General features: G+C 40.9%; 4 protein-coding genes and 8 non-coding genes across 12 annotated transcripts; 5 read left to right on the top strand and 7 right to left on the bottom strand.

Moving 5' to 3' along the window:
• Window positions 1-29,185: 29,185 nt before the first annotated feature.
• LOC140995033 (arf-GAP with dual PH domain-containing protein 1) lies at window positions 29,186-48,056 on the top strand. Its single transcript, XM_073464922.1, has 11 exons — window positions 29,186-29,700; window positions 32,997-33,127; window positions 34,024-34,115; window positions 38,415-38,497; window positions 38,602-38,714; window positions 40,499-40,645; window positions 41,212-41,295; window positions 41,538-41,600; window positions 44,978-45,049; window positions 46,369-46,600; window positions 47,502-48,056. The coding sequence occupies exons 1-11, from the start codon at window positions 29,613-29,615 to the stop codon at window positions 47,528-47,530; spliced, it is 1,134 nt and encodes a 377-aa protein (XP_073321023.1). The 5' UTR covers window positions 29,186-29,612; the 3' UTR covers window positions 47,531-48,056.
• Window positions 48,057-50,142: 2,086 nt separating this feature from the next.
• Window positions 50,143-51,213, top strand: uts2r4 (urotensin-2 receptor 4). Its single transcript, XM_073464935.1, has one exon. The coding sequence runs from the start codon at window positions 50,143-50,145 to the stop codon at window positions 51,211-51,213; it is 1,071 nt and encodes a 356-aa protein (XP_073321036.1).
• Window positions 51,214-52,671: 1,458 nt separating this feature from the next.
• Window positions 52,672-56,365, bottom strand: lgals2b (lectin, galactoside-binding, soluble, 2b). Its single transcript, XM_073467379.1, has 4 exons — window positions 56,345-56,365; window positions 54,745-54,818; window positions 54,375-54,546; window positions 52,672-53,072 (listed from the first exon to the last, which is right to left on the bottom strand). Exons 1-4 carry the CDS (start codon window positions 56,345-56,347, stop codon window positions 52,926-52,928), a joined length of 396 nt encoding a protein of 131 aa, XP_073323480.1. The 5' UTR covers window positions 56,348-56,365; the 3' UTR covers window positions 52,672-52,925.
• Window positions 56,366-58,477: 2,112 nt separating this feature from the next.
• On the top strand, window positions 58,478-72,957 carry gtpbp1l (GTP binding protein 1, like). The gene is made up of 14 exons (XM_073463923.1): window positions 58,478-58,567; window positions 58,889-59,079; window positions 59,515-59,626; window positions 62,975-63,155; window positions 63,494-63,677; window positions 63,829-63,993; window positions 64,108-64,231; window positions 64,857-64,971; window positions 65,842-65,986; window positions 66,739-66,921; window positions 67,460-67,595; window positions 67,746-67,924; window positions 68,057-68,203; window positions 70,987-72,957. The coding sequence occupies exons 2-14, from the start codon at window positions 58,891-58,893 to the stop codon at window positions 71,098-71,100; spliced, it is 1,974 nt and encodes a 657-aa protein (XP_073320024.1). The 5' UTR covers window positions 58,478-58,567; window positions 58,889-58,890; the 3' UTR covers window positions 71,101-72,957.
• Window positions 72,958-77,351: 4,394 nt separating this feature from the next.
• Window positions 77,352-77,424, bottom strand: trnaf-aaa (transfer RNA phenylalanine (anticodon AAA)). The gene has a single exon. It is a non-coding gene; the product is annotated as a tRNA-Phe (tRNA).
• A 913-nt stretch (window positions 77,425-78,337) lies between these two features.
• trnaf-gaa (transfer RNA phenylalanine (anticodon GAA)) lies at window positions 78,338-78,410 on the bottom strand. Its single transcript has one exon. It is a non-coding gene; the product is annotated as a tRNA-Phe (tRNA).
• A 2,219-nt stretch (window positions 78,411-80,629) lies between these two features.
• trnaf-gaa (transfer RNA phenylalanine (anticodon GAA)) lies at window positions 80,630-80,702 on the bottom strand. The gene has a single exon. It is a non-coding gene; the product is annotated as a tRNA-Phe (tRNA).
• A 519-nt stretch (window positions 80,703-81,221) lies between these two features.
• trnaf-gaa (transfer RNA phenylalanine (anticodon GAA)) lies at window positions 81,222-81,294 on the bottom strand. The gene has a single exon. It is a non-coding gene; the product is annotated as a tRNA-Phe (tRNA).
• A 725-nt stretch (window positions 81,295-82,019) lies between these two features.
• Window positions 82,020-82,092, bottom strand: trnaf-gaa (transfer RNA phenylalanine (anticodon GAA)). The gene has a single exon. It is a non-coding gene; the product is annotated as a tRNA-Phe (tRNA).
• A 773-nt stretch (window positions 82,093-82,865) lies between these two features.
• On the bottom strand, window positions 82,866-82,938 carry trnaf-gaa (transfer RNA phenylalanine (anticodon GAA)). The gene has a single exon. It is a non-coding gene; the product is annotated as a tRNA-Phe (tRNA).
• Window positions 82,939-135,967: 53,029 nt separating this feature from the next.
• On the top strand, window positions 135,968-136,039 carry trnap-ugg (transfer RNA proline (anticodon UGG)). The gene has a single exon. It is a non-coding gene; the product is annotated as a tRNA-Pro (tRNA).
• Window positions 136,040-136,612: 573 nt separating this feature from the next.
• trnap-agg (transfer RNA proline (anticodon AGG)) lies at window positions 136,613-136,684 on the top strand. Its single transcript has one exon. It is a non-coding gene; the product is annotated as a tRNA-Pro (tRNA).
• The last annotated feature ends 7,495 nt before the right edge of the window (window positions 136,685-144,179 follow it).

Raw genomic sequence — 144,179 nt, 5'->3', positions numbered from 1 at the left:
ACACTGTGGCACCTGGCTAAATGAGACCGACATCACCGTATTTTTTATCGTCAAGCTTTTCCGACTTAGCAAGAGTAACTAACGAGGACGGGACTTTGGATCGGTCGCTTGAGTAGCAGCTCCCTGTTTCTTATGCACAGAATAACTGACTGCAGGTGAAAGCATCTCCACATTACTGTTTGGCATCTTTTTCCCCATCTTTCCCCAGATAAGTGTCTAATAATAATTTCCACAGAATGTCCCCAGGTGTCCTTAAAAATAGCCAACGATGAGTCTCAAACTGCTGTTGGCCTTGTTGTCCAAACCTTGGACGTATCTGTGGTTCGCAGTACGTTAACTGCCAACATTATATCCTGGCAGCTGGGCTGGTTTGACTGCTTGTCTGTACCTTCCTGTTGTTTTGCCTTTAAATGGGGGCCACACTAAAACACTGTCAACTGTCTACCACAGATTTCCTCTCTGGGCTGGATCAAAGCAGAGAAAGCAGTTCAGTTACTGCGGATTAGAAGTGCGACTTGTAATTTTGGAGACGTTTATTGATCCCAAGCAATTACTGTCTGTAGTAAGTAACACAAACTTCTGATTCTTTGATACAAAACTCCTCTCACTAGATTAAAAATGAAACCACTTTGAAGAAGAGTCTGTTTTTTACCTCCGGCGTTGTTTGGTTTCAGCTCAGCAAACAGATGCCTCAGCTGGCATTGTACTGTCACAGCGGCCACACACAATATGAAATCTCTGCAGTCTTTTTCTGATGTGCTCAGTCTGAGGGAATCCTGGGAAATAATCTCCCTGTCAAATATTTGTACATTGTCAACAATAGATTTTGGGCTCTGCTTCATATTTAATCCTTTTTTTTTCCACCCAGAAAAACTCTGGTTGCTTTGTAGAACTGCTGGGTTTTTTAAAGCCCCTGTGGCTTGTTTTGGCTGTTAGATGAAGGGAAGGAGACTGTTTTCAGGAATGTTTTAAATCATTTTATTTCAGACGCATAAAAGCTTTGACCCAGGCAATATTTATCACAAAGGAGGCTGTGAGAGTGACCCTTTATAATACTACTCATTTGATTAGTCTTTGATCTAGTTGTTACCAGGGAATTTCAAATACCAAAAATTCTCTCTGGCTCTGCACGCATGATGTTAATTCGATTATTCTCTCATATCTTCAAAGCGATATAATTGTTATGTGGAACGAGATTTGACAAGGAAAACTCTTTTTACTTTTTTGTAAGCTGTTTGTGGTCATGCTTGTTTAATGACTCCATGATGAAATGACCATGTCGGGGTTGTCAGGTGGACGATCTGTTTGCGGCCTTTGGTCCAGGCGTTATTATCTGAGCAACCCCTGACACTTGCATCATCTCCAGAGGATGAACCTGACTAACTTTGGAGATCCCCTTACTTGTTCCTTTAAAACCACCATGAGGTTGACAATTGGCATTTAAAATGAAATGTCTCAACTACAGACATTCACGTCCTTCAGAGGATGAATAGTGACAACTTGGTCAATCCAGGTTTTTCATCATCAGTTAATTCCACTACTTCAGTTTATGACTAAATGGCTGCAACACTACTCACACTCCCATCAGCCTCATCTGCACTTTGTTTTTAGTGCTAATTAGACATTGTAAGCATGCTAGCGTCGCTGAGCAAAGGTGAAAATTGCAAAATATTGTGCCCTCGCCAATCGCCAGGTATTTTGTCACAGATATGCTGAAACTTTTCAACTTTACAAGTGTTATCGATAATATTGAGCCACTTCCGATGCATTCACCCCACAACTCCGCTGTTATATGTTCTGGTTAGGTTTAGGCACGTAAAACCACTTGGTTAGGGTTTGAAGAAACGATGAAGTTTTGGCTTACAGTACCTGGTTCCATCACCACAAACACAGCTGGAAAGAGTCCTGATGTCTTGTAAAAAAAAAAAAAGGGTTTTGTTGCCTTTTAATACAGCTGAAAAACCTCTCTGTCAAGGCTGCACATTTAATTTCATTTACAGTATATAAGGAAATCATCTTCGCGCTCTTCCTCCTGTGTTACTTCCATGCATTTATTCTCTTCTCTGTCTTTTTTTTTCCTATTTAACCCTACTTCCATCCTTCCATCCATCGCCCGTTAGACTCAAATCCACATTAAGCGCCTCCACTCTTCCCTCTGATGCCACTCGCTCCCTTTCATCTCTTATTTCCCTCTCTGATCTCACCCAGGCCTGGGCCATTACAGTGAGGAGCTGCCAACTCCGAAAGAAACGTCATTAGCGAAATATATTTGACACAGCTTTCCTATCACATAAACCCCCATAGAAATTAATTCTAACTCTATTTTCTGCTCATTTCCTGGTGCTGGATAACAAAGCAGTAAAACTTTTCTCATAAATCCTCCAGCAGGCATGTGGCACCAACAAGGCACATATATATATATGGAAATTATTATAAATCACATCAGCGAACTAAATGATGTGGTCACACCTATATAGTTTCTGTATTTGGTCCGAACGAGAAGGCATTTACATTTGTAAGCATGGCTGGATTTAAACAGCAGGGACCCCGAGGCAGAAATGAGCTGTGGTTCAATCCCTCTGTGCTCTGTGCATTGTGTATTTTCCATGTCGCCTTCAAGTACCCATCAAGTGCAGTGCACACAGCAGACAACACAATGCAGTTTAATTATGTGTTGAATAAAGCTCCAGAAACCAAACTCTACTCGTATAATACCTGCTTACAGGTCATGTTGCTCAATCCATCCAATAGTTGTTGAGATGTTTCAGTGTCGACCAGTGCACGGACCAACATGGCCACCCACTGTCAAGTACAGATGTTTTGTCCCTTGGCATTTCATACAGGTGCAGAAGGTGCCCTTTACCACGAACGGCACTTCCACCCAAGAGACCAGGGTTTGTGTTCTGTCAACAATCTTTTTTCCTAAACCTAACCAATTAGCTTTTGTGCCTAAACTTAACCAAGCTGTCGTTTCACGTGAACCACATGTTAGGAAGGCTTTATGGCAGGGAGGCTTTGCAAGTCACACACATTCGCTCAAAGGTTTCTTTATGCTCGATGCTATAGACGGAGCCCTCTGTCTGTACTCTGGGTTCATTTCTTCCGTATTTCTGCACATTTTCTGAAAGCTTACGGATACAGACCAACGGAGCAGCACCTGCAGTAGTCGTGGGGGGCCGTTTAGTCGTGTAGCCTATAGTTAAAGCGAGACAAGACCATGGGGCACAGGAGATTGGACGGTGGCAAAGGAAAAGTGGAGGTCCATGCAAGAACATTTTTTACTCTAAGCGATGCCCTCTAGTGGTTGCATTACTAAACATCCATGCCACTGTGAAGGATGCTTTGAAGTACGTGGGCAGTGACGGTTATGTAGTTTCATACATAAGGTCGCATCAACGAGCCTTGAGGGAACCTTATCTGTCTGTATGAGATGACAAACCTTTGGATGACCTTTGGATGAGAAAATGTTGGGGAAAAAAACACCCTCCTCCAGTTTTGTTCTGTAGAGCGGAGGCTAGTTCCAGTGCCACTCTGCTCAGGGACGGGCCTTTTTCTGCTGTTGAGCACTAATTTGTTTTATAAATGTTTTCTTGGGTCAGCCTTGGGTCAAACTTCCATGCTACTATTTTATTAGTATAACTTAGCAGATGTAAGCTGCTGTGATAAGCCGACATGCAGAGGTATCCTCTGCATGAGCTCTATGCACTTTAGGTGCATCCCTCATGACACTGACTTGTTAAGCATGTTTTCTGTTATATTTTTTGTCGAGTTGTGTACTTAAATTATACCAAATGTTTCCAACCATGTTCAAACCCAGAGAAATCTGTTCAAGGTTGATGAAAGGGAGTGAAGATAAATCCAATTGTTTAATCCTAAAAAATAAAAAGGTGATGGAGGTTCACCTACAGCCAGCTGTCCTGCACTGACAGACATATATCTGGTTGTAGGACATGAAAAGACTCAGCACTGGTTGAGTGAAGTTAAAAATTCTGTCAGCAAAGCCAATCCTGTTACGCATGTAGAGCAAGCTTCTGAATGCACACACACACACACACTACTACTACTTGAGTTTGTGCCAAGCCATCCTACAGCTCAGAATTAGCATAAAGCAGCCCTCACACCTGAGACTCACACACCTGAGCATCTCCTGGGACATCTACTGTATCCTCCAATCAAAGGCAACATGGACTCAAACAGCAGGCTCGCAGGTATGGGTGTCCAACTTGATTTAGCAGTCTGTAATGAGAGCCTGATCAACTGGAAAATGACCAGGAATGTGACTAGGAGCCGCTGGCAGAGTGATTCGACATCTGACAGATGTGTAGCAATAAAGCTGGTGAGAATGGATGGTTGATAGATGGAGGCAGGTGGAATGGACCTGTCAATTCTTTGCTTAATGAGGGAAAGAGGGATCAATGGTTTAATTGATAGATGCATGCATAATGGATGGATGTAAAATGGATGGACCAATAGACCAATAATATCAGTGAAAACAAGAAGACAAGTATTTTCTGGTTTGTATTGGAGATATACCTCACTGCAATGGAAGATTTTTTTTGTTTCTTCCTGTATGTTTTCGGAAAACGAAACCTTTAAGGGCTTATGATGGTCAAAATTACTTGGTAATGTGTGTAGTTTTTGTAAGGTGTTGGCTAACACACAGCAAAGATTTTCATTGAATCAAACATTTTTAAAACTGTTTATGGAATAGACCTTTGTTATATAGTATTTTGTTGAAATCACATTTTTAATCTCCAAAGTTGAAAAGCAATCTCTGAGCTCTCCTCCCGTCGGTAAACAGCTCCAGATCAAATAGTGTTTATTCCTCCAGAAGGTCTGGCTCTACAGTACACCTGACTTTCACCAGCTGAGCAACAGCTATACCTGAGCTCCACCCAGCCCTCCTAACAAAACACTGTGCAAATGTGTTTTTGTTTTGTTTGGATAGAGAGCCCCCTAGAGGCAGAGATTATATCTTGTGCATGTAATCTATTATGGAATTAAATTAGCTTATTTTTTTCTTTTTGATTGGTGATTTTGTGATAAGCAGAAGTTGTTCTGCCAATACTGATTACAACTTCAATAAAAAAAAGTGTGCCTCCGGATGTCAACACTAATTTAGGAACAACTGATCCGTGACCTTTACTGCAGTTCTGCCTTGTCTTCCATATCTTTGACAGCGCAGACAAACATTTAAATAAATATGTTGAGTCAGCTCAAGAATAAACAACTGAGATAAAACACGAGTCGTCTCTCCAAAATGTTCAAACAGACACCGCAAACCGTGACACTGACAGAGGGAGATAAAAAGCCAGCCGCCAGCTGCTGCAGGTTGTCAGGTGTTGCCCGGCTGTGATGTCTTCAGGAGCTTCATCTACTCCTTTACTGCCATGTGCGTATGTATGAGTGTGTTTGCAGACTTCACAGCATATATCAAAAGCCTCCATCAGCAGCTTTGTACCTGCCACATCAGGAGAGCCCACCTGTCGTCAGCTTCAGCACCTCCTAATTGGGAACTTCAGCGAGGTTATGTTCATCAGATGTTCACCATTAAATGCCACGCAGCTTCAGCAACAAGCGATCAGACGCAGACTTAAATGTCCCTCTACACTGACTTCACTTCTAATTCATTGACTCAAGTTGGGCTGGTCACTTGAGCAAACAGCTGAACTTCATAATGAGGATGATTTGTCTCGGATGCCTCCTTGAAAATGTTTTTCCTCTGAAGAATAATTTAAAATAAAGAATCCAACACACAAGCTCATTTACAAAAACCAGCTCCGATCCCGACCATCTGTGACTTTGTCGCTCCAACAGTGGATTGGAACATAATGTGATAACCACAAAATTAGCCCCTTTAGAAAAATGTGGCGGTCTTACACATAGATTAGTAATAAGAGTATAATCAGAAATTTAATTTGTTTTTTTTCAAAGGCTTCAGTTTGTGTATAAGAGTGGCAAAATGAGAAGGAGCGACGGGGTTCAGGAGCGACACTCGCTGCTGTAATGTCTTTGGAGAAATATCGTTTTACTCGTGGTGTAATCGGACTGAACACACATCCCTGACAAACCATGTGTGACCACTTGATAGAATTTACAGTGCAGTAACAAGATAAGAGCGCTCTCCATTTAATTCGGATCCCCATTAAAAGAACATAATCAGGCCACAGAGAGTGAACTAGTGGGCTGTAGATAGCCAATTAATCAGAGAAATGGCCATACGTGTGTTTCCTCTCTGTGCCGCACAATAAGAGGCCACCGAGGGCAGGAAAAAAGGTGGAGGCTGCACAGCACGACATGCAATTACCACCCCTTACCTCCCCCCTATCTCGGCTGAGGCTTAACGTAAAGCTCAAACACCGACATCCAGCACAGAGCGGGAGGAAGACAATGGGAGAAAGTGCTTAAGGATGAGCTGTGGTGGAGCATGTGCGCCGTCTGGCACGCCGACGTCTTCCCTCTGCAGCCAATGGGGACTGAGAGACAATAGAAGAGTGATGGCCTCTTTCACATATGGACAGACTTCATCACATACAGGAGCCATTACACAAACCGACATCTTCTGAGTGTTTGTAGAGACATCTGTGAAGGCATCTGTTAGAGGAGTTCAGTACGTGTAGGAAACAATCTCTAACATCTTCACTGACTGAATGGGAATCTCTTGCTTAACTATAAATCTTTGAGCTGAGCTGAATGAAATACAAGTCGGCAGGTAATTCATAATCATCCACCTCGAGCATCTGTTTCTCTGCTTGTCAGCACATCCAGTATATGCCTACAGTATGTGGGCAGATGCATTCAGCTCTGTTAGGATCAGGTCACACCATAAAGTGTGAAAACAGCAAGGATTTCACCAGATGCAGCGTTCGTTAGTGTCTTACAGTAAGTGGATGTGTTTATCATGTTCACCGCAGCGACTCTGGACAAAACCACTGACTCACAACTTTGACAGTGGAAAGTTTATAATGGCTCTGACTTCCTGAGTGGAAAGTAATGCATTGTAGATTTGATTAGAAGTTTCTTACTGTCTATACTTACCATCCCTCAACATTAAAGCATGAACAAACAACTCCCCACAAGCGATCCTCTGTGTTATAAAGACGAAGTAGTAGTACAAGACGGCACGATCTGCGGCTAGCCGGTTAGCATGCTAACTTCATAGACATCTCTGCACAACTGCACCACATAGGCATCTTTGACATAATGCCAACACTGTTTCTTCACTCTCTGTGGATATTTTTTTCCATTTCAAGTGATTGAGGACTAAGGTTAGCCACATTCCTAAAACCAGAACTGAATAAAAAAATGAATTTTAGGAACCTTCTCAGGAGGCTTGAGGGTGTTAGCAGACGTGTATCTGTCTGAAATAGCATTAGCTAAAACAAGCTGTCTCCATTTTGGACTTTTGGGCACACGATCATCTCCCCATTAGAGCTCAACACCACCAACATGTCCTCACAGTGTCTACTGTGCAAATTTGATGTGACAGACTTTCGCTAAAATTACTCAACCCAGTAGTTACCAGAGATCTGCTGTGTCTCCACAAGTGATATTTCTGACTGCGACAGTTCCACTCAATTGAATTAATTTAATTTTGGTGCAAAGGTTTGCTGTCAAATGTTACCATATGCATATGTATTAAGTGCCGGTGTAACCGTATGTTAAAGCACGTATGTAGGTGTAAGCAGGCTGAAGAGAGGTAGAGGCAGATCGAAAATGAAGCATGTTATTACAGCAATGACTCTGCAGGCACTCGAGTGGAACGACCGGAGGTGTGTGTGTGTGTGTGTGTGTGTGTGTGTGTGTGTGTGTGTGTGTGTCTGCTTGTGCATGCCTGCCTGTGCACATCAGTGTGATTGAGCGTTGAGGGAATCGCTGTGTAAATCCGATCACATAATTTGTAATTCCAGCTAAATAGTAATTCCCAGGCTAAATGGCTTGACAGAGGCATAATAAGAGGAGGAGGAGGAGGATGAAGAGGAGAAGAGCGCTGGTTGGTCAGTGTCGCAGTAACCCAGTTGCATTCTAATGTAAAAGACAAAAAAGCATCAACCTGGGGGACTCGAGCCCAGTGCAGCTAAATGAGAAAAGAAGGTCATTAGGTTGGTCTTCTGTCTGGCCTCTCTTCCTATCTACATGATAATGACTCCCACAGAGCAGCGTGATAACATCTCGACATCCCTGTCACTTTTCCTTCCACGGACAAATCGATTATGTTTGTGTGTATGAGTTTGTGCGCATATGGAGGCGGAGGAGGGTCTCTGACGAGCGTTACAGTGCAATCATAATCCCACTGTGTCACATGCAGCCCATATCAGTCTACGTATCTGCTTGTATGGATGTCGCAGCTCACATCTGTACGTATAATCGCATAAATGCTTGTTTACAGAATGTAGATCATTCTCTGCTCTCTGTATTTAGTGTGTGTTGAGGGCTATTAAAAGGCTAAAATGTACCGAGTGCAGACCTGAGCCGTAGTTTTCTTATAAACTTCTTTCTGAAAGATTCCTTAAGGCACATCCATTACTTTCAAGGACTCTTCTGAGGCTGATACTACTGAAGTATTTACCCTGCAAGACTGTGGGTCTGTGTGACCTGAGAACATTTAAGATTTCCCCAAAGCTGTACTTAATGGATTGAAAGTGAATAAAAGGTGATCGAATCCAACACATTGAAAGAATATTTCATAATCTACTCCCTCTACTTACGAGTTAGACAATTAATAGTGTCACCCACAGGTCGAAATATACCTTAGGCGCAAAAACTTTTCAGTATAAAATATAAAATACAATAGGGTTTACCAAGACAGACAGACAATTGCAGCAGCTTTTACTTGACTTGCCTGTAGATACAGTGCACATCAACATCTGCAGGTCCAACGTCCTGCCGGTGTTACGTTTTACACTGAAGCTTTTCAATTAGATCATTTTCCACAAGGACACGCTGTTCTTTTTTTCTTCGCCTGTGGGTGTACCAAAAAGATATGGTTTTGTGAGTGATCATCTTCCTGCAACAGCAGCACCATGAGGGGATAACTCAACGTATTATATTTTTTCCACTAACTTTCTTCAACCCAGTATTTCCCACTTTGTTCCTCCAGGTTAGCAAGCTAATTAGAGCATTGCACAACAACGTGATGCTTGTGTGCTCTCCTCCACTGCAGTGCTGATAGCTGCCCTCTGACTTTCAGCAGGAAGGGGAAAAAGCCTTTTACTGTATCTAATCTCCAAGCTTTACAGATGTGTGAATAGATAAGGAGAAAATGATGGATTCCGGTTTGGATTTCTTGTTATTTACTTTTATCTGCCTCTCTTATCTTCTCCTTCACGAGCTGCTCCATTTTCATTAGCTCTGTAGGAGCACTCCATCAGAAAAATCTTCTGAATGATAAAGACTTTAACCGAGCACGTGTAACAGCGCAACCAAGTTGAAATTAACTGGTGTCTTTGTGTGTAAAAGACGGTTAAAAGGCTGCTTCCTCTCACACTGTTGGGAACTAATTTACTGACGCCTAAATACACAAATATAACTTCTCACCTAAAGCTTGACATGTTGGAATCAGATTCAATACGACGCCCTCACGGCAGTTTACTCATAGGCTGTGTCTCCTTGTGAATTTGAATGTTTTTGGAAGAAGCAGCACTGTGAACTCTTTAACTGTGCTCGGGTTAGTTGGATTCATTGATCAGCAGTGCCAAACTGCCACATTGTCTTTCTTCTGATGACAGCACGTCCGTGAAATTGGAGAGCTTGAGAGCAATGACTGCTTAGATCCAACCAGACACCCCCTTTTAATCTCTTGAAGAAGAGGTTTAGCTCATCAGCCTACAGCACTTGTTTTTCTTCACCTGTTGGCCTCCCTCGCCCACACTCCTTCATGTTGTGTTTTTGGTGCAGATTGAGCGACACGTCACAGGTTGAATTCGGAGAGCCCGGCGAATAGGTTTATCTCTCGTTGAGCCGGCTAATTGGCCACGGTGCTTTCACCCTGACCTCTCTATAGCACGGACAGCGGACCCACAGATGTACTTCCAACGCACCAACCCCCTCGGGGTCCAGCACACAGAGCCCTCTAACTTTTTTTTCATCTGGCACCCAGTGAGATGGCAGCCGCGAACACCATCAAGCTCTCGACCTCTACATCTGCCACATCAGCTTGTTAATTAACAGCAAACATCTGCTGGCCTGGTGGAGAGGAGTGAAGAGTGTGAATCCGTTGAGGAAAGAGGCAAAGAGCGACGGAATTAACCCGGAGCTCTGAACCCCTCGACGGACAGATGGATCGACAGAGAGTCCTTCACTGAACACTGCAGCACCCAAACATTAATGAGTGGAGGGACAGTAGGGAGGGAGCAGTTAATAAAATGTATGTATGTTTTAGACTGGAGTTGGATAAAGTAATCTGTAGAGCACATAACTCAGTGCATGATTATTTTTTACTCACTCTTCCCCATACTCATATGCCAACATTTAAGGTATATCCATTTGAACTGGAGAGTGATAATAGGAATTATGCAATTCTGAGCTTTAAAAATCCTGTAGCATGGTTTTATAAACCACTGTGTAGCGTTTCCGTGTCTGAGAAGCCTTCAGACTCAAGATGTTTTACTAAAATGGGAATTTCTGTATTATATTTCATCTTCTTACCCGTATTTATATTGGTATTATCAGTCTGAACACCTGCTCAAGCTGCTTTTTAGGTTTCTGATTTGATTCCTACAAGTTCCCACACATGCTGATTCTTACATGCAAAATGTAAAGCAAGCTTAAAGAAAGGGGTGATGGCCTGAATGCTAACCCTAACTAAAACTAACCCTAACCATTAAGTAAAACCTAAATGTAGTCATGTCTCCCCTATATATTCTCTTAACACATCCTCACACTGTCTGCACTCCCCTCATCCTCCCTCATGTCGCCTGCGGTTAAAGACAGTAATCATTTTATTACCTCTCCATCTGCATTGTCTCCATCCTAGTTCACTTAGGAACCACCATTTGAATCTATTAACCTAAATATGGTGAAACTGACAGCCTCACTGCGTAAGCATTGATTTTTCTGAGAGCTGGTGAATACGGAGGGACGGCATTAACATGGAAGAAGCACGGAAAAGAGGGAAAACCGAGAGAGGAGTCCATCCTCAATCAGACGTAATTTGTGCTCGGACCAGTGAACATGGTATTGTGGGATGAGAGTGGACAGCTTCTGTCTCTGAACCAATTAAATCAGTGAACCATGAGTTCACCGCATCCCCTCGAACCCCCCTATTCTGTGTGATATCATCTTATTGACTCACAGACTACAGGTCACTTCGGTCCCTCGGTCCGCTCCAAGGTCACATATATGTTATGGTTCGATTGTCCATTGTGGGTTTTTTCAAACAGCGTTTTGTGAGTCCGATGTGTGTGCGTGACCAGCATCAGTAAAAGCAGGTGTATTTTTGTTACTGACAACCGAGCTCGCCCCGGGTTGTTCTTATATTCTTTGATGCGAGGGACATCTTGAGTCTTCTGTTGTTGTGTTTCTGTATCATACGATGTAATATGTCCTTTTTTAATACAATGTGAAAGGGCAGATGGACAGAAGCTGAACTCGGATCATCTCATCCTGCACAGTGTCAGAATAAGAACCCTGTCAGATTGTGGTTCTCATGAGTGTGAATTTCAGATGGTCCTCAGACGGGGAATAAGACTGTCATCTTGCTCAAATTGTTACTGCCATCGACCGCCAGCAGCCAATCAGATTTTGCCAGGTTTGGCTATTTCATAGTCTTGGCTTTGCAACTAGAGATGGATGAAATGGATGGATGAATTACTGCCATTCAAAAAAACTCCATTGCCCTTTTTAACCGGCAGTAGAAGAGAGCAAGTCCTAAAATGATGCCAAGATGTTTTCTTTGTTTGGTCAATTCATGCAACCTGTTGGCTTTTAGCAGCTTACTGTGTATGTGAAGCATTTAAAAATCATGTGACCTGTTAAAACACAAAAAATATGTTGTACAGTAGCTTGTGGCAGACGTTGGTACCTCACACTGATGAGAAACAGTAAGAATCAAAGATACGGACCTTCAGCGGTGATCTTTCAATTCCGTGATATTCACTCATTTCTGGAGGTCAATGTAATAAGCCTATTTGAAACATCAGAAACTTTGGATTGGGATATAAAAGAGCTCTTTCTAAATTGGATTTTTCAGAATTAGCTGTGAAAACTACACACTGATGATTATCAAAATGAAAATGTTACTGGTGCTGCCAGCTTTCTCTGTCGTGACCGAGGAAAAACTTGATTAAACAGGACAAATCTGCTTAAGGAGCCAAAAATATTTGGTGCATTTCTGTCTTTGAGAAACAGAGATATGTAAATAGGCAGAAGAAATGATAACAAATAAAGTATATAAACACCAAAAAGCCATGATTGTTTACTTTGTGGCTTTGTCAGTTGGTGTTTGTGTGGGTGCATTCAGTAGAAAAAGAGCAGTAAAAGAAAAGAAAAGTAAACCGGCCATCTAAGCTACAGGATGCACATTTTGTGGGAATGGATATCCCCTGAACGTGAGTCCATGACATCACATTATTCAGAAGGTATAAGCTGCTAAACACTTCAAGAGCAGTCGGTGGGTGGGTGTGGGTGAAGTTTCACAGCTGGACCTATTGAGAGAGGACTAAGTACCCAACCCTGTGTGCAGATTCACCGCATACGTCCACATTAATTTCACACATGAGAGTGATTTAAGTGAGAGAACCCAGGAAGTGTGATTATCTCAGTCTAACGCCTTGAACCCTACATGTCACGTGACTTACAGTGATGCTTTTAAGGCCGAGGTTTGTGTTCAGTACCAGGCTCCATCTAGTCAGCTGGAGTCCAGAGTTGGTTATAGTCGACGGAGTTGAACTGACTTTTTTTGGCTACTTGAGACTCATCTGACCAATGGGTGAAGTGAATAAATAGTAAGGAAGTAGCTGTGTTGCTGTGTAGGGGAGCCAGACCTTCTGGAGGAATAAACACCTGGTGGTCACATTGGATTCTGCTCTGATACGGAGCCGTTTACCGACGGGAGGAGAGCTCAGAGATTACTTTAAATTTATGGGATTAAAATATGGATTTATCTTCACTCCTGTTTATCAACCCAACTGCAGCAGCGATCTGCAGAAGTGACCTCCATTGTGGGGTGTTTGTGTACTGTAATGTTGACTGTTTGCATGAGCTGAAGGGAAAATATACTTTACTGCATAAACAACATTTAAGAAAGGAAAAGAAGAGAGGGAACCTCTCTCTCTGGTGAGTGCTGAGTTCAGCGAGAGTTGACTTGAATTTAAGAAAACCCGGACGCACACATCCTTCTCTGGATTTGAACATCGTTGGAAACATTTGGGATAATGTAAGTACACAACTCAAAATATATAACAAAAGTATAGCTGATTTTAGACATTTTAATGCATATTACATCTTCAAAACAATAGAAAATAAGCTGATAGAAATTGTTTGAGGCGATATGTGATGATCAATAAAGGGGCGGTAACACAAAATGCTTCTTGAGGGTGAGGGTGGCAAGCCGTCCTCACTTTTTATGTTTCCTCTCTTCCCTGCATCAAACAATAAAACAGTCCCTCATTTGTAATTTAAATGACACACAAACACTCACACATACAGTTTGGCACATACACATGTATAGTACACACCGATCTTCCTCCTCCCTTTTTCGCCATATGTGCAATTTGCCACATATCATGTGGGGTCTAAGCCTCGGCCCACACTCCACATTCAACTCTGCTCTTCATTTCAAAAAACGCACACATTGCCGCAGACCAAAGCCTCTGAGAGCCAACACACACACAGAGGCTCCCACTATCTCTCCCTGTCACGTTGATGGGCAATAATTTTTCCATCCACATTACATAACTCAGATAAACCTCTTAAAAATGCCATGCCTCTCAGTGTGAAAATTGCTAATCCTCGCGGATGCCTCGGTGGCAGGCGTTAGCCAGTTTAATTTTCAATAACAGTTAGCATTTTACCAATGGTGGACACTTTTATCCAAAGTGCCTGAGAGTGCTGTAGGCACAGTTCGTCTGGCTGCCCTCGGCTTTCACAGCTGACATTAACAGCGGTAGCTGCCATATCAACCGACTTCAAACGGAGTTAAGTTGTGTTTTTTTGTGTGTTGGTGACAGTTTATGTAGATGAAAAGAAGAAAAGGTTTTTTTGAATTACAGACTGTCATGTTATCAAGTCAGAGCTAATCATGGTGTTTTGTTCTCTTTTTGTCTTCCTCCCCTCCTCTTCCTCATTTCATAATAAACTCCAGACACAATCCCGGCTGTCCTTTTTTTCTTGGTGCCTTGTTGCTCTCTTCATTCTACAGATTTGATGTGGTTGTCTCTTGACATTAATATCATATTAGAGCAGTGTTGCAGACATGTATAGAGGAGGGGAAGTAGTCACATGCGAGCACCCCCACAGCCATACATGCACAAGAGGGTAAATGGATGAATTTAAATACGATTTTTGATAATTTTGCTCTAAAAGTGGGAGTATGTTGATATGCTGTCTTTCTTTCCTTCACTTCCTTATGCGCACACACACACATTGATCCCACTACAGTAAAAACCTTAACACCCTCCATCCTCTCCCTCCCCGTCTCACTCACACAAGCATGCTTCAGTAAAAATAGACTGAAGCTTGATGAAGCTGCTCGCCGTGGCGCTGAATCCTCTGTCATCCATGATGAAAGCTATTGTTGCAATGAAAACCCTGTCATGGAGGGGGGGAAGGTGGGCTCTCCGCGCTGACAAACGTACCACGCAGGGGCAAAGTAATTATTTAGCTGATGTAAAGTAATGTTAGAGGTGCCTCACACAGCCACACTGTAATCTTGTTATCTGAAGGATGAGGCAGGGAGAGAGAGGAAGAGGAGGAGGGTGGAGCACTCATATTTGTTCACTTTGTCTGCAGAGTCATTAGACAGACTCTTACATCACCCAATTAAACACTTGCATTGTTTTCTGTAAACACACAACAGATATGTACACACACCAATACCTGTAAGAGAGATAAAGCACGTTAATGGAGAGGTGTGAAGTGTCTGAGGTCTCGACAATTAATTACTCCAGTATGCAGAGAAGAAGAGAGTGACTGAGCGTCGGCTGTACGTAGGAACTGCAACTTGAGGCCCGTGATTGGCTGAGAGGAGATCAGGTCAGACCTTTGACACTGTATTGATTCAGTAGTAAAACCTGATAACAAAAGATCTATCTAAATCCCTCATTGTATCTCTTCTTCTAGTAGCTACACTGTCCACCCGCAGGTCTCTAGTACAATGTCTTATTTATTGATATCTCTGTTACTGTAGGCTACATATATTCAAATATGTAGATGAGATATTAATAAATTGACAGGTATTCAACCTGGAAGGCGAAGCTCTCCAGGAGGCAAAGATACTGAGTGAGATGAAAGAGCTCAGGTGCATGCAGGTCTTCAAAAGAAGTAACAGGAAGTTAGTCATTGTAGTTTGGCACATTTTGGGAAATACACTCACTTGCCCATTTGTTAGGGCTAGATGAGAAGACTGAGAACTGCCCTCAAATATTAAGCTGCTGCTATCAGCCAAACTTTTCAACCAAGTCAAAGAGCTTGATTAGCGACCTGCTGGCAACAGTTGTCACTTCAGCTGGCAAAATCAACGTTCATCGGCTAGAAATGACAACCTGCCACCATAATCAACGTGCCGTGTGAAGATTGACATGAGCTTGACGTGTGTAGCGACAGCAAGTGAGGGTTTAGTGAAAAGTCAGTGCTGCAATAGTTTGTTACTGGATGTTTACTGATTTAAATGACTTTGTTCACAGACAGGGAGATGTATTTTCTTTTCTTTTTTTTTTGAAGTAGCAGAATACAGCTCTAAATTGAATATTCTGAATCTCTGTAAACAGACGATAACCTGCAGGAGGAGATTATGTTTCTTCAGTTACTCACAAACTCCAGCACAGGCAGGTAAATAACGAAGGAAAACATCCAAGATGCCTTTGTTGGTCTGTATCTTTACCTCACAGAGAGGGAACGCACACACACACACACACACACACACACACACACACACAACACACACACTCTCACAGACATGCTGCCGGTAGACGGAGGAAACAGATGCTACCCAAGCAGAGCACAGTTTGATCTTCCTTTCCCACGCCCAAATGTCAAATTGTTGCGGGTATCCTGAATACACACTCACACTCACACACCCACACACACACACGCACACACACTGACACCTGCAATAAAACTGAACAGATAAAAGATTTATCACTCATCCAATATAACTGCCAACAACTCAGCCGTCTATATCTTGTGCACACACAAACACACACAGAGTCCCACAGCTGGTGTGTACGTGGATACAGACACACACTCGTACCTCTACATTTCTTTGAGCCTCACCTTAAATCTTAAATACTATCACAAATACACCAACCTCAGCCTAAACCTGATGCTAACCTTAATCCTAAAACCAAGTCTAAACCATCTGACAGCTCTCTGGAAGAAGTGCCGACTGGGCAGACAAACCTCACTTTCCAAAAAAAAGTCAATATAAGGTTTTAATTCGGTCCTTACCAAGGACACACAAACACACATCAGACTAAAAACTGGCTTTTAATCAAGATTCAGCAGATATTTGCTGCACAGCACGATGTCGGCGGGACCACAAAGGAACAAACTGTGAAGGGAAGAGAAAAACGGCGACATTAGCAAAATGAGAAGCAGCGGATCAGAGACGAGACTGTTAAGAGAAGGACAATCGGATGGATGATTATAGCCGAGGATCCTTGATGTAAGAAGGCTAGTTTGTCTTAAAAAAACAGCCTTTAATCCAGAGACGTATTAAGTCGCACAGCTCCAAACAGTAATGACACTGAATTTGAAGCTTTCACCAAGGCCGTAATGACTAAATCACCTGGATCACGACGCTGAAAAGTTTTTTCTTTTCTTTTGACCTGGTGTAACATCCTTATGAAACATGACACGGTGATTTAAAACAGTGTTACTCAACCTTATTTTGGGTCAGTGCCCCCCTCGATGCATTATCCAGGTCCCGTTAAGTAAAATGTAGGGTAATTGTTAGAATATCATTAGCATTACTTTCCAAGGGAGCAAAATGGTGACGTGAACAGAAACTATATTTATGAGTGTTAAACAAAGGCAACGTTCCAGTGAAGTAAAGACTTTCTTCTTTGGAATCGATAAACTGTCTCGTGTAGTCACAGTGCTGTAAACTGTCAGGTTTTAAGCTGTTGCAGACTGCATCCTTTTACAAGTAGTTGCAGGTTTGAACTTGTCATATGTGAATCTTTGATGTAAACTTGCCTTAAGCGTCCCACTTCAACACCCCCGCTATTAAACACATTGTGACAAAGTTCCTTGGAAGCCTCTTGGGGGACGGTACTGACCCTGTTGAGACGGGGAGACAATTATCAGTGATCACTGCAGTGTTAAAAGTATTTGGTTGTGTCTTCTCCAGTAAATCTTTACCAAGAAACAAAGCAGCACTGCTCTGTGCAGGTGAGACAGCAGACTGCAGCTCAGTCAGAAGCCGGCAGATGAAGAGCCGACACGAGGCGTCACTGGAGTCGTGGTTCTGCTCCCGCAGGTGTGAGACTCCAGTTGGATTTTTTAATTGAATGAAACAATGATGAAATCTAATTTGGCAACCTGTGATTTATTTTAATCTAATCCTCTGATATTTATAAACACAATAAAAAATTGGACACTTGCCATCGTCTCTCCCTGCTTGCGCTAAGATCAATAGCACAGCGGTCTCGGATCTCTCAGGCTCCTGATGCAGCATTGAGCAAATGCCATCTGCTTCCTCTGGGTGTTAAATATTTTGTACGTATAAAGGAATGAATTGATCGGAGGAATCAACATCAATAATTTGCTCTTAACGTTACAGTGCCCTGTTAATTAAATAAGAGCGTTTGAGTCACAGAATATTTTAAGCTAGAAAAGAGGGCGAAGTGAGCCAGAACCCCAGAACTCCAGAACTCCCTGAAAGATTTTGTCTTATCGTGTGTCAAGTTTGTTTGTGTGAATTTTACTGATAATCAGTTTGGAATAATTTACCATTTGAAGCACAATATCAGCTGCCATACCATGTTTCATATTTCTAATTTAATGTGTTTAAACCTGTTAAACTTTTTTAATGTTTTAAACTAAAATTCTTACACATTGCACCTTTTAATGCAATGTTTAGCCAATAATCATGACTCAGTGGTTGACTCAGAGGTTAATGAAATTACAGTAAGCTAATCGGGGGCCAGACAATATTTCAGCAACAGAAAATCCCAACACAATTCACAGGAAGTGGGAAGAACAGGGGAATAAATGCAAACCTAACCATTCAGGACCTTTCCTGAGTAACTTGAGTCTTAGATCAAAATGAATAACTTGGTGTGGTGATTATTTATTGATTCACTCTTGACATGTTTACATTTTATGTCTGATGCTTCTATCTTTGATTGGCAGGTATACCTTAGAAGGTTCAACATAACAAAAAAAAGTACTTCTATGACCCTTGACGTGGCCGTAAGGTTGGATTTTTCTTGAAAAGCTTTATATTATTCCCATACAGGGGGCTGAAAGTCAAGATATCTTGGCCTCTGCTGCATTTATTTGACCACTCTTTTTAAAACAGTCTCCAGCGAGTCGCCCAAGTTCATGGAAGTGCAATATTAAGTCGCTGGAGTTCCCCGTTTACAGCTCATTGATTCAGTCTGTTCCAACTCGAACAGTCCTGGGAGTTCAGCTGTCGACCCAGTGGTGGCAAAATAGGATTCTGAAGCTGCAGGTCACTGCATTTATTTCCTCTATTACCTTTAAACCACATAATATACAGTTAACAGTATATAACATGATGGTGTGTGTGTGTGTGTGTGTGTGTAGATAGTTATAAGAATGAGGTCATTGTGAAGGAAAGGTCAGAAAAAAGTGGTCTTAAATGAGATGTCTTGGTCTGTCTCGTAGATAATACGCAGGTATTATGCCATGCACTACAGCACCTACTTTAAGGTTATAGGGTTAGGTTTTTTTTCTTTTCCAGAAAGAAAACACACACACAAGCAACACAAACACACGCAGCTCCTGTTATATCTAACAGCCTGAAAAACACACTGAAGACTTCGCACATCATATTAAATTCCTGCTACTCCTCAGAACTGTTTACTGTGATAGTGTCTATTTTGGGTTATTTATTCAGCAAACACTTCACACAGTGAGGAAAAAATCAAGTTTTAAAAATCCACTACCAAACAGTGTTTAACAATCAATATTCCAAAATGATGTTATGCTTTCTTTGTTCGTGCTGCCAATCAGCTCCAAAAAAGAAAGTGAATATTTCTTATAATTCATTAAATTCGCTTTCACCATATTATCATTGTGAAGGATGACTGTCAACCCAGTCAGGCTTGGCAGCCTGGCATCATTCTTGTCTGCGTTCACATCTCCATTATGGACCAAATGAATGAGAATAGAGGTCGTTGCAACAGGAAATGCAAATATGGGTTGTGATAAGCTGCTTTCATAGTCGACCTTTATGGTCGTTTTCCTGATGAGGACGGGCTGCGATTAAAACAAATCGCACACACAAGGGTACACACAAAGAATATAAGGCATGAGTGTAATCAAGCCTTCCTCTTTTAGTTTATCTCACTGATATCAGACTCGCTGGTTAATGTTTACTCTCCCACAGCCGCATCAGAGCTGTTTTAAGTTGCTGCCGATGCAAACCCATTGCTTCTTGTTGTGGCATGGATGGATGGCTTTCATTGTAAAGCAGCCACAGGAAACGCAAACGTATTTGTCACCATGGTTAGTGCTAGACTCCTTCATCAAAAATCCATCTATAAAACAAGACGAGTCATTTTTTTTTTGTCAGTGGCTTATATAAAATGTTTGCAGGGATTAATGGAACAAGAAGAATGCAGCCTGCGACACTCTCAGGGCGAGAAGCTGCACACCTTCAACTTCTCAGCGAGGTAACTAACACTACTCTGCCCTGCTGCTGCATGGACAACTGCAGCTAAAATCCGATCACAGTTGCAATCATAATTAATTAAAACAACATAAGTTTGTCTGGTTATGTTGTAAACAGACACAGCAGTTGATCTTCTGTTGTTGAGTGTTTTCCAACCCCGGCATTCTGGGAAATGTAGTAATAAACTACACTTGTGGTAACTAACAATCACCACCAAATCAAACAGGACTGAAACTTTATGAATTCAATTTGTATTTCCAAGCCTAGGGCTTCGTTACGTCACTCATTTTTTTGCGTTTGACTTCCAACCTCTCCTCACAGAGCAGATTTGTTAACTTCACATTGTAATTACTGGAGAGCTCATGCCGTCTTGACTCGCTCCCTGCCATGGTTCCTGACACCTCTGCCCTCCCAGGTGCTGACAGAGCCCTCACACTGCGTAGAGCTGACACTGACATATGGTTTCCTGTGACGAAGATTTCTCAGCGGTCTCTACTGCAGGAGGAACAGAGCTCCCGTCCTACAACTTAATCTGTTCATCCTATTCAGCTGCGTAACCTTGACTTTCACGCGTGCTACAGGAGCTTGTAGCATGCATCAAGTATCATACATATATCATTTATTTGGTTCATTAATCATTTCCACGGAGCAACATCATCAGGATATTCCTAGAAAGCTCATCTGCCCTAGATACTCAGGCAAACACGGCTGGATAAATATTCCCCTGTGATTCATCTCCACCATCTCGATCACCACGCAGGTACACAACCGTGAACATGTTTGCCAACGCCTCCACAAATAGAAGCCGTGCATTATTTCCAGCAGGAACACGGCTTAAACATGTAATCCGTGTGTCATGCCCTTCTGCATGTACTCCATCAACACGAGATGATCAGCGTGTTTGCAAAGAGGTGGAGGCGTAAACAAAAGGAGGGAATGCATACAGCAGGAACGCCTGTATAAATGAGGGGTGAAGAGGGTGGGCTGAGCCGCAAAAGGAGATGTCAAATTCTTCCTTTAAGAATGTAAATAATCTCCTAGTGTCCCACAAGGATGCTTCTCTCTTCTCTCTTATCTGCCTCTGCTGTTGCAGATATGAATTGTGCATATTGCACTCACATCGTTTATCAAGTTTGGGATTGTTGCATCTGTCTGAGTTCTCCATCTGACTTCTTCACCTTTAATAAAGACATAGGAAGAAGTGTCCTTAACTTCATGTTAATATAGTGACAAACCTAATTTTGTATTTTGGGCCAAGAACTGAGTAACAGACACAACAACCCAGTCAACAGTATAAAATGATGGCATACCCGTCTGCAAATGACTGTTAAGTTTATATTTGTAAGTGTCCATGTATCATTTCTACAAAACGTGTCATCAAGTATACATTTCATGTTTATTCCCCGACTTTCACAGGAGGTCAAAGGGCTGCCATGCCAGTGAACGCAGTTTGAGAATGTGTTTTAGTATTTGTTAGTGTGAAACCACTGGATATTTTTAAGGAGACCTCAAGAAAATGTCCAGCCGTGATTGTGGCGACAAAACCGGGTGTTCTCCGCAAGACCTCGGGGCATCTCCGGCCATGGTTGTGTTGACCAAAGCCACAGTTAAAGCCAAAAATAGATCTTTTCCTAACCCTAACCAAGTTGTTTTTGTGCCTAAACCTAACCAGACCATAAGAACAGTGTTCCAACATAGAGAAATGCAAAGTTTCAACATTTCTGTGGTTTGAAGAAACATACGTTGACAACTTTTTTTCTGGGTTGGGCACAAATGAGTTGTTAGACATACAAACATACATACATCCATATTGTGATCTGAGTGTTACTGCAGTCAGGTGATAATTCTCTGTTGGTTCTTCACCATTAGCAACCTTTTTCACATTACACAGTAATTTCAGCTATTGTTAATATAGTAAAATACTGATTGGTGCAGCTTTAAAGGATTCAGAGACTAATGCAAGTGACTTGAAAAGAGGGATATTTTGGACACCCATGTTAACAATGTAATTTACAGTTTGTAAAGTACAATGTGAGACAAGAATGTGTAAGTTTGTCTTTATCAGGAAAATCACTGAAGTGTTAAAGTTTCCAAAAGACAGGAAGGCAGCAAAAGGAAGACTTTCTGTCTCGTTTATTTGTTGTGCCTAATTCCCCTCCTGTCAAACTCGAGGCGAGGTGTTTAATTGTGTAAGCAGTTGTCTTTAAATCAATTTCAAGCTTAGATAAGAAGACGGGAGAGTTGTTTTCCCCTTTCTCCTCCCTCAAACTCTGATATATCAGGTGTTCAATTACACACACACACACACACACGCACACATCTTGAATCAACCTGTGTGAGTTGTGTTCAGGCTCAGAGCACCGCCGGATGAAGTGAATCTGCTGAAATGGAGGAGGAGAGGTGAAAGGAGGTGGGATGTATGACAGTGACCTCCCTCTGGCTCTGGCCCTCCTTCTCTGCCTCATTCATCTCTCCACTGCCTGACTGAGGATTTATCCACCTGATTACCCAGTAAGGTATCCTACCTATCTATCCTCCATCCCCGCCCTGCTACACTCAGCATAAACAGCTTGGGGGTGCAGTCTGTGACCCAGAGCTTATTGCAACATTAGCTGCTTATAAAACCAGGCATCCTGAAGTTTTAAATTGGTTAAGACCTTACTTTTTCCCCCTGAGCAAGGCATTAATGTCCTACCCGTTCCAATGAAGATGTCAGGGGGTTGCAGTTACGGTTTATGAATCCATTCAGATGAATGACGTGAGCAAAGGGGGAAGTAAGGTGATGCAGAGGGGTATATTTCACATCAGAGGGGAGCATTCAAACTCATCATAAATAAAATAATTAGACTTAGACTTAGACTTGAATTAAATCGGACTCTCTCCTGTTCTCGCCTGCTGTGCTTTCTTGTCCCAGGAGTCATAGTCCTGGTCAGTGCTGCTGTAAATCACCTCTGTACTGTTTCCCCTGTCTTTAAAGAGACCTCTGTAGGTCTCGGAGGCTGTGTACGGTCCCAGTCTGGTGTGCAAACCGTGATCACAGGGCGGCAGCTGAGCCCAGTTGAGCTGAGTCCCTCTGCCTGTGTTGACTCGGCAACTTAGTTTAATGGCTAACTGAGCTACTTGCTAATGGCAGCTAGAAGCTGTTAGTTACAGCACAGAGTATATTAAGCAGCAGTACGTGGGTATGCTGCCCCCTATAGTTTTTTAAGTAAAATTAACAACACACATAAAGTGTCATTCACTCATTTGTAGTGCAAACTTGACACTGCAGGTGGTGAGTCCACAGGGGGGCAGCTCCATGCTGTTTCTTCTGGCTGAGCACTACAACAGACGCTCACCGGCGGGCTTCCCTCCGAGGTCTGAATCCAGGAGGGTGCTCCGGTGTCCCCATACCAGGCGATGAGGTTTTTTAATCGCTCTTTGTCTGGTCCCTCCCCTGAGACCAATTTGCCTTAGGAGACCCTACCAGGAGCTACTGCTCCTGACAACAAAGCTCCCAGGATCACAGGGACAACACAAACCCCACCACCACGTTAAGGTGACGATTCTTCTTTGTGACGTCAGTGTGATTTTCACCAATACAACATAACTTGGCAGTAGCTTTACTTGTAGCTTCAGTAACGGCTTTCTTCAACGAACTGTAGCTGCTAAAGCTAAATAGTTCCTGTAAGTGTCATAATTACGCCTGCTATGACACGTTTATGATGTTATGTTGTCTTGATTGATGTCAAGTTCTCATAATAAATACATCTCAAACATTGTTAAGTCTGTGTGTCCACCAGTTACCTGTCACTGAGGCAAACAAAGGCAGTAATGAGAACATAGATTTTGTCAAATCGTCTGACTCATCTGTTTGCTTGTTGCATTTTAAAACAAAAGTTTTTTACATCACTTCTCTCCTCTTGCCTCGGGTTGTTTCCCGGGAGCGTGTGAATATCCAAGAGCGAAATTTTAAATGAGAGTGCATCTACAACATCTCAATTAGAGAGAACAGCGCTCTGTTCTGTGTTATGGCCCCAATTTGTGATTTGGGCTGCTAATTCGGGTGTATTGTTACATAAAGTAATGTAGCACATATTTAAATGGAAGCAGGGAGGCTGGCATCAAGCTCTTGCTGACATGTCGTCCTGCCGCCGAAGAGGAGACGAGGCCCCTGGAGGAGGCAGAGCTGAGAGTTAATGATCTTTCTGTATGCAAAGGCCACGGTTCAAAAGGCACTGGGATGATAGGAAGTGGCAAAACCCCATTAACTCCATGACAGAGTCTGCCACGAGTAATATGTTCCCTTCCCCTTTCTTTCTCGCTTCTCACAGTCTCTCTTTTATCCCTGTCTCCTCGTCTGTCTCTCAGTCTTGTCCTCTCCCTCCCTGTCTCTCTCCTCCTTTCTGTCTCCGTTGTTTACTCAGGTTGTCTCTGTGTCTCAGTTTCTCTCTTTATCTCACCCTACCTCTCTTTTTCCCTTCTTTTTCCATTCCCTCTGAGCCTATCTTTGCCTACCCTTTCTTTGTTTACCCGTGTCTTTTTTATCCGTCCATCTCGTCACCTTTGTCTCTCTTCCAGAGATTCTCTGTGTTTGTTGCTCCTCTCTCAAGCTCCAGATGATTGATAAAATCCCATAAAAGAGCCTCGACAGCAGATGCCAAGTTGCCGGCTGCAGGAAGAAAAAGAAGCAGCACCTGTCTTTTGGCCAAGATGCAATGATGATGGAGTAAAACCCAGGGGCAACAAAGGCAGCTTCAAGCTACAATCTTTGGCCACATCTGGTCACACTTTTGGAACAGTTACCCTATGAAGTGCTCTTTCAACCTCTGCAAGCACATCGAAGTTCAACGATCAGCCACAACATTAAAACCACAGACAGGTGAGTAACATTGATCATCATATTTCAATGCAATGTTCTGCTGAGAGTCCTTGGGTCCTGGCATCTATGTGGATGCTTCTTGAAACACACCACCCACCCAAACAACCAAGTACACCCCCTCAGGCAATGGTACTCCCTGATGGAAGTGCCTCCCTCAGCAGGACAGTGTGCCCTGACACTTGAGGGCTCAAATTGTCTATCTGGCCTCCAAATTCACAAGATCCTAATCCAATCGAGCGTCTTTGGGACATGTCGGAACAAGTCCAATCAATGGACGACCCAACCAACAGAACTACAAACTACAAATGTCCCAGTGCCAGACACCACAGGACACCTCCAGAAGTCTACCGACCATGCCTCAACAGGTCAGAACTGTTATGGCTGCACACGGGGAACCTGCACAATACATTAAATATTCTGTTGACAAAGCCATACTCACCCTCACAGACTCAGTCACAACCCACCAACAACCTGTTGCCCACCTCGCTCATTGGCTCACAGACAATCATCTCCTCCTGAGAGTCTTCAAGATGAAAGAGCTAATCTTTGACATCTGCAACAAACTCTCTACAACTCATTGTCCCACTTCCATTAAAAGGCCAGCTAGTGGAGAGCTTTGAGCACCTCGGCATCAGCCTGGACAATAAACTGAGCTTTGATCACCACACCACACGCATCCATAAAAACTACCAGCAATGACTCTCTGCCATCTGCAAAATTTGGGCTCTCAGTCACAATGCCCCTCCTGCTTCTTCTCTACTGAAGTATCATTGAAAACATTCTCCTGTACTGCACCACCTGCTATTTAATGCTAGATAATGCTCAACATCAGCAATAGATCAAACTTCTGAAAAGCACAAGCATATCTTTGACCCCTGCCACCACCTCAAAACGTTGCTTTACCCTACTAGAGCTGTGTTGTTTGTTTGTTTTGTTTCTGTGCGTATTTTTTTTATTACATTTGTGTATATATACATATATTACATATGCTAATTACTTCTTTCATTGTATCTGTTGTGCATATGACAAATAAAGAACCTGAAACTTTCGTCGGATCAAACACCCCAGTACTAAAAGGCCGTATATTTTGCTGTGTGGCAGTGGATTGCACTATAATGTAAAGTGTAATGATCTGCTTGTAAATCCAAACAGCAGAAGAACTGGCATGTGTTTTAATGAAGGCCAGGTCAGTAGCCACAGGTTTTCAAAGCCTGTTTGATGTGTTTCTGTCCTTGCCCTTGATGTCTATTGATGCTGCTGCTTCTGCCTGATGCTGCAAGCTCACAATTACTCAGTTTGTGTTCCAGTTAGTTGTTTTTTTCCGACCGCCATATTTTCAGTTTCGAACCTCCTCTTGAGACTTGACGTCAGAGCTGAAAGAATTCATTCAAATGAAAAGTCTCCTGTCATTTAGCACACAGGTCAGACGATTGATTCAAAACTTTGTTATTTATGGCTATATATCACAGAACAGATCGTGTCCAGACTCAAAGGCAGGGCCACAGACAGGGCATGATATGTCAGAAGCACCCAGCAAGACACATACTAATGGCTTGGACTTGCTGCCATTTAGTCCCTGTCATACACAGCCAGCTTCAAAATGCCACCAACTGCGTGCATATAAATCATCAGAGTGAGATAGACAGAGAGGAGATACAGTGTGCAGGTTTAGCTCCAAATTGTTGGTACAAATAAAGAGGAAATACACAACCACACACTGCACGTCAACAGTGTGTCTTTAAAGAGAAGAAGAAGAATAAAAGCCGCCATTTTTGTCACGTTGCTGCCACTGCAGCAGTGCTTACATAGGCCTACTGCAATATTTCCCCTTGAATAGTATGCTATTTATTTACTATTGGTTTCATACTTGTTTCCAACATGCTAAAAAATCTCATACTGTCTGAGTGTACTGCGCAGCATGTTGGTTAGGAATTTTGGACAAAGCAATTGGCTGAGTTTTGGCTAACGCACGCACAAACGCCAAATGTCACCGAGAGGGTGAAAAAAGCCCATTTATCTCCAACTACAATTACTTCAACTAGCTAATTAATTACACAAACATGCTGACAAAGATTTTGATGCCTTGTCATTCATGCAAGAGGGTTCAACTTTCCAAGAATGAGCGTAGCACTTGCTGCAGGCGTGCTAACATTAGCTGCAGCTGCTGCAGGGGGCCTGGCAGAAGTGATGTTACGTCATGCATTCCTCTTCCTCGTTGGATATTTTATCTCTTTTGGTGAATGTTTAATCCGTCCCCTGTCCTGAAAATGGATTTATATCATCTTGCATTCTCTTGGCGAAGAGTTTGGGTTAAAAACAAACTCTCCTAAGTGGAGAAACGTGTCACTATGCATTTACGTCAAGATGGTGGGCATGCACAGGAAGAACGCAGCCGGAAATGAATCAGGTTTTATCGTTATATATTTTTCTTTTATTTTGATAGGTTTATGAAAAGGTTTAAACTGATTAAGGTGTTTATGTGGATGCATTTGTATTCTGTTTGGGCTTTTAAACTGATTCTGATCAGAATATTAGGCTCCATGTAAACGCAGCTACTGTGACTTGTTGCAGGGGTGACGTCTTATCCTAAAGATGTGCTTTCAGGTACCAAAATTTGGCACCAGTTGATTAAACATGAATCAGTACCCAACTCTAGTAAAAGAAAATTAAGACAAAAAAAAGGGGAAGATAAAAAATGAGTGAGGAAGAGAAGAGACAGGTGATCCACACTACTTTTAATTCATAAATTCACCTTTTCTTCTTTAAAATGTCTGTAAAAATCACCCGACACAACACGTACAGGGTGAGTAGGAGGGATGATGCTATCTCTCATCTCTCAGTAAAACACACACACACTTGAACCTCAATCCAATAGGTGTCACCATCCTGCTGCCTGGCAGTCGTTGGCATCCAGGACTCTGAAATTTGGCAGAGAGACGAGGGAGATTTAGGGACCGGGCTGTGACAGAATAGACAAGCTACTGTCTGCTGGATCGGTGTTGACAAATGAGCTCAGTAACGGGGGCATTAGCCTTTTGCTGTCACAGGGGAAATCCAGTACTGCAAAATGACACCCAACCCCAGTTGTTCTCTGACCGTCAAATCAGCCTCGAACCGCTATCTGTCTCACTTATGCAAACACGGCGAGGTAGTGTGAGGGACTTCACATATCATTTTCTTTCAAATGGGAAGTATATCGAGCTACTGATTATTATTATTAGTATGTGATATCAACCAAATGTTTAACCTGAGTTTGTTCTTCCTGCCTGCCTGCGTATCTGACACTCTCCACGCAGCTGAAAGGAGGAGAGACATTTGGTTAAAGGGCAGAAATATTCAGGCTTCAAAGATACAGCCACACCTGAACCACACACAACTAAACCCCCTAAATTCATTATAGGCAGAAAGGTGGTGAACTGTTGCCACCTACTGACCAAACATGGAGCCACAACATAGCAGCAGACAGTCAGGGATGCAGTGGTAAATCTACCCTGATATGTAAACCCTAAGTTTTATACATTTCAGAGGGGTTTACTGTGCGTTTTGCTTCCCTATATGTAACACTGAAGTTACTTTTAGGTTTATATGTAACAAGAAATCATACACCACATAGCCAAAAGTGTGTGGACATCCACTTAAAGCATGTGAACAACTAAACAGTGTACCCATATGTGTTTTTTAACATGTCAGTGTAACTATGGAAAGGCTTTCCACATGATTGTTTTTAAACCTGGCTGCAGGGATTTGCTTCCATTCATCCATAGGAGCATTAGTAAAGCTTGGTGACTGACGTAAGGCGACAAGGCCCGGCTCCCTGTCTGTGGTTCAGCTCGTCCATAAGGTGTTGGATGGGTATGAGGTCAGGTTTTTCCACATTAAACTGACAAAACCATTTAATTTAAGACCTGGCTTTGTGTATGAAACTGAAAAGGGTTTTCACCAAACTGTTACCACAAAGTTTGAAACACACCATCGTCTGAAATATAACTACAGGCTGCGACATTAAGACTTTGAAGCTAGAAAGGTGGCAGGGTCCGCCTCATATAAAGTATGAAATTGCCCTTTGAGGTCAGTTTGTTTATTCAGTCATGAAAACAAAGAGAGTTTGTTTATTTAGTCTGATTAAAATCTCTCCCCCAAAACTACAGAATGCACCTTTTAATTAAAACACCTTAATTAAAGAAGCCAGATGAGGTGAAGTGATCTGATTGGTCCTCTCTGGGCCCTTCAGACGCTCCGCCAGGTATGTGAGTGTGTTTGCATGCCGCCACCAAACCCAGAACAATGCGGAAAAGCAAGTTGGAACAACCTCCGTGTTTCACTTCACTTCCTCAGTGTCGGGTTTCCTCCCCTTTCACGCACCCTCCTCTCCGCGCACTGCAGTCCGGGACTGTGGCGGTGATTTTTGGGCTCCAGAGTTCGGCAGGACGAGCCTCACCGGGCCCCCCTCTGAAGGCTGTCAGCACCGTGGGCCCGCAGCAGAGGCAGAGGACAGAATGGACCTTTCTGTGAAAACTTTATGATTTGATTCCTCTTCCACGCACCTGAGGGCGCATACCTGTGCGGACTTGCCCGTTAGGTGGGACTCGAGAGGGGCAGTCGAGCCCGAGGAGACACACCTTGCTCGCCTGCTGCGCCCCCTCCACACCAGCACCACCCCACCCTCCACCTCGCCCTCCTCTCTCTCTCTCTCCCAGAAAGCGAAGGGGATAAACCGATCCGAACACTGAAATGTCGGCAAATGAGAGAGCAACCCGGGCACTGAGAGAGATCCTGCAGCACCCTGGAAATGACGCTTGCGCAGACTGTGGCGCACCAGGTGAGATGGAACAAATGTCTTTAAGAGCGGTGAAATGTTTTGTTTTTTTCTTTCTCTTGAGTTGTCGAGAAGTGACGTGAAGGAGGTGCGGAGTCTACCTGTGCCAACATGGTGAGGTTAATCATTAAAACGCACCAATGCTCAGTGCGCTTTTTCTTTTTCCATTCAGCCACTGCAGCCAAAAAATAGGCTTACCTCCTGCTGCCTGATTTTTTTTTTAAACATAAAACTAAATGCTCCAGACAAACTCAGAGAGGACAGCTTTCCTGGAGAGCTTGGAGGAAACAGTGAGCTGGAGCTTTTTGGTATTCAGTGGTGGAGAAGAAAGTTTCAGAGTTCAACAAGTCTTGACAGGAAGGGTGCAGGCACACACCTTCACCTGGTGCTTCCAGCCTCACCGTGGAGGTCTTTAAATGCTCACTTAAAGTGTTTGATTCACTGCAGATACTACAGTATACTGTCCTACAGGCAAGGCAGTAGAAGAAATGGAAGAAATGTTAAATTGGTTTAAAGTTTTCAGGCTACCACACAATGCATAAAACATATTTTTTAATAAACCTTTAAAGGGGCTCTGTAGGACTTTTGTGTTGTGCCGGAGGCCGGTCATCATTTTTCAACTAATGTTAGCTTCTGTTGGCAGAGCGGAGACAAGGCACACGAGTGACATCCTCTGGACTGTCGAAAATCCCACCAGAGTCCTTCGCAAAGACATCCACAGTCCAGCGGCATTAAACAAAGACCCCAAATAAATCATGTCCATAACCTATCATAGGCTACCTGATAAATGCAGATACTGCACTCGCTTTAATATTGATGTGTTATGTTTTTCACATACTGTCCATTACTGCAGCACCTCTATTCACCCTCCGAGTAGAATAGTCTCAGTTTAAGTGCCTGTCAAAAGGCCCAGTCTGCTCTGATTGGTCAGCTCTCACAGTCATGAGCAGGCCCCGCCCACACTTTTTTTCACATTCAGTTCTGCTGGTGTTTATGCGACCACGGCTGTGCTGAAAGGGGGGTGACTGTATAATTGTGACATCACAACCTTACAGAAGTCGTGACGGCTCGTTTTGATTTTTTTACGCACGGTGTCTGAATGTGGGCCTTTCTCCTTGGATTGAGTGTTTTTGATACTGTCACAGTCTTTAAATAGCACCTGGACCCGCTTTATAATCGTCATCTCACTTTCTACAAAGTGGGGCAAAAGGAAAGTGTAGTACTGTATCTGTTTTTTCAGCTTTCTTTGACTTTTTAACTAGTTTAAAAAAGAAATAACTTTGTTTTGATACTGTAATGTTTGATACTTATGTGATTTGAAAGTATCTTAATCAACTAAATCACATGGATATCTGTACATTCAAACACAGCAACTACCGCTACTACGCTAAAAAGTTGCCCTTTAAGTTGAACTTTTTTATGTATCTTGACTGGATTTAGCTGCTGCCTCATAGGTTGTGTGGAATAGGGTAATAAATTGAGTATGCTAGATTATCAAAATCGATATTTTTCAGATTTCAAAGATAAAACACATAACTCAGTTTTTTTTCCAAATACATCTCATGTTCAGTACATACATCACATCATGTCAGTGCGTCGCAATCAAATTGAGAAATCACTGAATCCAGGCCCCGAGGCACCATGTCGCTGTCGCTGAGCAGATCAACAAAGATAATATCACTCTATCATTTCTTAATCGCTTAAATCTTAATTTATCTTAGGAAGGTTGACTAACTGCACTGCACACATACCTTTTTAATACTCTACTGAGGAACTGCACTGGATTAAGTGCCCAGAGACAACTTTTTCTCTGCCACGTTCAAATATTCAGCCCCTCTGGTCACATTCTGGCACAGATTCCTGTCATTTCCTCTTGTTCCCTATGATCAGAGACAAAAGAGAGTCACTTTGGAGAGTTGGCACAGGTATTATTGTGTGGGCTGCCTCATTTTATTCTGAAATCTCATTGGCATTGTGAAACAATGATGTAGCAAAAAAAAAACAAAAAAAAGCGTGCATATTAAACAGCCAGGCACGTCTTATCCGTTGTTTTTGATTTGAAAGTGAAATAAAGGCCCTTCGTGCTCAGGCACCTGAGATCGGTTGAGATAAGAACAAGGAAGCGTCTCACACAAAAGCTCTGCTGTTTACTTGCCAGATCCTGAGTGTACGGCGGGAAGATAAGACAGGTGTGGTCGAAGCAAAGAGAAAAACATTTCTCGTATCGTAGGGCTCAAAGAAGAACATGACAGATGCATTAACCTGGAAGATTTCTGGCCGGGACTGGTTTCCTTCCACCAAAGTAACTACTTTGTGTTGCCCTCAAGCAAAGTAAAGAACCTCAAACTGCTCCTGAAGAGGCAAAAACTCCAGTCCACACACTTCTGATGTGGGTGGTGTAGCTCAAACTCTCCCTGGATAGGAAGGCGTTCAAAATCTTACTTTTAGCTTCCACAGTGTCAAAATAAGTCACTGTGTTGTGATGTCTCATCTCATTTGGTTGTTAATGGTCTGAAAGTTTTGGTCAACTGGCTGTTTTTTTTAAAAAAATATATGAGTTTTGCTGTCATAAGATGGCTCCGAACATGTGTCACCCAACTTTTTAAAAGGTTGTGTGTTGTGAGAGGAATGGTCCATCGTCCTGAGATTGGTTTATCAACAGGACAATTTCCAGAAAATTTAATTAAACTGTTTAACCCATAAGAACCCATTTTAGGACATTGAAAGTGGACATTTAGGACATTTAAAGTGGAAATATAGGACATTTAAAATGGACATTTAGGACATTTAAAGTGGAAATATAGGACATTTAAAATGGACATTTAGGACATTTAAAGTAGGAAATTTAAAGATTTTAGGACATTTAAAGTGGACATTTAGGACATTTAAAGTGGAAATATAGGACATTTAAAATGGACATTTAGGACATTTAAAGTAGGAAATTTAAAGATTTTAGGACACTTAAAGTGGACATTGAGGACATTTAAAGTGTCACCGATAACCTTGACGAGGAAGGTCCACTATGCCTGTCGATGGTACTCTCCAATGGTCATTTTGGGAGTCATTGCACATTGACCTATTTAGTCGTTAAGGTATGAAGATGTGTGACAAAAAAACAGCTGATAGATTAATTGGAAGAATCAGCTACAAGATAATCATGAGTCGCTGCTGTAATTCTTCGCCATACAAAATGCACTCAGCCCCTCGATCTTTCTATCCATTTGTCTCTATCCCTTCATACCCATCACTCCTTTTGTATCCTCATATCCATTTGTTCTCTCCCATCTTCCTCTCTGCAGATCCCAACTGGGGCTCCTGCACTCTGGGGGTGTTCATCTGTCTGGCCTGCTCCGGGATCCACCGCAACATCCCCGACATCAGCAAGGTCAAGTCGTTGAGCCTCTCCCACTGGGAGGACCACGAGGTGCAGGTGAGACCACAGGAGCCGGCAGAAACCTCGACTTATTTTATTTCTAGGAATCGTCTTATCAAACTCTCAGCAAGAAAGGGAAAGAATGTTGAACTTTTCCTTTAAACTAAGAGAAACATATACAATCTTATTTGTTGTGAAATTTCAAATGTTCCCTTATAGTTTCTCCACAGTTTGATGGTCAGTTAAATAGTTTTCAGGTAAATAGTTACTTACTGTAGGCATCACAAGATGTAATGTAATTTCATTGAAATTGAAAAATAAATGTAGAAATATTTTTTCTCTCTAAGTTTTTAAGATACCTTTTCCCCAATCCTCCCTTATGAAAGTGTTTTATTTGCTCTGGTACATGATATTACCAGTCCAAAGATGGATTACTGATCCAACAACACTGGTTATTATGGAAAAGTACACTGTAGACAGAATAATACCAAACCAAACTGTAAACTCCTGTTGAATTAAGAAGCATGACAGAAAAAAGTTTCCCCTCCTTCATTCTGAAACATTTATGTGGAAATAAATTAAAGTACACGTCAATTATTCCAAATGTTAGAACATCACGTTCCTGCCCAGTACATTTCACTGTGTTCCTGTAACTGTGCAGGGGAGTTCACAGAAAACCAAATAATAAATGATGTTGGTCAGTCTTTATCTAAAATATTTGTTGGATTCATAATCTCCGCTCTCTCATTTATTACTTTATTGTAAGACTGATTAGGATTTTTTATTCCTGCTGAGTAATTCTCCTGTTGAGCACATTCAAACTGTAAAACTGTCATCTGATGTGCCAAGACATCATGAATCCTTGAACGGTGTGTGTGTGTGTGTGTGTGTGTGTGTGTGTGTGTGTGTGTGTGTGTGTGTGTGTGTGTGTGTGTGTGTGTGTGTGTGTTTAGTTCATGGCTCAGCATGGTAACGACCTGATGAAGAGCAAATATGAGGCCGCTGTTCCAGTCTACTACTACAAACCAACCCACAAAGACTGCCAGTGAGTAACCGCAGCAACACACATATTTCAATTTTTAACATTGTGCATGTAAAGTTGGGTTTATGTGTATCCATGCATGTGTTTTCCTGTTTTTCTTTGTGCATGTGCGTGTGATTGCCTGCAGAAATGATGAGTTTACGCAAAAAAATACCAAAGAAGTAACCTAACTAAACTAAGAAATGAATTAAATCCAGTGGTTTGTCTTCAAGTGTTATTCCAGTGACGTTATCACCAGAGTTTAGTTTAAAAAAAACCCTTCTGTCTTTTGAATTGTTTAACAGCTCCACTTTCAGGTTAAATAAAGAGTGAAGTAGGTGGATTGGGGAGGACAAGCGCCTTTATATCCTTCTCTGGAGGCAAGAAAGAAAGAACCCTTATGTTGCTCATCGATGCTCACCTCAGTTGATTTTCTTAGTTCTCAAGTTCAAGTGGAACTAAGACTGAAAGCTTTTCCTCCGTAAGTGCATAGTTTCACAGATAAGCAGATTTTCGTAAGTGTCGTGCTCTTCAAAGGTGCTCTTTCGCTTTTTAGATCTGTCTGAAATAATACTTGCAGGGTTGAAAGCTTTGTCCTTCTCACACGCTGAGCAATAGAGATTCATACAGAGCCTTCTGGAGATCATTCAGCTCTCCTTGTATTTCCGTTTTGAAATGCCTCAGTGTGAAATGCAGACATATTCAACCCCTGTGACATCACTCCACAGGAGCACCTCCTGGCAGTGATTCACACGTTCTTGGATAAGTCTCTATTTTGGGAAATTTTTCTTTTCTACCAGGCAGATTCGCTCAAGCTCGGTCAAGTTGTAGAGGAGGGATCGTTGATTCTTGTTGTCGTTCCATAGATTATAAATGGATTCAAGTCTGGGCTGTGAATCTGCCATTTAAAGACTATTTTCACATTCTGGCTTTAGACCCATGATAGATAAACTGATAATCAGGATTATTTGTTGTATGTTGTTATTGTCATCATCCTGTTGTGTGTCTTGTCTTGGTGCAAAGCCCAACGTTCGTGTGTTGGTTGGACTGAACGCTCGGTATTTTTCCCTAATGAGTCCAGACAAGGAAACGACAGCTCCTTGTAGCTGCTTTAACTGTGGCCATTAGCCAAAATGAGTTTTCGTCCTGAATGCTGAAACGAGGGGTGCGGAGAATGTTAACAGCCTTCACCTCATCATCTTTATTAGTGATGATAAGGGAAGGTAGAGTGTGTGATGCCTTTTATTTGCATCAGTGAATTTCCTGCATCAGTTTATTCAGCACAGAGCGTTGATTAATAAAGTGAAAATACAGCGAGACAAGAGAGGAGAGCCGGATGATCTTTATTCACCTGCGGTTTGAGGATTTTAAGTGTTTCAGACTCCGCTATCATCATTCCTGACGTGGAACATTACCTCGTTCTCAGCCTGAACCATTTCTTATTAACTGTTTGCACACCTTAAAAGATTTTTCTTCTGGTCTCTAGCAGCTTTTGTTGCTTCTCTCCATCTATGTTTTCAATATATTTCGCCTAATTCTTCTTCCAATGGAAACATGTTGTGTTATACTTTATACTTTTCCCCATAATACTCAAGGTTTTCTCCTCTGAGTCATTTCAAAAATAATATTACAGAATAACCAGAGTGTCAGCCAATATCAATGCAGCTTGTGTGGACATGATTCTTCATCATCACTACCAGCTGCTCTTAGAGAAGCTGTCAATTAATCCACATACAAAAGATCACATAAAACATTTTATTCCATAAACTCACTCACTACTTGCACAATGTAGTGTGACGTATGTCAGTTTCACGGACCGCGCCTCTTCACTTCCTGTCGACTCCAAACTTAATGATCACAGTGCTTTTTCATCCTCAAGTCAGGTACTTCACTTTTCACAGTTGGCTTTGTGCAAATCATTAACAATATTAACCCTTCGTTTTTGTAAATTGTGTTTTTCATCATTTTTTGAAACACCTGTGTCTTAGAAAACTGTTAGCAACATTAGCTAGTCACCAGTTATCGACCCTGGACGATTGGGGCCGATAGTCAGCATTTTTCCAGTTATCTGTATTGTTGATTTTTCTGTCAGATTGCCAATAAAATAAACTAATGTAAAAATGTGCTTCCTTGGCACTGATGCAGCATCCTCTCATGCAATGTGCCGCTCACAACACTATCTGATTGGTAACACGTCATTGGGAACACTTCTGCAAAGTAACTAGTAACTAAATGTATCACATAAATGGGGTTAGGGTTATAAATGTAGTCGAGAGGAATATAAAGAAGCAGAGAAGTACTCAGGTACAGTACCTGGAAATTGTACTTAAGAACAGAACTTGAGTAAATTGTATTTAGGTTTATTTCATCACTGGTTGTTCGAAATATTGACATAGTTTTCTTTTTATTGCAAATGGATATTGGTCCCAAATATCGGTTTTCAGTCTCCTTGATTTCTAATTATTGGTATCGAGCCAGAGTCATTACGGCCCCATTGTCCTTTCCTGCTTGAAAGAGATGCCAAAAACTAAAGTGACTCGCTAAACCAAGCAGTAACAACCACTTTACTCATAAAGTTGACAGTGCTTTGTTTATGTTAGCAACCGCCTAAGCTAGCGGAATGGCTAACCTCGCTAGAGAGGCGATCAAAACTGCTATGAACACTAAAAACGAATGCTAAATACTGTTAATATGTACAACGCTAATGTGAAAAGTGAAGTAGGCTAACTAAAGGATGAAGGCACTGTGATCGTTAGGTTGGATGCAACGTTACTGTTGAGATTTGACAGGAAGTAAATAACTGTCACCTGATGTACTTTGTTAAAGTAGGTTAACTTAACAGTGCTGAAGTCTTATCAGTATGCTTTTAACAACTAGTTACACGAAAGCAGTGTGCGTTGGCTGCTTCATGCTTTCTCCTGTCAACAAGTAGCTTCCAGATTACCTGTAGATAAAGGCTACTACGACTGTCTCACAGTGTGGATGTTACCCGGGCTTCACCGGGCAGCTCCCAGACAGGAATGTTTGGAATTGTATGAATGTGCAGCGGGGGGGGGGATTTTTGAGAAAAAAGAGAAAACCTTCTCATGTGGCATAAAATGATAAACGCACAGTAAGCTGCCACAGTCACCCGATGTCTAATGATGTCTTAGTAGTGTGTGTTGAATGGAAGGAGCAGCTCACTGTATCTGTAAAAATGTGCCTGAGGACAGCTGAAGTCCCCACGCCCTTCACACTCATACACACGCATACACGTCAATATAGCCAACAGGGCACTAAATGTCTATTACCGGTGCAGAGGAAGGCGGGTGAGCGAGCGATGAATCGCTTTGTCTCTCACTCCTCGTTCCTTCCAGGTTCAGTGGATGAAAAAGTAGCTGAGTCAGCCGGATTTGAACTTGATCCATTAAACTTTCAGCGGTCTTAAGAGTCAAAGAAAGTTAATCTGCTGTAAGACTCAAGTTACAACCTACACATCTGACAGTGTTTTTGATCTTGAGCCAGTTTTGCTGTCAGTTAAAGGTAGGATTTCAAATACATTAGTTTAATATGTTTTCTTTTATAGGAATACTTGTATCAGGCTAACCAGCACATGAAATAAGAGCTGAGAGTTTCTGTAACACAGCCTGTTTTATGGCAGAACTTAAAGTCGCTAACACAATACCAGAACATAAACTTCAGTGGCTTTTGGGTCAGTTTGATGTTGACATTTTGGGTTCTCGATATGGCTGCTTGTTATTTTTTTCCTACCAACTTTCTTTAGCACAACTGTAGGCCCATTTTAAACAGCTGAAAGCAAATATTATCTACCAACTTTCAAATATTATAAAGAAGTATCACTATGAGGCAAATATTTTCAAACATACGTCTCATCTTCTTGTGATGTGAAAGTGTTTCAATTCCACTTATTAGCATTGTTTGCTGTTGGCTTATCAACTGGGGCAGCTGGCAAAGCTCGCTAACTCATCTTCCAACCTACTGAGTGAGGAATAAGGCCGTCACAGAAGCATTATGATGGCCATTCCTCATTTTAATCCCTTGTAGGCTTCTCATTTTATATGCTTGTACACATGTTTTTGCTCTTACTTAGTCAGGCGGTGTATTTCCCTGAGAAAACATGAGCATATTAACTTTAAACTACTTGAACAAAGATACTTGGTGGTCCTTCCAGTCGTATTCTGCTTTGATGTTTCTGCCCTCACTATGCCACCCAGCCTCTTTCTCATCTACCACAAAGTACGCAAGACGTCTGTTAGACTTCTTTTACATGGTGCCTTTTACAAGCTCGCTCTATTGATGTTTCATCGGTTTGTGTGTGCTCAGGGTGCTGAGGGAGCAGTGGATTAGAGCGAAGTACGAGAGGAAGGAGTTCTCTGAACCTGGGAAGAACTTTATATATGAGGAAGGTGAGTGTGTGCGCATAGACACACACACACACACACACACTAACTTGCATGCTGTACGACAACATATTCATGCTAATGAGCGACCTTTGCTGGTTTCCCTGAAGGAACTCGAGATGGCATTCTGATGAAGAGGGGGCGGGACAACGGGCAGTTCCTAAGCAGGCGATTCGTCCTCTCGGAGAGGGAGGGCACTCTGAAGTATTTCACCAAATATGACGTAAGCGGCAGCTTTTAATGAGACTTTTAATGGCCGCAAGCAGCTAAACACACTCCCTGTCTACACACACCCCTACGCAAAACCATGCCTGTGAGATACCAGTACTGTACTGTAATTAGACAGCATTCTAATTAGTTCACTTCCACCACGTGTGCAACACCCACACACACATGCATGAAACCACAACACAAATACCTTAATTAGAGAGCCCTTTAAAGACACAAACTGTTGTGCAGTCAACACCCCCACATTATGTGCTGCACGTACACACAGATAACTTTATAATCATACATATCTACCGAAAAGCCTACAAAATGTATCTGTACCTGCTGTCTCTGCTGCGTCTGAGCGTGCTCAGACAAGCTTAACCAGCAGCCTGTCCTCTCTGTCAGTGCGGCTGATTCACTAAGCTGTACACCACCCAAACCAATTAGAGCTGGAAGCACTGGGAGTACTTTGTTTGTCACAGTTAGCCAGCTGAGGGGAGGTGGGAATAATATTTATAAAGAGTAGAAAAAAGGCCGTCACTCTCATTTTTCGAATACGGATTTCCATTGTGTTTTCAACATGTGTCTCGGTATACAAATGTCTTCTTACTGTGAAGGTTTCGTCCTGTTCTCCTGGACTGCTTATTTCACCGTCGCTTCATATTCTCCTGGTGACTGCTGCAGCAAAGACTAAAACGAAAACGCCCTCATAAGTGTCGCTCACTGTCGCTCAGGTTTAGGCTTTAGGTTCATAAAGCAGACCGGTTGACATGCAGAAGGTGTGTGTGTGTGTGTGTGTGTGTGTGTGTGTGTGAGGTGTGTGAGGTGTGTGATATATTCAGGCTCAAGTTACAGTCTGACTCAAGTCCAACTCAGTGCTTCTTAGCAGAAAGTCAGTACTCGTAATAACTTAATAGTGTAAAATCTAATCAGATGTCATGTGAGCATAGCTGTGTTTGTCATCCGTTAAAGTCAAGGGCAGGAGATACGTACAGGCACATATTCTGTACCCATTGATGCTTATTAAAATTCAAGTCAGGACAGATTAAAGCAGAGCAGGTTTGCTGGGATTAGTGTTGGTCTCAGACACGATGGTTATCAGTGATGCAGGCTGCAGATGTGTAGATAATAGCTTCCTTTTTATGGTTAGAAATACCAGAAAAAACAGCTCCGAGCCTTGATATCATATCCACACTTTGTTTTTTTCTGGCTAAGTTGCAGCCAAAACTTTTTTTAAAAAACAAGGTTTATTATCATGACTGGTCAAAGCCATGCAATCAGGAGGAGGTTTATTAATTGGTCCTGGTTCATTATTTTACTTTGTAAAGGTCCAGTGTGTACTGGAAGAAATGGACTATAGTATTCATAACATCCCGAGGAATAGTGCAGGAGCCAATTTTAAGTTTATACCCAGTAAATCAAACTTTTTTGGGCGTTTGTGTCTTTCACATTTTTTAGCAATTTTAGCAACCACCTTAGGGTAACGGTAAAATGAGGTGTATTCAGTTGGTTGCAGTCTGCAACCTCACCACTGGATGCCACTAAATCCTACACACTGGAGCTTTAAACAGTTAAAAGGTTATCAAGGTAAAACTTCAGCCTGACAAAAACACATACAAAAAATAAACATCAAAAAGAATCAAATAAATGATCACTCTAATACTGAAAACAAAGTGTGGATTTAAACTCATAACTAAAGGTAATCAGACTTGGATTGATGGACAATCTGAAGTTACATTTAACACAATAACAAACACAAACAACCCTCCTGCTCTCTGTTTCCTCCCTCTCGTGCAGGCTAAGGAGCCCAAAGCGGTCATCAAGCTGGACACCATGAACGCAACCTTCCAGCCGGAGAAGATAGGAAACCCCAACGGTCTGCAGATCACCTACCTCAAAGACTACAGCACCCGCAACATGTTTGTCTACCATGACAGCGGCAAGGTCCGTGTGTGTGTGTGTGGTGATCAGTGCATGTAACAGAATTTTTACTGATGTTAACCAACATAAATTGCAGCTCACATGGGAAATGTATCATCCATCGCATTAAGCGCTGAAGCTACCTGTTTGTGTTGCTGTGGGCGAGTCTCCAAACCTTTTCAAAACCATCTGTACCAATTTTCCGCCGGCTGCAGGAATCCAGTAACAGATGACATTCAAGCTGCACATCAATCATTCTGTTTTTTTATTTATGAATATTGAAATATTCGGATCAGTCAGGTGTTATTTTTTTTCAAGCATCTGAGACTTAAGAGTCGGCTGCAGAACAGGATCAAAATCATGTACTAATTTTCTGATTTAAAAGTTTCTTTCAGCTGCACTTTAATGTCCCAATCCGACAGACTTTTAAAAAAAATGCACACTTTAAACTATGTTTCTCTGCAAATATCATTGCTGGCTGTGTCAGAGCGGTTTTATAGAATGATAGAGGGAGGTAAAAATAAAAAAAAAAACAAAGGACTAACTCATTTCCTCACCCTCTTCTCTCTCTCTTCATCTGTGTCCATTAGGAGATCGTAGACTGGCTGAACTCGATTCGTGCGGTTCAGCTTCATTATCTAAAAGTGGCCTTTCCTGGGGCGACCGATACTGAGGTGAGCACACACGACCACACATGTACACACCCATGTTTATATATGCAGTATTTGAAAAAGGACGCCTACTGTTGATGACTGCTGATTTTTATGTGAGATAACTAAGACTGAGGTGGCCAGAACTCCATTTCTGGAAATGTTGGCCACCATTTTTTTCCCAAAAATGGATCTTCAGCCCTTCAGCCCTTCGTATCCTCATGGTGTGAATGTTAATCCCCTGGCTTTACTTGCTTTTTTTCCAGCTGCTACCCAGACTTACCCGGAACTTTCTAAAGGAAGGATACATGGAAAAGACGGGTCCCAGGGCAAGTAACACACACACACACACACACACACACACACACACACACACACACACACACACACAAACAGCTACATAAACACTGTGAACCTTTATTTTGAAAATATGCACACTTTTCTTCTCCATCTTCATTTCCTCATGTGCTTCTCCCAGTGCAGAAGTTGGGAGCTAGTGGAGCTAGCGAAAAAATAAAGTGGACAGCAGTAAATTGAACTTATTTCGTGAGGTCCAGAGATAATAATTAGCTCTACCTCCCCCTGGAAGTACAGAACTAATCACAGCATTAGTCAGTTAAGTCAATTTAAAACTGCTTTCACAGGATAAATACCTGAGGGTGTTGATGATTTGTGGTAATTAGGGAAATCAGCAGTAATAACAGGAAAAGTGTCCTTTTAAGATAAATTTCCTGCTCAAATTACCAACCATAATTTACGAAAGCTGTGATTCTACTCCTGCGTTGAATCAGTACTTATTTCAATAATAACAATATTTTTTTCATAAAATGGTGGAGACAGTTTTAGAAAATAAAACTTTAAACTTTATAATTATAATGTAATATTCAAGTATTTCTTTGTTAGTCTACAATCACCTCTTCCACAGAGTCTGCCGTGTTGCACCACCATATTTCTACAGTCGCCCAGAAGGGACAAACCAAACTCCGGCTCTAGAGAGGGCAGATTCACGTGGGGGTATTCACGTGATCACGATCTGCAACTAAATCTTACACACTGACCCTTAAAGTTTTACTTGATTAGAAAGTGACAAAACTTAATGTTATACGCCTTTATAGGCCAGCAGTGGTTTCATTCTCCGATGCAAATGTGTCACAAAACAGAGATAGGTCACTTGTGAACGAGCTGTATTGATGTTTTTTCTGATGAACAGCATCTTAGTTTGGCAAATCACATGCTGCCCAGTTACTGTTACAATGTGCGTAACTTAAAAACGTAACATAACTTTGAAAAAACAAAAAAACTAAGCAGAAACTAGCCAACAGAATGGAAAGTATGTCCATTCTACACTAAGACATGAACAAGCAAGCAAAAAAGTGGAAACTCCAGTCCAGTTTTCACTTCCCCCATAATCAGATTCTAGTCCCGGTCAGGTGTCAGGGCTTGTTCACAACGGGAATGCCAAGCCTGGTTGAGCTGAGACCTGCCATAGATAACTACAACAGAGACTACAGTGGCGCTAATCTGGTGATCTGCTGCCCCCTATTTGTTTTGAGTGACCCTCGACAGGTGGCCAATCTCTACACACTACAGCTTCAGAGGATTATTATGATCTGAGGATTCTGAAATGAGTTTCAGAAAAAAAATCCATTTAACTAGTTGGACACTAGCTTCCTCCTCAAACCTCCTCCCAGCTCCCCATCTCCTTCCCTTCTTTAATGTAAGAGGAGCTGGGCTACGAGGTCAACGAGCCCACCTGTCAGCGTGGCTGCTTTCCACCGCTGCACGACAGGCTGACTGACAGCTGAGAGGTCCTACCTGCCCGCCACAGCGTCCACCTGTCTGTCACTCCGTCTGAGAGCGGGAATAAAAGGCTTCCTGCCGAGGATCCACTTAATCCTCAGGTGTCAGAAACCTCAAACACATGCAGAAACACAGACGAGTGTCTGGATTAAGCGAACACACAAAGAGGCGTTTGTACATATCCATGCAGTCATGCACTGTTGAACCGACACCTTTGTATTAGCATATTTACACACAATGCGGGTGCTTGAAACACCTACACAGGCAAGAAAACCTGATCCTCGGCGACACAACCGGTTGTGTATTCAGACGCACGCAGACTCTCCGTTTAATCTCCGTCTGTCAGGCTGAGAGATGAAAGGCCTCACTAACCTGCTCTGTTGGGGCTGATTTGCTAAATGAGTGTCGTAATTCATTTCCCTCACATACGTGGGAGACATATTTGTGGAGGGGGAGTCACGAGCGAATTGAGAAGGGAACAGTCTGTTGTTCAGCCTTTACACCACGACGAGAATATCAAACACCTCCGTGAGGACGGTTTGGCAGCAGTCGGGAAACCTGAAAAGAGCCGGAGCTGCTCGCGCCCTTCAGTAAACTCTCCGAAGGTGTTCGTATTCTTCTATCGCTGCTTTCAATGTGATGATTTTTCACTGCGCTCATGAAGACGTTCAACCGTGACTGTATCAAGAGTTTTATGAAAGTGGTGCCGTAAGCACTCAGACGGGGCTGCCGAAGGAAAAAAACTGTTTTAGTATGAGGCACTAACAGAGAACCATGAGACAAATGCCTTTTATAAAGCCTGAGATCAGGGTTGAAGCTCTCACTGTCACGGTCAAACGTCAGTTACAGGAGAACGCATCACGATACTGATTCTTAAACAGGAAAGTATTCTCGACAAAGACCGTCCTGACAAAAAATAGGCTGCGAAGAGATTCAGGGTCAGTTAAGAAAAGATAAATGAAACACCAGCGGCCCACACTCATCCTCTGCTCTCGAAGTTTCCATCTAGTTGCAATATTTTAGTTTGGTTGGGATTAACTTTTCTCAACACCTTTTGTGTCTTTATCCAATCTTTAAGCTCCATGCCCTTCATGTTGCTTTGTGTCCTGTGTTGTTTTATCTTTTTTGCCTTGTTGTTTTTTAAGGAAGCCCCTCGGCCAGAGGACCGCTGAGGAAAAACAGCCTTTTGGCTAATTCTGGCATTTTTACTCAAGTGTTCCCGTATGTTTTATTCATTTGCACTGTCTCCTCTCAAACAAACTAAACTTAACGTTGAGTTTCTCAAGAGGACTTGCTGCTTTTTTAAGAAAAAATATATCACTATAAATGTAATGTTTTTGGGTTTTTGTTTTTTAGCCTCAGAATCGAGTTTTAAATCAATGTTTTTAATCACAGCTGTCTCAGAGACACCGCCGTCCAACCCCCTTGCCAGGTTTACAAGCGTCTTTGTCTTGAGACGGTTGAGAAAACGTGAAAAAAACGTCACGGTTGAAAGAAACACACTAACAGCAGCCGGCAGAAAGAAACACGGCTGCCTCAAATTTAACCGGGTGTCTTAGATTCACCGAACTGCGCTGGTTAAATAAGAAATAACAAACAGAGCTAAGTTTCAGCCGAGGACACGCTCAACCCCAGACCAAACAAGAGATTGAACAAATAATTGCTGATCATTAGTTGCAGCCGGAGCCGCTTTAATAATTTACACTGTTAGATAAAGTGTCAGGAAAATCTGGTGTATGAATATTTAATACAAAAGAGTTAATTTAAGAGCAGAGTGTGAATCACTTGTTCATTAAAAAACCAGACAGACACCGGTACAATGCTGCTTTGTGTCCGTATACAGTTCTGCTCTTCTCTCCCATCACCTGGTGTCTGACTGCTTCTGTCAACCTGTTTGTCTCCGCAGCAAACGGAGGGCTTTAAGAAGCGCTGGTTCACTCTGGACCACAGGCGACTCATGTACTTCAAAGATCCGCTGGTATGGCACCTTTACACACACCTACACACATCAGACCGACTTCAGTACAGGCATCAGTTTATATTTTAAGCCAGTAGTTGATCCCTTGATCGCAGCCTCCCAACAGCGGTGGCTTGATGGGTTTCATGTTTTCTGAAAAGAAATAAATGAGCACCGTGGAGAGTGGGAGCAGGAGGTTCACTTCCATCAAGCAAATTAGTTTAAGTCGACAACGTTGGGGATATGAAGCCATAACTCAGCGGGGGAGAGGTTGATATAAGGTACTTTCATTCGTACGTAATGTTATTATACATATGGCATGCGTTGCCATGACATCATAGTATGGATTGTCTCAAAGAGAAGTGACACGCTGACCTTCTCTCTGTAATCTACACTTGATGCTTCTTCAAACAGCTCTATGTGCAAACCTGCACCTAATTTATCTGAAGTCGGTGTTTGAAAGGTTGCGAAAGTGAGATTCGGAGTCGCTGAGCGATGAGAGAGGAGTTTTTTTCTTCCAGAGGTTATCACAGTGACTCGTGGAGAGAGGGGGCCGATCCAGATTTCCCAAGACTCGGCTAAATACGCATCAGATGGCCAGATTTAGCTCAGCTTTGCCGCTGACGTAAGAGTTCAATGGAGAGGTGCAATAATTATAGGTGCTAAGTGACTGAAATGTCCGACGTCCCCTGAGAGAGCTAGACGAGAAAAAGTGGTAGATGAAAGGAGGAGGAAGTCTAGTGAAGTGGAGTGTGGACTGGGAATATGTGGAGGAAGCTCAAAGCAAGTGTAACGTGATCACTTGGATGATGACTAAATTATGCATGTGTTAGATGTTGTGTAGACAATGGTTCACTTGTTCACACTCTGCTAACAATAGAGTGAGATGTTTTTGAGACGTGTCAGCTTTGGGTTACAGTCGGATCAGTTTGGCAGCTGATAAACGTTCACGTCTGTAGAGCTGCAGATCGAGCAGTCAGTTAGTCACAAAGACGATTATTCTGACAAACTGATCTTTCCAGTTGTTTTCCATGTGGAGGAATGAATATCTGCTGCTCTTCTCTGTCACAGATGTTAGTTAATCCACGAGTTCCCTGGTGAGGTCACTGGGGAAACGATTAAGGGTGATGCCGGCGTTAATAATGTAAAAGTATCATAACGGTAGTTTTTAGACACTGCAGTGCAGAAATGCTACATGATCTGTCTTTAAATGTGAAGAGACATTTCACTGTCTATAAAAAAATGATGCCAATTCCTTTTGCTTAAGATTACAGTGGTAAGAGAGAGTTTCCACAGTAACTCAGTGACCTCCTTGTCTTTCCTCCTCCATCTGTTTGAAGGATGCCTTCGCCAAAGGTGAGGTGTTCCTGGGCAACAAGGACCACGGATACAACGCCTACCCCGGCTTGCCTGCCGGCACCCACTGCAACGGCGCCTGGCAACACGGCATCACCATAGAAACGCCCGACCGCTGCTTCCTGTTTACTTGTGAGACGGAGAGCGACCAGCAGGATTGGCTGAAGCACTTCACTGACGTCATGAGCGCTCCGATGTCCCCTCAGGAGTACACAAGTGAGAACTGGGAACTTTTGATTAGTCATTAAAGATGAGCAACTGTAGTTAAGGGAGGATGGGATTTTTTTTTTTTTTTTTGCAGAAAGCCAACATAGTCAAAATTTACTATTTTAAAAATCAATTCACATCGCTGTGACTCACAGGTAGTTGTAAATGTTTTCTACCAGTTTCTGAAATCGCTCCATGGTGAGCTGTGAATAGAGATTTTGGACGTTCATCGTCGTTTGTGTCATCGCTGACAGATCTGGAGTCGCACAACGTACATTTTTGTATCGGAGGATAAATGCAGTGTGAGCTGGATAGGTCTTTTTCTTTATAAACAGATATCTGCATATGAGCGCAGAATCTGCAGGCAAGAGACTTTGCTATTGGGAAGGATTCTGGTTTCCACTTGCAGTCTTAGTAGTATTGTCCAATCGCATTTGAGCGGACGCAGATTTAGGTTTTTATTTGCTTTCTTTAAAAAGAACCTGCATTCATATGTCAAGTCCAACTCCATTCTTGTGTCTCAAGTTGCCAACTGGACCGGACTGTAGTACAGAATGGGAAGTCTTGGCCCAGATATACGTTGGTTTCACCAGAAGTCTCGAAACACTGGCATTTGCCCTAGAGACAAAATTGTTGTGAGATGATAGAAATGGGCTCCGAGGAGGAGGAAGAAGAAGAAGAAGAAGAAGATAATAATAACAATAATAATAACAAAAAAATAACAATAACTACTGCAATAAAGGAGCACACTTTGTATTTGCATGATAATGTCGATGCGATAACCACAAGACTTGATGTTAAAAGGGCAAATTACTGCAAATGAATGAAACACTTGTATTAGTCACACATAATGATTTGTTTGTGTGGGTGAGAGCTTTATTTCTAACTCTGGGCTTTGATTTGTTTTCAGTGGAGGCCTTGTTCAAGCACAGGCCTTGATGGATGCAGACGCCTGAGGGACCTTCTCCTCCTCTTCTCTCAGCCCGTCACCAACCTGACACAAGACCCACCAGCATCCGTTCTGCCACCGACTCCCTCAGTGATTTTGGGGAAATTGTTGCAAAGTCTTCACCAGTAATGTGGTCAGACTGGTCCCAAAGGTACTTATCGGTGTTAAAAAGGTAAACATGAGGACTAAAGCAATATTAATTGGTAAATTAAAAAACATGGGTAATCAATAATATGTGTAAATTTCTTCCAGTGGATTGATTTTTTTTGTTATCATGATAAAATAATGTGGTTGGAATTTTTTAACTCGATAGATTCAATGTGAGATTCAAGAAAAAGGCATTTTTAAAGGTGAGAGGTGCCTCAGTCCTCTTGTAGTAAGTATTTTATATCCAAGTGTGATGTGATAATTCGGTAATACTAATAATAAGTCAAACCGGTACAATTGACAGAAAATAAAATGTATCTGGATTCAGATTTCTTTCTTTTTTTTAAAAATAAAAGGAACTATTATTCATCAGTTGTTTTATGTAAACTTTGTAACTAGTCCCGTAACTCATTTAAAAGCATTTACTCTAAGCGACAGCAGTGCAGCTTTATGAGCTGCAGCTGCACCACACAGCAATATCTTCAGAAACACTACACGTACAGTTTATATCATTATTTTTCTTTTAAGATTCAGCAAATGACGTACTTTAAAGGACATTTTGCGAATGCATTGGGATAGAAAAGCTGGAAATGCTGCGAGTCATTAGATGGTGTGACAGCACCTCCATGTGGCGCACAGTAAACACACACAAGTCTGTGTGAAAACAAACAATAACTCCAGTAATAAATTATTATTTCCTCTTTTTTATTATGTATAGCCATTTGTTATATTTGACTTTTTTATTGTTGTTTGCCTTTTCTGTGTTTTGGTCAAAGAGGTAATCTAAGTATTGATTTTGTGTCACTTTTTTTTTTTTTTAAGTAAAGGTATTTCTATGCTTGACCATAGCTTACTGCCATAGCATATGCAATTATCAATGATCACTAATAAAAAAATATCTCCTTTGGAAGTTGTCAAGGAATCTCTGTACAGATCTGTGTGTAGAGTCAGCAGTTTATTAAATAATAAAAAAAAAAATAGTCACACTTATTGAATATTATCACTGTCTTCATACCGAGGGCGAGTTATTCCTAAATTGGGCTCCGAACTGAGCTCATCATGTCTCTAAATATTATCTGATTTCCTTCAACGTTATCTTAAAATCCAATGCGCTGCCAACTTGGATTTAATGCAGAGCCAGAAATCATCCAAAAAAATAAAAGTTTAGACTGTTAAAATATTCAAAGCATGAAGTGTAAAGTTTGCCTCAACTCAGCTGCTGAATAATTCAGAGAGAAAACAAGTGTATTCCTGTTTTTTAAGCATAAAAAGCAGCACGTAATTTGCAGGTTAGACCTCTAAAAGGAGCCGAAATTAATAATTATGCTCCTTCTTCTTCATTATATGTTTGGCTGCTGTGCCTCGGCATGTATGTGCGGTTGTGGACGACCACCCCTGCCAGGGGAACCGGTGTCACAACACTACACACCAGCAGGTTGAGGCCAGAGAGGAATACCTCATAAATCTATAGGCCCATGCTAGTTTTTCACCCTAGTGAGAAGGAGCGAGGACAGAGGAGAGAAAGAGGAGGGAGAGGACTGTGACCAGGAGAACACAGACACAACATTGAAAACAGGGAGAGGCTGACGGTTCATCTGCCATGCATCACATCGCTTCAGCCATCAGCATGGATCGTTTGGATAAAGGTCTTAGAAGACTAGATGACGTTTGACTGGATGTAAAGCTGTTGATTGAAACCTACTTCAAAAATCAAATCAAATCTTGACATGGGAGAGTGGATTTTTTTTCGGGACATCATGACTCCCCGTAAGGAGTCTCTCCTTGGAAATGTCACCGACTGAAGTCTTGATCAAGCACTCCTCGGCTCTGTGGGAGTTTCCTATCAGAGATTTTGGAAGTTGAAAGGCAGTGTCCTGACTCACTGTGCCACTCTGCTGCTCCCAAATGACCCTTGACAGATCTACTTCAGCCCGAAGCCCAACAGAGATATCCCTGTACTCTGATACTAAGAGTGTCTCTCACGTCTGAGGCTTCTCGAAAGCTTAAATCTTTCCCGGAGGCTTTTTACGCTGTCAATTTTGGAGAAATATGGGATCACGGCTGTGCGGAGGACCTTTTTTTGGGGGATGAGAGCTGCAAGCCGCAGGCAGCCGCGCAGTAACTGAAGCTGCTGGCCATGTCAGAGGTCTGCTTACATCTTCTCTGTGGATTAATACAGTTGTTCTGGTCATCCCTGTATCTCACTGATGCTATATCTTGGATTTAGCTCCAACAATTTACAGGTTTTAACATGTAACATTTGTTTTCACCTGGACTGTGTTGCATATGTTTCTAAAAATGACTCTCATTACAACTTCAATCTGTGTGTCGCCTCACTACCTGACTTTGAAAGCTTTTTCCAATTAAAACTAAGAGCCGACTGCCATAAATCTCTGTGTAACTCCACTCTTAAGCATTAGAGCCTGACCTCTGACCTTTGCTCTGTAAACCTGCAATGAACTGCACTCCTAATGCCACCATCACTCCACAGCTGGGACTTGTCCTGAGCCCAGGAGCTGAAGATGGAGGATCCCAAGAGAGTGGTGGTGGTGGAGGCGGTGGTGGCCTCTGGGTGACATCCCTGCTCGGCGCCACGCTGATGATCATGTGCGCCATGGGCGTGGCAGGCAACACGTACACGCTCATCGTTACGCGCTCGGCCGCTTTGCGCCGCACAGGTTCCATGTACGTTTACATCATCAATCTGGCGTTTGCTGACCTGCTCTACCTCTCCACCATCCCCTTCGTGGTCTGCACCTACTTCGCCCACGACTGGCTGTTCGGCGAGGCCGGCTGTCGCATCCTCCTGAGTCTCGACCTCCTCACCATGCACGCCAGTGTCTTCATTTTGGTCGCCATGAGCCTTGAACGCTACCGAGCCGTTGCTAGGCCCTTCAGCGCGCACAGGTCGTCGTCCCGCAGACGGCGGTTTGTGGCGGGGACTATCTGGGGGATAGCGTTCGTGCTAACCCTTCCCATGATGGTGATGATCAGACTCAGGGTGGGCAAACCAACCGCAGCTGGTTTGGTTAAGAGGATCTGCTTCCCTACATGGACCCCCGAGGCCTTCAAGGCGTATATCACCGTCCTGTTTCTTACAAGTGTTTTAGTTCCTGGACTGGTGATTGTCGGGCTGTATGTGGGGCTAGCCAGGCGCTACTGGGCAGCGCAGGCCAGCCTAGGAGGAAGCAGCCGCTCTGCCCGGCGGAGAGGACTCAAACAAAAGGTCATATCGATGATCTTTAGCATCGTGGTGGCCTACTGGGCGTGTTTCTTGCCTTTCTGGGGATGGCAGCTCGCCAAACTGTTCTCTCCAGAGTCCCTCAAAGCTTTGTCTCCAGCTGCTCATAATTATGTGAACTTCTTCGTCACGTGTCTCACCTACGGGAACAGCTGCATCAATCCATTTCTTTACACTCTTCTGACCCGGAACTATAAAGACTACTTGGCGCAGAAAGGTCAGTCCGTGGGTTCGAGCAGGGCCGACCCCGGGTCAGTAATGACGACGCCCCTGCAGGAACTTTAGCAGATGAATAAATGATCACTTGAGCACACATTAGTCTGAGGGAGGACATTTTTTGTTTTAGTAATTTTGTGACACTTGTTATTTGAAGTAGCACTTTTCTACAAACTTGCAGTGTGATTCTTCACATTTCCAGCTCATTTATCAGAGCTGCTGAGGATTCAGAGAAATTGAGAACAGCAGGTGGGTGTTTGCGAACATGAAAGTGATTAGCATTTGCAAGTCTTCTGGGAGGAGGACAAACAGCACTTGGATTATTTGATTTGTGTTCTGAATTGTGTTTTCTGACTTTAATCTCCAAATGTTAAAACTGTAAATTCTGCCTGTCTTACAATCTCCAATTCTGATCTCTTGACAAATACACATTTTATAGGCTCTTTTGTTGACATGTGGGCTGTTTTCCAAGTAAAAAATGTTTGAATTTGCACTGGAAAAGCTACAAAATGGGACTTTTGGAAGAAACACTAATCACAAGAACTCATCTTAGCAAACAGTTGCTGTAAAAAGAAATCTAATAGTTGGACAATGGAATCCAATAATAAAAGAAAATCTGTTTATTTTATGTCTTTTACTCTCCTTCCACTGCCATCCACCTTACACACACGCACAAACTCTCACACTTTACCATAAAGGATATTTCATATGCTTCCAGGGAATGTGGTTGCATCGTGCCACATTCCTCAGCCTCGGGCCGCAGCTTCTTTGAGTCCACCTGCAAATTGACTCCATATGAATCTACTTCATCTCACCTCTGTCACATATTATCCCTCCTTATTCCTCCTTCTGCAATATCCTGTTTCCTCCTCTAGTGTCATTTTATCTTTAAAATGACAGAGCAGATACAGAACATTTATCTTTACGCTTAGTTTAAGCTCAATGATCTGTTTTGTAACAGCACATTGAACTTAAAATAAGAAAAATTCCAGGGTATATAACCTTTTCAAGATGACTGCAACATAGTCTAAATCATTAGAAGTGAAATTTCCCTCTTCTGTTGGCAGATTTTGCTTATTTTAAGTAATATTTCCCCCATTTTATTGCTTTTTTTGTGTTTTTTTTGCCACAGTCATCCAGATTAATGTAGAATAACACTATGATCAAGAGGTGACTTTTATTGAGTCATCACCTGGATGGTCATCCTGCAGCGTCAACAGCTCACATCTGGTTTAAACAGTTTTAATTCTCTTAAATGTACGTTGACATCTCTTTTTTAGAGGCTTACAAACATGCACTGGCTCCATTACTTCATGTTTTGGTTGAATTTTACATAACAATGTCACAAATTCCCTGTCCTGTACTTTATATTTGGTTAAGCGTGGGCCCAGAATTCTAATTTTTCAAGTGAAATACAAGTGTTTTATTTAATTAACTGATGTCTAGATAGTTTTTGTTTTAGATTTCTTATATATAATGTCTGTGTTTCATGAACGTTGCATATAAAGTCAGAGAAGACACTTTTTTTCTTCACAGCGTTTATTAACAAACCCAGTGACTGATGAGACATCAAGCAGGCACACTAAGGTGAGATGTTGTGTGGTTCCCTCTTGAGGCAAATTCCTGTTATTACAACATCAGCACTCCATGTCGGTGTACATTTCTAGTGTTATTCTTCTATAAGCCTCAGCGGGAGAAAAGATAAATAAGCAGGGCTTACTGAGCCAAAAAAACAAAGGGTGGTCAGGTCGAGAGTCAAAGGGTTGTGAAGCGTCGGACCTCTACTTGATCTTGATGCCGACGATCCTCGCGTCGCCGCTGACATCGAAGAACTTGTACTTGACGTCTCCCAGCCGGTTGGGGAAGCTAATCATGGAGCCGTCAGGGAGCTTGATGAAGAATTGCTCGTTGTTGAAGTTGATGTAAAACTGAGAAAACACATGATTTATCTTTTAGTGTCAGTCAGAGAACATGTGAAAAGAATGAGAGAGACAGACTCTCCATCTCTCTCATTAAGTTTTATAGTTTTATGTGCCTATAAACCCCGTAATGATCGACGATGATCCAGCAGTGTAACAAACACAGAGACTAAGCCCACCAATAACCTCTTTATGGCAAAAGGCATTATGCAATTTGAACTTGGGTCAAATGACCTCAATAAATACAGTTAAAGTAGTTTGCCAGTGGTCTGCAGAAAATATTCTTCAGGTCTGTGTGTGAACTATAATCACATCTAAAAGCAGCTTTGAGCCTTTATTGTCTAAACAAGGATAAGACCATAAGAACGCAACTCAATTCTTCAGACACCTTTGTACAGAAGAGGAATGAGGCCACTGTAAAAAAAAAATAATTAAAAAAAAAGTCCAAATGGGTTCTTTCACATGTGGCCGAACTCTAATTTTTACATTGTCTCTGGAATAAGATGATATCAGATAATTAAAGTACTATGAATTATTTAAAGCAGTACCAATTCTGTTTCTGTTGGTTATCTTTGTCATCTACCTTTTTAAAGTGAGACTGTATAACTTCGAAGAGAAGAAGTAACTAATACTTCCTCTTACAAATGAAAAGTTGAACTGACAAGCAGTAAAACCAACCCTGCCTCAATTTGAAATATCATCCTTATTCTTGTAGCCTATGAGTTTTAGTGGCGTAGTTTGGCGTAGTTAGCATTTGGGGTTTTTTTGGTTAGGGGCCTGAAATGAGGTCTGGTTTAGACAATTTTAAGAGATTTTCACGTTTTGTTCTACAACATAAAATATGTCAGTAAATACTAATTGTGAAGCTTTTACTTTAAAAAGACGGCTGCTAACAAGTGGCTCAGTGAAACCACAGAGGTTGTCGGGGACATTACACATCCTCAAAACTCATCTACTCACTGGTCTTTACAGGACTTCCTAGACTTTACTTGCAAACTGTTCTAACTTAGAAAAGCTTGTGGTGAGGACATTGAAGTCACGCGGTGTAGTTAGCCGTTAGCTTTCTACTTCTGACATTACATTTACGCTTCAAAACTAATAATAGTGATGAAGATTATCTTACTGACTGAAACGTTTATGCAAGTATCATAAACTTAGAGCTTATTTGCTGCAATAATCCAAAAGCCGGTGGATAAATCCCCACTGGCTTTTGTGGAGGGAACCAGGGTGATGCTAACTTCTGGGTTAGCCTGCAAAAATACATCCCTGTAGCGCTCTATCGTCCTTGTGACAACAGATTGACCAACACACCTTGCACTCCTCCCCACGCTGGAAGGGGAAATTTGATTCACGGAGCTCGTCACCCCAGGAGCCCCCGGACACAGAGTTGTAGACGATGGTGTTCTCGTCACTGCCGCATTCGAAACGGGGGTTGAAGTGCATCGCAATGTTCTCAGCATCGTGACCGATGTTGATGGCAAAGCTGCAACAAGGCAGGAAACACAGAGGTCAAAAGAGCGCAATGAAAAAGGGGAAGAGATGGATGACACATTAACCTTTATCGCAGTACACAACATCAACTTCCTCCAGATCAAATGTAACTGAAACCACATGGAAAGGCTGAGCTGTATGAACCAGAGACGATTGACCTGGAACATTCTCTCGTCTTGGGGGAACTTACCTGTTGGAGTCCTCGTTGGGCTTGACGCGGACCTTGAACTCATGCCCCTCCTTGAATGTCATGTTGCTGACTCTCTACAGAAGGAAATGACACAGAGGAACAGGGAAATGATTTGGACAGATGGATGGATGAGCAACATGAACATACTTCACACAGAATACAAATGGATTCTTCTGAGAAAACAAGTTAACTTGTGAATTGATCATGAATACATCTGCAAAGCTTATTGTCTTTTTTATTTTAGGACAGCTTAAGTTTGGATCAGAACAAACTTGCAAGAAGCAAATGGAAGCTGCTGTCAGCTCCGATCCTTGTTAATGAAAATACTTTGTCTCATAATTTCAGACTATTTGAGAGACAAATAGAAATGATCGTGTTCACAGTTTGCTCTGGTGGGGACATTAATGATCGTAGGTGTGCTTATCTGAGCTGTTGATGATCAACCAGGGCGGAACAATGAACCCTCGGCTGTAAAAGTACCGAAACAGGAAGGCGCCGTATTTGTTTGCTGACGTGTGGTCGTCATATAGAGACAGTAAAACCATAAAAAGATGACCACGCTTCCAACGTGGACCTTACGCCAGGTTAGAGCTGCAGACGTGAGATAGGTAGCATTAACACACCTCTCTAAAAAGGTGTGTGTGCCTATATGTTAAATATACAATGACTGTTAAAGGCAAAAATCTTGTCGTACCAGGAACTTTCTTCAGCTAATCAATAAAGCAATAAATTCCATTCACTGCAGGTCTTTTTATCTACATGCTGAGCGTCACCTGATGGTTACACATTAAGTTCAACATCCTGACCCCTATATACCTGTACCACTCCCATAGGTACCTCAGTCTACCACCCACACTATATTCTTTAAAGTTATTCCCATATCTCAGATCATTTCTGGTTTATCATTGACTGACAGGCGCGATGTTGGAGTATAAATAAGTCACACTTTATTAATCCCTGGGGATGGGAGTCAGCCAACTATTTATAACTATCCAGGTAATATCCCACCTCTTCCCAGGTGATTGTATAGTATCTTACAAAACATGCATGTCTGACAGGAATCAGAGAGGATCAGGACTTTTGACTGTGAGGTGACCGAGTTAACCACTGAGACACTTATTACAGATTTTGAGAAGGTATTCAAAGCGAAGCATCTCCAGTTGACAAAATACTCAGACAAAAACATTACCTAATTAAATTAGAAATGTGTTAATGCTACCAAGCCTTTGAAATGAAGCCATCAGCTCCTTCACAAAACCTGGTGAACCTGGTAAAGGCTGTGCAAAGAATGTTTCCTCTTTCTGTTTTAACACTTCCACCTTGGTAATAAATCCACCCATAAATTTGAAATGTGAAAATGTTTGTTTGATTTAATTGTTGATTAAAGCAAGACATACAGTATCTATTTTATGTGTGTATTTAGAAAATTAAATGAGGCATGTTAAACATAAAATCAGATCATAAAATATGGCTGTAAAAGTTGAAGAAGTTTTGTTTAATGCCACACTGCGTTCATTATCTTATTATTCCTTATTGTAGATATTTGTCCACGAGGAGAATGAAGAGATATCACATGAATGAATCATTTCACACAACTTACCATCTTGGCTGTCTTCAGTGGGCTGTGCCTCGAGTGACAAAGCTCCGCAGGCAGGTGAGTGGTTTATATAAACCTGCTGACGCTGGGGGAAGCAAGCAGCCAATGGGAACAGGGTGTAAGAAAGAAAAAAAAAAGGCATGTCACACAGGACGATTTTTACCCCTGAATGAAAAAACTTCACTGTTCTGACTCTTGGTTTCAGTTTTGGAGGGAAACCACCTGGAAAGAAAAGAGATTTATAAAAGGAGATCTGACTCGGTGTTATATTGTACACATGGCGACACATATCCACACGGTTTGCGTGGCGGGCTGCCTCAAATACATTTCATCTAAAAACTTCCAAAAATCAGCCTTGATAAGGAAAATCAAGCTGTCTTCAGAACGAACTTCAATAACTGGCTACTCATTTACTTATGACACGATTGCCAATGTGCTGCACTTATGGGTTAATGATAATTATTGCGCTGACCTTTTTTTGACATTGTTGCAGTTGACAACGTAGTTTTAAGCAACATTTAGTTAATTTCACAGTCCCTGTTATAATTCTTACACTCATTTATTTATTTAAACCCTCAAAGAACACATTTGGTACGTTCCAAAGTGGGCTTACCCCGACTTTAGCCCAGGGGCTAAAGTCGCCTTGCTCTGGAGCAGAGTTAGCAGAGTTTGTGGGGCTATCCCCAAAAAATCTACTAAACACATGAATGAGGTGAGGTGAGTAGTAACAAAAAATCCTAGATTGTTACCATTAGCTGTGTGTAACAGGCAGTCACCACAGGGCTTGTACGCTGCAGTGTGAATCATATAGCCCTGGGCCAGATAAACAATAAACCAGATACAGCTAAAATCATCAGCAATAAAGGACGAATACATGATTTAAACATGAATAATACTGAACAGTAAATGTGCAGATATTGTCAATGAGATGAATAAATAATTAAAACACTAAAAGAACGATTAATACATTAACCGAGTGAATCCAGCAGGAGCCAATTACTGTACTGTCACACAGCATACAGCAACACTTGAGAAGGAACATCTGAAATAAATACAAATATTTAGAAAAAACTTTATAAATAACATTACTGATACAATATGCTTGTATGAGAAGGAGGTGGAATTATTATGTATACTGATATCAGAATGAGAATCAGAAATACTTTATTGATCCCAGAGGGGAAATTGCTTGCGTTACAGCTGCTCCCATTCAAAGTCCCAGAAATATGCAGAAGAATAAAAACTATATATAAGCAAGAACAACAAAAACAGAACAAAAATACAAGAAATGTACATTCTACTAGAATATATCCATATATACAGTATAATAATAATAATAATAATAATAATAATAATAATAATAATAATAGTATACAGTGTAATAAATAATGCTACAGTTGAAATATGGGTTATTGCACATTGTTTGTCATAATTATTGCACATTAGAGAGACACAAAGCGTCCAGAGTCTTCCTATTGACTCAGAGTGTCTGACACTCAGAGCGAGGAGTTGAACAATTTAAGTATTTAGAAAGCAGATATGGGACATGTGCATATAAGAAGCCTACGATTCATTAAAAGTGTTTTGCACCTGAAACATTTAAAAAAACTTGGTTTAAATATTTTGAGTGTCATATAAGAATACTGATATTAAACATTTACTGTATGTTGCTATGGGTACACATTATTATTATGACATTATTATGAGATCTGTTACCATTCTTAAAATAAATAAATAAATCAACACAGATTAATTGATATTGCTTTTAGTGTGCAATAAAAACATCAAAATTTACCACCTGTTTCATTAAGTTTCCTTGGACTGCAACAAAAAAAGAAAAGGTTTGGGGAAAATAAATAAAGACAAAGAGGAACCCATTAATTGTTTATTCTCATTTTCAATGTATTTATCATTATTATGTCACAGTGTGTGTGTGTGTGTGTGTCTGTGTGTCTGTGTGTGTGTGTCTGTGTGTGTGTGTGTGTGTCTGTGTGTGTGTGTGTGTGTGTGTGTGTGTGTGTGTGCGTGTGTGTGAGGCTGAAACTAGGTCAGGGTCTCAACACGCTGATGTATGTTGCGCTTCAGCACGGTGGGCGTGGCTTCGAGTACTGTAGCCAATCCCCTGTCTCCATTCTGTGGTGGGCGTGTCTTACAGTCGGTGCACAGAAACCGAAGCTAACACGAATAAACAACTAAGTTAGCTTGTCTGCTAGTTAGCAACTTCTGGTAAGCTTTCCTTTGCATTAGAGATGTAATTATGTCGCTAAGTTGTCTGTAATAATCATTAAGGTGACCGAAAAATTAAAAAAAACTGTAGTTGATAGTTTACGGCTATGTAGATGTATTTGTTTTCTTTTTTCTATTTTAAGAGTGTTAGATATTACAACGGCAAGTTCGATGTTTGATTAGCATTAGCTAGCTGGCTGTGATAATCAACCTAACTTTCTGTATTGTGCTAATGGCTAAAGGTTAGCTCCTGTTGCCAAGCAAAGAAGACAAGTAAGTTCATTTATTTTTGCTTGCATTTGCGTTATTTTCTCTTTCTAGAAATGGCGTCGTTAGCGACGGCAGAACCAGCGATATGCCCGGGTGCGCTACCAGCGGCAGAGTCCATAGTGCCCGCTTGTATGTTTGCACCGGACCGGGGATGCGGCGACGATCCATCCGGCGGAGAGGGCTTCGAAGACGGCGAGGGTACTAACGGCGAGTCCGCGGATCATTTAGACTTAAGCAGCAAGGTGGGCCTCACTGTAAATTGCACCCAGAAGCGTTGAATTTTTAAGATGTTTCAGCCGAGCAGCGGCTTGTTTTGACTCAGCAGACGAATGATGTGCAGTGACTTCACACAATTCCTGTTGCATGTGAGCTTGACACAGCGCATTTTGTGCAGACTATACAAAACACCAGAAAGTGACACGTATATTGCTCTGCGTGTGTGAACCGCCAGCTGGCAGGTTACCCAGCTGTACATCTGGAGCACCATAGGTCACTAGATTGTCAGAACATTGTCACAGTTATTGACTGATTTGCAGAGCAGGTAGCCATAAAATGAAAAAAAAAAACACACCATTTGTTAATACTTGTTAATACCTGTTTGACTCTGCTTGCTGTTGTTTGACAAGACATTTACACCTATTTCCCTGTCGTCCCCTTCCCTGTGTGTCACTTCACAGCTGGTCCTTGTGAGTCCAACAGGGGAACAGTACGATTCATTACTACGGCATCTAAGGGAGCGGATAGATGAAGGCTGTGGAGAGACTATCTATGTGGTCGGGATGGGTTCAGGTAAGGGCGACTTATTGTTGTGCACCTTATGGTTAAAGTTCACCCACATATGAAAATTCAGTTATCATCTTCTCACCCCCTAATGGCAGTGGAAAGTCGGGGTAGGTCTCGTAGTAAACGAAACATTTCTGGAGCTTCACAGCAGCTAAGGCATTGCAGTTTTTTGGCTGAACTTATCCTTTAAAGATGAAGCCTTACATTGAGCATATACTTTGTCCACCAAACAGCACACAGTTCAATGAAATGCCAGCTAAAGTGTCGCAACAATCGAATTCAGTCAACAAGTGAAGGATTCAGAAAGTGATAGTCTGGAAGGTATTTGCTGTATGTCCATAGCGATGAACTGACACATTTCCACATGTGGTTGTAGTTATTATTTTCTTCTACACACTGAGAAAGAGGGAAATGCATGTGTGACAAGTAGGTCAAAGATAGTTCTGTTGGTTGTTTCAGAAGTTTAAACAGTAAAGTGTGTGTTGTCCTCAACACCCCGTTCGTTTGCTCTCAGCTCTGATTGGACCATTACTGATAGCCTCCAGGCCTTCCAACGTTTACAGTAGCTGTTTGTGTTTCCACACAACGCCGGTGTTAATGTCACAAATGAAAACAGTGACAAATGTATTCAACAGCTTTTTTTCAAAATGATGACAATGAGCTGTTACGGATCTCTGTATTAGTCACTGTATATAAACTGTAGACTGTGATAAGTTGCTAATCCTTTTTGAGATAAACTCAATTGAAACCTCTACAAAAATCAACTTTACTGGTTCTTGTAAATTCATGCTTATTCTGAATTTAATGGCAGCATCACATTTCAAACAAGTTGGGACAACAGGGGCAATAAAAGACTGGGGAAGTTGTGGAACGTTCCTAAAACACCTGTGTGGAACATTCCACAGGTAAACAGGTTCATTGGTAGCAGGTGATGGTATCATGATTGGGTAGGGCCATCCTCGTTCACAAGCAGGTTTGTTTGTGAAACGCCTGATTGTATAAAGGATATTACTACATCATGAAACCATTGTCGGTAAACACAGTTCACTTGCAGATGAGTGCATTCTGATTTATTTATGTTTAATACAGCGACCTAACTTTTGGGGTTGTGTAATAAAATAAAAATGTCATTAAATCTCATTATATGATCATTGACAAGCAAAACAAAAGTGCACTATAGTTGAAATGATGACGGTTGATTGAATAATAAAATCTGTTTTCTAAAACTTCTTAATAAGATTTTGTCGACTAAACTTTTGAAAATGATTCAATCTGATTTAAACTCGCATGGACCTGTTTTGATATCATCACAAGTTTTGCCAAAGACAGTATCACTGACAAGTCAAGGAATTAAATGATCCGTCAGCATCTGGAGAAAAATGTCTGATTGAATTATGAAGGAGATTGTTTTGTTTTGGGCTTCGTGTTGTCACGTTCGGCTTTGGATATCTCATGTTAAGTGATACCCAGCATCATTGAGAGGACAGTAATTTTTAATTTTTAATCTTTTTTGTCATCTGGTGTCGGTGTGTGTGGTAGACATATCCCATAGATGGCACCAGAGACTTTTAACATTTTACAAGGTAGATTTTTAGAGGAGAACGTCTAAATTTAAAGCAGGGGAAAACCAAGGCAACATTTACCTGGGAGATGAGGATAATGAAGCTTGAATATTGTGTTTACAAACTGATTTAAGGCTATGGAAGATATTGTTTTTCATGTGTGTAAGTAGCTGGGGAAAGTAGTATTTTAGGTGTATATTTAGGGAAAGGCCAAGTCACCAGTGTGTAGTAGCAGAGCCATCACTCATGTCAGCTGTGGCCTGGTGTGTCCTCCCAGCCTGCTAACCCCATTTGTCTTGTTGAGGGCTTTTGTTGGCAACCACAGCTATTTTTGCCTGTTACAGCAACATGTGTGACCCATGTGGCCTATTGAGGGGGGTCAAAGTGCATGTGTGAAAGGGTGTCATTTTTCCCTGCTCAGCACTACGACTGTCAGTAGTTCATCAGTTCATGTCTGTCTGACTGGCTGGAGCAGTTTCCGTTTCTCAGTCTAGTAACCAGACATTTCAGCCAGTGAGTGGCAGCATGTTCGAGGTGTTTTAAACTGAGAGAAGCAGCAGTGAACTACTTCAGCCATGAAGTAACAAGTAGCGATTTCAGGCCTGGTGTAAAAAAAACCCTCACTGAAAATACACCTGTTGTAGTCCTAAATGTACATTTACGCAAGAAAGATATATCTCTGTTTGGTAACCTGTGGCAACATCTGCAAGTCTATTGTTCTGGGATTGTGGCTGAAGCCGTCTGCTTCTGTTTGAAAGGTGTTGTCTTCCTAGTATGTGAGTTTTAATCTCCACACCCATTCCATTCTCTCCTTTAAACCACCTGTTTATTTACTCTTTTCTTCTGCAGAGTCTGCCTCCAGTGTAGTATTTGTCCTCCTGGTCACCACCCTGTCATATACCAATTACTGACATTCCCAGGGCGAGGCCTTTATGATAGGCCTGACATTTGCCAAGTATATGCTCTCTGCTCTGTTCAGACCAAATCAAGCGTTGTGGCAAAAAACGCCAGTCCTCCCATTAATTTTGAGTGTGGGTAGTGCGTTTAGACTGTGGCGCACTGGACCACAGGGGATCCCGGAGGAAAATAAAAGCATTGGTAAATAGTTTGAACAGAATGGACTTTTGGAGGAATGCAACCTGACATCTCACTGCAGTGGCAAATCACATATGCTGGTGTTTTGCTGTTGCTGTTGACACAAAATGTATGTACACACTGTAAATATACCCTCATACTGTAATACTTATGATGGAAGGTCTTCATGTTTTCTTGTAAGTGCTGGTTGACAGGACATGGTCTGTGCCAGGGTGAAATAGAAATGTTCACAAAGGCCAAAAAAAACATGTGCTCGAACATTCAGAGGCCTGCCAAACTGCTCTGAGTTTCTAGTGTGTTGCTTTGTGCCTCAAACAAAACTGTTCTGCCAGAAGACCACACCAGCAATGGATATAGATATGCTCTGCAAACTTGTTGCGGATGGAGAAAGCCTCTCGGGAGGAGTTTTCGCTGCCAGGCTGGAAGCTCTATCCAGCCGGAGTTCACTGACTAAATGATGATACTCCCCCAGTTGTTTTTCCCGCACCATAGCACAACCTTTCACACAACTCCCTGATGTGGTCTGAATCCAACCTAAGGCAGTGGCCCTGCTTATAAAAGCATGCATGAAATAGGAGATGTGTATTATGGCATTACCCATTCTCAAGCCTGCATCAGAGTAAGTCTCTTTTTGTCCACCTTTGGTTTCTCTGTGGCCCTCGTTTTTTACCTCCACCTCTTTCTCCTCTCTGTTTAGATGGAGGTGACTACGGTCTGGATGATAAGGACATGGAGGCGTCGGTAGCCACGGTGAGGTCGCTGTGTGAACAGATCGAGGCTGACCTGATCTGGCTGAGGGAGAGGACAGACACTGGCGGAAAGATTCAGGACTACCTCATCCGCCGGCGTGTGGGCGAGCAGGATTTCTTGGAAGTCAGGTAACGTTTAGAGAAAATGATCAGACATGGGAAAATAGATAAGAGAGATTTTTATTTGCTGCTGCTTTACTGCAACACCCTGTTAAAATAAAATGATAAGAAATACAAGAACAGGAACAGAGAGTTGTTACTAAAACAAAATAACACTGTGGGAAACAGGGCTCAGTTGAATTGATTTACAGGCAGAGAGAGGATGTGTACCTCAGTGTTTCCCACAGGATTTTGTGAGACTATGGGGGGTGGACCTCGCTCTAGGCATGATCCCTCAGAAGAAAATTTTGCAGATTGAAAGTTAAATGTATCGATCTGGCTATTCAAGTTCTTCTTCTTGTCCCCAGAGTGGCGGTGGTCGGGAACGTAGACGCGGGGAAAAGCACTCTGTTGGGGGTTTTAACCCACGGTGAGCTGGACAATGGCAGAGGCTTCGCTCGCCAGAAGCTCTTCAGACACAAACATGAAATGGAGAGCGGCAGAACCAGCAGCGTGGGCAACGACATCCTGGGCTTTGACCAGGAGGGACAGGTGAGCTTCTGCTGATGATCAGGACTCAATGTACGAGCGGTGGATGAGCACGGCAAGAGCAAATTGAAGAAAGTGATGTCGCCCATCCTTTTCAGTTTATTTTAAAGACCTTTGAATACGCATTTCTCTCCTTCTGCTTCATCTCCTTTAGGTGGTGAACAAGCCAGACAGCCACGGCGGCGGCCTAGACTGGACCAAGATCTGTGAAAAATCCTCAAAGGTCATCACCTTCATCGACCTGGCCGGCCACGAGAAGTACCTCAAGACCACCGTCTTCGGCATGACAGGACACCTACCTGACTTCTGCATGCTCATGGTGAGAGAGGGGATAGCTTTTGGTTTGTGCGTGTTTGTGCGCTCGCCTCGTCACTTTTGTCATTTTTAATTTTCAACTCCTTCTGTTTCCCTCGTCCTCCGCTCTCGTCCTCAGGTTGGCAGTAACGCTGGCATCGTTGGCATGACCAAAGAGCATCTGGGGCTGGCCCTGGCCCTCAATGTGCCAGTGTTTGTAGTGGTCACCAAGATAGACATGTGTCCAGCCAACATCCTACAAGGTACAGAGACATTGCACACTAATACATTGAATCATAGACCCCAAAGAAGCTGTTAAAGTGCTGAGCTGTATATTTTTAATTACTAGCACCGCATCGCCACCCAACACCTGATAAAGTAAGATAAGCTGTGGTTGAAGTTCACATTTGTTCACACAGTATAAAAACCTTCTGTTGTTATAAGTTGTATATAGACACTAACTCCTATACACTACTTTAATGTGGTTACTCTAAAGAAATGACTCTAAGGGAATATTAGCAATTGTAAACCCCTAAACTTAAACGTTTGTATAAACAGCAAATTAACAAAGCAGTTGTGAGCAGTTTAGAGTCTTCTTCCTAAAAGCTGATTACATATGCTGAATAATTACCATAGAAATTAGGAAGTTAGAAATGAAGGGCTATCCCTAATACAGAGATCTCTAATAATCTGTTTCCAGTTTCCCTATTGCAAAGTATGTACTCCTTGAATCCAACTGTTTGTGAAGCATAATAATCTTTAATAATTCTTCAGTCTGTTCGTAGTGTGTCCCAGACATTGTGACAGCCGTTTGTTTTTTTTAGAATTACACTCGTGATGTATTTTGTGTGAATTTGTCTTTGTGTGTGTGTGTGTGTGTATCCGCAGAGACGCTAAAATTATTACAGAGGTTATTAAAGTCACCAGGCTGCCGGAAAATCCCTGTGTTGGTCCAGAACAAGGATGATGTCATCGTCACAGCCTCCAACTTCAGCTCTGAGAGGTAACGACAAAGAAGAGGAGGAGGGCTGAGGGATTTGAGTTTCTTTTGCAGCTCATTGCACTTATGAGATAAATAGTAGTTGAAACCAGTTCTCCCGAGCTCAGCCTGAACATGTGGTGCAGCTTAAAATATCCCGTGACGGATAACACCCAGATGTCACATAATGCACAATTTGAAATGAGAAAAGAAAGATACCCTCCAATTTTTACTTCAGTCGTATTTAAAAAACGTCTGAAGCAGGCAGCGTTTCTGAGGATAATGAGTACTGTAACGAGCCATCAGAATCGAAGAGTCCACTCTTAAAGGGACAGTTCACCCCAAAACTAGAACTGCATACTTTTCCTCTTACCTGTAGTGCTATTTATCCATCTAGAATGTTGAAGTGTGGGTGGCCAAGTCATGAAGAAGAGGCTCATGCTTCTGACAGTGTCGGACATTAATAGTGTCCTCCTCGGCTGAGCTGTGACATCACCAAGCTTAGTTGGCTAGCCATGTGTCCATGAGTAGATGCACGCTTCGTTTTACACAGTGATACAGTTGGTGGATGTAGTTTGGTAGAAAGGTCTGTGGATTCTCAGGGGTCATGATTTCTGCAGACGTTGCTGTTGAGTTTTTCAAATGTGTTTTTTTGGCGCTTTGAGCACCACAAGCCAGCTGCTGTCAAGTTCCATTATATTCTGCAGAAGGCAAAAAATCTGTATTTTTATTTTGGGGTGAGCTGCCCCTCTTAAGAGAGGATGCTCGCTGACACTTGGCCTACAGTCACAGCTTGTAATTTCTATATTTGTGCCGTTTTTGTCTTGTAATTACAGTGTTGAGTTGATGAGGATCATAATTAACAGTCATGCTTCCCTCTCCTCCTCTTTGCAGGATGTGTCCCATTTTTCAAATCTCAAATGTGACGGGGGAGAACATGGACCTGCTGAAGATGTTTCTCAACCTCCTCTCTTCGAGGACCAACTTCAACAACGACGAGCCTGCAGAGTTCCAGATAGACGACACATACTCAGTACCGGTACGACATAAACACACACACACACACGCACTCACACACTCAGCTGTGCACTTGTGGATGTTGAATTTTTTTATGTTTTTTGCTCAGTCTCACTTGCCTTTTTTCTGGTTTCCTCGCTTTTTTGTTATTGAAGAACATAAGAGTGGACTAGACCAAACAGAATAGTTGACAGTGGTCTAAATGTTGAAGTCGGGCCCTGAGGGGGAGCAACAGTTAGAGTCTCCGCTGTTGCAGGTTACGACTGATATAAAAGCCAGTTTGTCTCTCAGGTGCAGTGTGTCATGTAAAAGTTTCTTTGAAAAGAGACGCTGAAGAGAATCCGTGCTTTCACTGTCAAAAAGCCTGAATGTAAATGTGAGTACAGATGGTCACTGCTTTTAACAGCAGTGTAGAATATAAACAGCAGCACACTCTCTGCATTTTCACACCTTTCACCGTATTAAAAGATTAAAAATAGTTTTCTTTAAATGAAAGCAGTGGCAGTTGACATCGTTGTGAAAATACTTAATACTACTTTCTGAAAATAAGAAGATTGTGGGTGTGAAAATTCATGCCAAGGTGTGAAGTTTCATAGCTAGAACTGTTTATATTTATTCTTCCAAGTAGGAAATCCTCAATGTACAAACATAATATGTAAAGAACTACACACTTAAGGCTTCAGACTGATAGAGACTGACTGTAGATGACCACAAAGAACAAAGGAAAATGGGAAGTAAACTCTTGTGACTCATTGTTGACCTTCTCTTTGGCAGGGTGTGGGCACAGTAGTTTCAGGGACTACGTTACGTGGAATGATCCGACTCAACGACACACTACTCTTAGGCCCGGACCCGCTGGGCATCTTCATCCCCATCGCTGTTAAATCCATCCACCGCAAGAGGATGCCTGTCAGAGAGGTCCGCGGTGGCCAGACGGCATCCTTCGCCCTGAAAAAGGTTTGCAACAATCAGTCAATTAATCAATTAGGAAAATGAAATGAAACTATTTTGATGATTGATTAATTGTTTCAGTCATTGTCAGCAAAAAATCAGACATTTTCTGGTTCTGACTACAAATGAGGAGTGTTTGGTGTGTTGGTTGGACAAAAGGAGCAATTTGAAGATATCACCTAAGAATTTTTTTTTGACATTTTGTTGACTTAATGAATAATCAATAAAAATCATTAGTTGCAGCCCTCATCAGTGTCAACACAAAACATTATAATGCTTTAATTGTTACAAAAATAGCATATAGACAGCCAGAAGTTTTTAAAATCTTCTGAAAAGGATAATTATTCTGAAACTTTTGGATGTGATGTGCATATGAATTAGTTTCCTAACTTTATAATCGGTTTTATAATGCATGCAAATCCTAGCATGTGGGCGTAGGTAGTGCTCTGTCTCTAATTTGTGTTTGGCTTCATCAACCTCCCAAGCTTCATCTCTCACTTCTGCTCCTGCTGTTTTTATTTGTACGTTCCTCTCCGTGTCTCAGATCAAACGTTCATCTATAAGGAAAGGCATGGTGATGGTGTCCCCGAAGCTGATGCCACAGGCCACCTGGGAGTTTGAGGCTGAGATTTTGGTCCTGCACCACCCCACCACGATATCCCCCAGATACCAGGCCATGGGTGAGTGGCACCGCCGTCAAATTCCTTAAATCTGATTTTGGGTACAGTTGTACTTAGGAGTTTGGATAAAGCAAGACCCCATAAAATCCCTCTTGTCACCCTGAAACTTTCCCACCAAGAGTAACTGGGTCACACTCTCCATCACAACAGTTCACTGTGGCAGCATCAGGCAGACAGCCACCATCCTGACCATGAACAAAGACTGCCTACGGACAGGGGACAAGGCCTCAGTCCACTTCCGCTTCATCAAGACCCCCGAGTACCTGCACTGTGACCAGAAACTGGTGTTCAGGGAGGGACGCACCAAAGCTGTGGGCACCATCACAAAGGTACTGGAGCCTACTATAATGTCTGTATTTCAGTGTAGGAGTGGGATCTCGACCGTATTAATCACTGATATTTAACATCAGCAACACTTATTTATGCAGGTCAACTGACACTGGCTGTGTTTGTGTTTTCAGCTTCTCCAATCAGTGAACACCCAGGCAGCTAAGGCCCAGCAGGCCAAGATGCTGGGCACTAAGAAGACTTCTAAAGAAGGCACAGCAGCCAATGAGGAGGCGGGATCAACAGCACGGCCGCCGAGTCCAAACACAGCACAGCTACCGGTGAGTAAATCCATGCTCAGTGAGCCTGTATGATGTGTGTGAAGTTTCAGGGAAATGAAGTACGACATTTTCTGGTTAGATTTGTTTTATGTATCCTGGAGCCTCGTTACAGAAACAAAGTCTGAAATCCTTTCTTAACTCTGTTTACGATGATGATGATGAGGTTGTGACATAGGATTTTTGGTATCACAGAAACATCTCTCCAGAACTGCATTTAGGAAAAAAATCTTATATTAGGTTAGAAATGAAGCTTTCTACAGAACCGTCAAAGTCAGGAATCCTAAATTAGGACGGCATGGACCCCGTCCTAAATTGAAAAATCGAAAATGGCAGCACCACCAGTGTTCGGTCTGTGTGGCAATGACATGAAGACGGGGAACAACACGAGCACTGAAATATTATGAATGAAAGGCTACTCAAACGCGTAACTGTTGGAGAAGCTAACACTGAAATAAGCCTATTGGAGAAGCTAATGTTGACTTCAGCCTGTTGGAGAAGTTAACATTAATATAAGACTGTTAGAGAAGTTAACATTGATGTTAGCCTGTTTGAAGAGGTAACACTGACGTTGGCCTGCTGGCTTTCATTCCCCGGTCCATGTTTTTACGGGTACCTATCCTTGCCTCCAACAATATTTCACCTATATTTTAAACTTCAAACATTTTTCTGTATTGTGGCCTCAGGATTGTAGTTAAGATATATAATGTATGTTTATATTTGAAGCAGAATGTTCATGCTGCTATTTTGAAATGCTACATTTCCTTTTCTTCCTGCTTTTGACTCTTTACACTTGCCAGTTAATTTCTCTGTCCTCCCTTACCTCCTCTATTATGTTACATTTTTCTTCCTCCTATGGTTTTCCACCAAATCTTCTCTCAACACCCGTCTTACCTTGCTCATAATATCCTGCTTTAACCTTCCTGTAAGGTTACACCTGTATCCCTCATCATTCTTTATTTACTCACCTCATTTCCCCTCCGATCCTCATGCTCAACTTGTTTAACTTTAACTTTTAACACTTTGCTTTTCTGCTTGTCTCTCTTGCTTTCCTCTCCCCCTCTCCCTGTCTTGGCATGCTGCGTCAGACAGTGGCAGAGGAGGAGGCTCTGTGTAAAGATGGCAACAAAGAAAACAAGGTAAAGAAGTTTGTGCAGGCTGTGGGAGTCATGACGAGCTCCTTGTCTTCTTCGTCTTGGATGTTGTTTTTGTTGTTGGTTTCTTCACCCTAAACTTTATGTGCTAATATTTTTTTCTGAGCATGCCAACTCCTTTTCAGTGCGGTCTGATTTGTATGCAGAGTTTTAAAAAGCCTCACCTGGAAGCTACTCCAGTACAACTGCAGTGTTTTACTGCTGGTCACAGAGCAGCACCTGCACTTCTTAGCAATTAAATGCTTAGTTGCTGAAGTTACTGAACTGGGCCCCAGTGGTTTTTTGATGTAGAAACGGATGAAGTGCTTTCCTTTTTAAAAGAGATAAATTTATAGTTCTTGCTGAATAATTTTTCTCCCTTTTTCCCTGACTGTGCATATTACTTACAGTACTTTAATTTGAAGTCTTTTTATTTCTTAATAATTTAGTGGTTATGAAACAGTAGAGGGTCGGCTTTTTCTGTAATATTATAATACTCTTAATGTCTGTCACTGGCTGGGACTAAAACTTATCTTGGTTTGAGTCATAACATTTTTACTATTGAGGATAATTTGAGGAGTCTCCCAGCCTGAGGAAAGAAGCGGCTCTGTAGTGTGGTGGCACAGTACTGCACTAAAGTAAAGTTTACTTTGTGTCACCCTTTCACCATTTGTTGTCTAAAGGGGCTGTCAGTATCAGCAAAAATTATAGTTCCCTGTTGTAGATTTAACATTAAGTGTTTTTGAAAGTGACTTTTTAACAGATTTGAAGTACAACCCCAATTCTCCCAAAACGTGGGACGCTGTGTAAAACTAAAGAGAATTCAATCTTTTGCAGAAACAAACTCACCTTTACCAAGTATTCCCAAGCCCGTGCAGTGATATCCTGTTGGATAGGATTTTGTGTTTTTGGAGCAACGTTCCCAATCTTTTCTTGCCACTGACACAACTAGTCTGAAAAGGTGTTGCTGCATCAAATTCAGAATAAGCATATATTTACAAAAACCTATGAAGGCGTTGAGGTAAAACATGAAATATATTGTCTTTGTACTGTTTTCAATTGAATAAATATCAAAAAGGATTAGCAAAGGATCACATTCTGTTTTGTTTTACATGGCGTCCTTTAGCTAGTTCATTAAGGATTTGGGGATTTTTTTAAAAGTTGCCCTCCGAAAACTAATCGTGCAAATGCTGCATTGTATTATAGTGGAGACCACACCCGCTAAATGTCACATAAAATTCTTACACTTAATCTCAAGTACTATAGCTCTGAAGAAGAAAGAGCACAAATATTCACATGTATACTACATTGTCACATTATAGTGTTATTCCAACACTCAATTGAAGCTAACAAACTTAATACTGACTTAAATGTTAAAAGTTAAGATATGAGTTATAGGCAGCGTTCTACTTCCACTAAACATACCCAGAAGGAAACCCTGAATTTTTGTGACTCACCTTTTTTCATTTCATTCCTTCCTCTAGGAAAAACTTACCCTTTCTCTCTTAACCTTTCTAAGTGTGAAGCACAAGTGAAAAATGCAGCCCTGTTCCTCAGAAGTGCACCTTAACAATCTGAACTGTTGTGGACCAACCAGTTTGATCAGCTGTCTTCAGCTCGCGGCTCACTGTGGTGTTTCCTGTCTGTCCGCAGCTCAAGTCAGGAGGCGGAGGACGCAGGAGAGGCGGTCAAAGACATCGAGGGAAAGGCCTGAACGCTGCACCGATCTCTACAGCTGTGCCCGCAGGAGCAGCGGGCACAGCCTAAAAAACACCTTTAGTTTCTCCTCATCTACTCGACAGGGAGGGAAAGTGACAGCGCCGCCCTCTGGTGGTGGCATACAACGACTGACTTCATGTGGGTGTTTAATATAAAGTGATAATTCAACCATTTTGAATCATAAGAGAGTGAATTATTTTCAGGTCAGTTTAATTTGTATTGGTGTTTACTGGGCTGGTGAAGATGTGATGAGTTTTTATTTAGTTTGTAGATGACATTATATAATTTCTTCTATTTTAATACAAGTTTGGGGGGGCGTCCATCTTGTTTGTAGTTCATCGGAACTTCTTTCATAGCATTAAAGTGTGTTTCCCAGCCAGCAGAGGGCACCTGTCACTTTCCCGGCCCTCCACAGTCTCATGTTTGTTCTGTCGCTCATCTTCTTTTTCCTCATTCTACATCCTCTCTGTTCACATCCAGCTAATAACAGCATCTTTCTCATGATGGCATCAAGGTTGAAGCCTACTTATTACTGTGTTCAGTAGTTGAAAAACAGTATTTTTTTTCTCATTATTGAGAGACTGACAGTTTGAATTCACATTGAGTTGATAGAACTGAAAGGGAATTGATGCCAACCTCATGTGTGTTCATGTTCTGTGACAAGACGAGCAGATGTGATGTCAGTTTCCTCGACCGTTCTGTTGGACGGTAGTTAAAATCACCTTCTGAGGATTTGCTTTACTGACGCAACAGTTGCTTGGGTTTGGAGGATTTTGTTGCCAGTTTCCTCTCCTGAACTCGCGGCCACTTAACTGCTCTGTTCACCTGTCATGTAACATCCCCTCGCAGATGAAGAGCAGCAGCCTCTCATCCGTTTGATCTCCCACGGCTCAAGTTTGATCCTGTTATAGAAAAGGTCATTTTATCATCGTTATCCCGCCTTTTTTTAGCCGATGTTGCAGTTTTACAACATGCTGTTCATGCAGCCAAGAGAGAAGAGATCCGAAATAGCCTCGCTCCCCCCCTCAAAAAGCAATGTCAAGTGTCAAAATGGCTTTGTCATGTGTGAACCTGGCACAAGCTGTTGTGAAGTCACCAGGTTTGTTTCCTAGGAAATCTCTTAAAGCACAACGTTCTTCTGTTTTGATGCAGACTGACCAACAAAAATCCAGAAGATGATACACGTATCCACTATTTTTTACTACTTTAATGCAAAAAAACTCAAACGGTGTTTCACACCTTTAAATGTCGAAAAGCCAAGTAAGAACATATTTAAGTCTGCACATTGTCTTTGTACTCTAAATTAATCTGAGTGTGGCCTCAAAAATTTCTAACCTTCGCAGGTCAACTACTGACGAGTGTCCAGTTTACTTTCATATGATGAGAGAAAACATTTTGGGTTATTCAATTTATAGATATTTGTACCTGATTTGGTTTTGACTTCACTCACCAGATAAACCATGACACACAACCAGTTTAGTGTTTTTGAAGAGTCTACACACACACCAGCCAATAGTGTCAACTAATGCACATCATGTCAGATCGTCTCTAATAAGCTAATCTAAAATAAACCACCGATCAAACATTGAACAAAACTAAAATTGACTCGCCACATTTTGTTACGATTTTATCCCTGGTTTTGGATTTATATTGGAAAGACAACTACATAGTTTTGTTGCTGTTTCTCCTTCTTGCCTCGTCTGACTCACTGAACCGTCAGAATATTTCCCCCCTTTTTGTTTTGTTGACATTTCTTTTACTCACATTGTTCTTCTGAAGGGATGCATTTTTGTCTGTATGTATGCAAAAAAAAAAACTGAGGGTAAAAAAAAAGATGCCATTTAAATTAAGTGCTGCCAGTTTGTGTTGTAAATCCTTTTAAATAAAGATGTTATAGAAAACTGACATTTGGAGAATCATTTTTACATTCAAGGCATTGGAAATGAATTAAAAAGGGGGTGTTAGGGAAAAATGTGCGTTATTTTCCAAATTACATAATTGCTTTGGATGTTTATATGCCGTCATTACCCAACAAGCATTCTGCATCAGCTTGTGGATTACCCTTTCATGATACTGCTGATTGTTTACGAACAAATCGAAAGTCACGTCATCAACAGAGGATATTTCTGGGTCAAGTATTTGTGTAAATTCAAAGGAAATGCTATAAGAAAGTTCTGCTTTTCATAACCATGGAAATGGTTCCACCATCCTCCACCTCGTTTCCAGCCGCAGCAGACAAGTCTTCTACCAAAAAGCCTCGCCGATGTACCTGCCACGTCCTTAAAGGTAAAGGCCGACACATTCACCTCGTCTTATTTTAATAGGGCTTGTTTGATACACCCACTAGACTCAGCCACAGACACTACAATGGGAAAGTCTAAGTAGTTCAGCATTGATCTGAAAAAGTGCATTATTGATTTGAACAAGTCAGGAAAGTCACTTGGAGCCATTTCAAAGCAGTTACAGGTCCCAAGATCAACTGTGCAAACAACTAAGTATAAAGTGCATGGCACAGTTGTTTCACTGTCACATTCAGGAATAAAACAAACTATCGCCTGCTGCTGAGAGAAAACTGGTCAGGATGAGTCAACCAAAAAACGCTAAAAAGGAAGTCATACAGTATGGAGATGCTGTATGGAGGGCTAGCAAACCAGTTAGGCCAGTGCCAAGTCCTACCCACAGTGACAAAACTACTAGTAACTGGTTTGCTGACTGTGCTTGATTGGCCTGCCAACTCGCCTGATCTGAACCCCACAGAGGATCTATGGGGTAATTGTCAAGAGGAAGATGACAGACACCAGACCCAACAATACAGACGAGCTGAAGGCAGCTAACAAAGCAGCCTGGGCTTCCAAAACACCTTAGGACGACTGTACGACTGGCTAAACCACATGCCAATTTGTACTTAATGACTCAGGGAACCAAATCACAGAAATGTGGATTTATTCTTATTCTAAAGTCATCTGTTCTTATTAAACCTTTACACGGCAGCGTATTGATTTACAGTTCGATGCATAATCATTTGAAATGCTTTTACAAAAACACTCGCACAAATAAACGTTTTTATAGCTTTGGGACACTTTGCATGGCCACCTACTATCGATGCAAAGGGCTTTCAATCAAATTTGTTCAATAGTTCAGAAAGAGTCAACCTTCCAGTCATAATTGTTTTCAAACCCCCCCTAGGCCTTAATATGGTAGTGTGTAACAACTGATTGCTTTGGTAGCACTTCAATCAAAGTCTCCCTCTGTGAACCTGTCAGCTCATTTTCAGAGGTGGCGTTCGCCCAGATGGTATAAAAATGGAAATCAGAACGTCTCTTATGCAGAGCCGGGGATCAATGACTGACTCGATGAATGTGGTGGCATTTTAGAGTCGCACTCTAACGGTTTATGGAGGTATTAAAAACAACCCCTCACACCGTGTCTCTGTTTATTCCCTTTTTTCCCTTTATGTATTAATCCTGACTGCTTTCTGAGACTCATTCTCCCTGATAGAATCACACCAACAGCAGTTAATCACCACCCCTCCCTCTGATTTCATTGGCTTACAGACACAGTGCACTGTGAGCGCCTCATCATCAAGTCTGCAGGACTGAATGGGCTCGCTGTCAAAATATGCAAAGTCATTGTCTCATCTCAAGCATGATATTAAATGACTTTGTTATTTCTTTACTGGAGATTCTGAGAAGGCAAGTATTCAGTGTGATGCCAGGCTCAAACTGAGCAGTCAGCAGCTTCAGTGTCCAGATCTAATCTATAGTTCTTCATTTTACATTTAATCTTATAGCCTACGTTTAATGCTCATATTCAGGGTGACAATCAATAAGTGCAATGGAAGAATAACAGTGAAAGGTCTGTAAGAAATGCAGCTGATAGCAAGATGATGCTGTGAGTTAATATGATGTGAAAGGAATTCAAATGAGGAAAACCCTTCACATCTTCAGATCTGAATCATATTTTTTAGCAAATGACTGTACTGTGAAGCACACAAACAAAAACTTTGAACTACTGTTGAAACAATGGTTTGTTACATGTTGCACATAAAATATTTCCCAAGTGGTAAAACAAATGAGTTTTTTTGTCCTGAAAGATTTGTCCTGAGGAACAATTTCCAATGTCTTTTTTTTTTTTTTTTTTTTTACCTATCTGTGAATCCATGTGTAAAAAAAATACAGGAGAAAAAGAAATTTAAAAAATTCCCAGTAGGAAAATTTTCTACCAGTTTTCAAGTCATAAACACAAGAAAGAAAATAATGTAGAAAAAGACAAAAAAACAAAATAAAAACAAATTAAAGATCTTCTTTTGCGAGGATAAAAAAAAAAATTCCTACAAATTCTTTGACTCTGTTTGACTTGTTTTCCCTCCTGACTAAAAAAAGAATACCCAAATTTCACACATGAAAAAAAGAAAATTTTCTCCTGAAATTTTTTGATATTTTCATATTTTCCAGACGGAAAAAGAAAAAAAAAGGAACTTAGAATGACTATGCTGGCAAAACCTTTTTTCCTACCAGTTTTCAACTCATAAACACAGGAAAGAAAACAATTTAGAAAATGGATCACCAGAAATCAAAAAAAATATCTTCACTTGCCCCTCAGGGCTTCTGTTGGACTTCTAGTGGGGGAAAAATAAATTTTGCCAGGATAATCTTCGAAGTTACTTTTTTTCCATATGTGAAAATAAATTGTTTGCCACTTGGTTTCAAGCATAAAAAGCAAATTCTCCTACAAATTCTTTTTATTCTCCGTTTGACTTTTTTTTTCCTGACTAAAAAAAGAATTGCCAAGTTTCACACGTGACAAAAAGATTTTCTCCTGAAATTTTTTATATTTTCATGTTTTCCAGATGGGAAAAAAATAAGGAACTTAGACTATGCTGGCCTCTCTATGGCTCTATTGATAGGACAGCAAACACAAGAGAGGGGAGGGGAGACATGTAGCAAAGGGCCTCAGGTTGGACTCAAGCCCGGGGCTGGCTGCTCTACCAACTGAGCTAATGGGCGCCCAACAAATCCATCCTCTCTGCCGAAACCCGGGATCGAACCAGGGACCTTTAGATCTTCAGTCTAAAAAAGTTTTGCCAGGATATTCTTTTTAAGTTCCTTTTTTTTCCATCTGTGAAAATAAATCGTTTGCCACTTGGTTTCATGCATGAAAAAAGATTTTCCTGCCAATTCTTTTTTCACTTTTTTCCCCTGACTCAAAAAACTGCTCAGTTTTGCATATGAAAAGGAGAAAAAAATCTCCTGAAATTTTTCTGAAAAAATTCTCCTGAAAATTTTCTGAAAAAATTCTCCTGAAATTTTTCTGGATTTTCATGTTTTCTAAATGGAAAAAAAATGAAGGAACTCAGAAACACTATGCTGGCAAAACTATTTTTCCTACCAGTTTTCAAGTCATAAACAGGGAAAAAAATACAATTTAGAAAATGGATCCCTGCCCCTCAGGGTTTCCATAGGACTTCTAGTAGGGGGAAAAAAAGTTTTGCCAGGATAATCTTACTAAGTTACTTTTTATCCATATGTGAAAAGAAATTGTTTGCCACTTGGTTTCATGCATGAAAAAAAGATTCTCCTTCAAATTCTTTATTCACTTCGTTTCACTTTTTTTTTCCTGACTCAAAAAAAAATGCTCAGTTTCGCACATGAAAAGCTGAAAAGATTCTCCTGAAATTTTTTTGGATTTTCATGTTTTCCAAATGGAAAAAAAAATTAAGGAACTCAAAAAGACTATGCTGGCAAAACCTTTTTCCTACCAGTTTTCAACTCATAAACACAGGAAAGAAAACAATTTAGAAAATGGATCACCAGAAATCAAAAAAATATCTTCACTTGCCCCTCAGGGCTTCTGTTGGACTTCTAGTGGGGGAAAAATACATTTTGCCAGGATAATCTTCGAAGTTACTTTTTTTCCATATGTGAAAATAAATTGTTTGCCACTTGGTTTCAAGCATAAAAAAAAAATTCTCCTACAAATTCTTTTTGTTCTCAGTTTGACTTTTTTTTCCTCCCGACTAAAAAAAGAATTGCCAAGTTTCACATGTGAAAAAAAGATTTTCTCCTGAAATTTTTTATATTTTCATGTTTTCCAGATGGGAAAAAAATAAGGAACTTAGAAAGACTATGCTGGCAAAATTTATCTATTTTCATGTTGGCCTCTATGGCTTTTATTGATAGGACAGCAAACATGGGAGAGGGGAGGGGAGACATGTAGCAAAGGGCCTCAGGTTGAACTCAAACACGGGGCTACCTGCTCTACCAACTGAGTTAATGGGCGCCCAACGAATCCATCCTCACTGCTGAAACCCGGGATCGAACCAGGGACCTTTGGATCTTTAGTTTAACGCTCTCCCAACTGAGCTATTTTGGCGCATTTGTTGCCAGTTTCAAGCCATAAACACAGGAAATACAACAATTTAGAAAATTGATCACCATTAAAAGAAAAGAAAATCTTCCCTTACCCCTCAGGGCGTCTGTAGAAATTCTAGTGGGGGAAAAAAAGGTTTGCCAGGATATTCTTGTTAAGTTCCTTTTTTTCCATCTATGAAAATAAATTGTTGGCCACTCTGTTTCATGCATGAAAAAAGATTCTCCTGCCAATTCTTTTTTCACTATGTTTCACTTTTTTTTCCATGACTCAAAAAAACTGCTCAGTTTCGCAAATTTTTCTGTAAAAATTCTGCTGAAATTTTTCCGAAAAAATGGATTTTCATGTTTTCTAAATGGAAAAAAAAATTAAGGAACTCAGAAAGACTATGCTGGCAAAACTGTTTTCCCTACCAGATTTCAAGTCATAAACACAGGAAAGAAAGCAATTTAGTTCAGACTTAGAAAATGGATCACCAGAAAAAACATTTCTTCACTTGTCCCTCTGTAGGACGAGGCAATTCTTTTTAAGTTCCTTTTTTTTCCATCTATGAAAATAAATCGTTTGCCACTCTGTTTCATGCATGAAAAAAGATTCTCCTGCCAATTCTTTTTTCACTCTGTTTCACTTTTTTTTCCCTGACTCAAAAAAATTGCTCAGTTTTGCATATGAAAAGGAGAAAAAAATCTCCTGAAATTTTTCTGCAAAAATTCTCCTGAAATTTTTCTGCAAAAATTCTCCTGAAATTTTTCTAAAAAATTCTCCTGAAATTTTTCTGAAAAAATGTTTTTTATTTTGGCCTTTTCATGACAGCAAACAGGATGAGAGGGGGGGATGTGACATGCAGCAAAGGGCCTCAGGTTGGACTCAAACCAACTGCAGCAAGGATATGGGCGCCCAAAGGATCCATCCCCTCTGCCGAAACCCGGGATCGAACCAGGGACCTTTAGATCTTCAGTCTAACGCTCTCCCAACTGAGCTATTTCGGCACATTTATGACCATTTTTCACGTCATAAACACAGGAAAGAGAACAATTTGGAAAATTGCTCACCAATAAAAGAAAAACAAATCTTCACTTACCCGTCAGGGCATCTGTAGTAATTCTAGTGAGGAAAAAAAAGTTTTGCCAGGATATTCTTTTTAAGTTCCTTTTTTTTCCATCTATGAAAATAAATCGTTTGCCACTTGTTTTCATGCATGAAAAAAGATTCTCCTGCCAATTCTTTTTTCACTCCGTTTCACTTTTTTTCCCTGAGTCAAAAAACTGCTCAGTTTTGCATATGAAAAGGAGAAAAAATTCTCTTGAAATTTTTCTGAAAAAATTCTCCTGAAATTTTTCTGAAAAAAATTCTCCTGAAATTTTTCTGAAAAAAATTCTCCTGAAATTTTTCAGAAAAAAAACTCTCCTGAAATTTTTCTGAAAAAAAGTTCTCCTGAAATTTTTCTGAAAAAATTCTTGTTACCTCCCCTGGGAGGTCTAGGGACTGTGGAGAGTGCTCAGTTTTGCATATGAATAAATTCTGCTGAAATTTTTCAGAAAAAGTTCTCCTGAAATTTTTCAGAAAAAGTTCTCCTGAAATTTTTCAGAAAAAGTTCTCCTGAAATTTTTCAGAAAAAGTTCTCCTGAAATTTTTCAGAAAAAGTTCTCCTGAAATTTTTCAGAAAAAGTTCTCCTGAAATTTTTCAGAAAAAGTTCTCCTGAAATTTTTCAGAAAAAGTTCTCCTGAAATTTTTCAGAAAAAGTTCTCCTGAAATTTTTCAGAAAAAGTTCTCCTGAAATTTTTCAGAAAAAGTTCTCCTGAAATTTGGTTGCCACTTGGTTTCATGCATGAAAAAAGATTCTCCTGCCAATTCTTTTTTCACTCCGTTTCACTTTTTTTCCCTGACTCAAAAAAAATGCTCAGTTTTGCATATGAAAAGGAGAAAAAAATCTCTTGAAAATTTTCAGAAAAAATTCTCCTGAAAATTTTCAGAAAAAATTCTCCTGAAATTTTTCTGGATTTTCATGTTTTCTAAATGGAAAAAAAATGAAGGAACTCAGAAACACTATGCTGGCAAAACTATTTTTCCTACCAGTTTTCAAGTCATAAACACGGAAAAAAATACAATTTAGAAAATGGATCCCTGCCCCTCAGGGTTTCCATAGGACTTCTAGTAGGGGGGAAAAAAGTTTTGCCAGGATAATCTTACTAAGTTACTTTTTATCCATATGTGAAAAGAAATCGTTTGCCACTTGGTTTCATGCATGAAAAAAAGATTCTCCTTCAAACTCTTTATTCACTCCGTTTCACTTTTTTTTTCCTGACTCAAAAAAAATGCTCAGTTTCGCACATGAAAAGCTGAAAAGATTCTCCTGAATTTTTTCTGGATTTTCATGTTTTCCAAATGGAAAAAAAATTAAGGAACTCAAAAAGACTATGCCGGCAAAACCTTTTTCCTACCAGTTTTCAACTCATAAACACAGGAAAGAAAACAATTTAGAAAATGGATCACCAGAAATCAAAAAAATATCTTCACTTGCCCCTCAGGGCTTCTGTTGGACTTCTAGTGGGGGAAAAATACATTTTGCCAGGATAATCTTCGAAGTTCCTTTTTTTCCATATGTGAAAATAAATTGTTTTCCACTTGGTTTCAACCATGAAAAAAGATTCTCCTGAAATTTTTCAGAAAAAATCTTGTTACATCCCCTGGGAGGTCTAGGGACTGTGGGGAGTGCTCAGTTTTGCATATGAATAAATTCTGCTGAAATTTTTCAGAAAAAATTCTGCTGAAATTTTTCAGAAAAAATTCTGCTGAAATTTTTCAGAAAAAAATCTCCTGAAATTTTTCAGAAAAAAAGTTCTCCTGAAATTTTCCAGAAAAAATTCTCCTGAAATTTTCCAGAAAAAATTCTGCTGAAATTTGCTTGCCACTTGGTTTCATGCATGAAAAAAGATTCTCCTGCCAATTCTTTTTTCACTCCGTTTCACTTTTTTTCCCTGCTCAGTTTTGCAACTGAGGTAACGGGCGCCCAACAAAAAAATTCTCCTGAAATTTTTCAGAAAAAGTTTTACTGAAATAACGTTTTTAATTTTGGCCTCTTAATGACTTCATTGATAGGACGGCAAACAGGATGAGAGGGGGGGAGGTGACATGCAGCAAAGGGCCTCAGGTTGGACTCAAACCCACTGCAGCAAGGATATGGGCGCTCAAAGGATCCATCCCCGCTGCCGAAACCCGGGATCGAACCAGGGACCTTTAGATCTTCAGTCTAACGCTCTCCCAACTGAGCTATTTCGGCACATTTGTCACCATTTTTCAAGTCATAAACACAGGAAAGAAAACAATTTGGAAAATTGCTCACCATTAAAAGAAAAACAAATCTTCACTTACCCGTCAGGGCATCCGTAGTAATTCTAGTGAGGAAAAAAAAGGTTTTGCCAGGATATTCTTTTTAAGTTCCTTTTTTTCCCATCTGTGAAAATATATTGTTTGCCACTTGGTTTCATGCATGAAAAAAGATTCTCCTGCCAATTCTTTTTTCACTCCGTTTCACTTTTTTTCCCTGACTCAAAAAACTGCTCAGTTTTGCATATGAAAAGGAGAAAAAAATTCCTGAAATTTTTCTGAAAAGATTCTCCTGAAATTTTTCAGAAAAAATTCTGCTGAAATAACGTTTTTAATTTTGGCCTCTTAATGACTTCATTGATAGGACGGCAAACAGGATGAGAGGGGCGGATGTGACATGCAGCAAAGGGCCTCAGGTTGGACTCAAACCCACTGCAGCAAGGATATGGGCGCCCAAAGGATCCATCCCCGCTGCCGAAACCCGGGATCGAACCAGGGACCTTTAGATCTTCTGTCTAACGCTCTCCCAACTGAGCTATTTCGGCACATTTATCACCATTTTTCACGTCATAAACACAGGAAAGAGAACAATTTGGAAAATTGCTCACCAATAAAAGAAAAACAAATCTTCACTTACCCGTCAGGGCATCCGTAGTAATTCTAGTGAGGAAAAAAAAGTTTTGCCAGGATATTCTTTTTAAGTTCCTTTTTTTTCCATCTATGAAAATAAATCGTTTGCCACTTGTTTTCATGCATGAAAAAAGATTCTCCTGCCAATTCTTTTTTCACTCCGTTTCACTTTTTTTCCCTGACTCAAAAAACTGCTCAGTTTTGCATATGAAAAGGAGAAAAAATTCTCCTGAAATTTTTCTGAAAAAATTCTTGTTACCTCCCCTGGGAGGTCTAGGGACTGTGGGGAGTGCTCAGTTTTGCATATGAATAAATTCTGCTGACATTTTTCAGAAAACATTTTCCTGAAATTTTTCAGAAAAAATTCTCCTGAAAATTTTCAGAAAAAGTTCTGCTGAAATTTGGTTGCCACTTGGTTTCATGCATGAAAAAAGATTCTCCTGCCAATTCTTTTTTCACTCCGTTTCACTTTTTTTCCCTGACTCAAAAAAAATGCTCAGTTTTGCATATGAAAAGGAGAAAAAATTCTCCTGAAAATTTTCTGAAAAAATTCTCTGCTGAAATGTGACATGCAGCAAAGGCCTCAGGTTGGACTCAAACCCACTGCAGCAAGGAGATCCACCAAAGGATCCATCCCCGCTGCCGAAACCCGAGATTGAACCAGGGACCTTTAGATCTTCAGTCTAACGCTCTCCCAACTGAGCTATTTCGGCACATTTGTCACAATTTTTCAAGTCATAAACACAGGAAAGAAAACAATTTGGAAAATTGAACACCATTAAAAGAAAAACAAATCTTCACCTCCCCATCAGGGCATCCGTAGTAATTCTAGTGAGGAAAAAAAAGGTTTGCCAGGATATTCTTTTTAAGTTCCTTTTTTTTCCATCTGTGAAAATATATTGTTTGCCACTTGGTTTCATGCATGAAAAAAGATTTTCCTGCCAATTCTTTTTTCACTTTTTTCCCCTGACTCAAAAAAAGTGCTCAGTTTTGCATATGAAAAGGAGAAAAAAAATTCCTGAAATTTTTCAGAAAAGATTCTCCTGAAATTTTTCAGAAAAAATTCTCCTGAAATTTTTCAGAAAAAATTCTCCTGACATTTTTCTGAAAAGATTCTCCTGAAGTTTTTCAGAAAAAAATCTTGTTACCTCCCCTGGGAGGTCTAGGGACTGTGGGGAGTGCTCAGTTCCGCATATGAATAAATTCTGCTGAAATTTTTCTGAAAAAATTCTGCTGAAATTTTTCTGAAAAAATTCTGCTGAAATTTTTCTGAAAAAATTCTGCTGAAATTTTTCTGAAAAAATTCTCCTGAAACTTTTCAGAAAAATTCTGCTGAAATAATGTTTTTATTTTGGCCTCTTTATGACTTCATTGATAGGACAGCAAACAGGATGAGAGGGGGGGAGGTGACATGCAGCAAAGGACCTCAGGTTGGACTCAAACCCACTGCAGCAAGGATATGGGCGCCCAAAGGATCCATCCCCTCTGCCGAAACCCGGGATCGAACCACGGACCTTTAGATATTCAGTCTAACGCTCTCCCAACTGAGCTATTTCGGCACATTTGTCGCTATTTTTCAAGTCATAAACACAGGAAAGAAAACAATTTGGAAAATTGAACACCATTAAAAGAAAAACAAATCTTCACTTAAGTTCCTTTTTTTTCCATCTGTGAAAATATATTGTTTGCCACTTGGTTTCATGCATGAAAAAAGATTTTCCTGCCAATTATTTTTTCACTCCGTTTCACTTTTTTTCCCCTGACTCAAAAAAACTGCTCAGTTTTGCATATGAAAAGGAGAAAAAAATCTCCTGAAATCTTTCCGAAAAAATTCTCCTGAAATCTTTCCGAAAAAATTCTCCTGAAATCTTTCCGAAAAAATTCTCCTGAAATCTTTCCGAAAAAATTCTCCTGAATTTTTTCAGAAAAAAATTCTCCTGAAATTTTTCAGAAAAAAATTCTCCTGAAATTTTTCAGAAAAAAATCTTGTTACCTCCCCTGGGAGGTCTAGGGACTGTGGGGAGTGCTCAGTTTCGCATATGAATAAATTCTCCTGAAATTTTCCAGAAAAAATTCTCCTGAAATTTTTCTGAAAAAATTCTCCTGAAATTTTTCTGAAAAAATTCTCCTGAAATTTTTCTGAAAAAATTCTCCTGAAATTTTTCTGAAAAAATTCTCCTGAAATTTTTCTGAAAAATTGTTTTTCATTTTGGCCTCTTTATGACTTCATTGATAGGACGGCAAACAGGATTCTTAAAATTCTTGTTACCTCCCCTGGGAGGTCTAGGGACTGTGGGGAGTGCTCAGTTTCGCGTATGAATAAATTCTCTTGAAATTTTTCAGAAAACATTTTCCTGCAATTTTTCAGAAAAATTTCAGAAAAAACTTCTCCCGAAATTTTTCTGAAAAAATTCTCCCGAAATTTTTCTGAAAAAGTTCTGCTGAAATTTTTCTGAAAAATATTTTTTATTTTATACTTGCCCGTCAGGACATCCGTAGTAATTCTAGTGAGGAAAAAAAAGTTTTGCCAGGATCTGCCACTTGGTTTCATACATGAAAAAAGATTCTCCTGCCAATTCTTTTTTCACTCCGTTTCACTTTTTTTTCCCTGACTCAAAAAAAAATGCTCAGTTTTGCATAAGAAAAGGAGAAAAAATTCTCCTGAAAATTTTCTGAAAAAATTCTCCTGAAATTTTTCTGGATTTTCATGTTTTCCAAATGGAAAAAAATGAAGGAACTCAGAAACACTATGCTGGCAAAACTATTTTTCAAGTCATAAACACAGGAACGAAAACAATTCAGAAAATGGATCGCCAGAAAACAAAAAAAAATTTCACTTGCCCCTCAGGGCTTCCGTAGACTTCTAGTGATAATCTTACTAAGTTACTTTTTATCCATATGTGTAAATAAATCGTTTGCCACTTGGTTTCACGCATGAAAAAATAAATTCTCCTGGAAATTCTTAGAAAACTTAGAAAGACCATGCTGGTAAAACATTTTTTCCTACCAATTTTCAAGTCATAAACACAGGAAATCTTGGTTTCAACAAGTGCAGGACAACCTTTCATTGGAGTCATGTTGTCCAGTTCCCCCATGTCTCTCAGTTCGGTATCATTTACCTTTCACCTGATTGCATCTTGCGTCCGTGTGCATTCAGGTGGAGACGAATCTGTCCATCCTCACCCACGCTCCATATGCTGCCTCAACAGAATGGACTTCTGCCAATGTTTGGGCCGAGGCATTGTTTCTTTATCTCTTACCTCAACATGGTGGAAGGCTTGAGGCTTCTGGCTCGGTGACAACAAAGAAAAGTTTGCACCATTATTCATGAAAAAGCCAATTAGTTGGTGGACAACACAGCCTGCAGAGAGAAGATGGAGAATAAATCGAACATACCATTTCTCAAGAAGATATACTTAAGTTTTTCAAATTTCTTCAAAGGATCTAATGTTTTTGTGGAGAGATAGTCACATTTGCAGCCGTAGCACACAACTCCACAGACCTTCATACCTGCTTTTTCCCCCTAATAATCGGGATGAAGTTGAAGTTTATCCTGACATATACACGTCTCTTTTTACACATAGGTTTGCAAGTGCATATCAGTTGAAACATATCTTGTGAACTGTAAAAACTGCAGTGAGTAGAATCTCCTTGCGGCATGAAAAATACATTTTAATGCATGTAACCCAAAAAAGAGGAGAAGCTATTTCGACTAATCAACCCCTTTTTTTTCTGGGCGAGGTTTAATTAGCTAAATCCCCAAACAATGAGACTTAAGAGTAATCCAGCGCAGTCTGGAAACCAAGTATGACTAAGCATCAGCATCATCCTCAGCAGCTCGGGCTGGGGTAACTGTGCCAAAAAAGTATTAATTTCTTTTGAGAAGTAAAAAAGTGATATTTTGCTTCCTTTCCCATATAGAGCAGATGAAGACGTGTGACTCTGATTCTGATTTGCTCTTGTATTTTTATGTCCTGTCTCTCTGCTTCTTGATGTCTGGATCACGTATTACGTACAGTATATCTTCCCTGTCAACTTCTTTCTTCAAAAAACAAAGTCAAAGGTGTGGAATATACAGTCATTAACAGAATCAAATTAACCACTAGGGGGCAATATAAATTAGATTTACTGGCCTGCTGACACCATGAATGTGTTGCGAGGCCATCAATCAAAGAAATGCAAAAATTTCAGCATCTCTGTCTCTTGCAAAAGTTTAGCTGAATGTATTTTGAGTTTTCGCTGCAGGGACTTAATGTTGCTGTCGATAAAACTTTGTTAAAGTTTTAGAAAAATGACCGGACAACTTTTATTGATTTTCTGCAACATTTATCCCTCACGTGTAAAAAGTTAAAAGCACTTCAACAACCACTGGAGCAAATCAAATTCATACATCTCTGGTCTGACTCTGTGATGTTGTGTTTCATCACTAAACCATCAAACACTCTCAGCCAACAGTCGGCACCAATAGACACATGATTACATCTACTAAGATCTCACTGGCAGGGTGTGAAGGCCATTAGTGGCGGTAAGAGAGGTAACTTATTTCTGAAAAAGGCATTAAATATTTTATACAAACTTCAGCGAAGAGAAGCCTGGGAGCTACTTCAGGTAGTCGACTGGAGTCACGTGCTGCAGGATACATCCAGCACAGTCTTTTTTTACTATGTTGACTGTGGAAAAAAGTAGATCCTGATCAGAACCAATATGTTATACAGTATACTCTATTACATGTAAAAGTCTGTCACAATGTGTATTTTTATTAGCCAGCCATTACAAAATCTAATTACAAGAAAGCGTGACTGGAAGCCTGTTCAAATTCTGCAGCTCAGACGGTAAGCTAAGTTAATTAAAAGCAACATTATGTAGAAATTGGCATTTTGACTCCAATCAAGTAAGATTAGAATGGCAACACAAACATTTAATGAAGAGGTAAAACAAAACTACAAAACAGGACAATAACTCCATGGACCGGCACTTTTTTATAACTCCCCATTTACATAAAGTGGTCATTTTTGAAACCCGTATCTCAGCATCTTAACTTATTCTTACCTTTTAACAACACACAGCACAAATCCATACAAACATGATCAGTATGTAGTAGGAAGAAGAAGTTATTTCCCTCAGAACAGATTTAAATGCATTGTCATTCCTCCGTATCTTAATTGAAGTTCAGAGAGTTTATAGTTAATAACAAAAAACTCCATCACACCACATCGGTGAATAAGGACAGAAAGCAGAAGTGACGCTTTGTGTCTGATTTACTCACCGTTAAATGTAAGTAATTGTGATGAGTTAATGGGAAATAAGAGCCATTAAATTGATCTTAGCGCATGACTACAAGAGCTTTTTCTTTTTTATTTTGACATGAACGTGTTCTGGAAAAGAGGGGCCAACTTCTTTAATTAGTCGAGGCGGTGTGTGTGTGTTGTGCTGATCTTGTGGCTTTTTGTACAAGAATGAATCCAATCATTTATAAACCAACTGGCACCGCTCAGTGCCAGCCTGAATACTCATACTTACATATTCAAAAGAATAAGGTTTGTATGTTTGTAAAAATAAAGTAAAACATACATTGCACACTGATTTTTTTGTTGTTGTTTTGCTTGAAAACTCCCAGCAGAAGATTATGTTCCAGTATTACAAATACAATATCCTGAAACATTTGAAACAAGCCTCTAAACTAAGGCCTGCAGCTTGTTTCTTGTAATTTGCCTCCACTAAGTTTTCAAAAACGAAAATGTATTCACCCATATTTGTCCAAAGTGGCATCTACCTTTACCTCCGGTTGAGTTTGGGGGCCAATAAAGGACCTGCACGATGAGGCACCTCCAAGCTCTCCCTTAATTATCTGTAGATATATGAAGTAATCCATCCTCATCCAAAAACAGATCCACTGGTTCAAAGATCTGCTATTTTTTAATGCAAGTTACTTGATACGCCAAGCTAGTTTTTTATTGTAAAACAGGCTGCGGAAGGCAAAACGATGGTGTCGACACAACCTGAGATTTTAGCCCTGCCCTGCCCTCGCTGTTAAAAATCAGAGGGAGGTCTCATCCTACACGACTGCGTTCATCCAATATTCATGTTCGGTTGTGCTCTCCTGCTCATTCCTAATAGAAAGCAACACTCAGGAGCAGCTGCATCAACATGTTGTCTTTTTCTTTCTCTACATTCCTCACTAGATCTATCTCTTCTTGGTTTCTTGTTTTCATGCTCTGTTTTTCATCATTTTTCTCGTGTCACCTAAAAAACACCTCTCAGGTAGAGAATCGTGTGCTATGGCTGGTCTCGTGTCCTCAAACTCAGGCTTTATTCCTCAAGTGTTCACATTATTTTGGCTATCACCTGTCAACCTTATTATGTATTCAGATGCCCACACAGGGTCTTGTAGAGAAAGCATTTGTTTTCTGTCCCCTGGGGTAATCCATGGGTACGAACGATCACTCACATCGACAGAGTCACTCAGCCTCGTATTGATCTCCATTGTGTGCTCTGTGCCATCATAATGCAGCTTTAGGGACCTCACACGTATACTGCAGTTGTGTCCAACACGCTTAATTTAAAGAAGTTTACATCTCTCGTACACGTCTCATTCTCTCCTGAGACACACTCTAAAGAGAAACTAAACTTCAAACCACACAGATTGAGTAAGACGCTTCCAAATTACTGACACTGATGACACAGAGACTTTTAAAAATGTCAGGTTTCCTGCACATGAGTTGAGTCGTCACTGGTTGACCACGAGTACGAGACGTCACCCCGGCCTGATTAGAGGCAGGGTGCGCTGTAGCCCTACTTTGGAGAAGGTCCATCCCGGGTGCAGCTCAGCTTGGCCTGAAATGTCCCATAAGTTACACCACTTTGCTGTCCCCCTCAGGAATTGCCCTTGAGAAAATTTCATGTTGTCCCCTCTGAAGTTGGTATTAGATTTCCAGCCCTGCCAGAAATGTCAGCAGAAGGATATCTGCACTGATCTGAAAGTCATTTGAAAAACCTGAAACATACAGACGCCTCTGATACTAACAAAAGTTGTTTTTTCAATGTCATATCCATTCTCAGACATGCTAGAATACACAACTGTTATGTACCTAAGGTACACCAATCTCCATTTTTTGGAAGCACCCTGCTCGGTAGCTGGCTAGCAAATATAAGCTAATGCTTGTTTACGCTGCTTTCATTAGCCTGCATGAAAAAAAAAAACAGCTGTCATGACTAGTGTTCATGAAATACACCAGATGAAAAGAAATGTGGCCCTAAAATAGCTAATAAAAATAGCTAAAATTGCTAATACAGTTTGGCACTAGTATCTGGTTTATTAGCCCATCTGAGTAACTTTCATTGAACTACCAGTGTGTGGGATTTAGTGGCATCTATGGGTGAGTTTACAGATTGCAACAAACAAAATACCCCTCATCTTACTCTAGTGTGGTGGCTGCGAAAAAACGCAAAATGCATCTCTATAGCCGGTGTTTGGTTTGTCTGCTCTGGGCTACTGTAGAAACATGGCTGTGTAAAAAAAGGGATGGCTCCCTCTGTTGATATAAAACGCAACAAAGGTAACAAAAACATGACGATTCTTAGTTTCAGGTGATACACAGATGATAAAGTTTTCTGCCAAAATCCACGTAATTCTACAAACGGCGACTTTAAATGAGTAGAGTGGCAGAAGGGACGCTGGCACAGCTAACTCGAGCTATCTCCCGTGTTTATCTTTTCCAGTGGGCTTCAGTCCATTGATATTTACAGTCACTTGACTCCACAAATCAAGGTTTAATTCAGCCAATGCAATGATTTTTTGGCACCGACGAAACTGCTCGCGATAAGCGTTTCTATGACAAACACGACAATCTGCTGGAGAAGAGCAACAGGAATGGAAGTGGTGAGAGCCAACGGTGGTATATACTGTACAGAGAGGCAGAACAAACAGACTGATAGACAGATGGAGAGAAATACGCTGGCAGCACAACAGGCAGAAGGAGTAGTGTATTGATTCAAAACATGAGTGGGCGAAGAGAGACAATGGGATGGGGAATGAGTTGAGAAATGAGAACAGTGGAAAGCTGATGTGAGTGTGAAAATAAAATAAATATGCATTAGACAGTATGGCTGCGATATGAGGTCAGATGAAAAATCCAAGGCTAAAAAAATAAGATGATTACTTTAAAGGATAACTTCTAAGTGCTGTATTGTAGGCAAGTGGACGTGTTTCAGTTTCTTGAAGACGTTTCACCTCTCATCCAAGAGGCTTCCTCAGTTCTGACTAACTGGAGGGGAGCTGCAGGGTTTTAAACTCTGTGTGGGAGTGTCCTTACAGAGCCGTTAAGGACACGTGTGAGCTCTGAGATTCAGAGTCGATAGGGCCACATGTTGGTCGTTGACCTTTCCAAATGATATCAGACTGAATGGCTCAAATTCAGATAGTGAAACGAGTCATTTCGCTGGGGTTGTAACGTTCAAAGAAATGTTTCAACCTGACGTTGTAATTGTCAAATTGCCCCCAGTAGCGCTGTTTCTGAGGGCTCGGCAGCATCTTGGTTATCCGATATCAGGTTGACTTCCTGGTTCAACTTTACCTTCTGTACTTTCTGCACCTAAGGCTCATAGTTACAGTTTTATACATAATTGAAGGATATATTTTAAGATTCAGGTGTACACAGTCAAGGATTCATCAATTTTGTATTAAATCTAAGGATGGCCCTCACCCTAACCACAAAGAAAAAACGCTACTGAACAATCATGAGAATATTATGGGTATCCTACAGGCAGCAGTGTGTCTATATGATCCTCCAATGGTATTTACCCTATAGTTCATAGTTTAGAGAATAAGTTGAAGCAGTCAGGTTACTGATACTTCAGAGCTGTGGTCGGGGCCATAGATTGTAACTTGTACAAACCTCAGTCAGATAAAGGATCAATGAGTCAGGCTGACTAGATTAACTTATGTATTCAACTAAACAACCCCGCTGCCCCTGCAATCTCTCAGCGACTCGGGGATGGAGAGCGAGGATGACAGGTTAACAAGGGGATTGCATCACCTCTGGCAATGTTAGATCTCAGCTAAATGTTATCGCACATAACAGAATATGAATTGTAAGAAAACACATTCTTCCTTTAAACTATAGCTGTACATAGTTATTTTTTGACTTCACTTGATCATTAAACCGTCTTTATTCAGGCTGAGCAGGTTTCACTTTTACTCTTGTAAATCAAGTGGAAGAAAGAGGTTGAAGTTTCCACACCATGACTTTATTACAGATACGTTTCGTGGACCTTTGTCGGGGGCATCCTCTCCCTCCATTAACATGCATAAGTGACAATACAAAGAGCTCTCTCCTTTTGCTCTTGAAAAGAAATACCCTTTAAAATGTGTTTCATGTCAGATAATAGCGATAAGACCTTGGGTATTATGTTTTTCAATCACTGAGAAAATATTCCTTTAATGTTTAAGCCGACGCGTCGTCGCATGAGTCAATAAAGCGAAATTTGCTGATTTGCGAGGATGGCCGATGAAAGGGATAAAGGCTGGTGAAACGAGCCGCTCAGCACAAAAGCCAGTCGGAGTCACATTCACACAGTCAAGGACGCCGACTTGGTTCTTTAACAGAGGAGGATTTCACAAGCATTTATTCACTTAAGCTCTCTACACTTTAAGCAGATTTATTGTGAAATCGAGTCACCCGGACTTAGAAAGCTGCTAACTTGGGTTTTACTCAGATGCCCCATTATAGTCCAAATCCTGTTTCAGCAGCTTTTCCATCCTGAGACGAATTACATTTTGAGGGAAAATTAAAGTGTAAACGCAAAATATCAACAGTGTCCAAATGACCCCAAACCCTCCAAACCCTCCAGAAGTTCCAGGTAATGGACTCGTCCTTGTTGCCTCTGCAGAAGTACTGAAAATTAAATCAAGAGGACGACTAAATGACGGGTCGAATCATGTTGCATTGTGCTGCTTCAATCATTTTGCATTTATTTCTATACCTCATCCTTCTCTATAAGACGCTTTGCGACAGCCTTGCTTCATACTTTATAATATAAAAGACATGACTTGTCAGACTTTAAATATTTCATGCTGCTCAGAGCTTCTTGGCTTGACTGGTTGACAGCCAACGCTGACATCTTCGTCACTGTCCTTATCAAGACCCCTCGTCTGGGTTTTTATGTCTGCTGGAGGTACAGGCTTATTCCACTATCTGAGATCTAAGATTCCTGAGATGTCTCCAGTCTTGATATTGTTGGATTTACTGTCAGACTTAGGCAGATAATCAAAGAAATGTTATTTCGCTGGAGCTACACGGTTTTATTCATTTGCAACCATTTAAAACTGCAGCGCTCTAAAATGAGGTTCAGACATTTTGAATTAGGCGAAGAGAAACCCAGATTAATTACTCAGGAGCTGTGGTACTAAACAAGATGTGATAAAACCATGATGACTCAGAATGGGGAGAGTACAAAATAACCCTGTTAATAAATAAAGATTATTTTCTCCCTTTCAACACATCTGGCTGCCATCCAAAAGCAGTGTATCTGGAGTGCATCGAGTATGTCCTCCTGTTAGACTTGATATACACTTAATGTGCTCTTAAAACCTCATTTGTTCTTCTGATTTTCTCTGATTTAACAAGTACAGGATGTGCAATCTCTTGATCCGAGTACACCGAGTTGATTCCTGTGTCCCTCTGGTCTCAGTTGCCCAGCAGGTGTCATTGTTGTGTAAGGATTTATTCAAATTGCAGCTGCATGAGAACGCAGCCAGTCGCAGGGCCATCGGTGTTTGCCAGTGTGTGTTTGAGCGTGAAGGCACCAGTCTGGCATGTTTCCATGGAACAGTATTATCTTCAGTAAAGAAAAGAAAATGTGTATGTGTGTGGCAGAGAAAGAAACAAGTGGGAAACAGATAACGGAGAACGAAAGCGAGGAAGGGAAGTCGTCTTGTATTCATGGTGCTTCATTAGGTGAGGGCGGCTCCCACTTTTGGCCCCGTTTCTCCCTGATTCAGCTGTTACACTCACTTTCCTTCCCTCTCTGCTCCAGCCTGCTGTCTGCCTCCTCTCGTCCAGCTCTAAGGGAGCATAGAGAAACTGAAAGGGGCCGAGGGGGAGCCAGACACACCAGCCAAGATGTGACTCTGCATCATGCAGCTCTCTGTATTCCTCAGAGTGCAAGTCTGAATCTTTAAGTCTCCATCTCTTGTGTTCCTGCATCTGTCAACTTGTTTGTCTCATCTCTCTCCCACATGTCAAGAGCTCTGTGCTTGCTTTTTTCCCTAAGATTTCATCTCGAGCTCTCTTCCAGGGCCGCTACACTTCACAAGTGTTTCCCCTCAATGTTAACTGAATCGAGTGATTGACTGACTTGACGACGGACGTCAAAACTGCGGGATGGATTTTCTTGAGATGTGGTTCAAAAATCCATGGTGCCCAGAGGATGAACCCTCAAACTCAAGTTCAGCGATTCCTGAACTTTTCCTCTAATGCAATTAGTTGTGGCTCTATGGGTGGCAATGGACGGCCAGTGGGTCCAACACTTTGGGTCAGATTCAAATATCTCAATAATATTCAATGGATCACTATGTTCATGGTTCCCAGAGGAAGAATCTGACTCTGTTGAACCCCTGACCTTTCCCCTCGCGCCACCATGAGGTTTACATTTTTGTTTTTTTTAATGAAATGTCTCAAATGAACCCTCATAAGTTCTGTGATCCCTGAACGTTTCCTTCTCAACTAGCACATTTTCACTTATCCTGAGAAATATCTCAATATCTACCACATGGATCGGCACATTGTCACAAACATTCGCAGTTTCCCGACGACAAATCAGAGCAATTTTGGTAATCCCTTTGACCTTTCCCCTAACACATTTTTCAAGTTCTCAGACACGTGGACTGGAGTCGACTTGAAATGACAAAAAATAAATGACTTGAGACTCACGCCGTGTGGGCACACGTCACAAACAGCATCGTCATGACTGGATGACAAAGTTCAAAGTTTGATGTTGTAGTCTGATTTTAATGGGTGGGAGGCCGATCTCACTTGACTTGACGCAGAACGACCTGTGAGTTGACTTGTGGACATGAACCAAATGATTTCAGTCACATGTCTTTGAATTTCTCAGCAGCTACTTGATGAGTTTCTATGATATTTTGTACAGACATGCATGTTTCCCTCGGGATGAATAGTAATCGCTTTACCACTTTTCATCTTCCGCCATCATCAGGTGAACATTTTCAATTTATCAGATACTTAAGTTTCGCTGGGATTTGTTTATTCATACACCACTGATATTCCCATCAGCCTCAGATGTACTTTGTGTTTAGTCCTGATTAACAAATATTAGTATGCTAACACACTAGAGATGATGAAGATGGTAAACATGCTACCTTAAAGACATTAGCATTTAGCATGAGCACAGCCTCACAGAGCTGCTGGCTTGTCTGAATACATCAGGTGTCACTTTTTCATACTTTTTCTCAGCCTTTCTGCACAAGACAAACTTGTGCAGTAAATTAATCTGCTTCAAGACAAAGCAGGAATCATTCTCTGCTGGCTGAAATGTAGACACAGACAGAAATCAGAGACTGAACAACTTGTGAAGATGAACTTTTGGCAGCTGTTGAAGTTTGCCTCTGTATTAAAGCTGTGTTATAACATTATTGATTTATAATTGAGATATTTTTCAGTCAGACTTTGTTAAATCCTCACGTCTTTGACTCAGCTCCAGAAACTAATTAGAGACCACAACCTTTTGACTTTGAGATTTTCTCACGGCTTGGTTTTTTTGCTTTAATCCCAGAAGATCAATCGGAGCAGTTATAACGACCCAAAACAAACACAACAAACACAAAAGCTGGTTTTACCCTCCACAACCTTGAGACGCCCTCTAGCAGGATACTTCAAGACGTAATATGTCACATTACTGCATTTAAATGTCTAAAAACGGAAATCCATAAGTTTACTCAAGTCGCGGTGCATTTCATTGGGTTCCCTGTTGCTATAACTTCCAGTGAAACCTCAGATGATACATCGATAACGCAGATAAAACTGTGAACATTTCTTCCGACTTTGTTTCACCGCCCTATATCGTCGATGTCAGTCTCTTTCACCCTTCTTTCACCCTTCTTTCTCTCCATTCTTAACTCATTTATTCTCCTGCTCACTCACCCAAAACTGCAACTGAAAACTTTGTAATAAAGTCAGAGAATGTGGAAAGAAATCAAGTTTGGGGGAATATTTATAATTCATGTCCCATTTCATTCCACAGCTCTGTTTCAGTCAGTTTTTTCACAAAGATAGTGCACTATAACCCGCGTCACTCCGAATAAGAATTAGCCAATGCAAATAATTTTAAAGTAATCTACTGTAGCACTGCGCGGTTAATAATTCAGTTACTTTTCTTTTAGATGAAAACGTGGGCGGGGAGGCAGCGGGGCTGACATTCGGAGCTCCTGCTGTGCATCCACAGCACACCAATCTCACGAGGGTAGAGCAACCAAAGTCTCACTAATGCCTCCAAGATGACATCTGGTTGTCAGCTGACGGCTGGCAGTGGTGTGGGTTTATGTGCCAACGTGCCTTTGACCAATAGCCTCCAGAGAAAGACTGTCAAGTTACAGCAAACACTGAAGGAGATGGCGACGAAGTTTTGAAACCCCCATGTCTCTTCAAGCTTCTCTGGAAACACAAGTACTGTAGATCCAGAAGCCAGCAGCAAGTGTGAACTGGTGATTGCACTTTCACATGTTGTACAGTATGTTATATCATCTTTCCTGTGTCCAACATCAATAAGTCATATCGTACCATGCGTTCACAAAGCTGCTGAGAGTACACTTCACTTTTTTCCTTGAGGTTATTCTAAGCAGATGAAACAGCAAAGCTGCACAAAGTCTCATTAGTTCAATTATGATGTGCAGTATGTGGACGGATTACCCCAAATCAAATCCTGTGGCTTCTATTGTGAGTATTCAAATCTGATTTGCTCCGCAGTAAATGATGTTAGGTAACTCTTGCATCATGATTTAATGATCTAATTTTGCTGCTCTGAGCGGTTTTTGCCGAGCTTGGAAGGAGAGTGAAATAAATCTGTGAAAAACATGCAGAGGCTAGATTGGTTTTTGGAAATATGCCTGATTTCAGGGAAACCTATACCACATTAATGTGTGTACACACGCTCTCTCCCTCGCAGGATTTGCCTCTGCCATTCAAAGGATGCACTCGAAGTTAATGAAAACAGGAAAAGCTGTACGTGATGTCTCTTTGTTAAACCCAACGGCTGCTTGTTGCTGTTATACATCGCATGTGTTTCCTTTATTGTCTTCCTTAGTCTCCCACATGTCTTTGAAATTACTTTGGCCATCTGGGTGCCGTGGTGTTTTTTGAAGAAGGTAGAAGAGTAAGGGATTGGCCGCGGGATACCACAAACCAACATGCTAATCAACAAACCAACAGCACAGTGACAGACCCCGATGTTACAATGAGCGATATATGTGTCATTACCCAGATGTGCACTTGACACTTTCAAAAAATGCTTGACAGTTGATTGGATGAACCATCTGCCTATCAGCGTCTGCCTCGGCTTACTTCAACCAATCAGATCAACAAACCATCTTCATAATAACCTCTTGAATTTATGACACGTAGCTTTTTATGTGTTCCTAGATAAGCTGGATGTTCAGGATGTTGCTTCTTCAACAGAGATGCTGAAGAACCATCAACTTGCGTGATGATCTGCTGGGATCGCTGCAGATCGCCAGACGACGGCGGAGCTCTGCACGGGGTCGCAGCATGCTCTGTCTGAATGGTTAGCACATCTGCTTGTTTGTTGGAAGTGCTGGTACACAAGAAAAACATCATGGACGACGAAGAGTAAAATGTAGAAGTTACAGTACCGTCCCACTTCAAGCACTGAGTGCACTTAGCTGCCAGTTCATTAGGTACAGCTAGCGTCGTGAAACTGCAATTTTTTGGGCAATACAATTATATAGTATATATATTTATAAACTATTCTTATAATGGAATATAGAAGAGAACTGTGGGAGCAAGACTTAGTTAATTCTCACTCCTCTCCTCGGTCACATCTATTGATCTGTTTTGATCTCTGCCTTAAAGTAAATGTCATTGCAGTTCAGTGGAGGACGGAGGAGCAGACCTCTGCACTGTCAGATGAGACCTCATTACAGGTGTGTGTGTGTGTCTGTGTGTGTGTGGATAGCTTGTAGATATATTCAGTGTCGTCCAAAGGACAACTGTCATTTCCAATCAACAGATGACACAAATGCAGTTCACAGTAAGTTTACAGAGAAAGTTCCACTTTCTGCAAAGCTTTGAGGATTTAAATAACGCCTGGCCTTTCTGAAGGTCACCGTAACGACTTCTGTAAGAGGCGAGCGAGAACAAACTCGACCATCAGCACTTGCAGCTGATGCATTATGAACTGACTGAGGTGTAAAAGAAGTCCACCCTCTGATATACTGTGTTGGGTAAAGTCTAATCTAAATTGTAGGTAAGTAGTCACTAGTGTGGTAGCAGTGAATAGTTTTAATCAAATTAGATATTAGTTGCATTTAATGAAGTGTTTTGAGTCTGATTCAGTCGCAATCATTTCCTCATTTTTCGCTGCTTGATGTTTAATCAATTAAACTGCTCACCGCTTCATAAATCACTTGTGACTGACTGAACTGCTGTGTCTGCCCAAGAGTTATTATATAGGTATTGTATCAGTGTAAATATGAATGAGTGGATAAAAGCTCGGAGTAAATTGCACATGCATTCTTTTCTGTGACGTGCAGAAACTGCTGACGGAGACGAGCTCTTCAGAAGTCATTAATAATCACAGTAATACACACAGTCGACTCTGCTGACAGCGGTGGAGGCTGCCTGCAGTTTGTCTCCGGTCGATTCTAAATTAATAAATAAACTCATTTGGGAGTAAAGATTTCTCCGCTTGGATTCTTTTTACTACTCACACTTTGAGATGAATAACACATGAGCTGTTAGGAACCCAAAAGTGCCGTGTCACTGCCTGTTAGACGCAGGTTTCACACCGTCGACAGCCAAACAATGAGTCATGTGTACGGAAGCCCTGAGGGGCAAGTGGAGAAATGTTTTTGTTTATTGGTCCATTTTCTGAATCCAGTGAGAAAAAAAAGTTTTGCCAGGATAATCTGTCTCAGTTTTTTTTTTTTTTTATCTGTGAAAAAAAAATCAGGATAATTTTTTTTCCATGTGTGAAAAAGAGGGAAAAATAATAATAATAATAAAAAATGTCAGGGAAAACAATAAGTTCTGCCAGGATAATCTATCTCAGTTCCTTATTTATTTATTCATTTTTTTTATGTAAACACATGTTTAGAAGATGTGAAAAGAGAAAAAGGAAAAAAAAATCAGGATAATTTTTTTTCCATGTGCGAAAAAGAGCCAGGATAATCTATCTCATTTCCTTATTATTATTATTATTATTTAGTTGCTTTTTTTATTTATCTGTAAAAACATGTGAAAAAAAATTAAGCTGATTTTTTTTCCAATTGTGAAAAAGAGTGAATAATAATAAATTAATCAAATTCAGGGGGGAAAAATGATGTGTGAAACCGAGTGGAAAAAAAAAAAAAAAATTCAGGCTCATTTTTCTTTTTCAAGTGTTTTTGATTTTGTAATACTCATTTTGACCACAAGAGGCTGAAGTGCACTTCCACTACCTAATTGTCTAAGTCATTATCTCGCCAGGGGATACTTCAACGTGCAGCCACGTATTCCGGCGACCCGGTCCACCTCCTGAACCACAGCCGCCCCAAAAAGAGATTGAGTCAAGTCAAGTGAAAAAAATTGTAGGTTTTTTTTTAGGATTTTTTTCATGAGTGAAACTGAGTGGAAATGAAAGTTTTGCCAGGATAATCTTTCTCAGTTCTTTATTTTATTTTTTCTGTGAAAACGTGAAAACAAAAAAAATCCAGAGAATTTTACTGCTGCAACTCATGAATAAATAAGATAAAATAAATAACTGTGAAAGGTGAAATGCATGTGTGAAGTGAAAAAAAAAAAAAATTTCAGGCTCATTTTCCTCCTGAGCCACAGCCGCCCCAAACATCTGCGTAAGACTCTACAATGGTGAGGGTGTTAGAGCACCCCCTGAGCCCCCGGGCCCCCGCGTCTGTACCTGGCAGTTAATCAGTCATGAATGGACTACCAATTGTGTTGAGAAAAGCACTTCTGTCGACTATTGTCAATTGACAAAACAATCTAAACTTGTAAGCCAGCTTTCAAAAGCAATATTGTGCAGGCACATTGCGTATGAGTCAAGCTGTATATTTTATGCCGACACGATCTCTATTTGAATGAACAGTTTCTGAATTTTAGATTATTTTTCATCAATGTCCTGCTGATGTATCGTTCTGAGATGAATAAGTTCTTGCTGTGTGATAAATGATGTGTCAGAACTCTTCTGCTGCTTTCATGAAACGGGTTAGACATCACCATTGTTCAGATTATTCCCCAAATGAAAATTATGCAATATGTATCAATGTGTTTGGATTCAAGGGGTTTTTGGATTCACTCTTTCCCTGCTGACCTCGAGGTGTCTTTGAGCAGAACACTGAACTCCCAATGACTCCAAGTTGCCCAAAATTTTATGAAATACAAATCTTTGTGTTGCTAAAAAATAAATATCCATGCACATTTCTGTTTGCAACATATTGTATATTCTGTCTTTTTCTCAGCAGGCTTCTGTGTTTGTTCCCTGGCAGGAGAGAGGAAGCCCCCGGGGTGCCGCCTCCTGCCCGGACTACAACCTCTGCCCCGGGGCCCGTCGGACCTCTCAGGCCCTGTGGGCACGGAGGAGAGAGACAGGTGGGAGCCAGCCAGCCGGCTACCTGACACACGCCTTGGCAGAGCAGTTCTCTAGGTGTGCTTCACTAATGCCTTGGGGGCGGCCTGGAGGCATAATGCAGCGGTGACATCTGCATCATCTCCAGCCCTTCACATTTTACACGAGTGCTGCTTGGGTTGCCTTTAGTTAGCACTAGTGACGGGTGTGTGTTTCTTTGGACTTGTTTGGTGTAAAATGACACTCAAGTTTGCCTCTGGGTTCAATAAAATATACATCATCTTACTCATTTTTTTCTATTCCTTTTTTTGTTTCATAACATCTCCTCTTGAGGGACGTTCAGACATTCATTGCATTCCTTTAGAGGGACTTTATCTGATGTCTGTGATGTCTGAGCACTTTCTCACTGAAGGGATTATTTTTCATAAACATTCGTTGTCATAAGACAGGAGGTTGATTACAGCCACTTAAAGCTTCTCTACGACTCTTGTAGCAGGAATAAAAACAGAGTTTGGAGGCCGTTTATGGCTGGAGTTAATGTTGAATTCTATCTTGTTGAGTGTGTCGTGCCTGTTTCTTGTTATTAATGCTACCTAATTTGCTCTTCGTGCTAGTTATGTCGACTCATTAAATGTTAAAAAGCACAAACAAAGCAGTGAATAAAACATGCAGTAGTAGTTCATTAAATGAAGCTTTGGGGAGAGTTCAGTAAAGAAGATCTCTTCCCTCACACTCTGCCTTCATTCCTCCGTTAAATTAAAGTTAGCTTTTTTTCTGCTGTTACATTTTTCTCCATAACTTCTGTCAAAATCCCTCCATTCACACCAAAGACGTCACCATTTTTAACCAATGATCTATCTGCCTGCATTCCTTGAGCCCTGGTTGCTGTTTTTGCATTATGGGAAGTTTTAGGGATTTTGGAAACAGAGCCTCGATAGGGATCCAAGGTCAGGTTGTTACAGCCTCTACTGTTTCTATCTAACCTTTATTTTTTCAACACATCTTCATATCAAAATGACTCAGTGCCTCTCAAAACAACGTATATCACCGTTCCCAAAATAACATGACGGTTGCAGCGTCAACTTTTGTCACATGGTGGCAGTTTTTTGGGGTTTTGGCAAGAAAACTACTGGGTTAGGTTTAGGAAAACATGGTTAAAATCAGTATGTTACTTCTCTGAGCTCAGTTACTAATGTACCTATGGTATGTAAGTAACTTGACAACGTTAGTGCGTTAAGAAGAGAACTCACCATCGACTTCTGGTCTCACACTGGACACGAACAATGATCTCGTGAATAAAAGTCCTGTGCTCTCTAAATGCAACCGTCCATCCCAGACTTCCTCCCTACAATGACTTTTCGCTGTTTATACTACTTCCCCTCACTTCCTCCTTTGCAGCAGTAATAATGCTCGAGCCGCTAATGGTCACCGCCTTACGAGAAACGTAAATATGGGTCGTAATAAGCTGCTTTCATAGTTAAGCTATAGGGTCAGGTCTGATGAAGACGGCCTTTTTTTTTACATCTGTCCTTTGCAAATTGCTCAACTTTATGGAACTAGTTCACTTTCAAGATCGTTATTCTTTTGGTTTCTTATAAAGGATTTATCCAAATTAAAAGCGGACAGTGGTCAAATTATCTGAAGTCATGTAGAACAGCTCATCAAAATGAGACAAATGTTGGTTCAGGAGCCCACAGATTAGGACTAGTGGCACATTTCACTGCCTTATAATGAAAAGCTTTACAGTGGAGCTTAATTTGTCTTTTTTTAATTTTATTTTTTAATCCATCTCCAAAAGCCGTCTCTAATTTGGCAGTCTTATTCAGTGAGAGAGCATTGTAAGGGTTCAGTGTCTTTACTCAAGGACACTTTAACAAGAGATCTAGTCGCTGTTGTTGGACTCATTAGTTCAAAATTGTTCACATGGTCGTTGCAGTACTGTCTCTCCACCCCCCTCACCGAGGTTAAGTGCTCGTCAGCTTGTGTTTATGCTGAGGACAATATCTGAAAAAAATAGATGCATCGACATTGTTTGAAAATAAACCGTTTCAATTATACTTTCTCCCTGCATATAGAGGACATCACTCTTCTCCAGTATTGACTGGACGCCTCAAAACGCTCCACGAGCAGGAGAATTACATTTAATTCAAAAAACAGCCTTTTTATCCCCAGCTCTCAACGACTTCTATTGATTTTCTGTCTGTGTTTAATTAAAATGACAAACAATGGAAACAACTTAACATTTAGGTCATCAGTTAAACTTTTTCTATTAATCCTTTTTTAAATCGTGCAGGTTTGCCGGTACCGGGCTGCTTTATTGATTAAATAAGTGGAGGAAAATTGGTGCAAGTTTCCAAAATCATTGTTAGTATACCGTAAGACAAGAAATGCCTTGGGTTTGTTTACTTCCAGCTGCTTCCATTAACTTCTGTTTTGCAGCAGTTTTACTTTAATTATAATATAATCATTAAAGACTATTATAGTCATTATGGACATCCATCCAAATCAATTCATGATCCCATCAGGATGGTTTGCAACAATTGTTAGTGATCCAACCACAGCAACACCATCAGGTCAAAACATTTTGTTTTCTCCAATTCTTTGGTTTGAGATTAAATACCTGCGATAAAATCTTGTGTGACACTAATTCAAGACCTCAGATGTGCAAAATCTAATCCTCTGCAGGGAATCCTCTGTGGCACATACCAAAATAAGAAAGCGACAGTGAGATTCATGCTTTAATTCTGCATTATTTGCATTTTGCATGCGACAAATTCATGTCATGACAATCCTCATAATCTTGTGCTGTCGGCTCAGTTACACTGCATTTTACCTATTTTATTTACAAACTCCAAATATTAAAGACAAATTGCTCAGATCAGGTGATTTACATACATATTGTGACTAAAATCTGTATTATTGATAGACTATAATTCCCTGTCTTTATAGGCTGTTCCTGAATCTTCATGTATGAAAGTTGCTATCCGTCTTCTTCATGCAACACAGAGCACTCGGAGACAGCATTTGGTCAAACATGGTTTTCAGTGTGTGTAGGCCTCCATTATTCAGGGATTCAGACCTTAAATATGAATGGATTTCATACTCTTGAAAATGTCCCTGTGCTGTATAAAATGGATTTTCTTATGAGATGGCAAGAGTCAGGAGGAAACAATGTATCGGCAGACACGTGTTGTTATATCCTGGCTGGATTCCATCCTTTGCCTGCAGCGGTAATTTTGCATCTGGGAGGTTAAAATCTTTGTTAATTCAACTGTGGTGATGTTCATTAGTTTACATGTGGGGAAGCACACTTCTCTGTAGGTTTTATGAAACATTTTCAAAGCATGTCGGTCGATTCTCTGACCCATAGCATGATAGTTTTAATAGATGGTAACAACATAATCACCTGTCAGCTTGTCATCTTAGAAAACTGGAAAAGGTGAATTCCACTGTATGTACTTGTTTTTTAGCTGCCTGTAGGTATAAAGATTAGATTAGTTTTCTCTCCTGTGTTTATGATTGAACACTGGTGAAAAAAAAAAAAAAAAAGTTTTGCCATCTTATTTTTTTAATCTGTGAAATCGAGTTAAAAAAGAGATCAGGACAATAATAAAAATAATATTTTCACGAGTGAAGTCAACTAAAAAATTTTTTTTTTTTTTTTTCATGAGTGAAACTGAGTGGAAATACCAGTTTTGCCAGGATAATCTTTCTCAGTTCCTTATTTATTTATTTTTTCATCTGTGAAATCGAGTAAAAAAAAAAGATTAGGACAAAAAAAAAAATAGTTTCAAGAGTGAAGTCGAGCGGATTTTTTTTTTGTTGTTGTTGTTAGGATCTTTTATTTTCATGAGTGAAACCGAGTGGAAATAAAAGTTTTGCCAGGATAATCTTTCTCAGTTCTTTATTTTTTCCCTGAGAAAAAATAAAGACGTGAGAAGAAGAAAAAATCAGAAGAAAAAATGTTTTTTTGCTGCTGCTGCAACTCATGAATAAATAAAATAAAATAAATAAATGTTGAAAGGTGAAATGCATGTGTGAAACCGAGTGAATTTTTAAAAAATATTTTAAGGCTCTTTTTTCTTTTTCAAGTGCTTTTGTAATACTCATTTTGACCACAAGCGGCTGAAGTGCACCACTACCTCATGAAAATAGGACCAAAAGCATTCATGTTTTCCTCCAGGGGTGTTTTCATTTCTCCATGCACACTAAACACATGATGCATCTATTGTGTGTTTGCAGGTTATGCAACATTACTGTCATGTCAGATCAAGCAGTTACATCTAATGGCCTCATTCTGACATATGCACTGACATACAGTACTTTTTTCTTTTAAATGTTTTATGTTTTAAAGTGCCATTAACACCAACAGTAGTAGTTACCAGGAACTCCAGCAGGGGGAGCTTACAACTGTTGAGCTGCGTTGCAGAAACCTGGTTTCATCCGTTCAGTCATTACACACATGATCTGAGAAAAGATTTCCCACATCTTTCGTTCAAAGACTCACTGATAAGGGTTAAACGACGCATTGGCCAACCAATATACAGTTCGGGCTCTTCTCGTAACTACAGCTGCAAATAAATGTTGGGCCGAATGGAGCAAAGAGCACAATATTTCCCTGTGAAACGCAGTGAAGTAAAAGGAAAGGGAATGATTAAAGAACCATGCTGTAGTAAAGTAGAAGCACATCGAAATCGTACTTTTGCATTGGTATGTACACACATAGCTTGAGCAGATGTAATCAAGAGTAGTACTAGCGTCACTCTGTAACTCTGGAATGAACCAGAGGATGGCGGAGAAGGTCAGGGTGGACATCATGGACTTGAGGCTCTGGGGACTGCGCAAGCTCAAAAGAGTGAGTTAAAGCAGAAATGCTGCCTCCACAGAACACCAGAAGCACAATACAGAGTTAGGTACTTTTGAACATTTTAGATTTGTGTTGGATCACTTTGAAAGAGCATCAGCTATTCAGGTTGAGGCATAAAAGCACTGAAAAACTGTTTTATTCGGCGCCAGAGTTCTGTCACATCAGTCAGCATCCTGCGGGACGACGCATCTGAATCCTGCTTTTTGTAGAAGCATGTCAGCATCCTGTGAAGAAAAGTTTATCTCTGTGTCCATGTTTGTTCTTCAAAACCTGTGTTTATGACACAATATTCAACACCTCAGAGATGAAAATGTTTTGGCGTTGCATCAGAACATTTTTTTGTCTCGGCTGTCAGCTTCATGAAATCAGATTGAATTTTGTATCATCAAGTAACTGATGTAACTTCATGATACAATAATGACACTGAACAATGACAGAAAGGTCTTTACATGCACCTGAGGAAAATGGTGATCACAGTAAAGAGTTTTGCTCTAAGTCGTGTCACATTCGCTGAACATAATTTACGTGGGAGCATGCACTGTTGAAAGTTTATTTGTTAGAGTGACATGATCTGCAAAGTTCAAGCATGTTTGACATCGATAGGACTGGCTGAAATCAGAGAGGCAGAGAGGATGGTTTGCCAGCCTTGTCGCCTGTAACAGAAAGTTCGCAAAAAATAATACGAATTTGAGTCTGGTGCGTTTCCATAAACTGTTCTGAGCGAATTAACTTGGCGACGTAAAGCGGAATTTCATCAGAGGATGACGCGGTGTAGGCAATGTGGCTACATCACGCGTGGATGTGGAAAACATATATATATATAACATATATATCTGTTTCTGGCTCTATCCAGGCAGACTTCACGGACTAAACATTCTTCCAGTTGTGTCAACAATTCTGCACTAATCACCTGATTTGGTCTGAATGAGGCTAAATTCTGCGGGGAGTGGGTGCGCTTGTGTCATTATTGATCCTTGAAAGCCACAAAAATAATCATCATTTGAATCACACTGAGGTGAATCTGACATCTGGTAGAATTGTAACTGAACATGATGTGATTTTTTTTATTCTTACAATTCGACGTGAGCTCATCTGTGTCGACCTTACTAAAATTTTAAAACCTAACTCGGAGCAAAACATGTTTTCCAATAGACGTAACACTTGTAGGTTTTTCTTTTACTTTCATAACCACCTTTCCCCCATCAGTGATAGTGTGATGTTTCACAGATCTTTTTTTCCTCTCTTCTCTTTTTACTTTTGCCACAAAGAGTGAATATATCTGATTTTATGTTCACTACAATCCTGCATTTCATTTCAAACAGCTTTCATCCGGACCCCAGAGCCATGCAGCGTGGCACACAGTGATGACCTCATGACCACATTATTGATGAGGGAATGAATCATAGCACTACTCTCCAAGAGCCACAGCTGTCTGCAAGACATATTCAATAATGAATTAGAGCAAAATTCAAACACACACACACCCTACAAATACACGCAAGCCTATGTACACACACAGATGCAAACATAGACTTCTGTAATGCATTTAAGTACATGTAGAGACATATTGCTCTATGGTTGGCTTAGCATAGTATCAGACTATCACTTGTGAGTAAATTACACAAATATTTCTTCTCAATTTATTCCAGAAGTAATAATTAATCGTCCAAATCAGTGGATCCAAATCCAGACTTGTAAGCGAGGGTCACAAGACAAGGCTGTGGGGCCGTGAAATAAAAGCAGAAAAATAAAAACAGCTTTTTCAAATTATCAAAAAAGAAAAATCACTCTTACTCACAACTAGGAGCGGGTATGCAAGTTGTAACAAGGGATTACGAGTAAACATTGCTCATTCTAATGGGTCACAAGTCAATAACGTTATATATAAATAATATAAATGACATGTGCATGTACTTTCTCTTCGCAACTGTCAAAATCTAATGACGGTTTCACCCCCCCACACACAGTCACACATAAGTAAGTACATGCAAGGGAAACACACACGACACCTGCCTCCAGCATCTGCTAATATTCCCTGTTTCTATGTCACATACAGTATATTATGATTCTCACAGGCCCATAAATAAATGGAAACTACTCAGCCCCCTTTGGGAAAATTCTTTCCATTTCCTTCCTAATATGACACTAATAAATCTGCAGCCTCAGGCATTGGCAGGAATCATTAAGGGGCAATGACGTCTCACAGTCATATAGAAGTGGGCTCAGCAGTATAAGCCAGTGTGGCAATAGATTTGTGTCAATTGCTTAAAAGAGAGCAAGCGATAGAAAAGTAAGCAGGAAGTCTCATCACATCATTGTGCTAGAATACAGATGCATTTAAAGTATATCGGTGTGTGTGGGTGTGTGCGAGCCTGCGAAGTCGCGTCCGCTGCTGAATTATTAACGGTCACCGTTACAAATTTGAGAAGCAGAGGGGAAGACTTCATGAAAACATAACTTTCTATCATCTGCCACAGCTTTCAAGGCACCGCCGATAAATATTAATCCCTCTGCCTCGCCTTCCGAGCCTCCCAAGCAGGTGGTATGTTTTTAAACCCTCATTAAATCATCCCGGATCAGAACCACCCTTAATGGCTGCTGCCAGGCTCCAAGAGGCAGAGTTCCTCTTCCATCAAGAGCAATATGGCATTTTCCCCACGGACACACACTATGCATGCCAGACGTATAACAGTATGGTGCATATTCATGGCACTCTGAATCTACTGGTTAAGACAAGTTAGCGGTACGGATTCTGTAGCAGGTCACATACAATAAAATATTTTACTGGTTCTGTGAGTCTTTAAGGGGTTGGAGGCACCAAACCATTCAAATCTAATTTTACAGAGCAGAATATCTACGCAATAAAATATCAGACCATTAAAATATTGAAAACCTCTTAATCAGACCACTAAAATATTGAAAGACTCTTAAAACAAGTTTTTACTTTGGTCTTTGGGGTTCCCCATAAACCCACTATTTAGTGCCTAAGTTGGAAACGTTCTTGTGTGAGAGAATAATTATTGTCCTGTGTGTGAATCACACTTTAATCGGGTGGGACTGTGTCAAAACAAATGTCACATACTGTAATTCTGTCCATTATTCAGAATTAGGGACGAGATGATGCTCCGCTTCACCACATTACACCCAGTGCTTGAAGAGGGCACATATATTAGTTTTACACAGTTAGTCCAATAGTTTTACATTTTACTCTTCAGCATGAAGTGACTTTTTCTCACACTACATGATGCTTACATTTCTGCCTGCCTGCTCTTCGTCTCTTGGTGCTTGGAGTGCTTCATTTGTGTGACAAGCTAATAGTAGAAGAAGATGCTGATGGAGGCTCTTTGGGCTGCTATTGTCGCTATGAGCAACATGTAAATAAGGGGAGTACCGTAACTTATTTTTTCCCACTTCAAGGACTGATTTATGCAAACATTGAGCCTGCAGGAGTTCATTTAAGTTACGTTTTGCAGTCAAACAGCGAGCCATACAGCCCGTCCTCACCAGAAAGACAACCATATGGGTCAACTGTGAAAGTAGCTTATTACGACCTATACTCATGTTTAAACAAAATGTCACCCTCTAGTGGCTGTCACAATTATTACGGCAGCAAAGGAGGAAGTCAGATGAAAAAGTATAGCGTGACAAGTCTGCATAAGTAGGAAACAAACATGGCTTTCACACTGACGAAAACAGCGGTCAGTGAAAATCCTTATTTAATGGTGAAATGGTTATTTTAAAGTGGCTTTCACATACACAACATAACTGCAGTTACATAGCTAACTTACAACATAATTAATTAACCCAAACAATAGTGTTTTCCTCAACCTAACCAAGTAGTTTAGTGCCTTAACCTAACCAAACTGCGAGCGTATTATTTTAACTTAGTAATATAGTTACCTTAATTCACGTGTATGTTACATTAAATTAAGTAGTTTTTCTTGCCTAAACCTAACCAAAGTGCGGCTGTGCGAGTAAGGTCCAGTAGGCCTGTCACTGGTGCTCTGCAACAGTCATGTTGTTTTGGGAATGGTGTCATTTGCAATCAACCAATACATCTGTTTAGGTATGAGGATGAGTTAAACTACAACAAACATAAATTTGTAGTCCTTTCAAGTCTTATTTTATTTGATCACTCACTTATTCTTCTTTTGTTAATTATCTTTTGCAGGTTTACTTATTTTAGCAAATCAGTGTACTTTATTTTGGTGAGGAGAGTCAGGAGTCGACATCTGCAGCACATTTTGGACATGAACAACAATTCTACTCGGGGAACTCTGGCTTTTTACGAGCCAGTAATTTAAAGTTAATGATGGAGGTGATTCCCACTTTCCCCTAACTTCATGGCCCACCGTCTTTCACTGAAGTTTCGGCTGCAAGCCAAAATGTGTTTTTTAAATTTATTAGTTAATAAATGTCCAATAACGTTTCAAAAAACACTTGATTGAACCCAATTTTCTCAATACACCAGCCGACATTTTTTATTTCATTTTTTTTTTAAGCTGCAAAAATGAAATAAATGTGTTGCTCCGTGTGAGTTAGTGGGGAAAGTTAAATATTTAAGTAAATGATATGTTCAATCATTTATTCATGAAACAAATGAATTGCTATTTTTTCATTTCTTTTGTCAAAATGGCCCGTCATACATTGATTAACGTGACTAATAACAGTAAATATTAATAGTGGAAAGTCTTGCAGTTGAGTCAAATTCAAAAGACAGAAAAATATTAGCTGCATGAGGCTTTACTCACACAAACCTACAACACAATATATAAAAAATAATCAAATGTCTGCCTGACTTCAACAAAAAAAAAAGTTATCACAATCGTAGCAAAAGTGCTACAAGATTCGAGATACAAGCTCCTTCACGGGTGACTGCTCGGCGAATGGGAAGGAGAGGAAGTGGCAGATATAAAGAGAGGAGACAATATTAATGTGACGCTTCCTTCACCTAACGACGGTACATTAGTGAGGCTGTGTAAATCAGAGATGGTTGAGTTATGCTGCCCATGCCCACTTGGTGATGGGGATAATATTGGGCTTTCTGGATGGCTGGGTTCAGCACATATTGAGGCGGTGCACACACACACATACAGACACACAGATTGTATTTGTACCCTCCAGAGGATTAGCCTTCACCTCTGATTCCATTAGCCGAACCTTAAAGTTATTCCTGAACCCAGATCTAAAAAATAGTGTCTAAAAAGTGAAGACTATCCACACTCTGCAAGAATGTTTCTCAATCTGAAGATCTAAAACTGATTCTCGGAAAGTACAGGAACACACACTCACACACACGCACATGGATATCACATACTCATTTCTACTCACTTGCATATCTCCAGTCTGTATTTAGTGCAAGTTTCAAACATTGATTCATCTTCCTTGTCCTTATTCCCACTCCCCTGCATCTCCCTTCACACCTCTGCAATCTCTCTCCGTCTTCCTCTCTCTCTCTCATGTTTAATCAGTCCACCAGGCGGTAGTCTCTGCAGGGAACTGTGAATTATTGATGCTGGGGCCACAAGGAAAAAGGAGGAGAAACAGCAGGAAGAAGGGCTGAGGGGGAATATGAGTTTGGGGAAAAAACAGAACATTTCCCTTCGTTGGCCTGTGATGATGTAGATGGACAGATAAAGAGACGAGAGATGGGAAAGACAGGAGAATGGTTGGAGACAAAGAAAGAGAGACATGCTTAAAGGGAGGCTGGCCAGAGATTTCAGGTATAATGAGCTTGACAGGGTTGTCTCAGTTATTTTCTTTTTTTAATACCTAGACTTAAGTGAGACCTGCAGCGGTGATGGGACTTCAGCAATAAAGCCTGAACTTCCGATATTACAAAACCCTGGAGAAAAAGAGTCCCAGCCCAAACAGCTTAATTTATTTTTTATGTGTCAATATTTGGCTTTAACAACATCTCAAAACAGAGTGTCAAGGATATGGACTAGTGCACCCATAGCCATGTACCACCAGAAACAACATTTACTTTCCACACCTCATGATTTACGTCCAATGCCAATGTTCAGAGCAAAGGAGGTCGTGTGCTGTTTATGTAGCGAGGTGGTAAGTAAAGGTGTGTAGTGTGATCATGGAGAAGAACAAAATTGAAAACGTGCTTTTTCCTGTGAAGGCGCAAGTTATGTTTATATTCACTTTACTCACTGACAAATGTTAGCCATTCCATTAACATATTTTTTTCTAGCGTGAAGTATAATGGCTGATAGAAATTGCAAACTGTAAAAAAAAAAAACCTTAATTTTGCTAAAATGTTTTTACGCTCGCTTGAGATGGCTTTTGCCTTTTTGGAACTAGAGTTAATGGGCTTGATGGGGGATGGAAACACCTTTTCCTGAATAAGTTCTGATGGAGGGAACATTTAACACACATGACTGATCAGCTCTTTCCGCTCTGACTGAAGCTTCTGCTCCACTGAAGAGACAAAAAAATGGTGGCAGGTTAAAGCAGTCTCCTCATCGCTCCACACAGATCTGATGTAACCCTCCCAAACATTAATCCCAAGGCATTCTGGGCCAGGCCCCCTGCTCAAAAGTTACAAGCCCAAAAACGAAAAGAGTATATCTCTTGAACTATGGAGTCTATATGAATAACATAGCCCATATAATGTTAGCAGCTATGTTCTGCAAACCACAGACATGCCTGAGGTTGACATGTGTATCAAACGTGTCAAATCATATTATATGCTTATTAGTAGACTTTCACATTAGGAGATGGAGTTGATGGTGCCGCGTCTAAACTGCTTGCTTTTTAGGGAGACCTGCGGCCATTTCCAGTGGGTTTTTGTGGCAACCAAATCCGGCTATTTCCAACGGGAGGTCGGAACATCTACATCCGTGATAGTGGCGACCAAAACGGGTATCTTAAGCCAAACTATGATGTTTTCCCAAACCTAACCAGGTTGTTTTTTGTGCCTCAACCTAACCAGAGCATAAGCACAGCATTGTGACGAGAGAGAAATAGTAAATTCAACTTAACAGACGTTTGGTTTAACTGATCTGTGGTTTTGCAAAAATGTACTTGGCTAACATTTAGTCTGCCGATTGGGTTGGAATAATAGTACCATCAGATTAGATGCTAATGGGTCAAAGTAAATGAAGAAACGGGGGTCCGTAATGGTGGCTAGCCGTCGGTCACACACTACAGGTTAGGCAGGGTGATCCATTGGTGAATCTAGATGACTGATAACTCTATGAACTGTCAGAGCCAATACAATCAAGTAGCGGTTCTCGAATCCATGTAAACCACGCCATTCACCAACCACAAGAAGGCAAATATATTGGGAGTGAAGAAAAGTGTCCTCCTTACTACTCAATAGAAACCTCATCTCTGAACTGAAAACAGCAGGAGACAGTCAGGAATCATTTTGTAGTGACACAGAGACATTGGATTAGCTGTCAACAGCTGTATAACGTTTATTTTTGCTCCTTCTGGGCAGCTGGTTCATTTTAACTGTACACAAAGGTTGGTTAAAATCATTCATACAGGGTTTCTTTGTCTATTTTAACAATCTACACCCACCAAGCTGGAAGCCATAAACTCTCCATGAGACTCTTCATTATTGAAGAAATTTAACCTGGAGCTCTTCTACTCAGGATAAATGTAGATAATGAGACCCGGGGCCATTTTTATGTGGAAACGACTACATTATCTGACTCAAACCCTGAGAGTCACACCATGAAATTGCTCGTTTAAGAGAAGAGACGGCGCAGAGGGACATGACTATTGGAAAAAAATGGGATTACAGGACGAAGAATAAGCAGGAGATACAGAAACCAAAGACAATTAACGGACGAAACAAAAAATACATATGGTCCTTCATTAGAATCCTCATTTATCCAAACTGACTTATCTGATAGTAACAGCAGACCCCCAGTTTTTGTTTCATTTTTTATAGGAGAAAATACTAATTAAAATCCAAATAATATATTAGCAGCAGATAACAGCTGGGACAAACAGACATATCTCGCATTCCCCAGACGTTAGCAGGAGCAAAACACAATCAATAGCTAAAAGGCGAATAAAACAAACTGAGGCACCGTGCAGGGACGGAGAGAGTTGTTAGTGTGGTTATTGAGCTGGAAACTAAACGTGTGTGTTGGAGGGAACGTCTGGGATCAAGCCCTCGAGGGTAGACGCGGAGATAAAAGTTGGACGATATCAGCAGGAGCTGCCACCCCACCTAATCAGGTGACAAATGCAATATGGGGCCATCAACAATAAGTGTCACGTGTAGGAGAGTAATGGAGGTAATTCCTCTCATTTTTGAGGTTGTTTCTGTCCTGGATGGAGCAATCGATCTCTATCCGAGAGCATTTGGTAATAACAGAGAAAGATTAACCCCTAAACTTTTATCTGAGCTTTTGTGGTTTTCATCAGAAAGAAGCACATGGTGCGATATACAGGAGCGAATGGAAAATGTGAAACGAGCAGGAGCTTTGACAGTCTTCACCAGATGCTATAAGGAGACACCGAGTGGACAATTTGCTAACATTCATGTACTGCCAACATCCAAAATTGCCTGGACGGGATTACGTTTCTTTAAGACCGTTCAGGACAAGGATTTAATCTTATTTCAAGCATTTCTCAAATGGATTTCTGAATGTATTTTTTTTTTCTTTCTTCTAGGGTAAAACCTTGTTTGGGAGACAGGGTCATAGGCTTCATTTTGATTGTCCAGCACACTGTAGGTGTATGATATTGGATTGTGTTTAACATTATTGGTAACTAAGCAAGTTACCAACGTTGATTAATATATTTTATTGATTCTAAATTTGTTTCAACTGCAGGTGTTTTTAAGTTTTAGCCCCAGGTGGGTGTGATATGGTCAGGCTCGTTTAAAGTCGTGGAAAATTTTGGTCAAGTCAAGACCTTTCAATCATCCTCCTCAAGCATTTTAACGGGATATTAATACATTTAGAAAGTGAAAACCTTTACCCGCCATCATAGAATCAAGCAGTCTAAAATGAATGTATCGCTCCTCATAAACTTTTATCGACTGCATTGTTAACATCTATATTTTCTCGCAGTGTTTCCTCTACCATTGCCTTTGGGTTGGCGGCAACCACAGACCACCAATTCCTGTGTTCTGCGAGGTAACATAAATGTTTTGTCAAAAGGAGTCTGGAAGCTTTGAAGAGAGTGAGGGGGCGGCCCCCTAGACAAAAACTCCTGTGTTCTGCGAGATAATATTACTGTTTTTTTCAAAGAAGTCTGGTAGCTTTGAAGGGGGTGATATATGGGCTTCAGTTCCCTGTCAGAAAGTGCTGTCTGAAAAGGTCTATCGCCGTAGGGATCCTTTCCATAAAGTTGTCAGACACTTGTGCTGCAATCCATTGCAAGTTGGAAGTAGATTTCTTTCCTGACTTTTCGATCCAAGTCCCAATGCATCTGCTCAGGAAATCATCGACTCCCGCAGCAAAAACGGATGTTTGGCAAGTGTGTGAATTTCACAGGAGCTAATTTGACAGATTAGCACATTCATGAAGAGACAGGATGACCAGGGCTCGCACCTCATGCTTGCGAAGACTTCTATCAAGCATAACTCAGAGCACAAAGTGTTGGAAATGTGATAAAGGTAAGTGTCCACTGTGTGCTCCAACATACTGCAGTGACGTCTTGCTTGAGTTTCCTACTTGGACGACCATTTCGGACAGACGGATCTATTGGAACAACCCCAAAACCTTTTGCAAACACTTTATTTGGACAGTCCACTTACAGCGTATTAGTTGGGATTCAACAATTCAACTGTTTCGCCTATAGGTGTTTGTCACATATACTCTATAGATAATCTGTTGATTTACAAACAAACATATGTATTCTCAGAATAATTGTGTTTGAACTACTCAGTCATCCTCAGCTATACAACTATTCAACATCTACAGGTCAGCTGAATCAGTTGAATTGTTGAATCTCAACTAATAATCTGGTGAAATATTAGAAATACTTTGTAGACTCTGTAGGCGGACAGTTTTTGAACCCATTTGTCATTTAAAACCCAAAATATGTAAAAATGGGGCACAGGTGTAAAAATACTGGAATTACCCTTTAAACCACCGAGCTCTTAACACTGAATGAGATACTGATGGACGCTGATGGAAACTCTGCAGGGTCTCTGATGTTGTTCTGTCACCTGACTGCAGTTAGATCAGTGGGAACTGCTTGTTAAATATGGTCACATTACTTCTGTTGTGTTTTAACAAAGCTATTGATTTTTACAAAGTGTGTGCCTGTGTGCTTGTGCACATGTCTAACGGTGTGTGTGATTGTGGATGTATGTGTACATGTGTGTGCCTGTGTTACCTCTCAGCTCCCCATGGTGTGGTCATGTGACCGCGCCGGCATAGTATGGGATCGATGGCGTTGTAATGAGTGAGTGGGGGAGGAGTAAAGAGCTCCTCAACAGGCATCAACAAGTACTGGAAAAATGTTGCAGCTGTGATAATTCACTCTCGCTGGTTAAAGCGTTGTCGCCTGAGTGGAAGCGAGTGAGGCCATAATAAAAGGAGTGGGCGAGTGAGCGTGGCGTGGGAGGAAGGAGGGGCTAAAAGTAAGATGGATGGTTGATCGGTTGATCAAAAAGCTTTATTTCTGCATCGACCTGCTTGTTAGCCTCCTCTCATGCGTATCACATGCTGAGCACAATGTTTTGAACTGCACATTTATCAATACATGCTCCGTGTGTGTCGTGGAGGCTCGTCAGCTGCAACACATTTGGTCATGCCGAAGAAAACACATAAATATGGGCGAGTATTTGATTTGTGACATGTCCAAACAGCTGGGTGAGAATTGATTGTCGAGTTGAATTACAGACAGCCACAGATCAATTCCATTGTGATTATACTAATGCATGTTTTGCATGTTTGTTTCCAACCCAATGTAACCTTAAATTCAGGCATTTAAAACCCCCACGAGGCCAAAATGAATGCGATTACAGCATCTTTAATCACTTAGTGAAGGTATCAGTGTGCATTGCTGTCACCCCGGGTGTCTTATTAATAAATTCATGGGGAGCTGGCAAAGTCTGAATTTTTCTTGAAAACTCAGCGTAAAGAACCGGCTCTTTTGGCTCCCAGACAGCTTTTCATTTACTGCCACTTCTGGCCTTTTTAATTCAGCCAAATTTTGCAATATTTTGATGTCAGGGTATGTCAACACATATATCAATTAAATTAATTAACGTTCAACCAGCGCAACAAATGGCTCACCGTGCTTAAGTCTAATTTTCAAAGTCAGACGTTTTTTGTGACTTATTTAGTGAATATCTTCATCATCCTATTATTCTGTCTCTAATCGTTTATTAAAAAATAACAAACAAAAAAAAAAGTCTCATAGACCCGCTAGGAGCCCGCTCTTTCACGACCAACACATCACTTCTGTAACCAACTGAATACCCCTCGTTTTACCCTCCCCTACGGTTGCCACCAAAAATGCAAAGGTGCTCTGTAGAGCCAGCGCTTGGTTTGTGTATTCTGAGCAACCACAGAAACATGTTGGTGCAATTGGGTGAACTACGTGGAAGAGGTCCCACTCCCTCTGAAGGATTTTTGTCACAAAAACACAGCAATTCATTAGCCTCGTTTCCACGAAGCAGTCTGGTTCAGTTCGTTACATCCTAGTATTTTAGCGTTATTATCAAAAGTTGTAGATGGAAACAAAAGAACCACTCCATGCTGTCCTGATTTCTTTTCATTGCCCTTCTGTTGAAGTACCTAGCACACTGATCTGAAACTAAAAGGTAGTGTTGAAACACCGCCGACCACTGATTGGTAAATCCAACAACAGAGCGCAGAAAATGAGACGTCTCTGGTTGTTCCGAGTGAGTGGAGTATTTTGTCTTTTTGCCTGCAGCCTTTTCTCAAGCAGAGCTAGTTCCCTTGTTGTAATAACAACCTTGTTATGTAGAGGTTCAATAGTTTCTATACTGAAAGTGCTTTGGTGGAAATGAGGCTTTAGTTTCAGGTGATTATATACTAATGGCAACATAATCATGAATATTTCATTCAATTTCTGTCCATAATACAATCCAACACGCAGAGCTTTTAGCGTGTTACATCCTGTTTTTTTTCTGAAATCTTTGCAGCCTTAAAAATTCACACAAATCTGCTTATATAGTCATTAAATACGAACGCGATCCATAGTGACATGAGGGTCATTTTCAGTCATAGTATTCAGCGATTTTTCTGTATCCCATAATCTGCTTTAACCTGCAACCTGCTAATATGACTTTTTTTTTTTAAATCACAAGATGATTAACCATAGCACAATCTCTTTTAGTTTGCACTATAGTTTACCTGCTCTTACGCTCCCCGACTCGCACATTCCTCAGCCAATCAGCCGAATCCCTAACTGTACTGTACATGGACACATATGGCAAACGGTTGATCTTTCTGGGGCTCTGGCAGCTCCTCGTCTCCGCGGACCTCGTTGAAGTGTGTCCTCCAGATGAAGGATGTGTCTGGCTGCTCCCTAGGATTTCCCTGGCTTGTTACTTTGATTAATTATCTGTAGCTAATCACTCAAGTTAATTCCCCACGGGTGTGAAATGAAACCAGTCACCTGACGAGGAACAGCCACGTACTGCACATAAGCATACGTATGGCCCCGGCGTGCACACGTGCATGTGCAGATGGTGACAACTTAAAGCATAAAATCTGAATAATTGATTGAAGAAAAATAACTAATGTAGATGCCACCATGCTTGGAACCAGGGATCAATGATTAGTTTGTTTAGTAAGAAAAAAACAAAAAACATCACCATCTTACAGAAGTTTTTAAAAAGGGAATAGTATTTGTTCCTACACGCTGTTCTGGCAGCTCGTGGTGGCTCAACACCTTACTAAAACACTTCATGTTGTTTTTACTTTAGTTTGCCACCCATTTGTATTTGCACATGCACCCTAATTAACCTAGCAGCAGAGCAGTTCTGTGACTTTATAACTTATACACTGTGTTTTTCTGAGTTAATGCGTCTAGCTTTAAATTGGTGTTCTGACCTGCTTTGATGCTCTGCACTCTGATCCATTTCTGTGTATGCATAAAATGTGAATTCATGCAGCATGGAGTTCATATAAGGTTATAGTTACTTTATATAAACTGTGACATAGGTGATAATAATTAAGCCTATTTTTCTCACTGAAATAAAAGATATGTTTGTAGAACTTGGTAAGAAAAACACATCACTAAGATATGATAGGCTCTTAACACTGACGTCAATTTGTGAGCCCTCGTTGACTAAAGTGTTATTTGTTATTTTAGCACTGAACAGATAAACTATAAGTATTACACAAGAATAGATTTTATAAAAAAGCCCGAAAAACAATTTAACATAGCAGAATGAAACATCCATAAACATCTGCAGCAGTAAAATGCATTGTATGTGTTTAAAGCTGGGGATAGATAGATAGATAGATAGATAGATAGATAGATAGAGAGATAGAGAGATAGATAGATAGATCTCACAGCTTTTTTGTGTGTCGAAATGCATAAATAAACAACTCAAACACAACTCAAATACAAGCAGAAATAGCCATCATGAATGTACCTCAGTCCAAAAAGGCTTTTCTTTGGTCCAGGGGGTGTTTGCTTTGTGCTACTGAGTTAACGAGCTGCTGAGCAACATGCTCGGCTATTGTTATTACTAACCACTGTAAAGGTAGTACGTGGGCTATTTTGACTGCACTTCCAATCTTGTGTGACTTGCTTGCTAAAAGCTTAGCAATATAATCTGCCGATTAAACTATTGGATGGTCTTATTATAGGCATGCAACAGCTGAAAATACTGGATTCTTTCCCTTTTATTTGCCAGAGCGTTTGATTTATAGGTTTCTGTAGAGATCTCTACAAATGTAACAATAAAAGGCTTCTAGAATAACTTACCAACACTAGCTTTAATGCAGTGATAATATAAATCCAAAGACATCATATATACATATATTGGAAAACACTGACAGGGACCATTTTACTGCAGAATCAGTACTTTTACATTTGACTTATATTTTAACTTAAATATTGAAATATTCCTCATTATATCTTTGACTTTATTATTTTTTCACTTTACTCTCTTTCACAGCATGTGTGATATAGTAGAGAGTGGATAATGTATAGGTTACCTTTTGTGCATATACATATTTCATATTTTACACATCTGGCCCCCAGGTCTTGGATAAAGCCTTTGATTCTCACGCTGATGAGAAACCTCCACGGTCCTAATTAAACAGACTCACGATGCGGAGTAAAGTAGCTCCTCTGAGGAAACTTTCACATGTGGACTTTGCGTATGGCAGTTATGATCACAGTGAATATTCTCTGCACTTTTCAAATAAACTTACATTTTTCATTCTAATGAGTTTTTGCAGTCATGATGTATTGAATTCAGTTCATAAAGTGAACTTCATGTCATGAAACTCTGAGTGTAGTTCCCCCAGTGTATCTCAACCTATACTTGAAAAACAAACTTCTTCATTGTGAACACTGGGCTGTAATAATCCTTTATTAGCCAAACTGCTTTTACTCTAATCATCCAGATTCATAAACAGCGCGACTAAGCAGTGCTTTTGTTTATTGTCAAGTGTGCCATTTAATTAAAGCTATGGATGGGTGTCCAGAATTAACAAGCCAAATCTAAATAACAACCCAAAGAGGGCAAATATACAGCTGAGAAAATCCCTTTAAATGTACGTTACAGTTGATTATACGGTATTATAGATTTAACCTATGGCTTGGACGCACAGGGAGGGTTTTGCAAAGCCATTCTGTATTTATATATTAATTCATATTTAATATCATTATTCAATTCTTTTACTGGAGCTGTAATTTGCTATAATGACTCCTGGATGTATGCTCACCTTAAGGAATTGCCTTTCTCATGATATGGACTGTAATTACTTTGAATCATTTCCGCCTCATGTGAAGAGATTAAAGAGATTTATGCAATTGTGTTTGTGTGTGTGTGCGCGTGTGTGTGTGTCCTTGTCTTCCATATTGGCTTCAAACGAAATTATAATCTCGTTTTGCTAACTGTGCAATACCTTCTGCACGGCGATGTTTTAGTTCCAGAGCAGAATTATCTTTCTGATGATGCTAATGTCAGCGCAGATGAACCCATTTGCACGGGAGCTTTTAAAACTCTTAAGTGTCTCGTCTATAATCTGCGCTCATTTTGGATACTCAGCGAAACGGCGTCTTATTACATCAGTCGTGCGAGACTCGTTCTTCTCATCCTCTCTGCTTCGTGTTTTATCTCCAAAATTAGCGAGGGCGCCGCACTTGTTCTTAGGTTGAGAAGTTTTTAGAGATTACGTCTTCACGTGTTAAGCCTGCGTTTTTAAATCGACCAACTCACATTTGAGGATGAAAAAAGAGAGAAGGGGTAAGATGTAAAACGTACAGTATCGCGTGCATGCAGTGTATCATGCATCCCGGTGTGCTGGTCCGCCAGGGCGCTCCAGTGAGCCAGAGAATTAAACGTGCCGTCACTGCTGGAGGGTGAAAAAAAATCATTTTCATCACCAAGCACAACAAATGTAAAGAATTTGGCTTCAGTGCCATCTGTGAAGAGATGTTACTGTCAACAGAGATAGTAATGCACAACATACTGACACACATGGTAGAGAGAGCACATAATGAAGTCTGTACTACACATGATGCACATATTTCATACACCTCTATAATAAGATGTGGTCCCCTGAGAAATCCATAGCAGAAATGATGGATGGCTTACTGCTGCTAACTGCACACTCTCTCTCTGTTACATACCATCTGACCTGCTACCTTTACTTTCCTCCTCTTCCTACCAAATGTCCTTCACTGTACTCTTTTTTTTTGCCCTTCTCCTTCTGCCTGTCATTTCCGCTTTTCCTCTAGCTGATCTCCACACATTATTCCTGCTCTCCCTCTCCATCATCACCCCATCTTTTGTTCCTCTCTACCTCCCTCATCTTTTAAACTGCCACGATACATACTGCCATCTTCTGCTCACCCTTCGTTTCCTCCTCTTCCTCTAATTGTCTTCTTCTCGCTGTGCTCTCTTCTTCTACTCGTTCATCTTTTTCCTCCATATTGCGCACTAGCAAGCTTCTACACATTTAACCATCCTTCTTTCTATCTCATTATCTCTCCCGCACTATTCGTCTGGTCTCCGTTTTAAGTAATTACAACCACAGGATTACTGTATGGTAGAAATCAGTCCTGGTCTAATGACGTTTTGTCTTTTTAATGACCCGGCCTTCTCGTCTCCACTATTCCTGGCTCGTCTGCACATATTCAGCAGAGTGAACCATCAGAGCTTTTCTTCAGGTATGTGCAAAATGAACACGCAGTAAAACACTAAAAGACTGAATCAGTGGATCGCCAAACTACTCCCAAAATGACATATACAACCATTTCCAAAATGCCCACTGTACATGACTGTTGGACAGTACCCGCATCAGGCCTAACCAACCTTTGTTGTACCGCACCTCTGCTGTAACAGGGTTAATGTTGTGAAACAGTCGCAGTTTGGTTAGGTTTAGGAACCAAAGCCACTTGGTTAGGTTTAGGAAAAGATCATGGATCTGGGTTTAATTAAGTGTGATAGTTATGCAACTCAAAGCAACAAACTTGACAACTGCCAGATTAACTTTAACTCAATGTTACTCTTATTTAACACGGGCACGGACAGCGGTCTGTATGTCACTCTTCATACTGCATCACCTGACTTCCTCCTTTGCTCACATCATACATACTATTGCCACTAGAGGACGCTGTTGAGTTACAAATGTAAATATGGAACATAATAAGCTCTGTGCACAGACGACCTTTATGGCCGCTTTTCTGGTGAGTACGGGCGGAAAATCAGTGGACTTGAGCTGTGGTGCACTAACAAAGAAAGTTAATGGTAAAGATTCAAGTCAAAAATTAATATTTGCTCTAGGTGGCTAAAAGTAAAGGATCAAAGGTTCATTTAATTGTCATTTTATAATACAATGGTTGTAGAACAAACTGGGAGTTCTAGTCCCTTTATGCTACATCAGTAAAAAAAACATGAGGATGAGTTTAAGAGTCTCACGACCTAAGGAAAGAAGCTGCTCCGTAGTCTGGTGGTACAGCAGCGGGTACCTCTGTACCTTTTGTCGGATGGCAGCGGGGTTAAGAGATTGTGGCTGGTATGGGTGTTGACTTTTAGTATCCTTTGAGCTCTCACTTCACAGATATGACAGATGCTCTGTAGAGGGGTACCAATGTTTTTTTCTGGACGGTTTTAATCACCTTTTCTGGAGCCTTCCTGTCCTGGGCCATGCATGAACATCCCAGTTTGTGATGTTTCCAGTCAGGATGCTTTCTATTGCAGGCTGAATGCAATGAAGAAAAGCAAGAAAAAAAACTTGGGGACAATGCTGACTAAGTTTTGAAATCAATCAAGCTCAGCTGTCACACAAACACAGCTCCGTTCTGCATAAATAAAAACAGTTTTGAAGTCGTTCCACTTAAAATGACTGCACAGTCTGGTGTTTGCGCAGCCTGTGTTTATTTCACACAAACAGTTCGTTGGTCAAATTTACCCGAAATTCAATCATATTGCAGGTGACTCAACAGTGAAACCAGAAAACCTTAAAGATACACAAACACAGGTGAAAGCTCTTCGCTGCCCTCTAAGAACAACTAATATGACATGTTGACATTAATGACATTAATGAAGCAACCAATCACACGGTTAGTTAGACATAATGGCCTAATTTGACCCGTGAAAGGAGATCACTCCAGAGCCAGCCTTCAAATAGTCCAATCATGAAAAGGCCACATCACCTTTCGACTGTGTTTACCTTTGTTTTCTACAGTTACCCTTCTCTTTCATCTCTCTCTCTTTCAGGCCCAACTCTCCAATGAGTCCGCCAACAAGATCTAACAGCGACTGTCCGTGATTGATTCATTAGCCAGCTAACAGTGCACACAAGACAGCACATATTTTTTGCCCTGAGGCGAGCCTTGCAGGCAGTGCAGGGGTTTTTGTTAATGGTGGCAGTTTGGATCAATGAGCACCGACCTTCCTCTTCTTCTACAGTGAGCAAACTGGCCCAAAAAATAACAGGGCGAGGAAAAAGTCCATTAACAAGTCTTACACCCCTGTGCGGCCACTTTAATGTTTCGCAACAACTGATTCAATCAGTTAAATCAGTACTCACTTCATCGCCACTCAAAATTCTCTCACACTAGTTCAGTTTTGGGAGTAAATATGTTGGCTTCTAATAAGTAGAGTGACTGTGCACCATTATAGCAATATATTTAATATGGAAAATGGAAAATTACTTTTGCCACGTCAATGCTTTTCTTATGATCATCCTCAGTTAAACTAAATCTTGATGTAAAATCTAGTCACCAGGCTTTTAGCTGATGTTGCCAGCGATGTCTCTGATCCTCGTTTTATGCAACACCACACAAACACTGCTTAGAGTTCACTCTCAGAGAGCACATTATCATCCATCACTGAAGAGAAGTAAAGACAGCGGGGCTGCTGGATTTGTTGCCTTCCGCTTTATTGATGGCTCACTTTTTTTCATCTCTAGCTGCCTGAGCGAGACTGGTATGACAACTTCTCATTTGGTTTGTTAACCTTGATACAGTTAAAAGGAGACTTGGTGAGCTTGCATGTGCTTTTTCAGCATCAGTTTTTCACAGCAACTTTTCTTACTGCCACTTAGATCAGGGAACTGCCAAAGTACCACCACAGTCTGCTGCTCTTATACTGCGCTGTCAAACTGAGCCGTCCTGTCTCACATTGTTTTAGTATAAAAACACGAGTGTGACAATAAAGTTTGCGAGCGTGTTTGTGAGGATTATATCTTCAGAAAAACTTCAGTTTCTTCTTGTTGGTGTCAAGAAAATGACACAATGTGGAAAGTGATATGAACACGAAAAAGATTCGCCTGGTGCGTACTGTGATGGACCATCCTGCTGAGGCGGTTGTCAGGGCTGAGGAAGTTTTCTTCCTACTTTTAAAGAATGATCATCAGCAAGTGTCTTTTTTTCTCTGAAGTGAGGAAAACAGAATCCTAAACCTGAGAGAAGACAGGTATTATCCTTGATGGTGATTACTGATCTAGGGAGTGCGTTATTCAGATAGTCCGTCCAGATTCTCTGAGCTGCTGCCGTCTCGTTAAATGTGGCTCTGTTTTCAGCATCTTCAAGTGTGGTTAGGAAAACAACAGTTAGTGTTTAAGTTTGAGCTTTATTTACTCCCAGTGGACATGTGAATGTGCAGCGTATCAGAAAGGAGACACGAAAAACAAAGAAAGAAAAACATTTGGTACACAAATTATCTATCAAGTCACCACTGGAAAGCGTTTATGCTGAGTTTTAGACATCCAGCAGGCAATTTAAATGACTGTGATCAACACGTTGTCAGTGATCTTTGTGGGAGAAATAGACTTAGAGACTTAGACTTAGACTTCACTTTATTGATCCCGTTGGGATGACTCCCTCAGGGAAATTGAATTTCCAGCAGCATACAGTTCACGAGAAAATAGACTCTTAGCAAAAATAGAAAATAAAGATAGGAATAGAACAAAATACAATAGAATACAATAAAAATAGATTAAAATAAAATAGGATAAATAAAATAAAATAAAATAAATGTGAATGTAGGACTGTATATTTGTTATTGTACAGAAATTATTGCACGAAAGTGAGAGTGTCCAGGTATGTATGTGAATAAATAGATAAATAGATAAATAAGTTGTTGCACAGTGAAATCACAGTATTGCAGTATTGCCGGTTATTTGTTTCCTCCTATTTCCTCCTCCCCCCAAGTGAGGAGTTGTACAGCCTGATGGCATGAGGGACAAAGGAGTTCTTAAGTCTGTTGGTCCTACACTTGGGAAGGAGCAGTCTTTCACTGAACAGGCTCCGCTGGTCACTGATGACGGTGTGCAGAAGGTGGCTGGTATTGTCTATAATATCCAGCAGTTTTTCCAGTGTCCTCCTCTCTGCCACCGTCACCAGAGGGTCGAGCTTCATGCCGACCACAGAGCTGGCCCGCCTGATCAGTTTATCCAGTCTGGATGTGTCCTTCTTGGATGTGCTGCCCCCCCAGCACACTACAGTGTAAAAGAGGACACTGGCAACCACAGACTGGTAAAACATCCACAGCAGTTTGCTGCAGATGTTGAAAGACCGCAGTCTCCTTAGGAAGTACAGCCTGCTTTGCGTCTTCCCATACAGGTGGCTGGTGTGTGTTGTCCAGTCCAGTTTATATAAATAGCTTCATTTGCACAATAAAAATGGTGACAAGAAGTTCTAATAATTTAACATCATTCATACGTCATTTGTTGTGATGAGGAAATCCTGAGAGAAAGACAACGGATACATTTTACTCGTTGGAAAGTCATTGGTTTTAAAAAATCTTCCACCTAATTTCGTGCCACAAACCCAGGCTTGTATTTGAAACTATTACAGTCTGGCAGAGCTCCACATCCTGTGAACCATTAAAGAAACTAATTTCATACACAATATCGAAGGGAGGCCCCTGCGCCAATGATTGCAAGACCTGCAAATTGCAATTGCATGATGCCAAAGAGTGTTTTTATAGTTTGTGTTTGTCCAGGGGCTGTTCAGCTGAGCTCAGGCCAAGGATTGGAAGTAGGTCGAAACTGGTTGCATAGTTCCACAAAGGTGATGGGATAAGTTCTTTGTGGCTCAGTGGTCTAGAGGTATGATTCTTGCTTCAGGTACAAAAAGGTAAAAGGTCAAAATAACAATGTGCTCGTTACGGTGTTCTCTCTTTGTTTTCATCTCTGTATTACGCAATACTTCAATGGAGAGGTTTCTTGCAAACAGCGGAAGAGGAATAAAAACAGGTATTCATTACAGGGCTGACATCATTTCTGCCCACCGGCTCAGGGAACGAATGTTTTCATTGTCTTCATCACACGCTGAAATTGTCCTCACGAGCACCAGCCGTGAATCTCTCTGATAAACGCCAGCTACACAGGACTGTGTGCACGGAGCAGAACCGTGTTAATTAACGAGTGGAGCGATTACAGATGGTCACACCTACTATTGCTGCATGTGTGTGAAGGCATGTGGATTCGTAAAAGATTGCTTCTTCTCGACACTTCGTTCCTTTCTCTCTTATTTTTTGAGATTTTATAAATCTTATTGTTGCACAGTTACTTAACAGACCATTAAGCAGGATGTTTACTGACAGCTCCCGCACAGACTACGCACATACACACATTAATGACACAGTCAAGGCTCGGTTGGCGTTAAGACTGAATACTAAGCAAAAAGTAGGTAATTACATAATTGTCCATTTCAACACTGGCAGCAGAAGCCCTCATTCTTTTGCTCTAATGATCCAAATATCTCATCTGTTCCAGCCCTTTATTTCCTCCTAAAGCATGTGAATGTTGCATCATTTTATGCTTTTTAATTAATATTTGGTTTATAGAGTTCTTCATTAAAGTAGAATTTAATAAATGTGGTCTTTGCGATAAGAATAGGGTCCTGTGTTTGCATTCAAGTGTTAACTTGTTGCACGAGGACACGAGCACACACTGGATTCTCACCAGGAACGCTGTCTTTTCTTCCTTTGGGTGAAAAATCAGTTTGTTGGTGTTGCTGCAATCAGCCATTTCCCCTCGCAAGGCACAACCTCGGTGCACCAAGTTTCAGTGAATCTATTAGCTGCATTTCACTTTCAGCCTGTTCTACCAAGCGCCTCGAATACAGGAGGCCGCATGCATTACTCTTCCCCAGGACACCGGGGTTTGTGTCCCGTGTGGCCAAATGCCAACATTGATTTACTTCTTGTTAAGTTATTTTAACCGGACTGTAGGTACCATGTGCAATGAAGTGAGAATAAGCAGCCCGTTCTCAAATATGGAAGCCTGGTTGCATCCCATGTGTGACCAGGAGGGATTTGTTTTAAAGTTATGTAAGTAAGTTAAAGTACGTAAATGACGGTTTTAGTTATTTTAACCATATGATCATTTCCTAAACCCTAACCAAGTATTTTTTGTGCCTAAACCTAACCAAACAGCAACCGTTTAACAGTTCGAAAGTCATAATATGCCACTATACGTGAACTGTTTGTCAGCTAGCTTTACTTTGAAAGTCTTCTCCTCCTTCTCCTCCAGCATGTCAAGATACTTTTATCTCTTTAACGCTTGCAATAATGTACAGTATGCATACTTATATAAAGATCATATCGGGCATGTAGTCTCTGACCTCATTACTTCCTGTAAGAAAAAATAAAAGCCTACAGGTGGAGGTGGAGCTGATGAGACACATTTTGAGAAAGTGGAGTTGGCGGCTCGAACTAAGCTTCCCTTCTTTAAAATGTGAAAAAAAGATATTTAGCTTCCAACACAAATCTTCAGTGTCTGCATATGGTTTTTACCATCAGCGCTCAAAAACAGGAACTCAAATCAAAATGATCAATGGGACGAAATAAGAGATGCCTGCTGTTATCAGAGCGGCGCACTTTCAATTATAATAATCCTCTGAAAGAAGAAGAGTCTGCAGACGTTGCTAGAAAATAAAGAAGAAAAAAAATCTGAAATGAGTTAACACTTAAGAAGAATTCGAGGAAGTTGTTTGACAGGAGGAGAAGCTTGCATTTCAAAAGCATGTATTGCCACACACACACACACACACACACACACACACACATACACACACACACACACAAAATGTCTTCCGGCGTAGATTTCAAAGAGCTAACGAGCCTGAAAATACCCGCTTTACCTTTAATGAGAGAGCTACACTCCAAATTAAACATAGCCTCAAAGATTGTCAGTGTTTTAGCAGGAAGCCGGTCGAGTCCGATGATTAGAGCCGTACAGTTTGATTTTAATCTCACCAGAGTTTGCTGCGGAATCAAAAAAAGTCTCTGTGTAGCTTTAATGGACTTTATGTTGGTGTGATACAGTATTAGTTAAATGATGTAGCCCTAGGTAAGCATCAGTACTGAGCTTTGCAGATCCTACAGTGGCTTTCTTATTACAATCTTTGAACTGTGAGTGTGTGTGTGTGTGTACTGTATTGTGGGCTCATCACCACTGACCCTTGTAGTGAATGTAGAAAACATACCTCTACTGGTTTCATGGAGTTTATGAGGAGGAAAATTAAAGTAATACTAGTGCAAATTATTTTAAAAAAGGCATGCAAGCCTTCACAAGCTTAAATCTTTTACCGTGACTGATCCCCAAAGTGTGTGCAAAGACTTTTTAAAGCGTACGTTGTTGCTTTGAATAATTTGTCTGCCTGTTCAGTTGTTATTTTTGGAATAATAATTAAAAAAAAAAGTTTGGAAACAAACACAAAGCCGCAGTTTTAATGTGATGAACATGATGTTTTGATTAACTTATCCAACAGCAATCTTCCCTCGGTCCTCTTAGCAGATTATTGCATGCAGATGAGTTAATCACTGGAACTCATTAGAATAATTTTGACTTGCTAAATAAGAAGAGTGTTGTTCGCAGTTCATCACTTATCAAAGTTTAAGATTTTTTCTCTGGAAAAGAGAGTTTATTAAAGTGTTCTGCCTTGAAAAGTGGCACTTATGTTGCTGTTGGTCTGACCTGCACTCAGCGCCTGTACTCTTAATCCCATAATTCATCCGGGCACGTCTCAATGACCTTTAACTGTGCCACACTGTTTTGTTCACTCCTCCATGTGGCTTCAAACCCCATTTTTTGTCATATTGTCACATGCTTGGGTTGCATTTATTTTTGCACGTCTACCATGGTGGGTGAGTAAGGGTGACGTAGTTAAGTGTTTTCTTCTTTCAGCTGTTCTAAGTTGTGTTTATTCTTGGCATTTCCAGCTTTCTTCAGCTGTAGATCCCGACTTGTTCCTGTGTCGGTGATCTGTGACAGAAGAAGATGGACCCAAATGCAGGAGACGGCAGATCAACTGATGAAGTTTTTCTCAAAATAAACACAACAGGAACAAGTCAACAGAATGGCACGGGCGATCACAGATGACTCGACTATGGCTTCATCCAAAACTCCACCTTCTGGACTTGCGGACTGAGCCCTCGTGGACTTAACTCGAACGTACCGTGACGTGTTCACTGTCATCGCGTCAAGTCTGCAAGTGCATGTAAAATCAATTTGCTTACCCCCAATCTGACGATATAAAGACAATTCAAGTTATGATTCAATAAAGTAATTGTTTTACACATTCATAATAAGCTCTACAACATCACGCCTGTATAGCAATGAATTGTGGGTAATTAAATCACTGAAGTCCGCTCCCCAAACAGAAATCTGGAAGTCTACAGAACAAGACTTTGTCTGTCTTCGTCTCGACCTCGGTCTGTCACAGGTGAGTGTAGCTGGTGTGATAACAGCAGCATCCAATCAACCAATCACAGCCAGAGGAGGGCGGGTCTCTCCACGTCACAGGTGAAATCACTCTGGTCCTGATTATTCATTAAAGAAGAAATAAACAATTAATTTAACAGAAAATTATAAAACAGAAATAAAAACGTATTCAAGGCTGACTGTCTCTCCATCTTGTGCTGCACACACTCCACTCACTTTGTTCAACTCAGATCCATATGGCATATTATAGCTCACTATTTAAAAAGAAAAAAAACACTCAAATCAAACTGATTCATGACAGCATAAAAGATACCTGCTGTTGCTACAGACAAGCGCTTTCAATTAAAACCCTCCTCTGAAAAAAAAAACACTGCATATATCATCCCGGCGGGAAACAAAAATAGTTTGGAGATGGGACAGACAATGTTGTGACAGGGAGGGGGAAAGATTTGCTGTTTCAAAGGGATTCATCTCTCTCTTCCTCTCTGCTCCAGCCCTCTCTTATGCCACTAACTTTCTACAACTAATGAGCCTGAAAATACCGAAGCTTTACCTTTTAATTGGAGAGCTGCAGCTTCTTTAGGCCGTCTCAGAGAGGAAGAGTGCTTTTAATCGTCGTCCATCAAGTTCGGCGTTTGCAGATGATGAATACAAAACTAAACATTTCATTTCAAAATCCACGGCAACACTAAACAGGTAAACAAACGACACTTTCTCGCACAAAGTGATGCGCTGGCACGAGGCTTGTTATCGGTTTTTAAAATAGCAGCCAACCCCCCCCCCCCCCCCCCCCCCCAACAAAATAATTGGATAAGATCAAGCCCTGTTTGTTTTTGAATATGCAGCATTTATATATTTTTTTGGCACCAAAAGTGTTTCTATATTGAAACATCAAGTTTTCTAGTTTTGTTCATCTTCAGTGTTTCTCTGTTAGTTATTTCAGGTGAGCAGATTGTTACCTGGGAAACCTGTTTGTTTTCAGCTGATCAGACTGTCAGGCTTGTGCATTAAATGAAAAATATGTATGTATATGTATGTTTTGGTTCCACAAATAGTTTTTTTACATCATGTTTTTAAAATCAGATCTGAAGCATTTAGGAATTATGAAATTCAATCAGAATGGGCGACAAAAGAAAGTGTTTTTTTTATTCAAGCACAGCAGGTCATCGTCGGCATGTCAGTACTCACTGACAGTGTTAACATGCTGTTTATTGTAAGAACAGCTGAGGCTGATGGGAACGTCTTTACCTTCGGAGGTATTTGGTCTTACACTTTAAGCATTTAAAGATTGATTGACTGATTTTCTTTCAAAGTGATGCTGTTATAAGAAGAGAAGGTTAACAAAATTTAGTGGCCTTAAATGTCAATTTTTTTTATGTCTTGACATTTTACTCAACAAATGTCAAGAAAAGTCACAAAGACTTTTTTCAAGACGAGTTCACTGTTCTGCTCCAGAATATCTTCATGAAAAATACACTGAAAAGTAATTGTTTTAGTTTTGTCAGGTTTTTCTTAAAGCCTCTGATGCAAGATAGCTTTTCTTGTCTCAGCTTGCCTTTAACGTTACTGTAAGTTGGCTAAAGTCAGCATGCTTGTGTACATGGTGCATTCACATGCTCAAAGGATAGTCCCATTTCTTTAGTAGAGAAGTCCTTCTTCTGACTTTGCGAACATTCGTTGCAATGTGGACAAAACACGGACGCTACAAAGAAGATTTTTTTTCTTAGATCACCAAAGATTTTCGTCTGCCATGATTGTGCTTATGTGAGGCAGAAGTCGGCATGTTGTGTACCAAACGAATCGCCGGCTTCCTGAGTTGTTGTACCGAGTCGAGAACCAATTTTTCAGAGCTTTTGTGTGCTGTTTTTGTGGGATATTTCACTGGAGAAGTAATCTCTTAAAGCAGATATCTACATATGAATGCAGAATCTGGAAGTGATGGACAATATTTTTGGTATTGGACGCGTTCTGGTTGTCATTTATAGCCTGTTTGTAGTTTGACCAGTCATGTGTGAACGGACATCAGCTGCATGTAGGTAAACAGTCCGATGGAAAGCAAAGGAGGCAGATCAAGGAAACCATCGGCCATCATCAGACGTCGATTTCGCGATTTATTACCTTTTTCCTATTGAACTTCTCTTTTTTTCTGTTTATAGGCGTTACTAAGCAATAACCAGCTCACAGAGGAGGAAGTCTTACCAAATATCTGCTGACTCAACAGGAAGCTCCGAAGCTTTGGCCATTGCCCTCATCGGCTAAATCATCGCCAAACGATAGCCGATGGGCTCTGAGATTGTTTGACAAGTAACTTGGACCTGCTGGTGTCACTAGGTGGGATTTATCCTCTGCCGACCATAAATTGCTGAGATATTTCTGTCCAGCCCACTGACCCACCAACTCCCCAATATTATCATCCCTACATCCCCTGCGGTTGGAAATTATGACGGGAAAAAAAAGCAATACTTGGGAGCAACACTGTGAGGTTCAGAGATCCCGAACACAAACCCAAAGCCGGCTGCATGCTAGGATGGTTTGCTCTATCAATATCTGTCACTTAGAGGGTGGATAACCTAATTTCAGCTGAGAGCCCATAGCACAAGACAGGAGTTTTAGTGCATTGCTCTGTGCGTTTTCTCCATGATTAAAGCTGTTCTGAGGCCCAGGTCCTCTCGGTGCCTTGTCATCATTCATAATGGGGCCATTGAATGTAATTTGGGAGAGTGATTGGTCAGTGAAGCGAGAGAGAGAAAGAGGAGAGGGAGGAGGAACAAGTGGGGAAGAAAAAAGCGCGGGACGCAACTCAATGTAATGTCATGTTGTAAGAGATGGCCACGACGCTCATGCTGATCCATAATTTTATATAAAGATGAAATATCATCAATTTCTGTTGGTGGAAGACACAAGAGACTGATGAGACTGTCTGTACACTGAACACAGCACGCACAGTGTGTCGCAAAGGGCTGGTGTGGAGTACAGATCAAGCCTGGGGAAAGGTCACTCATGTGCATCCTCAGCCTGATGACAAGATTTAAAACAGGAAATGACTTGCCTAAAAAATGACCATGGATCAAGAGAATGAATCTGTCTGCTGGTCCTGTGGGTGTGCAAGTGTTGAATGTTGCAAACCGCCTGCAACACAATTTGTAATCCAGACCATCCATCCTGACGTCCCTTCTGACAGATTTTTAAAATTTAAAACGTTTGTCGATATACTCGTCCTTTGGTAGTTAGAGAGAGAGAATATTATTAAGTTATTTGTCAGGAAAAACCTAAAAATAGTTTATTTGAAAACAAATGTAATGCTGTTGGTGATGGCAGTGCATTCTTCACAGCTCTTGTGCTCAGCAAATCTTCCCTGTGAGATGATGAGATCAACAGTAGGGCTGTAACTAACAGTTATATTTGTCAAATATGTTCTCAATCAATGGCTGTTGGGTCTATTAAATGTCAGAAAATGGTTAAAAGTGTCAGCCAGTGCATCGGGAAGTCCAAGATGACGTCCTCACATGTCTCGATTTGTCTACGACCCGAAGATATTCAGATTACTGTCAAAGGGGAGGAAAGAAACCAGAGAATATTCATTTAATGCATTTAAGAAGCTGGAATCTGAGAAGGTTTTCAGTAAAAAAAAGTCCAAATTCTCAAAAATAGTTGGCAATTAATTTTGTAGTCTACAACTAATTGATTTGTTGCAGCTCCAATCAAAAGCCGTTCTCAGCACGGTTCTGCACACTTCAGCCAGAGCAGAGGTCAAATCAGAACAACTGTAAACACCTATGCAGGCGCTGCACTTTTTTTATGACGCTGGGCCCCAGGGAGAAAGAAAGTGTTTCTCATTTTCAGTGGGTCAACTTCCCTGGCATTGACAATTCCTATTCATATTCCAGAAACATCCCGTAACTTAACCTCGGTAGTGAGAGTGTCACAGCCCCCGAGAGGATCTTTCTTCCCGGGCCTTGATCTGATTTTGGCTCGTTTTTGGCTCATGAGGGATTTCCTGTCAGCTGTTTGTCACTATTGTTTACATTCACTCCAGACAGGATGCCAAGACTGCTTCCCAGCCTGCCGCAGGACATATTCTTCCCTAAAGCACCCGACAATGGACGGCTGATTGTAATCACTGTCACAAAGTCAGTGAACATGTCAGCGTGTCACTCAACCCCTACATATACAACATCGGACCAGTGTGATCATTCTGTCACGTTTGGGTCAAAGGTCAGGAAGTCTTGGCGTTCATTGCTGCTGGTGATAGGCTGAGACGCTGCTCAACAAGCTCATCATTCAACATAAAGTCATTCAACATGTATTGTTCCATTTGAAGATGAAAAACCAGGTAAAAGAAGCACTTGTGGTCACATTTAAATGACCAGATTTAGCAGCAAAATCAATTTATTTCACTGGAAAATGCCACAGTCAGTGGATTCGAGAGATGAGTTCATGAATCTTTTGTGTCAAATTCAGCACTGACAAGGGAATTTGCACCTTTTGACCGAATGCAGGACATCTCGACAGCGTTGACATTTGAGGGAATGGAGAGCAGGAGAGTCTAACATTAAGGAAGCTATCATAGCTTATTAGCTGTGTTACACCATCCACTCTTACCCAGTCTGCTCTGGATATAAGGCTCCACCAAATAGGCATGGTGTTACGAACATTATGAGACAGGATACAGTAAATGGACTAAATAATGGTAATTGGACTTGCAGTTCTATAGTGCTTTTCCAGTCGACTGACCTCTCAAAGCGCTTTACAACACTTGTCACAATCACCCATTCATACACTGATGGCAGAGGCTGCCATGCAAGCTGCCAACTGCTCATCAGGAGCAATTTGGGGTTCAGTATCTTGCTCAAGGACACTTCAACATGCTGGGGGAAAACATGTTTTGAATAAACTCTGAACTTTTGTCCTGTTTGTCCTGTCCTGTCCCCCTCTTAAGAGACTTTGTATTGAATGAAATGATGTGCAGTCCTGAGTTGGTAGGAAATGGCTCAGTACAACAAACTACTCAGAACTATCGTGTATGTTTGGCTCGCTATGTTAGCCAGCTACAGTTGGCTACCCCAAAACTACCCCCGTGAGTCGTCACCGAGCCTCTGGCAGAAACTATTTTGCGAGACTAGACTGCCCTCGACCACTTCCTGAAGCGACTTGGCAAGAAGAAAAGCTCCAGAGTCTTAGCTGCTGCCTGGGTACGCTCTTTAATATATAGTATTGTTGTCCCGGCTTTAAATGTATTCGGCTAATGCATCCTCTCAATTCAGTTCCCATAATAATATAGAAAAAAAACAGACATTGTGACCTCTGACCCGAGTTTGGAGGAATAACAAAGTACACAATGGCTTTTTTTGGATTTCATTTGTGTGGCTCCATTTTTTCTCTCTCTTTTTTTTCCTGTCCTCCCCTCACTTCCTTATCTGTCCCCTCGGGCTGTGGCTGAGTGATGCTGCAGCCACAGTATGAGCAGCGGAGCGGCTGTCCTTGTTGCTTACATTTTCAATTTAAGCAGGTACACTGCTAGACACACGCACATTTCCTCCACGAGTGTGTGAGCGTTTTGTTTTTCAGCCACCTCCGCGCCCTCCTCCGACGTGATGCCCTCGAGTCCAATCCCAAGCTGTTTTTGTTCACGCCGCCTGGTGTATAAAACATGCTGTGTCATCTCGATTCATCCCACCCAGTCGACGGTCGGCGGGGATCTTTCATTATTAAAATATTATGCTGACTTTGAGTAAGAATCTTGACACATCCAGAGTTATATTCTCAACTCAGGAATTAATGATCACGGCGTTTGAGATTTATCACATACGTTTGAGTAGTTGGAGTGCGTGTCACTGTAATTACACATGTAAAAATTCATGCACGCCATCTCTGGGATTTCATTAGTGTAGATTTACAGAGGAAATGCTTCACCTGCAGGTGTACGAATGCAGGGAATCCCCGTAGACTGAACATCAACACACAAACTGAAGCCTAGACAGACGTGAATCACTTTCCCACAGTCAGTGACAGTGATAAACACTGCTATTAGCTACTCTCTCTCTCTCTCTCTCTCTCTCTCTGTCTCTCTCTGCAGCTGAAAGGCCAGAGGACTCAGTGACTGAAGTCTGTCTCTTCTTCAGATCCACTGCTTAACCTCATCATATTCTGTGTTGATTAAATCTCTGATGCTTAACAAGGTTTGTGGTGTTGCCACAGTCCCTCACAGTCGTCACACACACTTCTCATACAGCATCCTCGCTGTTTCGATGCCGTTATCTCCATCGACGCCAGCTCTCTGTCAGCGGCGCTGTGCACATGTACGGGTATTATTATTTGTGGGTATTATTTAGACGAGACCTGGCGATGGTGTTATTACTTTCAACTGTGTCCCTAATTTACCCAACAGTTCGGACTTTAGATATCGATCTTTAAAGATGAGAATCAATCCTAGAACAGAGACGTTTGGGAATGAAAGTATTGACATGTACGTATCAGTCCACACAGCACCACTGCAGAGTTAATCGTGTCTTGTGTGAAGCCTGTGTAGCCACATGATGCTCTTTGCTGCCTAAAGGCTAAATTATGAGAGTTGTTCGATCTTTTCATGAACAATTAGGTAAAAGATCCTTTGAGCACTAGGTATTAAGGCAACATTTATATAGGTTCAATGCAAGAAGATAGATTCTAAAAACTATAAATACAAAATAGAAAAATAATAGCTAACAAAGGGCACTATAAAGTTATGTTGACAAAGTGGGAGGAAGTGCAAAAACTTTCTTGACACTTTCCGCTGCAGACAAAAGTACAGCAAACACGTACATCACTCAAACTGAAAAGTAAAAAGTAATTACACAGATCAGAAAAAAGAATGATGACAGTCCTGAGTGCTTCTCGCTCTGACCTTTTTTATTCAGCTGGATATGAAAATTTCCTTTTATGCAATCATGGTCACCTTGAGTGCTTCATCTGAATCTTTTATTATTTTTTTTGTTAAAAACCTGACTCAGTGTTCTCTTCTTGCTCGGTTTGCACCGGTGATAAAAGCACCTAAAAGCATATTGTTGCTGTCAAGAGACAAAAAAACAAAAAAACAAAATCCATTTTGTTGTGCTTACTGTTCGACATGTTCATTTACTTTGAACATTTGGCACTTGAAGCCTGTTAAAACCACAGCGGCACAAAGAGGAATTCACCTTTTTGCTGCCTAAACTCAAAAAAGTCTTGGTCTCATAATAAATACATGGTTACAACCAGGTAATAATGAAGTGATGACTTTTTAAGAGTTTCTAGTAATTTATTCGTTACTTGTGAATCTTTGAGAATTTCCTCAGGCTTACTGAAGGTGGTTGATAAAGAAGACTTTCAACAAGGTTTTATGTTGATGAGTGTTCTCAGTCATCCAGGTCATGGTAAATCTAGGTGCTGTATCGTAGGCAGCTGGACTTGTTTCAGTTTCTTGAGGACGTCATTAGAGTTGTCGATGAGGCCAAATTGTTTGTTTCGAATCCCCAATGCACAAGTTTGTGCAAGTCTGTGCATTGCCGTGTGCATACATTCTAATGCTTCTGTTTGAGCGAGCAGCCTGCGAGCTGCATATTTCCACCTGGCTCGTTGGTCTAGGGGTATGATTCTCGCTTTGGGTGCGAGAGGTCCGGGGTTCAAATCCCGGACGAGCTCTGCTTAAACAGCGTAGAGCACTGTAAGAGCTTTATTTGCAGCTTAGCACGAAGATTGGAAGCGGGAGGGCAGCGCCTTCACAGCTGCCAATGTGAGCTTTGCAGTTCCTTCCTCCCCAAAAGACGCTCTCAACAAGACACCTTCTCATTCCCGCAGATCAGTTTCAAAGCTTGAGCGCGATCGCTGTATGTTAAATTTCTGTGACTGCGCCAATGGGGTCGTTATCAAGTTCAGTGATACCACCTTGCTCATTCTTTTGTAAAGCAGCCATTGAAGTCACATGAAGCCAATTGTAAACGATTGTGGTTACAGTTGTCGATGAGGCCAAATGTCAATGTGTAAAAGACTCCCATCCAGAATATACAGATTGATGTCCTTGAAAGACTATGCCCTATCTCTCAGGCAATGTAAGCTACAGGGGCTTGACCTGAGGAATAGACCCCCCTGTGTTCATCCATGCATGTTTTTAATGTATGTTTCGATTCCCCAATGCACAAGTCTGTGCATTGCTGTCTGCATACATTCCAATGCTTCTGTTTGGACTAAGAGCCTGTAAGGTGCTCATTTTTGCCAGGCTCGTTGGTCTAGGGGTATGATTCTCGCTTAGGGTGCGAGAGGTCCCGGGTTCAAATCCCGGACGAGCCCTCCACATAGGCCTCATGGCTGTCTACCTTTCACAGTTGCTCCATGAGCATGTCTTTGTCACAGAAAATACATGAGACAACTGCAATACCTATCTGTCTGAGTTCCCTGAACAGACTTGTTGCCTTGTTCTGCACTTGCCAATCATTTTTGTTTGCTTTCATCCAAGAGGCTTCTTCAGTTCTAACTAACTGGAGGGGAGCTGTAGGGTTTTAAACCCTGTGTGGGAGTGTCCTTACAGTCGTTATGGACACGTGTGAGCTCTGAGTTTCAGAGTCGTTAGGGCCACTTGCTGGTCGTTGGTCTGAATCACTGATAGATTTGAACAGCCCAGCTGCCACAGTAAAATGTTGGCCTTTTATTGATCAGCAAATGAAGAATACTTGTCTTATGTTTCATATCAACAGTGCTACAACATGTGGAGGCGATGGCGTTACAGTTTACTTGCTTACTTACTAGACCGCTGCCAAGCGAGAGACCACTGATCGAGACAGCATTTCCAACATTTTACAGTTTTGATGGCGTTTTTAATAAGCGCGAAACCACTGAACATTGAGACGTCGGGACATTTTCCAGCCATGTTGCTGCCTAAACCTAACCAAACCATCAGAAACATACATTTGCTGACATGTATTGTGGCGATTCGGTTGTCTTCAGTAATATCAGTGTGTGAAACTTGTCACTGCAAGCCAAGTGCAGTAACTTGTACTACTACTACTATTACTTCTACATGAAGTTCAAGGGATTTGTGAAGGATGGGGAACAGGTCCACATCCTTGAAGAATTTGTGCATGAGGGAGTGGAAGGACCATGAAGCAAATACTGATGTGGTTTGGCTTCGAAGAAAAGTTATAATAAGTAAAGTAAAGTGAAAAACTGGGTTCATGGACTGACATAACACCACAGAGTCTACAGTGATGCAGTAAACGGGAGAGTGGAACTTCGTTGAACATCTTTTTATTGCTTAATATTTCCTTGAGCATCTATATCCGACTGTTGAAATAAAATCTTATTATAATTAATGCATCCCAGGAGACAGCATTTTTGTAGTACTTCAAAATTAACGCCTGAAGGTGTGAAATCCACCAGACAACCAGTCCATGTGGTGTAACTTTCAGAATGCTGTATTGATGATTATTAATGAAGTCCTCCGCTCTAAATGAGAGGCTTATTCTCTCACTTTAAATTCGGATCCAAAAAACGACTCCAGAAACCGCTGCCCTTGTTATTTATTAACACCAGCTGCCCCTGCCAAAAGCACATGTCAGTAAAAGCTCCTGCCAGAGTTTAATTCCAAGAAGTCTTTCGAAAATGTGACACCTGCTCTTAAAATTATGCTGTTTAGTTATTAGAAGTTGTCAATCACTGATTTTTTTTAAAACACATTTAACACTTCAGTTGATTCTAAACATAACTCCAGACATTTTGACCTGGACTCAGTTTCTCATTTGCCTGTTTATACAGACAGATTCTCATCCAAATGTACGTCCATCTGCCGCAACATTAAAAGCTCTAAAAGGCGAAGTGAATTGATTGTCTTGTTATGTTCTGCCGGGACGTGGCATCCAAATGGATGACACTTGACCTGCACCACCAACCCAAACACTGTTGCAGAAGTAGCGCAAGTAGCACAAGTAGACCCCTCATGGCAACAGCCATCCAGATGGCCCAAGAAACGCTCAAGTGGTCAACTGGGCCTCCAAATTTCCCAGATCCTGATCTGATCAAGCATTTGTTGATCATGCTGGAATAAGTCCGATCCAACAACCTAGTGCCAGACTCCACAGGACACCTCTAGAGGTCCTGTGTCCATGCCTCAATGATTCAGAACCAAGTCAGATCCATGGTGGGGCATCCATTGGATCCAGCCTGTCCTTTAGATGCATGATCACATGGTGATCTGGGGAATTTGAAGGCAGGGTCAATGCCTTAAGCTCTTCGTCACGTTCCTTGGGCCATTCCTGAGCAGTTTTCAATTTTTTTTTAAGCATGACACCGCTGGATCTTTTTAAGGAGAGTGTTGTGACAAGAAAGAAAAGTTAGAACTCGTGATTTTGCAGAAACAAAGTCTGCCAACATTGTGGTGTGTCACTTGTGGACCCAAGGTTTCCCAGCAGAACGACGTACTGTATCGAGATGACCAATGTTATTCACTTTCCTTAACTTATATTTAATTTGGGGAGGTAACCAAATAGCTTACAATTACAGAATTTAAGAGGTGGCTACAGGCCATACCATTGTTACGAAAACCAGAACTTGTCCAAAGGTAATTAAGTAAAAGTTGTCTATCAGCTCGTGCTTTTTGCATTCTTGGTTGAGCCCACATGTGCTGCTGTATGATGTAGATATAATAATAACTATTACAGTCAACATTAACGACTCTCTTGACTCTTGAATGAAGGGAAAAGTAATGATACAGCTCATTGGAAATAAACACAACAGTTCTATCTACCCTCTAACGTTCCTGAGAAGACTTTGGCTTGCTGATAAGATAAACATGCTCTCTCAGTCTGTATCATGCCACATTATCACGAAGCAACTCGGCAACCAGTACAATGTTTGCGAGCCCAACGACGCCGTGCATTCTAACAAAGTCTGTTTCTTTCTGAGCAGAGCAGACTGGAGCTTTACATCAGAGAAAAATGTGAATTTAGTCAGAGATTAAAGCAATGATTCAGATCTATAATACACACATCAGAGGGGACGAACAAGAGCAAGGGAGGCTGAGTAATCAATCATAGCTGCTGCATGACTGTGTGCGTGTGTGTGTGTGTGTGCAGAAACACAAAGTCAAGTGTTTCTCTGCTTGGAAATACATCTCAGGTCCTCAGTGATAGAAAACAGTGTGTCTGCAGGGAGGAACTATGCTGAGAGTCGTGTGCTGTGTCTGCCTGCACCATGCAAAAAAGTGTCTTTCCCACTTTGAAGCACGACTAGCTCCTCAGTGACAGGATACACTCTGTGGAGGTAGAACTGTACTGTTTGTGACTGTGAGTGTTGTCATAATGCTTCACTGTATGTACAGGTGGCAGTCTAACAGTCTGGTAAGCATAAAAAATCTGCGCTCCGTCTCTTCACTTTCCAACAGCAACATTATTTTATCATCACACACGCAGTCACAAAGATGTTATTTACCCGTTCAACATCAATTTCTCTCAGTCTCTCAGTGTGTAAAGTATGATCATTCAATGCATGTTTCTGTTTATACATTTGTTTCGCAAGTTCATTTTTGCAGCAAATTCTTTTGAAGCCAGATCTGCCAACAAGCCCCAGTTACTGGAATGATCAAACACTGGACAGACTGGAGCATTTTTGACTGAAGCTGGCTTTGTGTTGTTTTCAGAAAACAAAGTAAGAATTCATGCGTTTTTTTTTTTTTACTCCTGTATGTAACAAGAATTATAGCAGTAGAAGATTATCCACCTCTCCAGATTACTCCTCATACAGGCTGTACAAAGACAGGGCAAGAAAATACTGTCAGGCCCACACGCTCTGTGTCTGGTAGAATACCTCTCAGGGTTTTCTTCATGGGAAGAACTGCCACGGATATTCACATTTCTTTGGCAGTGAACAAGCAGATATCATGTTGGCTGCAGGGGATTGTAGACCATATTCTTAATGACACTTGTGAATGCGCTGGATGTGTTTAACTGTGCTGTGCAGATGTTGCACAGTCTTATGTAGTCGTTATTATATTCGTAATTTGCTTGTGCTTTGTTTTCTTTATTTAGCGCTGATCTCCGGCTCAGTTTTTTTTCCCCACAGGGGACGATATCTGAACCAGAAACATCTGTAAATATTTAACATGCAAATGATTCGCTACACCAAATGCAAGAAGTGGGCGGAAAAGTACACATATTTAAACACGCTCTCCATCGGAAGATCTTTCATTAAATTAGGACTGAGGAATATGTTTTCTCACGTCGATGATTGCAGTTTCTAAAGATTAAAAAAAGGCACCATGCAAGGTGTGACAGACGTATATATTCTGTTCATACTGTCCAAATTTAACACCCTCCAGCCACATCTGAAGTTCAGAAGCAACAAGGGATCAGGATTTGTCTTTAAAGGTGCAATATTTAGGAAATGGCCACCAGCCACATTCATACTCCGAACAAGTAGGGGGCAGTGTGTCACAGTAGTAGTCGCTGCTAATTGTAGCTGCCGTTAGCTAGTTAGTTTCCCAAGTCATGTGGCTAGCACGCCATAGCCCGAGTGGGAGCTCAGGGGGAGTGTTGGTGTTTACAACGCTAGCACTAGAACATTTGAACATCAGGGGGAGGAGCTGTCAGGCCCCAGGGCATAGGGGAACCAGTGGGGAACGCTGGCAGGCAGCAGCACCGGTTTGCAGCCTCCAGGTCAACACGGCCGGACAGCGCCCTACCAACACAGTTTGATGACAGGGAAAACAGTACTGAAGCCTGAGCTATACTATCAGACTCTCTATGACACAAAGTGGTTTTTCAAGACAGAACGGGCCAGGGCTAGCTGACTAGCATGCTAACTTCAGTAGATACACTGCAACACAATACATCTATCTCTTTGATATAAGGTAAGAACAGTTTGTCTCATATTATGTTGTTAATTTTAGTAAACTTTTGAATGTTTTAACCTAAATTCTCACATGTTGCCCCTTTTATCATGTTTGTACTGTACGTGTGAGTTTCACTGTTTGTGTCAGTGCCAGCAAATTCTACTGCTTGTGCTTTGAATAGTCCTTAGTGAAAAAAAATAACGTTCTTACGGACAACTTTACTGCCCTGGAGAGAAAAAAGTGTGTGTGCAGGCATTTTGTATGTGAATTGTCTCCGTGTGCCTGTCAGTTTCTCACTTGTGGCAATCAACCAGCATGGATTTGGAAGGGTAAAAGTACAAACTGTGCTCTCTTGTCTCTTCACTATTTCATCATCTCACTTTGTCGTGTAATCACAGAAACAGTGCACATCTCTCTCTCACCCTGTGTCTCTCTCTGTTTTTCTAATTGGTGTGCAGCATCCACCCACCAGCTGTCAGGAGAGGGCCCCATTGTGGAGCTCCGAGCCAGCCAATTACTGTCTAGGCAGGCGTACGCCACGAAGACCCAGGCAGACATCCAGAACCTCCCGGAGGGCTCTGCCACGGCCGCCCAGTGACAGGGAGGGCAAAGTGGGTCAAACGTCGGGGCCGCTCCCCCCGTCCTCCGCCGCGCCTTCGTCTTAATGGACCTGACAAACACGAACAGCTCAAAGCCACGAGGTCTCGAGGGGGAGGGCAGGGAGGAGGGGGAGGAAATGTGAGGTGAGGGGGGGCCAAGAGAGGAGATGCAACGAGGGCTGCGAGTCGGGCGGGGACAAACAACACAGAACAAAGAGAGCGTATTGTGTGAGTGGGCAGTAATGTAGCTGATTAAACATCAAGCATGTCTACGTCCAGTGAATCTGAGACATGTAGCAGCTTGAGGGGAGGAGATCAGAGGGTGCCTGATCTGAGAAAACAGTGAAATGAGAAAAGGTTAACAAGTGGGAAAGTTGACAGGGGCAGGCAGCCAATCAGAGGGAATGATGCACAAAGGGGGGCTGAGGAAGAGGTGCGTAAGAGCTGAAGGAGAAGTTTTTCTGACAAGGTGTCCACATTAGTTGTAGACCATTGACCTAGATCGAGTACTCGAGTACTCACTCATAGACACCAGCAACCTAAATATGCCTTTTTATTGTTGTTTCAATCAGGATCCATGTAGTGTTCTCTGAGAAATTAACAAACATTTTGAAAAACGCCTTATTTCGCAATGTTTAAAGAAGTCAGAACACATCAATGGACCTGTCCCTTCATCTGGATCCGCACCAAAATTAATGAGGTCTATTGTGGGCTGATACCCGTCCTCCATCCAAGTTTCTTGGAAATCTGTTTGGTAGTTTTTGTGTACTCCTGCTGACAAACCACCCAACCAACAAACCAACCAACAATCAAATGAACAAATGAAACTTATGAAAACCTAACCTCCTTGGCAGATAACCTCCTCTGGACATTTGGTATCCGAAAACTCCTTTTTTTTCTCTATGCATGTAAATATGTGATTGTACTGTACTGTTGCTCAATGGTACAATCAAGTCCACTGCACAGTCTGCTGGAGCAACCCAGTCGACAGAACAGATGTGGGCACTGTCATTTCTGCAAACGACACTATGCTCACATTCTGGTTAGGTTTGGGCGCAAAACTACTTGGTTAGAAATCATGTTTGGTTTAAAAATATATATTGTTTTTTGCCAGAAACTGCTCAGAAAATTCCAAGTTTTTTTGGGAAAATCTCCAGATGGAAGCAAAACTTATCTTTTTTTTTTTTTTTCCAGTTGAAATAATCTCAAACAGCAGTCTCTTGCTCGTCTTCCCTCGGGTCTGCGTCACCAGAAATCCAGTTTGATTACATGCATAAGACGTTAAAGACTTAAGCAAACATGCTCTCAATACAAGCCTCAGAAAAATATTTGCATAACATGCAACATGATACTCTTCGGATTATCTTGTGTCACAGCATGAGCCACACATTAATTTAAGCCTTTCCTCACACACACAAGGTCATTTCTTCATCTCGCTTTAATCTCTCCCCGTCTTGCACCAACATGCACACAATCAATTTTGTTTAATATGACTTAATCAGGATCTGTTTCATTCCATTCACTTTCCCCTCTACAGTGTATCAGAACATATAAAACAATGCTTTATTTCAACATTTATGCACATACATACTAACTTTTGTGACATATAGGAACTTATATGTTTGTTCTTGGTTTTGATGCAAAAATCAATGATGAAGGGAAATGTTTGCATCTGGAAAATTGAGCCGAACTCTTCTACGGCAAACTGGATATGACAAGCTGGTTTACTGATTCTGTGTTTTTGACAGGGCTGAATATAAAACCTGACTTGGAATGTGTTCATTACTCTCTTCCCTTCCTTTCTTCCTTTCTTGTTTTTTTCTTCCTCCTCCCTACACGGACTTTGTGGCAGAGACCAACATAGCAAACATGGATGTAAACGTGAATGCGTGATTTTAAAATGTGGTATTAACTGACAAAGAAAATGCATTTAATATGTTTGTTAGACCTCTGAGAAAAAATTAATTGAAACACAACTTTTGTTACCGTGCTAAAAAAACTCCACAGGGAGCTTTTAAGGAGATGTTGTCTATTAAAAGTTGGTTAAAATGAACGTGAAATGTAAGTTTACGTGATGCGTCCTCTCTTCACAACGACCTGTGCAGCTTTTCACAGCAGCCTGTGATTCTACAGTTCATGAAAATGTTACTCAAAAAGCACACAAATACTTATTGCGAGCTCTTTTCTGGGTAATTGCCTGATTATACATTTGGTGTGAAGTTAAAAATAAACACAGCCTCAAAATTCATGTCAATAGGAGGGATGATAGACCACTCTGTGGGATAGTAATGGTCTAATTTCAACTGATATGACATCTAAAGTTAAGTAAGAACCTTGAATATTTCAAAAGGTGAGATCCCGCTTT

This window comes from Pagrus major, chromosome 1 (genome assembly GCF_040436345.1).
Source record: "Pagrus major chromosome 1, Pma_NU_1.0".
NCBI classification, from domain to species: Eukaryota; Metazoa; Chordata; class Actinopteri; order Spariformes; family Sparidae; genus Pagrus; species Pagrus major.
The sequence above is the reverse complement of the archived record's forward strand: the minus strand, read 5'-3'. Positions and strand labels throughout refer to the sequence as shown.

Bases quoted from the DNA above. Each gene is read 5' to 3' on its own strand.
- lgals2b (XM_073467379.1), bottom strand. The intron at 54,547-54,744 runs GTAAGTTCCCCC...GCCTTGTTGCAG, and splicing joins CCCAACGAGGACTCCAACAG to CTTTGCCATCAACATCGGTC. The intron at 53,073-54,374 runs GTGTGTTGGTCA...GTGTTTTCTCAG, and splicing joins AGCGTGGGGAGGAGTGCAAG to TTTTACATCAACTTCAACAA.
- gtpbp1l (XM_073463923.1), top strand. From the start codon at position 58,891: ATGGCGTCGTTAGCGACGGCAGAACCAGCGATATGCCCGGGTGCGCTA. The intron at 59,627-62,974 runs GTAAGGGCGACT...CTCTCTGTTTAG, and splicing joins TGTGGTCGGGATGGGTTCAG to ATGGAGGTGACTACGGTCTG. The intron at 64,232-64,856 runs GTACAGAGACAT...GTGTATCCGCAG, and splicing joins TCCAGCCAACATCCTACAAG to AGACGCTAAAATTATTACAG.
- LOC140995033 (XM_073464922.1), top strand. From the start codon at position 29,613: ATGTCGGCAAATGAGAGAGCAACCCGGGCACTGAGAGAGATCCTGCAG. The intron at 40,646-41,211 runs GTCCGTGTGTGT...TGTGTCCATTAG, and splicing joins TCTACCATGACAGCGGCAAG to GAGATCGTAGACTGGCTGAA. The intron at 45,050-46,368 runs GTATGGCACCTT...ATCTGTTTGAAG, and splicing joins TGTACTTCAAAGATCCGCTG to GATGCCTTCGCCAAAGGTGA.
- uts2r4 (XM_073464935.1), top strand. From the start codon at position 50,143: ATGAACTGCACTCCTAATGCCACCATCACTCCACAGCTGGGACTTGTC.